Here is a 144,179-nt window from a genome sequence, read left to right as displayed (position 1 = left end):
ATATAACTACTATAATACTGCTCCCTATGTACAAGAATATAACTACTATAATACTGCTCTCTATATACAAGAATATAACTACTATAATACTGCCCCCTATGTACAAGAATATAACTACTATAATACTGCCCCTATGTACAAGAATAACTACTATAATACTGCCCACTATATACAAGAATATATCTACTATAATAATGCCTCCTATGTACAAGAATATAACTACTATAATACTGCCCCCTATGTACAAGAATATAACTACTATAATACTGTTCCTATGTACAAGAATATAACTACTATAATACTGCTCCTATGTACAAGAATATAACTACTATAATACAGCCCCCTATGTACAAGAATATAACTACTATAATACTGCTCCCTATGTACAAGAATATATCTACTATAATACTGTTCCTATGTACAAGAATATAACTACTATAATACTGATCCTATGTACAAGAATATATCTACTATAATACTGCTCCTATGTACAAGAATATAACTACTATAATACTGTTCCTATGTACAAGAATATAACTACTATAATACTGCTCCTATGTACAAGAATATAACTACTATAATACTGCCCCCTATGTATAAGAATATAACTACTATAATACTGCTCCTATGTACAAGAATATAACTACTATAATACTGCTCCTATGTACAAGAATATAACCACTATAATACTGCTCCCTATGTACAAGAATATAACTACTATAATACTGCCCCTATGTACAAGAATATAACTACTATAATACTGCCCCCTATGTACAAGAATATAACTACTATAATACTGCTCCTATGTACAAGAATATAACTACTATAATACTGCCCCTATGTACAAGAATATAACTACTATAATACTGCTCCTATGTACAAGAATATAACTATTATAACACTGCTCCTATGTACAAGAATATAACTACTATAATACTGTCCCCTATGTACAAGAATATAACCACTATAATACTGATCCCTATGTACAAGAATATAACTACTATAATACTGCCCCCTATGTACAAGAATATAACTACTATAATACTGCCCCCTATGTAGAAGAATATAACTACTATAATACTGCTCCTATATACAAGAATATAACTACTATAATACTGCCCCCTATGTACAAGAATATAACTACTATAATACTGCCCCCTATGTACAAGAATATAACTACTATAATACTGCTCCTATATACAAGAATATAACTACTATAATACTGCCCCCTATGTACAAGAATATAACTACTATAACACTGCTCCTATGTACAAGAATATAACCACTATAATACTGCTCCCTATGTACAAGAATATAACTACTATAATACTGCCCCCTATGTACAAGAATATAACTACTATAATACTGCTCCTATGTACAAGAATATAACTACTATAATACTGCCCCTATGTACAAGAATATCACTACTATAATACTGCCCCTATGTACAAGAATATAACTACTATAATACTGCCCCCTATGTACAAAAATATAACTACTATAATACTGCCCCTATGTACAAGAATATAACTACTATAATACTGCCCCCTATGTACAAGAATATAACTACTATAGTACTGCCCCTATGTACAAGAATATAACTACTATAATACTGCCCCTATGTACAAGAATATAACCACTATAATACTGCTCCCTATGTACAAGAATATAACTACTATAATACTGCCCCTATGTACAAGAATATAACTACTATAATACTGCCCCCTATGTACAAGAATATAACTACTATAGTACTGCCCCTATGTACAAGAATATAACTACTATAATACTGCTCCTATGTACAAGAATATAACTACTATAATACTGCTCCTATGTACAAGAATATAACTACTATAATACTGCTCCTATGTACAAGAATATAACTACTATAATACTGCCCCTTATGTACAAGAATATAACTACTATAATACTGCTCCTATATACAGGAATATAACTACTATAATACTGCCCCCTATGTACAAGAATGTAACTACTATAATACTGCTCCTATGTACAAGTATATAACTACTATAATACTGCCCCCTATGTACAAGAATATAACTACTATAATACAGCTCCCTATGTACAAGAATATAACTACTATAACACTGCTCCTATGTACAAGAATATAACTACTATAATACTGCCCCTATGTACAAGAATATAACTACTATAATACTGCTCCTATGTACAAGAATATAACTACTATAATACTGCCCCTATGTACAAGAATATAACTACTATAATACTGCCCCCTATGTACAAGAATATAACTACTATAATACTGCCCCTATGTACAAGAATATAACTACTATAATACTGCTCCTATGTACAAGAATATAACTACTATAATACTGCCCCTATGTACAAGAATATAACTACTATAATACTGCCCCCTATGTACAAGAATATAACTACTATAATACTGCCCCTATGTACAAGAATATAACTACTATAATACTGCCCCCTATGTACAAGAATATAACTACTATATTCCTGCCCCTATGTACAAGAATATAACTACTATAATACTGCCCCTATGTACAAGAATATAACCACTATAATACTGCTCCCTATGTACAAGAATATAACTACTATAATACTGCCCCTATGTACAAGAATATAACTACTATAATACTGCCCCTATGTACAAGAATATAACTACTATAGTACTGCCCCTATGTACAAGAATATAACTACTATAATACTGCTCCTATGTACAAGAATATAACTACTATAATACTGCTCCTATGTACAAGAATATAACTACTATAATACTGCTCCTATGTACAAGAATATAACTACTATAATACTGTCCCCTATGTACAAGAATATAACTACTATAATACTGCTCCTATATACAGGAATATAACTACTATAATACTGCCCCCTATGTACAAGAATGTAACTACTATAATACTGCTCCTATGTACAAGTATATAACTACTATAATACTGCCCCCTATGTACAAGTATATAACTACTATAATACTGCTCCTATGTACAAGAATATAACTACTATAATACTGCCCCTATGTACAAGAATATAACTACTATAATACTGCCCCTATGTACAAGAATATAACTACTATAATACTGCCCCCTATGTACAAGAATATAACTACTATAATACTGCTCCAATGTACAAGTATATAACTACTATAATACTGCCCCCTATGTACAAGTATATAACTACTATAATACTGCTCCTATGTACAAGTATATAACTACTATAATACTGCCCCCTATGTACAAGTATATAACTACTATAATACTGCTCCTATGTACAAGTATATAACTACTATAATACTGCCCCCTATGTACAAGTATATAACTACTATAATACTGCTCCTATGTACAAGAATATAACTACTATAATACTGCCCCTATGTACAAGAATATAACTACTATAATACTGCCCCTATGTACAAGAATATAACTACTATAATACTGCCCCTATGTACAAGAATATAACTACTATAATACTGACCCTATGTACAAGAATATAACTACTATAATACTGCCCCCTATGTACAAGAATATAACTACTATAATACTGCCCCTTATGTACAAGAATATAACTACTATAATACTGCTCCTATATACAGGAATATAACTACTATAATACTGCCCCCTATGTACAAGAATATAACTACTATAATACTGCCCCCTATGTAGAAGAATATAACTACTATAATACTGCTCCTATATACAAGAATATAACTACTATAATACTGCCCCCTATGTACAAGAATATAACTACTATAATACTGCCCCCTATGTACAAGAATATAACTACTATAATACTGCTCCTATATACAAGAATATAACTACTATAATACTGCCCCCTATGTACAAGAATATAACTACTATAACACTGCTCCTATGTACAAGAATATAACCACTATAATACTGCTCCCTATGTACAAGAATATAACTACTAAAATACTGCCCCCTATGTACAAGAATATAACTACTATAATACTGCCCCTATGTACAAGAATATAACTACTATAATACTGCTCCTATGTACAAGAATATAACTACTATAATACTGCCCCTATGTACAAGAATATAACTACTATAATACTGCCCCCTATGTACAAAAATATAACTACTATAATACTGCCCCTATGTACAAGAATATAACTACTATAATACTGCCCCCTATGTACAAGAATATAACTACTATAGTACTGCCCCTATGTACAAGAATATAACTACTATAATACTGCCCCTATGTACAAGAATATAACCACTATAATACTGCTCCCTATGTACAAGAATATAACTACTATAATACTGCCCCTATGTACAAGAATATAACTACTTTAATACTGCCCCCTATGTACAAGAATATAACTACTATAGTACTGCCCCTATGTACAAGAATATAACTACTATAATACTGCTCCTATGTACAAGAATATAACTACTATAATACTGCTCCTATGTACAAGAATATAACTACTATAATACTGCTCCTATGTACAAGAATATAACTACTATAATACTGCCCCTTATGTACAAGAATATAACTACTATAATACTGCTCTTATATACAGGAATATAACTACTATAATACTGCCCCCTATGTACAAGAATGTAACTACTATAATACTGCTCCTATGTACAAGTATATAACTACTATAATACTGCCCCCTATGTACAAGAATATAACTACTATAATACAGCTCCCTATGTACAAGAATATAACTACTATAACACTGCTACTATGTACAAGAATATAACTACTATAATACTGCCCCTATGTACAAGAATATAACTACTATAATACTGCTCCTATGTACAAGAATATAACTACTATAATACTGCCCCTATGTACAAGAATATAACTACTATAATACTGCCCCCTATGTACAAGAATATAACTACTATAATACTGCCCCTATGTACAAGAATATAACTACTATAATACTGCTCCTATGTACAAGAATATAACTACTATAATACTGCCCCTATGTACAAGAATATAACTACTATAATACTGCCCCCTATGTACAAGAATATAACTACTATAATACTGCCCCTATGTACAAGAATATAACTACTATAATACTGCCCCCTATGTACAAGAATATAACTACTATATTCCTGCCCCTATGTACAAGAATATAACTACTATAATACTGCCCCTATGTACAAGAATATAACCACTATAATACTGCTCCCTATGTACAAGAATATAACTACTATAATACTGCCCCTATGTACAAGAATATAACTACTATAATACTGCCCCTATGTACAAGAATATAACTACTATAGTACTGCCCCTATGTACAAGAATATAACTACTATAATACTGCTCCTATGTACAAGAATATAACTACTATAATACTGCTCCTATGTACAAGAATATAACTACTATAATACTGCTCCTATGTACAAGAATATAACTACTATAATACTGTCCCCTATGTACAAGAATATAACTACTATAATACTGCTCCTATATACAGGAATATAACTACTATAATACTGCCCCCTATGTACAATAATGTAACTACTATAATACTGCTCCTATGTACAAGTATATAACTACTATAATACTGCCCCCTATGTACAAGTATATAACTACTATAATACTGCTCCTATGTACAAGAATATAACTACTATAATACTGCCCCTATGTACAAGAATATAACTACTATAATACTGCCCCTATGTACAAGAATATAACTACTATAATACTGCCCCCTATGTACAAGAATATAACTACTATAATACTGCTCCTATGTACAAGTATATAACTACTATAATACTGCCCCCTATGTACAAGTATATAACTACTATAATACTGCTCCTATGTACAAGTATATAACTACTATAATACTGCCCCCTATGTACAAGTATATAACTACTATAATACTGCTCCTATGTACAAGTATATAACTACTATAATACTGCCCCCTATGTACAAGTATATAACTACTATAATACTGCTCCTATGTACAAGAATATAACTACTATAATACTGCCCCTATGTACAAGAATATAACTACTATAATACTGCCCCTATGTACAAGAATATAACTACTATAATACTGCCCCTATGTACAAGAATATAACTACTATAATACTGACCCTATGTACAAGAATATAACTACTATAATACTGCCCCCTATGTACAAGAATATAACTACTATAATACTGCTCCTATGTACAAGTATATAACTACTATAATACTGCCCCCTATGTACAAGTATATAACTACTATAATACTGCTCCTATGTACAAGTATATAACTACTATAATACTGCCCCCTATGTACAAGTATATAACTACTATAATACTGCTCCTATGTACAAGTATATAACTACTATAATACTGCCCCCTATGTACAAGTATATAACTACTATAATACTGCTCCTATGTACAAGAATATAACTACTATAATACTGCCCCTATGTACAAGAATATAACTACTATAATACTGCCCCTATGTACAAGAATATAACTACTATAATACTGCCCCTATGTACAAGAATATAACTACTATAATACTGCCCCTATGTACAAGAATATAACTACTATAATACTGCTCCTATGTACAAGAATATAACTACTATAATACTGCTCCTATGTACAAGAATATAACTACTATAATACTGCTCCTATATACAGGAATATAACTACTATAATACTGCCCCCTATGTACAAGAATATAGCTACTATAATACTGTCCCCTATGTATAATTATTGGGATTGCACCTGATTTCAGAGACTTGATTCATTTCTTACCTTGATGGTTCGTGTATTAGATCTGAATGTTGAGTTTTCTTTTTGGTGTTTTTGTTGGTGGTGATATCACTATTGGGGGTTATTACTATCATTATTGGGGGTTATTACTATCACTATTGGGGGTTATTACTATCACTATTGGGGGTTATTACTATCATTATTGGGGGTTATTACTATCACTATTGGGGGTTATTACTATCACTATTGGGGGTGTTATTACTATCACTATTGGGGGGTTATTACTATCACTATTGGGGGTTATTACTATCACTATTGGGGGTTATTACTATCACTATTGGGGGTGTTATTACTATCACTATTGGGGGTTATTACTATCACTATTGGGGGTTATTACTATCATTATTGGGGGTTATTACTATCACTATTGGGGGTTATTACTATCACTATTGGGGGTTATTACTATCATTATTGGGGGTTATTACTATCACTATTGGGGGTTATTACTATCACTATTGGGGGTTATTACTATCACTATTGGGGGGTTATTACTATCACTATTGGGGGTTATTACTATCACTATTGGGGGTGTTATTACTATCACTATTGGGGGGTTATTACTATCACTATTGGGGTTTATTACTATCACTATTGGGGGTTATTACTATCACTATTGGGGGTGTTATTACTATCACTATTGGGGGGTTATTACTATCACTATTGGGGTTTATTACTATCACTATTAGGGGTGTTATTACTATCACTATTGGGGTTTATTACTATCACTATTGGGGTTTATTACTATCACTATTGGGGGTGTTATTACTATCACTATTGGGGGGTTATTACTATCACTATTGGGGGTTATTACTATCACTATTGGGGGTTATTACTATCACTTTTGGGGGGTTATTACTATCACTATTGGGGGTGTTATTACTATCACTATTGGGGGGTTATTACTATCACTATTGGGGGTTATTACTATCACTATTGGGGGGTTATTACTATCACTATTGGGGGTTATTACTATCACTATTGGGGGTATTATTACTATCACTATTGGGGGTTATTACTATCACTATTGGGGGTTATTACTATCACTATTGGGGGTGTTATTACTATCATTATTGGGGGTTATTACTATCACTATTGGGGGTTATTACTATCACTATTGGGGGTTATTACTATCACTATTGGGGGTGTTATTACTATCATTATTGGGGGTTATTACTATCACTATTGGGGGTTATTACTATCACTGTTGGGGTGTTATTACTATCACTATTGGGGGGTTATTACTATCACTATTGGGGGTTATTACTATCACTATTGGGGGGTTATTACTATCACTATTGGGGGTTATTACTATCACTATTGGGGGTTATTACTATCATTATTGGGGGTTATTACTATCACTATTGGGGTTATTACTATCATTATTGGGGGTTATTACTATCACTATTGGGGGTTATTACTATCACTATTGGGGGTTATTACTATCATTATTGGGGGTTATTACTATCACTATTGGGGGTTATTACTATCATTATTGGGGGTTATTACTATCACTATTGGGGGTTATTACTATCACTATTGGGGGTTATTACTATCACTATTGGGGGGTTATTACTATCACTATTGGGGGTTATTACTATCACTATTGGGGGTTATTACTATCACTATTGGGGGTGTTATTACTATCACTATTGGGGGGTTATTACTATCACTATTGGGGTTTATTACTATCACTATTGGGGGTTATTACTATCACTATTGGGGGTGTTATTACTATCACTATTGGGGGGTTATTACTATCACTATTGGGGTTTATTACTATCACTATTGGGGGTGTTATTACTATCACTATTGGGGTTTATTACTATCACTATTGGGGTTTATTACTATCACTATTGGGGGTGTTATTACTATCACTATTGGGGGGTTATTACTATCACTATTGGGGGTTATTACTATCACTATTGGGGGTTATTACTATCACTTTTGGGGGGTTATTACTATCACTATTGGGGGTGTTATTACTATCACTATTGGGGGGTTATTACTATCACTATTGGGGGTTATTACTATCACTATTGGGGGGTTATTACTATCACTATTGGGGGTTATTACTATCACTATTGGGGATATTATTACTATCACTATTGGGGGTTATTACTATCACTATTGGGGGTTATTACTATCACTATTGGGGGTGTTATTACTATCACTATTGGGGGTTATTACTATCACTATTGGGGGTTATTACTATCACTATTGGGGGTGTTATTACTATCATTATTGGGGGTTATTACTATCACTATTGGGGGTTATTACTATCACTGTTGGGGTGTTATTACTATCACTATTGGGGGGTTATTACTATCACTGTTGGGGTGTTATTACTATCACTATTGGGGGGTTATTACTATCACTATTGGGGGGTTATTACTATCACTATTGGGGGGTTATTACTATCACTATTGGGGGTTATTACTATCACTATTGGGGGGTTATTACTATCACTATTGGGGTTTATTACTATCACTGTTGGGGTTTATTACTATCACTATTGGGGTTTATTACTATCACTATTGGGGGTTATTACTATCACTATTGGGGGTTATTACTATCACTATTGGGGGGTTATTACTATCACTGTTGGGGGGTTATTACTATCACTATTGGGGGTTATTACTATCACTATTGGGGGTGTTATTACTATCACTATTGGGGGTTATTACTATCACTATTGGGGGTTATTACTATCACTATTGGGGGGTTATTACTATCACTATTGGGGGTTATTACTATCACTATTGGGGGTTATTACTATCACTTTTGGGGGGTTATTACTATCACTATTGGGGGGGTTATTACTATCACTATTGGGGGTTATTACTATCACTATTGGGGGTTATTACTATCACTTTTGGGGGGTTATTACTATCACTATTGGGGGTGTTATTACTATCACTATTGGGGGGTTATTACTATCACTATTGGGGGTTATTACTATCACTATTGGGGGGTTATTACTATCACTATTGGGGGTTATTACTATCACTATTGGGGGTATTATTACTATCACTATTGGGGGTTATTACTATCACTATTGGGGGTTATTACTATCACTATTGGGGGTATTATTACTATCACTATTGGGGGTTATTACTATCATTATTGGGGGTTATTACTATCACTATTGGGGTGTTATTACTATCACTATTGGGGGGTTATTACTATCACTATTGGGGGTTATTACTATCACTGTTGGGGTGTTATTACTATCACTATTGGGGGTTATTACTATCACTATTGGGGGGTTATTACTATCACTATTGGGGGTTATTACTATCACTATTGGGGGGTTATTACTATCACTATTGGGGTTTATTACTATCACTGTTGGGGTTTATTACTATCACTATTGGGGGGTTATTACTATCACTGTTGGGGTGTTATTACTATCACTATTGGGGTGTTATTACTATCACTATTGGGGGTTATTACTATCACTATTGGGGGGTTATTACTATCACTATTGGGGTTTATTACTATCACTGTTGGGGTTTATTACTATCACTATTGGGGGGTTATTACTATCACTGTTGGGGTGTTATTACTATCACTATTGGGGTTTATTACTATCACTATTGGGGGTTATTACTATCACTATTGGGGGGTTATTACTATCACTGTTGGGGTGTTATTACTATCACTATTGGGGGTTATTACTATCACTATTGGGGGTTATTACTATCACTATTGGGGGTTATTACTATCACTATTGGGGGGTTATTACTATCACTATTGGGGTTTATTACTATCACTATTGGGGTTTATTACTATCACTATTGGGGGTTATTACTATCACTATTGGGGGGTTATTACTATCACTATTGGGGGTTATTACTATCACTATTGGGGGTGTTATTACTATCACTATTGGGGGTTATTACTATCACTATTGGGGGTTATTACTATCACTATTGGGGTGTTATTACTATCACTATTGGGGGTTATTACTATCACTATTGGGGGTTATTACTATCACTATTGGGGGGTTATTACTATCACTGTTGGGGTGTTATTACTATCACTATTGGGGGTTATTACTATCACTATTGGGGGTTATTACTATCACTATTGGGGGTGTTATTACTATCACTATTGGGGGTTATTACTATCACTATTGGGGGGTTATTACTATCACTATTGGGGGTTATTACTATCACTATTGGGGGTGTTATTACTATCACTATTGGGGGGTTATTACTATCACTATTGGGGGGTTATTACTATCACTATTGGGGGTTATTACTATCACTATTGGGGGTGTTATTACTATCACTATTGGGGGGTTATTACTATCACTGTTGGCAGGTTATTACTATCACTATTGGGGGTTATTACTATCACTATTGGGGTTTATTACTATCACTGTTGGGGGTTATTACTATCACTATTGGGGGGTTATTACTATCACTATTGGGGGTTATTACTATCACTATTGGGGGGTTATTACTATCACTGTTGGGGGGTTATTACTATCACTATTGGGGGTTATTACTATCACTATTGGGGGGTTATTACTATCACTATTGGGGGTTATTACTATCATTATTGGGGGTTATTACTATCACTATTGGGGGGTTATTACTATCACTATTGGGGGTTATTACTATCACTGTTGGGGTGTTATTACTATCACTATTGGGGGGTTATTACTATCACTATTGGGGGTTATTACTATCACTATTGGGGGGTTATTACTATCACTATTGGGGGGTTATTACTATCACTATTGGGGGTTATTACTATCACTATTGGGGGGTTATTACTATCACTATTGGGGTTTATTACTATCACTGTTGGGGGTTATTACTATCACTATTGGGGGTTATTACTATCACTATTGGGGGTTATTACTATCACTTTTGGGGGGTTATTACTATCACTATTGGGGGGGTTATTACTATCACTATTGGGGGTTATTACTATCACTTTTGAGGGGTTATTACTATCACTATTGGGGGTGTTATTACTATCACTATTGGGGGGTTATTACTATCACTATTGGGGGTTATTACTATCACTATTGGGGGGTTATTACTATCACTATTGGGGGTTATTACTATCACTATTGGGGGTATTATTACTATCACTATTGGGGGTTATTACTATTACTATTGGGGGTTATTACTATCACTATTGGGGGTGTTATTACTATCATTATTGGGGGTTATTACTATCACTATTGGGGGTTATTACTATCACTATTGGGGGTTATTACTATCACTATTGGGGGTGTTATTACTATCATTATTGGGGGTTATTACTATCACTATTGGGGGGTTATTACTATCACTATTGGGGGTTATTACTATCACTGTTGGGGGGTTATTACTATCACTATTGGGGGTGTTATTACTATCATTATTGGGGGTTATTACTATCACTATTGGGGGTTATTACTATCACTATTGGGGGTTATTACTATCACTATTGGGGGTGTTATTACTATCATTATTGGGGGTTATTACTATCACTATTGGGGGGTTATTACTATCACTATTGGGGGGTTATTACTATCACTATTGGGGGGTTATTACTATCACTATTGGGGGTTATTACTATCACTATTGGGGGGTTATTACTATCACTATTGGGGGGTTATTACTATCACTATTGGGGGTTATTACTATCACTATTGGGGGTTATTACTATCACTATTGGGGGGTTATTACTATCACTGTTGGGGTGTTATTACTATCACTATTGGGGGTTATTACTATCACTATTGGGGGGTTATTACTATCACTGTTGGGGGGTTATTACTATCACTATTGGGGGTTATTACTATCACTATTGGGGGGTTATTACTATCACTGTTGGGGTGTTATTACTATCACTATTGGGGGGTTATTACTATCATTATTGGGGGTTATTACTATCACTATTGGGGGGTTATTACTATCACTATTGGGGGGTTATTACTATCACTGTTGGGGTGTTATTACTATCACTATTGGGGGTTATTACTATCACTATTGGGGGGTTATTACTATCACTGTTGGGGGGTTATTACTATCACTATTGGGGGTTATTACTATCACTATTGGGGGGTTATTACTATCACTGTTGGGGTGTTATTACTATCACTATTGGGGGGTTATTACTATCATTATTGGGGGTTATTACTATCATTATTGGGGGTTATTACTATCACTATTGGGGGTTATTACTATCACTATTGGGGGTTATTACTATCACTGTTGGGGTTTATTACTATCACTATTGGGGTTTATTACTATCACTATTGGGGGTTATTACTATCACTATTGGGGGGTTATTACTATCACTGTTGGGGTGTTATTACTATCACTATTGGGGGTTATTACTATCACTATTGGGGGTTATTACTATCACTATTGGGGGGTTATTACTATCACTGTTGGGGTGTTATTACTATCACTATTGGGGGGGTTATTACTATCACTATTGGGGGGTTATTACTATCACTATTGGGGGTTATTACTATCACTATTGGGGTTTATTACTATCACTGTTGGGGGTTATTACTATCACTATTGGGGGTTATTACTATCACTATTGGGGGTTATTACTATCACTGTTGGGGTGTTATTACTATCACTATTGGGGGGTTATTACTATCACTATTGGGGGGTTATTACTATCACTATTGGGGGTTATTACTATGACTATTGGGGGTTATTACTATCACTATTGGGGGGTTATTACTATCACTATTGGGGGGTTATTACTATCACTATTGGGGGTTATTACTATCACTATTGGGGGGTTATTACTATCACTATTGGGGGTTATTACTATCACTATTGGGGGTTATTACTATCACTATTGGGGGGTTATTACTATCACTATTGGGGGGTTATTACTATCACTATTGGGGGTTATTACTATCACTATTGGGGGTATTATTACTATCACTATTGGGGGTTATTACTATTACTATTGGGGGTTATTACTATCACTATTGGGGGTGTTATTACTATCATTATTGGGGGTTATTACTATCACTATTGGGGGTTATTACTATCACTATTGGGGGTGTTATTACTATCATTATTGGGGGTTATTACTATCACTATTGGGGGGTTATTACTATCACTATTGGGGGTTATTACTATCACTGTTGGGGTGTTATTACTATCACTATTGGGGGGTTATTACTATCACTATTGGGGGTTATTACTATCACTATTGGGGGGTTATTACTATCACTATTGGGGGTTATTACTATCACTATTGGGGGTTATTACTATCACTATTGGGGGGTTATTACTATCACTATTGGGGGTTATTACTATGACTATTGGGGGTTATTACTATCACTATTGGGGGGTTATTACTATGACTATTGGGGGTTATTACTATCACTATTGGGGGTTATTACTATCACTATTGGGGGTTATTACTATCACTATTGGGGGTTATTACTATCACTATTGGGGGTGTTATTGTTACATTGTTGCGGTCTTTATCATTTCTAGATTGGAGATAAACCAGAGAGTCTGTGACAACACCGCCACCTGCAGCATGTAGGAGGTACAGCAGGAGCACCTGAAGACAGGAAACAGGAGGAGGGCAGCAGTGTCAGGGAAGACACAGGATAAATATGTATCAAGAACTGCAAGAGAGGGCAGTGGTGTAATAATCTGCAGGATATATCACTGTATTCGTCAGGAGGTGGAGGAGCGATGCTCTGCAGATCTGTAGAGGGGAGTGGTGTAGTGATCTGCAGATACGTCACTGTCGGGAGGTAGAGGAGCAATACTCTGCAGATCTTTAGAGGTGTGATAATCTGCAGGATACATCATTAGGTCTTGGTCATGGGTCCACGCATGGTATAGGGATTGCCGCTGGTTCACCCTCGGGTCTCGGCGCTGGCACGATGTCACCCGCGTGGCAGTATCAGATGAAAGGCTTGTGTGCCTGATGCCCCCGCGGGCTGCGGCTTATTTCTGGGCCCCTCGGCAGGTGAGCAGTTAATGCGTTTTGGGCCCCAGGTGCTGCGCCCGTCTCCATCTGGCGCTGGCAGTTTTCGGTCTCGTGTTGCACTGATCGCGTGTGAATATTTCATAAGGATAAACTCTCTCCTGCCGCACGCACCGTGTTCCCGGGGAAGAGCTTTGAAGACGCGCCTCGTTAGAAGCCGCCGCGCTCCTCGCCACGATTTAACCTGTTCTCAGGAACGTTAGAAGCTCGGACATAAAATTTACTGCTAAATTATTACTAATCAGATTTATTTACGTAGGAAAAAGGCGAAAGTCGCCCGGGAAACTGCGCGGAGCGGAGAAGCAACGCGGCGGCTGTGAAGAGCCGGGGTCTCCTGTGGGCAGAACACCCCTCAGACAACACAGGGTGAGGGTAAAACAGCGCGGCAATACTTTACTGACCCACCAAACATACAATAACATGTAGAACAACATTACAGTCCGCTGGCCCGATGGGAATAGAGCAGCTGCGACTTTGAGACTTCCAGGGCCGACTACCCCCACCAATAGCCCCCCGCTTTGGGATGACACCCACAGCGAAGAGGTAGCGGCAAGCTTAGGGAACTGATAGTCCATTGAGGTACAAGGCCAGGAGACCCGAGGGTCCCACCCTGGCTTCTCTGAACATATTTATGGGGTCAGGTGACCGGAGGGTCACAATCCTGGGGCCCCCTAAGCTGACATCCTGTAAGTCAAATCTGTATCCCTCTTGATGGAGCCATGTGTCCCAGCTGCTGTTCTGAAGAGTCTCTCTGATTCTCTTTGTAGTACGATAGAAATCCCTTTTTATATTTACATCTGTGGCTCAGGTTATCATTCACAGGTCAGGGGGAAAGGTGGCAGGGGCTCATGTCTCATTGTTTGAGCATTTAATCAATTTGCATAGTTTGTCCTTCTCTGTTTTGCAAGTCAACAAGCCACAGGGCCCACACAATAGTTAATCAACATATTTAGCAAAATTAGCAAACAGCCATTGTTCAATGACCCTGCGTCTCTGTCTTACAAAATTAACAGACAATAAGTTGCAGTAAATATCAACTCAAGTGTCAACATTCAGACAATATGACAAAGTCTCCTGACCTACTGAAAATAGACTTCTGGATAATTAAGATTAAATTCTGTGTCGTCACAGCGGCATGTGAGCGGGCGCCGAGCTGCCAACACATGGCGGCTTTCACCTTCGCTTTGTTTAATGCCTCTGTGTAAATATGGCGGCAGCTCCTCGTACGTCCATGTGCAGACGGTGCGGCTCCTCGTATGTCCGTGTGCAGACGGCACGGCTCCTCGTATGTCCGTGTGCAGATGGCGCAGCTCCTCATACGTCCGTGTGCAGACGGCGCAGCTCCTCGTATGTCCGTGTGCAGACGGCACGGCTCCTCGTATGTCCGTGTGCAGATGGCGCAGCTCCTCGTATGTCCGTGGGGAGATGGTGCAGCTCCTCGTATGTCCGTGTGCAGACGGCACGGCTCCTCGTATGTCCGTGTGCAAACGGCACGGCTCCTCGTATGTCCGTGTGCAGATGGCGCAGCTCCTCGTATGTCCGTGGGGAGATGGTGCAGCTCCTCGTATGTCCGTGTGCAGATGGCGCAGCTCCTCGTATGTCCGTGGGGAGATGGTGCAGCTCCTCGTATGTCCGTGGGGAGACGGCGCAGCTCCTCGTATGTCCGTGGGGAGACGGCGCAGCTCCTCGTATGTCCGTGGGGAGACGGCGCAGCTCCTCGTATGTCCGTGTGCAGATGGCACAGCTCCTCGTATGTCCGTGGGGAGATGGTGCAGCTCCTCGTATGTCCGTGTGCAGACGGCACGGCTCCTCGTATGTCCGTGTGCAGATGGCACGGCTCCTCGTATGTCCGTGTGCAGATGGCGCAGCTCCTCGTATGTCCGTGTGCAGACGGCACGGCTCCTCGTATGTCCGTGTGCAGATGGCGCAGCTCCTCGTATGTCCGTGGGGAGATGGTGCAGCTCTGTGATAGGTCTGGCGAGGTTCTCCAGGATCACAGGCTCTGGGGTCCTCAGGCGTCGCCCCAGGATAATAAACCAATCACAGATCGTCCACCGGCTCTGATCTGAATCCAGTGTTTATGTCTCACCAGCACCACCACAGGGCAAATACAGCATGACATAATTCACATTAAAGTCAAAGGGCTGCCAAGTGCTCCCGAGTTAGAAAGACTCAAAGGCGCATGGGAGCTGCAGACACAAAACGGGAGACCTGGAACTGGGACTAAATTACTTAGGGTCTGAACAATCTCTGCACAGATGTCGTCGCTTTATCTGTTATATCAACCTTGTTTTACATCATATTGTATCCTCCAGTCACCTCCAGAGCTGCAGTCACTATTCTGCAGTAACATTGCTTCTTATCCTCCTGTCACCTCCAGAGCTGCACTCACTATTCTGCTGTTACATCATGTCTTATCCTCCAGTCACCTCCAGAGCTGCAGTCACTATTCTACTGTTAGATCATGTCTTATCCTCCAGTAACCTCCAGAGCTGCAGTCACTATTCTGCAATAACATCGCGTCTTATCCTCTAGTCACCTCCAGAGCTGCAGTCACTATTCTGCAATAACATCGCGTCTTATCCTCCAGTCACCTCCAGAGCTGCAGTCACTATTCTGCTGTTACATCATGTCTTATCCTCCAGTCACCTCCAGAGCTGCAGTCACTATTCTGCAGTAACATTGCGTCTTATCCTCCTGTCACCTCCAGAGCTGCACTCACTATTCTGCAGTAACATCGCGTCTTATCCTCCAGTCACCTCCAGAGCTGCACTCACTATTCTGCTGTTACATCATGTCTTATCCTCCAGTCACCACCACAGCTGCAGTCAGTATTCTGCTGTTACATCATGTCTTATCCTCCAGAGCTGCAGTCACTATTCTGCTGTTACATCATGTCTTATCCTCCAGAGCTGCAGTCACTATTCTGCTGTTACATCATGTCTTATCCTCCAGAGCTGCACTCACTATTCTGCTGTTACATCATGTCTTATCCTCCAGTCACCACCACAGCTGCAGTCAGTATTCTGCTGTTACATCATGTCTTATCCTCCAGAGCTGCAGTCTCTATTCTGCTGTTACATGGTGTCTTACCCTCCAGTCACCTCCAGAGCTGCACTCATCATACTGCTGATTTGCTGTTGCTGCTTGTGTCTGCGCTGATCATTTCTCTAACCTACTGGATACTGAGCAGAGATGATCCGCAGGACTGTGGCTGCAGCTTTGGATGTGACTGGAGTAATACATGGGTGTCTGCGCCATCGTTGGCTGTGATTGACAGCCTCTAGGGCTGCAGACTCTTCCTCACCCGACGCTGACGTCTCGCGCTTGGTCTTATCGGTTGTCAGCTCGCGTTCTCCAGGCAGTAAAGCAGGTGTAAGAACATGGAGGGGGAGGGGAGCTGACAACGCGCGGATCACTCACCGTCCATCCACTCAGAATAATTACCAGCGAGGAAAGTCTCTCAATTCATTTATCATTTTAATTGAGATTTAATGGCGGCGCGTGGAGCCGGGGATCATCCATCACACGCACGAGGCGAGGCGCCGCTGCTGCGCCGGGGATTTACAGGTAATCGCATTGTCAGGTGCAGGGACAAGTGCTGTAGCGGTGTGGGAGGGGAGCCGGAGATGCCCCCACCTTGCAGTGTCCCCCACCCTGCAGTGTCCCCCACCCTGCAGTGTCCCCCACCATAGTGTCCCCCACCCTGCAGTGTCCCCCACGCTGCAGTGTCCCCCACCCTGCAGTGTCGCCCACCATAGAGTGTCCCCCACCCTGCAGTGTCCCCCACCATAGTGTCCCCCACCCTGCAGTGTCCCCCACCATAGTGTCCCCCACCATAGTGTCCCCCACCCTGCAGTGTCCCCCACCCTGCAGTGTCCCCCACGCTGCAGTGTCCCCCACCCTGCAGTGTCCCCCACCATAGTGTCCCCCACCCTGCAGTGTCCCCCACCATAGTGTCCCCCACCATAGTGTCCCCCACCCTGCAGTGTCCCCCACCCTGCAGTGTCGCCCACCATAGAGTGTCCCCCACCCTGCAGTGTCCCCCACGCTGCAGTGTCCCCCACCCTGCAGTGTCGCCCACCATAGAGTGTCCCCCACCCTGCAGTGTCGCCCACCATAGAGTCCCCCACCATAGTGTCCCCCACGCTGCAGTGTCCCCTTGGATTTCTCGCATTACCGCTCGCTTCATGTCGCAGAGCGCTCGCCCTTTGATGCCTTCCTCCGTCGCGCTGCAGGTAGTTTAAAGACGCTTTTACATCTGAACTTATCCCAAGAGCGCAACCTCCAAAGGCCGTCAGAAAGGCGCGCGCTCCCCCCCGCCCCGCACTGCAGCGCTCAGCCGGGAGCCGCTTTGTTGGTTTTTTTTTTTAATGCCGGTTTTTTGAATCTGTCTCTAGATCTGCCAAGAAATCCTCAGCGCCGAATAAAACATTCAGGAGAGACGTGCCAGCTGTCTGCACGGAGCCGCGCCGGCAAGAGCAGCATGTGTCGCTCTGTCGGGAGATACAGGAATGGGTGACATGCGCTGTCCGACCCAAACGGCAGCGCCGCGGCCAATAGGGGCCGGGGAGAGCAGGGGCCACTGTGCTGCTGCCCATCACCCCGGATGGAAAAAGCCTCACGCTTCCCAGGGGTGTTGGGGTGACGGCATCAACCAACACCAGCTGGGGATCCCCGCACAACATGCACCCCAGCCCTGACTCCCGACATCCCAGACACTTTTTTTTTCCAGTTAGATGCAGAATTTTTCAGTCCACAATGTAGAATAATTTTTTGCTACATGGAAACCATCAGCAAGCTGCTGTTGACAGTATCTCTTCTTTATGCCCGATTAGAATGTATCATTCAGACATATGTTGGTGGGCCGAGCTCCTTCGGGCATTCACAGATCCGTCAGCAGCAGCTGCCCTGCTTGCTGATCGTTTCCAGCCTCTAAGGACATTGAGATCATGTTCTTTTTTTTCTTCCTCCCGTTGTGTGGACTTGTCTTTTTTGCCGCCTCCTCTCCTCGCCCCTTCAGCAGATGTTCTCTTTTAAAGAAGCAGCCAGGCGCCCATGTTTAATTATAAATGTTTCCATTCTGTTTCCTACAAGAAGGAGCCTGAGATTGGCCCGAGGCCCAGAAGGAGGAGGACAGATCCACGTCCACGAGGGATCTCGCATCCAACCAGTGTCGAGAAAGTGAGGATCTGGTGGAGGCACAGGGCTCTGGGCCTTGGGATCAGACTCATCATGTCCTAAATACTCCCAGGTAAACATGGTTTCGTAGAAGACCCTGTGATCTCTGTGGATTCTCTGACCTCCTAGAACCTGTGCGCTCTGTAGGGTCTGTAACCTCCTAGAAGATCCTGTGATCTCCGCGGGCTCTCCAGCCTCCTAGAACCTGTGCGCTCCGTAGGGTCTGTAACCTTCTAGAAGATCCTGTGATCTCCGTGGGCTCTCCAACCTCCTAGAACCTGTGCGCTCCGTAGGGTCTGTAACCTCCTAGAAGACCCTGTGATCTCTGCGGATTCTCTGACCTCCTAGAACCTGTGCGCTCCGTAGGGTCTGTGACCTCCTAGAAGATCCTGTGATCTCCGCAGGCTCTCCAACCTCCTAGAACTTGTGATCTCTGCAGGGTCTCTGGCGTCTTAGAACTCGTGGACTCTGCAGCGTTTTCTGGCCTTCTAAAACTCGTGAGCTCTGCGGGGCCTGCAACATCCTAGACTTTGTGACAGGGTTTCCATCCTCCTAGAACTTGTGAGCTTCTCAGTCTCTCCAACCTCCTAGAATTGTCAGGCTCCGTAGAGTCTCTGACCTTCTAGAACTTGTGAGCTCCGTGGATTCTCTCGACATCCTAGAAGACCCTGTCATCTACGTGGGGTCTCTGACCTCCAAGAACTTGCAAGCTCCTCAGAGTCTCCAACCTCTTAGATCTTGCAAGCTCTGCAGGGTCTCCGATTTCACCACAAGGTCTCCAACCTCTTAGAACTTGTGAGCTTCGCAGGGTCTTCGGCCTTCTAGAATTTGTGGTCTCTGCAGAGTATCTGGCCTCCTAGAACTCGTGGGCACTGCAGGGTTTCTGGCCTCCTAAAACTTGTGAGCTCCGTGTGGTCTCCGACTTCCTAGAACTTGTGAGCTACGTGGGGTCTCCAACCTCCTAGAACTTGTAAGCTTCTCAGGGTCTCCAGCCTCCTAAAACTTGTGAGCTCCATGGGATCTCCAGCCTCCTTGAACTCGTGAGCTTCCTAGGGTCTCCAGCCTCCTCGAACTTGTGGGCTCTGACCTCCTAGAACTTGTGAGCGCCGCGAGGTCTCCATCCTCCTAGAAATTGTGGGCTCCGACCTCCTAGAACCTGGAACTTCCGCGAGGTATCACGCCTCCTCGAACTTGTGAGCGCGGCGAGGTCTACAGCCTCCTAGAACATGTGGGCTCTGACCTCCTAGAACCTGTGAGTTCTGCGAGGTCTCCAGCCTCCTCGAACTTGTGAGCACGGCAAGGTCTACAGCCTCCTCGAACTTGTGGGCTCTGACCTCCTAGAACTTGTGAGCGCAGCGAGGTCTCCAGCCTCGTAGAACTTGTGACAGGGTCTCTGGCCTCCTAGAACTTGTGGGCTCTGACCTCCTAGAACCTGTGAGTTCTGCGAGGTCTCCAGCCTCCTCGAACTTGTGAGCGTGGTGAGGTCTACAGCCTCCTCGAACTTGTGGGCTCTGACCTCCTAGAACTTTTGAGCGCAGCGAGGTCTCCAGCCTCGAAGAACTTGTGACAGGGACTCTGGCCTCCTAGAACTTGTGAGCTCTGACCTCCTAGAACCTGAGTTCTGCGAGGTCTCCAGCCTCCTCGAACTTGTGGGCTCTGACCTCCTAGAACTTGTGAGCACAGCGAGGTCTCCAGCCTCGTAGAACTTGTGACAGGGTCTCTGGCCTCCTAGAACTTGTGGGCTCTGACCTCCTAGAACCTGTAAGTTCCGCGAGGTCTCCAGCCTCCTAGAACTTGTGAGCGCGGCGAGGTCTCCCGCCTCCTCGAACTTGTGAGCACGGCCAGGTCTCCAGCCTCCTTGAACTTGTGGGCTCTGACCTCCTAGAACTTGTGAGGGCAGCGAGGTCTCCAGCCTTGTAGAACTTGTGACAGGGTCTCTGGCCTCCTAGAACCTGTGAGTTCCGTGAGGTCTCCAGCCTCCTAGAACTTGTGGGCTCTGACCTCCTAGAACTTGTGAGCGCAGCGAGGTCTCCAGCCTCGTAGAACTTGTGAGCGCGGCGAGGTCTCCAGTCTCCTCGAACTTGTGGGCTCTGACCTCCTAGAACTTGTGAGCGCCGCGAGGTCTCCATCCTCCTAGAAATTGTGGGCTCCGACCTCCTAGAACCTGTAAGTTCCACAAGGTCTCCAGCCTCCTTGAACTTGTGACAGGGTCTCTGGCTTCCTAGAACTTGTGGGCTCTGACCTCCTAGAACCTGTGAGTTCCGCGAGGTCTCCAGCCTCCTAGAACCTGTGAGTTCCGCGAGGTCTCCAGCCTCCTAGAACCTGTAAGTTCCGCGAGGTCTCCAGCCTCCTAGAACTTGTGGGCTCTGACCTCCTAGAACCTGTGAGTTCCGCGAGGGCTCCAGCCTCCTAGAACTTATGAGTGGAGGAGCAGGAATTTGCAGAGTTTGTCTAGGAATCATAATTAATGAGCAGCCACCGAGGGCTCAGCCGGCGCACGTTGCAGATAGATGAGGTGTCGCGGCCGCAGACAAACGCAGTGAAGACGATGGAGATGCATAATTAAATAAACATAGGTGTCTGTGTGTGATCACAATTTACCATGTTCACAGTGCGAAAAGCTTCCATAAACCTCCCATCCTCCATCATCACTTTCCTGAGACAGGAGGACGTTGCCCCCCACACAACATTCCTGTAGACCCCCTATCATACATGGCTTCTGGAGTGGCAGCCTTCTCGTGGCCAGGACCTTGTGGTTTTTAGATGATGTTTCCCTTTTATAACCGTTAATAAATGTGAATTGTTGCGGAGCTTATTTCTCTCTTGCGAGCAGAAAATCAGAAGCTACATCGGGGGTCAGCGCCACATGCCGCGGCGGTAGCATCGTTACACCGCCGCCGCCTTAATCGTGGAATGCGAGGTTTAATCATTGCAGCGATATCTTGTTTAGATCAAACGCACAGCTGAAAACGCTACCTGAGGATTTATTTGCTGCTGAGCATAATGTAATACAATGAAGAGAAGATGAAAGTAGAACATTATACATAAGAGAAGCCGCTGAATGGAGGAGCCGCCCGGAGCCCGGATCCGAGAGGTTATTTATTGGGAATATTGAGGCTCGGAATGAGTCCCCGAAGAGTCCTCGCTATATCCACCACTGATTAGTGAATGTATTGTCATTTATGAGGAGGGTTGTTCCACTTCCTCCAAATCCGCCCGTTCTACTGCTCCCTATACATTTAGGAGAAGTCCAGGAGCCGGGTCAAGAGGAAGTCAACTGGAAGACGGGAACATGGATAAAGCTCGGGATGGACAGGAACGTGCCCAGAGATTAGGAGGGATGAAACATCTTCAAAGACTAGGAGAGGCAGGAACAAGTTCAGAGACCTGGAGAGACGGGAACATGGATAAAGCTCAGGATGGACAGGAATGTGCTCAGAGATTAGGAGGGACGGAACATCTTCAAAGACTAGGAGAGAGAGGAACAAGTTCAGAGACCTGGAGAGACGGAAACATGGATGAAGCTCAGGATGGACAGGAATGTGCCCAGAGATTAGGAGGGATGGAACATCTTCAAAGACTAGGAGAGAGAGGAACAAGCTCTGAGACCTGGAGAGACGGAAACATGGATGAAGCTCAGGATGGACAGGAATGTGCTCAGAGATTAGGAGGGATGGAACATCTTCAAAGACTAGGAGAGGCAGGAACAAGCTCAGAGACCTGGAGAGACGGGAACATGGATAAAGCTCAGGATGGACAGGAATGTGCTCAGAGATTAGGAGGGACGGAACATCTTCAAAGACTAGGAGAGAGAGGAACAAGTTCAGAGACCTGGAGAGACGGAAACATGGATGAAGCTCAGGATGGACAGGAATGTGCCCAGAGATTAGGAGGGATGGAACATCTTCAAAGACTAGGAGAGAGAGGAACAAGCTCAGAGACCTGGAGAGACGGGAACATGGATAAAGCTCAGGATGGACAGGAATGTGCCCAGAGATTAGAAGGGACAGAACGTCTTCAAGACTAGGAGAGAGAGGAACAAGTTCAGAGACCCGGAGAGACGGGAACATGGATAAAGCTCAGGATGGACAGGAATGTGCTCAGAGATTAGAAGGGACAGAACATCTTCAAGACTAAGAAAGACAGGAACAAGCTCTGAGACCTGGAGAGACGGGAACATGGATAAAGCTCAGGATGGACAGGAATGTGCCCAGAGATTAGGAGGGATGGAACATCTTCAAAGACTAGGAGAGACAAGAACAAGTTCAGAGACCCGGAGAGACGGGAACATGGATAAAGCTCAGGATGGACAGGAATGTGCCCAGAGATTAGAAGGGACAGAACGTCTTCAAGACTAAGAAAGACAGGAACAAGCTCAGAGACCTGGAGAGACGGGAACATGGATAAAGCTCAGGATGGACAGGAATATGCCCAGAGATTAGAAGGGTCAGAACGTCTTCAAGACTAAGAAAGACAGGAACAAGCTCTGAGACCTGGAGAGACGGGAACATGGATAAAGCTCAGGATGGACAGGAATGTGCCCAGAGATTAGAAGGGAGAGAACGTCTTCGAGACTAGGAGAGAGAGGAACAAGCTCAGAGACCTGGAGAGACGGGAACATGGATAAAGCTCAGGATGGACAGGAATGTGCCCAGAGATTAGGAGGGATGGAACATCTTCAAAGACTAGGAGAGGCAGGAACAACCTCAGAGACCTGGATAGACGGGAACATGGATAAAGCTCAGGATGAACAGGAATATGCCCAGAGATTAGAAGGGACAGAACGTCTTCAAGACTAAGAAAGACAGGAACAAGCTCAGAGACCTGGAGAGACGGGAACATGGATAAAGCTCAGGATGGACAGGAATGTGCTCAGAGATTAGGAGGGACAGAGCGTCTTCAAAGACTAGGAGAGACAAGAACAAGCTCAGAGACCTGGAGAGACGGGAACATCTCCGCAGACCAGAAGTGATGGAAATGTCTTCAGAGAATGGGAACCTTTCCAGATATAGCTGACACAGGGAAAATCTAAATCTCAACAAAGTGACGTAGAGAGCAGAAGAGATGGGAACATGTCAAAAGACAGAGAGTAATGGAAGCATCTCCAGAATTCAACAGTAACAGAAATGTCTCCATAGGCCAAGAGCGACCGGAACATCTCCAAGAACTAGGAGTGATGGAAATGTCACCGGAAAACGAGAATGACCGGAACATCTCCAAGAACTAGGAGTGATGGAAATGTCACCGGAAAACGAGAATGACCGGAACATCTCCAAGAACTAGGAGTGATGGAAATGTCACCGGAAAACAAGAATGACCGGAACATCTCCAAGAACTAGGAGGGATGGAAATGTCACCGGAAAACAAGAATGACCGGAACATCTCCAAGAACTAGAAGTGATGGAAACGTCACCAGAAAACAAGAATGACCGGAACATCTCCAAGAACTAGGAGTGATGGAAACGTCACCGGAAAACAAGAATGACCGGAACATCTCCAAGAACTAGGAGTGATGGAAATGTCACCGGAAAACAAGAATGATCGGAACATCTCCAAGAACTAGGAGTGATGGAAATGTCACCGGAAAACAAGAATGACCGGAACATCTCCAAGAACTAGGAGTGATGGAAATGTCACCGGAAAACAAGAATGATCGGAACATCTCCAAGAACTAGGAGTGATGGAAATGTCACCGGAAAACAAGAATGACCGGAACATCTCCAGAGTCCAGAAGTGACAGCAACGTTTCCAGAGACTGGGAGAGACAGAAATATGCCCAGAGACCAATCGTAATGGAAACGTCTCCATAGACCGAGAGAGACAGCACTCCTGTATTTGGAAATGTTCTGCACACTCTTTGTTTTCTGGAGACGTTTGTCACTTTTTAGGTTTCCATTACTATTGGTCTCGGTAATTGTAGCCGTTACTTTCGGGCCTTTGGATACATTTCTGTCGCTCTTGTTTTCTGGAGACATCTTCAGGGACCAGGAAAAACTTTACAAATCTCCAGAAATCAAGAGTGACAAGGAACAACTCCAACAATCAGGAGTGATGGGAACGTCTCGAAAGAAATGCAATGTATTCCAAGAGACGGGGAGTGGCTGGATTGTCTTCAGGGACGTGAACATCTGAAGTGACCCAAAGTGATGGAAATGCCTACAGCAATGTGGCGTGACGAGAAGCTCACTGGTGGCAGAGCGCTTCGTCCAGTGCATAGCCCTGCAGAACGTCTTTTTTCGGATGTATTTGCACTTTTGAGATTTTCCACATATTCTGCTGCATTAAAGTAAGACGAGATGATCAGACACAGGACTGAACGGTCGCCCCCAAAGCGGAGTGCTTGGGGTCCTGGTTGCAGAGCTGACATGTTCGGAGTCCCCTGCTCATGCAGGATTGTAGGTATCGCCCTCTGAGAGGTGGCGGTGGGTGAGTGGGTGTCGAGTCCCTGCAGGGCGGAGGAGACGTCTTCAGTTCTCTAATACCCTGCAATTACTCATATTCCACAAATGCTACACAATAGAGCGGAGAGCAGAGTCTGACAGCCAGGCACCTGGGCGGTTCCCCACCTCTCCTCCATGTATGAGAAACTGGGCGAGAAAGGGGTTAAAAATCCAACAGCAAGAGGAAAATATTGCGGCGGCGGCGCTGCCGACAATGTATTATTAGAGATTATTTATAACAAGTCAATGAGATGCTGCGGCTGCCACTTCTCTGCTCGGAGCTTGCAGCATGGTGGGGGTTGTCCATCAGCACCGCGTGCATCGCGTAGTTATCATCACCTGCAATATGCACATGAACCAGGAGGATCTGGATGAGCAGTCTAAGAGCATCAGTCACCAGTGGCTTTGTGGAGGGGATACAGAAGACACCAGAATCATAAATTGAGGGCGAAGTTTTGCATTATGGCCCAGAAATTCAAGTTTTCCTCTGTTTGAAAGACTCCAGCGCCACCTACTGAAGGGCACAGGTTACTGCAAGGAGTGCTGCCAAGGAGGCCGTAAAACGCGTCGCTAGGTCAGTTATGCTGGGATCCATTGTTATTTACCTCCTGGGTATAACCATCCATGCGGTCAGCGCCGGAGCCTCTGGCCAAAGTTTTATGACTCTATAAGTATGGGCCGTCACATGCTATGTATGACGCGTGACACGGCTCTGATGCATGTGACATAACTGACGTACGAAGCACATGACGCAGCACGATGGACGCTCACCTTGGCCTCCAGGGACACATATGTATTATAGGTACGGGAGGTATATAGACGACGTTCTTTGCACCTGTGCATGGTATTTTCGGGCTGACATTCCTTTTCAGCAATTAATAGTTCCCGTCGTCCTGTAATTAAAGGCTGGAAAAGGTCGATGATTTGTGAGCAGGTGCGTGTGGAGGAGCGGTGATTATACGAGGGGCACGCTGGCACTTTACAAAATTGGCTTTCGCAGATGGAAGAGCAGAACTTACCCCGCATGTCGCACATGTTGTGATCCTACATCGGCTTCCTCGGTGATGGCACTGCTGCCCAGCAGTACGGGTGATTGTTCAGACTACGCCAACATCCAGGCCGTCTCTTGTTCACTTTTTACATCGTGGTCTGACTGTTACATTAATATTTGTACGATTGGCACCAGATATGGATCTGCGCCTACATGTCGGTGCCGGCTCTGTATCTGTACGGCATTAGCAATCTTGGCACGGGATGTCGAATTGTACGTTGGCTTTGGCCCCGGGGACCTTTGTGTAAATCACAGCAGTCCTACTGGGTAAAGTCGGCATCTGATGTAAATGTTCTGTGATGTCGCTTTGGCACCAGATACTGCTCTACATCTCCCTTTATGCCTGGCACCACATGCGGGCATGTAGATTAGTCTTGGTACCACGTAACGATTGGTGCAGTTTTTCTCGGATTAATCCCGGCATCAGATGCTTCTCTCATCAGTCATTGACTACGGCTATCTAGCACATGTGAGAGCGGCTATGCACATATCATTTTCCTTGGTGCCAGACGTTCTGCAGCCCTGTGTTCCCTCCGCCATGGTCAGTGCATACGTTTGTGCAGTGGATGTTGAGCTGTAGAGGAGTCTTGGTGCCAGACGTTGCTCTGCAGCCGTGTGTTCCCTCCACCACATTCAGTGCATACGTTTGTGCAGTGGATGTTGAGCTGGAGAGGAGTCTTGGTGCTTCACGTTGTTCTGCAGCTCCGTGTTCCCTCCACCACGTTCAACACTTACGTTTGTGCAGTGGATGTTGAGCTGTAGAGGAGTATTGGTGCCAGACGTTGCTCTGCAGCCCTCGTTCAGTGCATACGTTTGTGCAGTGGATGTTGCTCTGCAGCCCCGTGTTTCCTACACCACGTTCAGTGCATACGTTTGTGCAGTGGATGTTGCTCTGCAGCCCCGTGTTCGCTCCACCACGTTCAGTGCATACGTTTGTGCAGTGGATGTTGCTCTGCAGCCCTGTGTTCCCTCCACCACGTTCAGTGCATACGTTTGTGCAGTGGATGTTGCTCTGCAGCCCCGTGTTCCCTCCACCACGTTCAGTGCATACGTTTGTGCAGTGGATGTTGCTCTGCAGCCCTTTGTTCCCTCCACCACGTTCAGTGCATAAGTTTGGGCAGTGGATGTTGAGCTGTAGAGGAGTCTTGGGGATAGACGTTACTCTGCAGCCCCGTGTTCCCTCCACCACGTTCAGTGCATATGTTTGTGCAGTGGATGTTGCTCTGCAGCCCCGTGTTTCCTACACCACGTTCAGTGCCTACGTTTGTGCAGTGGATGTTGCTCTGCAGCCCCGTGTTTCCTACACCACCTTCAGTGCCTAAGTTTGTGCAGTGGATGTTGCTCTGCAGCCCCTTGTTCCCTCCACCACGTTCAGTGCATTCGTTTGTGCAGTGGATGTTGCTCTGCAGCCCCGTGTTCCCTCCACCAAGTTCAATGCATACATTTGTGCAGTGGATGTTGAGCTGTAGAGGAGTCTTGGGGCCAGACATTACTCTGCAGCCCTGTGTTCCCTCCACCACGTTCAGTGCATACGTTTGTGCAGTGGATGTTGCTCTGCAGCCCCGTGTTTCCTACACCACGTTCAGTGCCTACGTTTGTGCAGTGGATGTTGCTCTGCAGCCCCTTGTTCCCTCCACCACGTTCAGTGCATACGTTTGTGCAGTGGATGTTGCTCTGCAGCCCCGTGTTCCGTCTACCTCGTTCAGTGCATACGTTTGTGCAGTGGATATTGCTCTGCAGCCCCGTGTTCCCTCTACCTCGTTCAGTGCATATGTTTGGGCAGTGGATGTTGCTCTGCAGCTCCGTGTTCCCTCCACCACGTTCAACACTTACGTTTGTGCAGTGGATGTTGACCTGTAGAGGAGTCTTGGTGCCAGACTTTACTCTGCAGCCCTGTGTTCCCTTCGCCACATTCAGTGCATATGTTTGAGCAGTGGATATTGAGCTGGAGAGGAGTCTTGGGGCCAGACGTTACTCTGCAGCCCTGTGTTCCTGCCACCACATTCAGTGCATACGTTTGTGCAGTGGATGTAGCTCTGCAGCCCCGTGTTCCCTCCACCACGTTCAGTGCATACATTTGTGCAGTGGATGTTGAGCTGTAGAGGAGTCTTGGGGCCAGACGTTGCTCTGCAGCCCCTTGTTCCCTCCACCACGTTCAGCACATATGTTTGTACAGTGGATGTGGAGCTGTAGAGGAGTCATGGTGCTTCATGTTGTTCTGCAGCTCCGTGTTCCCTCCACCACGTTCAACACTTACGTTTGTGCAGTGGATGTTGAGCTGTAGAGGAGTCTTGGGGCCAGACGTTACTCTGCAGCCCCGTGTTCCCTCCACCATATTCAGTGCATATGTTTGAGCAGTGGATGGTGAGCTGTAGAGGAGTCTTGGTGCCAGACGTTACTCTGTAGCCCTGTGTTCCCTCCACCACATTCAGTGCATACGTTTGAGCAGTGGATGTTGAGCTGTAGAGGAGTCTTGGGGCCAGACGTTACTCTGCAGCCCCGTGTTCCCTCCACCACGTTCAGTGCATATGTTTGTGCAGTGGATGTTGCTCTGCCGCTCCGTGTTCCCTCCACCACGTTCCGTGCATATGTTTGTAAAGTGGATGTTGAGCTGTAGAGGAGTCTTGGTGCTTCACGTTGCTCTGCAGCCCTAAGTTCCCTCTGCCACATTCAGTGCATACGTTTGTGCAGTGGATGTTGAGCTGTAGAGGAGTCTTGGTGCTTCACGTTGTTCTGCAGCCCTGTGTTCCCTCCGCCACATTCAGTGCATACGTTTGTGCAGTGGATGTTGAGCTGTAGAGGAGTCTTGGTGCTTCACGTTGTTCTGCAGCCCTGTGTTCCCTCCGCCACATTCAGTGCATACGTTTGTGCAGTGGATGTTGAGCTGTAGAGGAGTCTTGGTGCTTCACGTTGTTCTGCAGCCCTGTGTTCCCTCCGCCACATTCAGTGCATACGTTTGTGCAGTGGATGTTGAGCTGTAGAGGAGTCTTGGTGCTTCACGTTGTTCTGCAGCCCTGTGTTCCCTCCGCCACATTCAGTGCATACGTTTGTGCAGTGGATGTTGAGCTGTAGAGGAGTCTTGGTGCTTCACGTTGTTCTGCAGCCCTGTGTTCCCTCCGCCACATTCAGTGCATACGTTTGTGCAGTGGATGTTGAGCTGTAGAGGAGTCTTGGGGCCAGACGTTGCTCTGCAGCCCTGTGTTCCGTCCGCCACATTCAGTGCATACGTTTGTGCAGTGGATGTTGACCTGGAGAGGAGTCTTGGTGCTTCACGTTGTTCTGCAGCTCCGTGTTCCCTCCACCACGTTCAACGCTTCCGTTTGTGCAGTGGATGTTGAGCTGTAGAGGACTCTTGGTGCCGGATTTTTTTCTACCATTCCTTGGCACCAGTTGCATTTATAGATGTGACACTAATCCTGGCACCGCGAGGTTTCTAATTCATCCTGACACCAGCTTCATACGTTACGTTAGTTTTGGTACTGGATGTTGGTTTGTGGATTCATCTTGGCACCAGCTCCATCTATGCTCATCACCAGATGTTCGCATGGGGATGAGATTTGGTGCCAGCTCCATCTCTGCCCATCTCATTAGTTTGGTGCCAGATGTTGGTCTGGAGATTAGTCTTGGCGCAGCTTCACCCGCAGCTTTCCTTCGCACGGAGGCCTGACCGTCCCCGGACATTGGTGCACCATTCTCTTCCAGTCCTTTTCTTCTTTCGATTCTTTTTGTCCCCCGCTATAAAACGGAACAATTCCCCAAAGCCGAGCGGGACGAGTGCGGCTGCGCGGACGCGGCTTATGCTGAATCAAAGCCACATAAACATTGATGCAAAAAGTAATTTGGCCGCTTTCCAGGTAACTCGCTGAGCAATTTACAGAGAGATTACACAGAACAACAGGAGGACCTACCTGACGCACATAACAATGGCATCTAGCAAACAATATTCGCCTTTTCTAGCCCCCCCACTCCCTGCACAAGACACAAAGAGGGACCCCGCGGCGAAGGAACTCATTAGACAGTAAATAGTGACGTGGCAGTAACACCACCGGCTGCACGGCACCACCCGGGACATCAGGTCAACGGCGAGGGTCCTGAACCTGGGGACGGATGCGGCGCTGCGGCTGCTTGAGCAGAGAAAGCACCGGCAATAAACCATCTCTACAATTGTTAATGCCCTGAAGAGCGGCGCATGTTGCATTTTACAGCTTTATTCCTGAGCCGCCTGATGGTAACAGGGGAGAAGGATGCAGAGACGCCATCACCGCTTCCAGCCGCTCGGCAAGGGGGCAGGAGGGAGATGGAGATGAAGCGCTGACCCCCACGCAATCATCGTCCCCTCCCAGGACTCGTCCCCTCCCAGGACTCGGCGCAGCAGGAAGCTGAAGTCACGAGATCCCCGACGCCATCATGGACCACAATGGTTAATCACAAGGTTTTTGGAAAAGCTGGGTAACAAATCTGGCCCCAACCCCGGACTCCGGAGCGACACATCTGCCCATATAGACTGATCAGTTTTAGGTTTATTGGGGTGATATTAGACACAGCCCCCTGGGACGAGCAGCAGACCCCCGGGGATTGCAGCCTCGTGGGCCATATATACATCATCTGTACACGTAGAAATCTGTATATTTACACTCACATATGTACACGACTGGAGAACAGCTGCTCTGTACAATCACATCTGCTAATTGTGTCTCAGTCTCTTGCCTCCCGCTGGGTCACACGGGGGCGCCGCCGTGCGACTAACCCTTTCGCCGCCTGCTTGCTCATCCCATAGGCGTCGGCGGTCCACGTGCCAGTCCTCAGTGCACTTACTGTATCAAGTCTTCCGGGAGCTTCTAGAACTTTACAGGCAGCAACAATGTAACAGACGAGTCCCTATTGCTCCCTCATCCGCTTTCACGCTCCCGCCCGATCATAGGATCTGTATACACCGCTGTGCAGCTCTGCAGATTATTCTACTGGACCTAGCACTGACCTTATCCTCCAGAGCTGCACTCACTATTGTACAGACACTGAACCAGCAGGTGGTGGCAGCAAGAGCAGCAGCATCCTGAGAGCTAACAGCACAAGCAGCCGCAGCAAACACTAAATCCACGATCAGTCGTCTGTAATCCAAAACAGCGTGAAGAAATTCTGCACAACCCTCGTAGTGTGAACGACGCCCAGATCTATGGTCGTAGCAGCGCAGAGAGTCGTCCCAACTACGGTGGCCGATGGACACTACGGGCAGCTGCCATCACTTTCCCTATGTCATTAGCTGTAGCTATACAGGGTCCGGACGTACTCCCAGCGTATACTATGACCTGTGGTGAGGGGGTCCGGGCGTCATTCCTGCAGCTGCTGACCCTGCTGGACATGCATGGGTTAACTCGTACATTGGTTTTGTGTAAAGTGCGCTGCCCGCATTAGATACCTTCCTGTATGGAGTGTATCCGAGCCCTGGTGCAGGGAATATAATAATGATATACTTTATATACTCAATAAATATCAGCTTCCGTCAGTGATGGGCCGACGGGTGGTCCGCCTCCCTCCTCCAGCTGTGGAGCTCGTCCTCATCACGAGGAGTGTAAACATGACCCCAAGTACCCGCATAGAGGGGGGCACTGGTGACGGCCCCCCCGAGGGCTATAGGATGAGCGGCAGCTGCCACATGAGCAGAGAGCTGTCCGTGTCGCCCCCGCACTGGGCACCCGCAGGGTTGAAGTTCCGATATCCCGGACCCCCTGAGATGATGACCACAGAGGTGATCTCCTTGCGATGAGCGTCCCTGGCACACGGTCGGCTTCTGAACCACACGTCTGGGTCATCCGTCATCTCGTAGATAGAACCGTCCTCCTCGGTGGTCTCTAGAGAAGCGTTGTCCGATCTGAAGCCTTCCCTGGCGGAGAGGTGGTGGCCGGGGAGGTGAGCGGTGCCGCGCAGCCGGTACTGGAGCAGGATCCCTTTAAGGCGTGATGGGGGGTGGTTCTCAGCAGGGGGGTCCTGCGATGGACCATTGGACGTGGTTTTAGCTTCTGCTGCCCCCTCGCTTTCCCGGACGTCTTCTGAGGATCCTTGCTCTGTCCTCAGGGCTTCAGGAGACATCGTACTGGAGGCCACCGTGAGGAACTGCACCGGCCCACAATGGCCATTCAGAGAGACCATGCCCTTCCCTGGTGGAAAAGAGAAAGTCAGAGCAGCGAGAGGGGTCTGCACCGCCGAGCAAATGTCAGGAGGGCTACATGGGTGGGCTGCAGTGCATTGTAGCTGGTGAGTAATGCAGTGGTGCATTGTGGGAGGTGGGTCGTGCAGCGGTGCACTGTGGGGAGATGAGTCACGCAGCGGTGCATTGTGGGGAGGTGGGTCACGCAGCGGTGCATTGTGGGAGGGGGGTCACGCAGCGGTGCATTGTGGGGAGGTGGGTCACGCAGCGGTGCATTGTGGGAGGGGGGTCACGCAGCGGTGCATTGTGGGAGGGGGGTCACGCAGCGGTGCATTGTGGGAGGGGGGTCACGCAGCGGTGCATTGTGGGAGGGGGGTCACGCAGCGGTGCATTGTGGGAGGGGGGTCACGCAGCGGTGCATTGTGGGAGGGGGGTCACGCAGCGGTGCATTGTGGGGAGGTGGGTCACGCAGCGGTGCATTGTGGGAGGGGGCTCACGCAGCGGTGCATTGTGGGAGGGGGGTCACGCAGCGGTGCATTGTGGGAGGGGGGTCACGCAGCGGTGCATTGTGGGAGGGGGGTCACGCAGCGGTGCATTGTGGGAGGGGGGTCACGCAGCGGTGCATTGTGGGAGATGAGTCACGCAGCGGTGCATTGTGGGGAGGTGGGTCACGCAGCGGTGCATTGTGGGAGGGGGGTCACGCAGCGGTGCATTGTGGGAGGGGGGTCACGCAGCGGTGCATTGTGGGAGGGGGGTCACGCAGCGGTGCATTGTGGGAGGGGGGTCACGCAGCGGTGCATTGTGGGAGGGGGGTCACGCAGCGGTGCATTGTGGGAGATGAGTCACGCAGCGGTGCATTGTGGGAGGGGGGTCACGCAGCGGTGCATTGTGGGAGGGGGGTCACGCAGCGGTGCATTGTGGGAGGGGGGTCACGCAGCGGTGCATTGTGGGAGGGGGGTCACGCAGCGGTGCATTGTGGGGAGGTGGGTCACTCAGCGGTGCATTGTGGGGAGGTGGGTCGTGCAGCGGTGCATTGTGGGGAGGTGGGTCACGCAGCGGTGCATTGTGGGGAGGTGGGTCACGCAGCGGTGCATTGTGGGAGGGGGGTCACGCAGCAGTGCATTGTGGGAGGGGGTCACGCAGCAGTGCATTGTGGGAGGGGGGTCACGCAGCGGTGCATTGTGGGAGGGGGGTCACGCAGCGGTGCATTGTGGGGAGGCGGGTCACGCAGCGGTGCACTGTGAGGAGGCGGGTCACGCAGCGGTGCATTGTGGGAGGGGGGTCACGCAGCAGTGCACTGTGGGAGGGGGGTCACGCAGCAGTGCATTGTGGGAGGGGGGTCACGCAGCAGTGCATTGTGGGAGGGGGGTCACGCAGCAGTGCATTGTGGGAGGGGGGTCACGCAGCAGTGCATTGTGGGAGGGGGGTCACGCAGCAGTGCATTGTGGGAGGGGGGTCACGCAGCAGTGCATTGTGGGAGGGGGGTCACGCAGCAGTGCATTGTGGGAGGGGGGTCACGCAGCAGTGCATTGTGGGAGGGGGGTCACGCAGCAGTGCATTGTGGGAGGGGGGTCACGCAGCAGTGCATTGTGGGAGGGGGGTCACGCAGCAGTGCATTGTGGGAGGGGGGTCACGCAGCAGTGCATTGTGGGAGGGGGGTCACGCAGCAGTGCATTGTGGGAGGGGGGTCACGCAGCAGTGCATTGTGGGAGGGGGGTCACGCAGCGGTGCATTGTGGGAGGGGGGTCGCGCAGCGGTGCACTGTGAGGAGGTGGGTCATGCAGCGGTGCATTGTGGGAAGGTGGGTCGTGCAGCAGTGCATTGTGGGAGGGGGGTCACGCAGCGGTGCATTGTGGGAGGTGGGTCACGCAGCGGTGCATTGTGGGAGGGGGGTCACGCAGCGGTGCATTGTGGGAGGGGGGTCACGCAGCGGTGCATTGTGGGAGGGGGGTCACGCAGCGGTGCATTGTGGGAGGGGGGTCACGCAGCGGTGCATTGTGGGAGGGGGGTCACGCAGCGGTGCATTGTGGGAGGGGGGTCACGCAGCGGTGCATTGTGGGAGGGGGGTCACGCAGCGGTGCATTGTGGGAAGGTGGGTCGTGCAGCGGTGCCGTGTCGGGAGGCGGGTCACGCAGCGGTGCATTGTGGGGAGGCGGGTCACGCAGGGGTGCACTGTGGGAGGGGGGTCACGCAGCGGTGCACTGTGGGAGGGGGGTCACGCAGCGGTGCATTGTGGGAGGGGGGTCACGCAGCGGTGCATTGTGGGAGGGGGGTCACGCAGCGGTGCATTGTGGGAGGGGGGTCACGCAGCGGTGCATTGTGGGAGGGGGGTCACGCAGCGGTGCATTGTGGGAGGGGGGTCACGCAGCGGTGCATTGTGGGAGGGGGGTCACGCAGCGGTGCATTGTGGGAGGGGGGTCACGCAGCGGTGCATTGTGGGAGGGGGGTCACGCAGCGGTGCATTGTGGGAGGGGGGACACGCAGCGGTGCATTGTGGGAAGGTGGGTCGTGCAGCGGTGCCGTGTCGGGAGGCGGGTCACGCAGCGGTGCATTGTGGGGAGGTGGGTCACGCAGTGGTGCATTGTGGGAGGGGGGTCACGCAGCGGTGCATTGTGGGAGGGGGGTCACGCAGCGGTGCATTGTGGGAGGGGGGTCACGCAGCGGTGCACTGTGGGGAGGCGGGTCACGCAACGGTGCACTGTGAGGAGGCGGGTCATGCAGCGGTGCATTGTGGGGAGGCGGGTCACGCAGCGGTGCACTGTGAGGAGGGGGGTCACGCAGCGGTGCATTGTGGGAGGGGGGTCACGTAGCGGTGCATTGTGGGAGGGGGGTCACGCAGCGGTGCATTGTGGGAAGGTGGGTCGTGCAGCCGTGTCGGGAGGCGGGTCACGCAGCGGTGCATTGTGGGGAGGCGGGTCACGCAGCGGTGCACTGTGAGGAGGTGGGTCACGCAGCGGTGCATTGTGGGAGGGGGGTCACGCAGCGGTGCATTGTGGGAGGGGGGTCACGCAGCGGTGCATTGTGGGAGGGGGGTCACGCAGCAGTGCATTGTGGGAGGGGGGTCACGCAGCAGTGCATTGTGGGAGGGGGGTCACGCAGCAGTGCATTGTGGGAGGGGGGTCACGCAGCAGTGCATTGTGGGAGGTGGGTCACGCAGCGGTGCATTGTGGGAGGTGGGTCACGCAGCGGTACATTGTGGGGAGGTGGGTCACGCAGCGGTGCATTGTGGGAGGGGCGTCACGCAGCGGTGCATTGTGGGAGGGGGGTCACGCAGCGGTGCATTGTGGGAGGGGGTCACGCAGCGGTGCATTGTGGGGAGGGGGGTCACGCAGCGGTGCATTGTAGGAGGGGGGTCACGCAGCGGTGCATTGTGGGAGGGGGGTCACGCAGCGGTGCATTGTGAGAGGGGGGGTCACGCAGCGGTGCATTGTGGGGAGGTGGGTCACTCAGCAGTGCATTGTAGGAGGGGGGTCACGCAGCGGTGCATTGTGAGAGGGGGGGTCACGCAGCGGTGCATTGTGAGAGGGGGGTCATGCAGCGGTGCATTGTGGGGAGGGGGTCGTGCAGCAGTGCATTGTGGGGAGGGGGTCATGCAGCAGTGCATTGTGGGGAGGGGGTCGTGCAGCAGTGCATTGTGGGGAGGGGGTCATGCAGCAATGCATTGTGGGGAGGGGGTCGTGCAGCAGTGCATTGTGGGGAGGGGGTCGTGCAGCGGTGGGTTGTGGGAGGGGGTCGTGCAGCAGTGCATTGTGGGGAGGGGGTCATGCAGCAATGCATTGTGGGGAGGGGGTCGTGCAGCAGTGCATTGTGGGGAGGGGGTCGTGCAGCGGTGGGTTGTGGGAGGGGGTCGTGCAGCAGTGCATTGTGGGGAGGGGGTCGTGCAGCGGTGGGTTGTGGGAGGGGGTCGTGCAGCAGTGCATTGTGGGAGGGTGGGTCAAGTCATCTGTACCTGTGATTTTTGGGATGCCCTCCAGCTTTGGCACAGGTAAGGTGATGAGGATGCCCAGGTGTGTGCCCACCCACAGCAGCCCCTGGCATATCAGCAGGCAGGTGACCTGCGGATTCTTCTGCCCTGTGGGGACATTCACACAATGGTTTATTATAGAGACTTCACAAACACCAGACGACACAGCAGAAGCTCGCCCGCATCAGGGAGCGACATGTGGAGGGCGTCCGCTCGGATTAGACTCACCGGAATATGAGCCGCGCCAATCTGAGCTATGTATCATTAGTGGAGCCCCCTGGAGCCTGCGGCCCACCCATCAGAGCACCGTTCATCCCAGCTCTGACATCTCTGCTAATTACTGCTCCTCATACGCTGACACAAAACATCTGCCTGTGCAGGGGGGGTTACATAATACCAAGGGGATACGGACCACCACGGGGGACGCAGGGGCATTAACCCGACTGATGACCTCTCCGGACTGACCAGTGAGCCACTGCGGGGGTAAAGGAAAACTCCACCTGTACGCTCATCCTCCAGTCACCCCCAGAGCCGGCGTTATATGGAGTCTCATCCTCCAGTCACATCCAGAGCTGCAGTCACTATTCTGCTATTACATCCTGTGTTATCCTCCAGTCACCTTCAGAGCTGCAGTCACTATTCTGCAGTTACATTGTGCCTTATCCTCCAGTCACTATTCTGCAGTTACATCAGGTCTTATACTCCAGTCACATCCAGAGCTGCAGTCACTATTCTGCAGTTACATCAGGTCTTATACTCCAGTCACATCCAGAGCTGCAGTCACTATTCTGCAGTTACATCAGGTCTTATACTCCAGTCACATCCAGAGCTGCAGTCACTATTCTGCAGTTACATCAGGTCTTATACTCCAGTCACATCCAGAGCTGCAGTCACTATTCTGCAGTTACATCAGGTCTTATACTCCAGTCACATCCAGAGCTGCAGTCACTATTCTGCAGTTACATCAGGTCTTATACTCCAGTCACATCCAGAGCTGCAGTCACTATTCTGCAGTTACATCAGGTCTTATACTCCAGTCACATCCAGAGCTGCAGTCACTATTCTGCAGTTACATCAGGTCTTATACTCCAGACACATCCAGAGCTGCAGTCACTATTCTGCAGTTACATCAGGTCTTATACTCCAGACACATCCAGAGCTGCAGTCACTATTCTGCAGTTACATCAGGTCTTATACTCCAGTCACATCCAGAGCTGCAGTCACTATTCTGCAGTTACATCAGGTCTTATACTCCAGTCACATCCAGAGCTGCAGTCACTATTCTGCAGTTACATCAGGTCTTATACTCCAGTCACATCCAGAGCTGCAGTCACTATTCTGCAGTTACATCAGGTCTTATACTCCAGTCACATCCAGAGCTGCAGTCACTATTCTGCAGTTACATCAGGTCTTATACTCCAGTCACATCCAGAGCTGCAGTCACTATTCTGCAGTTACATCAGGTCTTATACTCCAGTCACATCCAGAGCTGCAGTCACTATTCTGCAGTTACATCAGGTCTTATACTCCAGTCACATCCAGAGCTGCAGTCACTATTCTGCTATTACATCAGGTCTTATCCTCCAGTCACCTTCAGAGCTGCAGTCACTATTCTGCAGTTACATTGTGCCTTATCCTCCAGTCACTATTCTGCAGTTACATCAGGTCTTATACTCCAGTCACATCCAGAGCTGCAGTCACTATTCTGCAGTTACATCAGGTCTTATACTCCAGACACATCCAGAGCTGCAGTCACTATTCTGCAGTTACATCAGGTCTTATACTCCAGACACATCCAGAGCTGCAGTCACTATTCTGCAGTTACATCAGGTCTTATACTCCAGTCACATCCAGAGCTGCAGTCACTATTCTGCAGTTACATCAGGTCTTATACTCCAGTCACATCCAGAGCTGCAGTCACTATTCTGCAGTTACATCAGGTCTTATACTCCAGTCACATCCAGAGCTGCAGTCACTATTCTGCAGTTACATCAGGTCTTATACTCCAGTCACATCCAGAGCTGCAGTCACTATTCTGCAGTTACATCAGGTCTTATACTCCAGTCACATCCAGAGCTGCAGTCACTATTCTGCAGTTACATCAGGTCTTATACTCCAGTCACATCCAGAGCTGCAGTCACTATTCTGCAGTTACATCAGGTCTTATACTCCAGTCACATCCAGAGCTGCAGTCACTATTCTGCAGTTACATCAGGTCTTATACTCCAGTCACATCCAGAGCTGCAGTCACTATTCTGCTATTACATCAGGTCTTATCCTCCAGTCACCTTCAGAGCTGCAGTCACTATTCTGCAGTTACATTGTGCCTTATCCTCCAGTCACTATTCTGCAGTTACATCAGGTCTTATACTCCAGTCACATCCAGAGCTGCAGTCACTATTCTGCAGTTACATCAGGTCTTATACTCCAGACACATCCAGAGCTGCAGTCACTATTCTGCAGTTACATCAGGTCTTATACTCCAGACACATCCAGAGCTGCAGTCACTATTCTGCAGTTACATCAGGTCTTATACTCCAGTCACATCCAGAGCTGCAGTCACTATTCTGCAGTTACATCAGGTCTTATACTCCAGTCACATCCAGAGCTGCAGTCACTATTCTGCAGTTACATCAGGTCTTATACTCCAGTCACATCCAGAGCTGCAGTCACTATTCTGCAGTTACATCAGGTCTTATACTCCAGTCACATCCAGAGCTGCAGTCACTATTCTGCAGTTACATCAGGTCTTATACTCCAGTCACATCCAGAGCTGCAGTCACTATTCTGCAGTTACATCAGGTCTTATACTCCAGTCACATCCAGAGCTGCAGTCACTATTCTGCAGTTACATCAGGTCTTATACTCCAGACACATCCAGAGCTGCAGTCACTATTCTGCAGTTACATCAGGTCTTATACTCCAGTCACATCCAGAGCTGCAGTCACTATTCTGCAGTTACATCAGGTCTTATACTCCAGACACATCCAGAGCTGCAGTCACTATTCTGCAGTTACATCAGGTCTTATACTCCAGACACATCCAGAGCTGCAGTCACTATTCTGCAGTTACATCAGGTCTTATACTCCAGTCACATCCAGAGCTGCAGTCACTATTCTGCAGTTACATCAGGTCTTATACTCCAGTCACATCCAGAGCTGCAGTCACTATTCTGCAGTTACATCAGGTCTTATACTCCAGTCACATCCAGAGCTGCAGTCACTATTCTGCAGTTACATCAGGTCTTATACTCCAGTCACATCCAGAGCTGCAGTCACTATTCTGCAGTTACATCAGGTCTTATACTCCAGTCACATCCAGAGCTGCAGTCACTATTCTGCAGTTACATCAGGTCTTATACTCCAGTCACATCCAGAGCTGCAGTCACTATTCTGCAGTTACATCAGGTCTTATACTCCAGTCACATCCAGAGCTGCAGTCACTATTCTGCAGTTACATCAGGTCTTATACTCCAGTCACATCCAGAGCTGCAGTCACTATTCTGCAGTTACATCAGGTCTTATACTCCAGACACATCCAGAGCTGCAGTCACTATTCTGCAGTTACATCAGGTCTTATACTCCAGTCACATCCAGAGCTGCAGTCACTATTCTGCAGTTACATCAGGTCTTATACTCCAGTCACATCCAGAGCTGCAGTCACTATTCTGCAGTTACATCAGGTCTTATACTCCAGACACATCCAGAGCTGCAGTCACTATTCTGCAGTTACATCAGGTCTTATACTCCAGACACATCCAGAGCTGCAGTCACTATTCTGCAGTTACATCAGGTCTTATACTCCAGTCACATCCAGAGCTGCAGTCACTATTCTGCAGTTACATCAGGTCTTATACTCCAGTCACATCCAGAGCTGCAGTCACTATTCTGCTATTACATCATGTCTTATCCTCCAGTCACCTTCAGAGCTGCAGTCACTATTCTGCAGTTACATTGTGCCTTATCCTCCAGTCACTATTCTGCAGTTACATCAGGTCTTATACTCCAGTCACATCCAGAGCTGCAGTCACTATTCTGCAGTTACATCAGGTCTTATACTCCAGACACATCCAGAGCTGCAGTCACTATTCTGCAGTTACATCAGGTCTTATACTCCAGTCACATCCAGAGCTGCAGTCACTATTCTGCAGTTACATCAGGTCTTATACTCCAGTCACATCCAGAGCTGCAGTCACTATTCTGCAGTTACATCAGGTCTTATACTCCAGTCACATCCAGAGCTGCAGTCACTATTCTGCAGTTACATCAGGTCTTATACTCCAGTCACATCCAGAGCTGCAGTCACTATTCTGCAGTTACATCAGGTCTTATACTCCAGTCACATCCAGAGCTGCAGTCACTATTCTGCAGTTACATCAGGTCTTATACTCCAGTCACATCCAGAGCTGCAGTCACTATTCTGCAGTTACATCAGGTCTTATACTCCAGACACATCCAGAGCTGCAGTCACTATTCTGCAGTTACATCAGGTCTTATACTCCAGTCACATCCAGAGCTGCAGTCACTATTCTGCAGTTACATCAGGTCTTATACTCCAGACACATCCAGAGCTGCAGTCACTATTCTGCAGTTACATCAGGTCTTATACTCCAGACACATCCAGAGCTGCAGTCACTATTCTGCAGTTACATCAGGTCTTATACTCCAGTCACATCCAGAGCTGCAGTCACTATTCTGCAGTTACATCAGGTCTTATACTCCAGTCACATCCAGAGCTGCAGTCACTATTCTGCAGTTACATCAGGTCTTATACTCCAGTCACATCCAGAGCTGCAGTCACTATTCTGCAGTTACATCAGGTCTTATACTCCAGTCACATCCAGAGCTGCAGTCACTATTCTGCAGTTACATCAGGTCTTATACTCCAGTCACATCCAGAGCTGCAGTCACTATTCTGCAGTTACATCAGGTCTTATACTCCAGTCACATCCAGAGCTGCAGTCACTATTCTGCAGTTACATCAGGTCTTATACTCCAGTCACATCCAGAGCTGCAGTCACTATTCTGCAGTTACATCAGGTCTTATACTCCAGACACATCCAGAGCTGCAGTCACTATTCTGCAGTTACATCAGGTCTTATACTCCAGTCACATCCAGAGCTGCAGTCACTATTCTGCAGTTACATCAGGTCTTATACTCCAGTCACATCCAGAGCTGCAGTCACTATTCTGCAGTTACATCAGGTCTTATACTCCAGACACATCCAGAGCTGCAGTCACTATTCTGCAGTTACATCAGGTCTTATACTCCAGACACATCCAGAGCTGCAGTCACTATTCTGCAGTTACATCAGGTCTTATACTCCAGTCACATCCAGAGCTGCAGTCACTATTCTGCAGTTACATCAGGTCTTATACTCCAGTCACATCCAGAGCTGCAGTCACTATTCTGCAGTTACATCAGGTCTTATACTCCAGACACATCCAGAGCTGCAGTCACTATTCTGCAGTTACATCAGGTCTTATACTCCAGACACATCCAGAGCTGCAGTCACTATTCTGCAGTTACATCAGGTCTTATACTCCAGTCACATCCAGAGCTGCAGTCACTATTCTGCAGTTACATCAGGTCTTATACTCCAGTCACATCCAGAGCTGCAGCCACTATTCTGCAGTTACATCAGGTCTTATACTCCAGTCACATCCAGAGCTGCAGTCACTATTCTGCAGTTACATCAGGTCTTATACTCCAGACACATCCAGAGCTGCAGTCACTATTCTGCAGTTACATCAGGTCTTATACTCCAGACACATCCAGAGCTGCAGTCACTATTCTGCAGTTACATCAGGTCTTATACTCCAGTCACATCCAGAGCTGCAGTCACTATTCTGCAGTTACATCAGGTCTTATACTCCAGTCACATCCAGAGCTGCAGTCACTATTCTGCTATTACATCATGTCTTATCCTCCAGTCACCTTCAGAGCTGCAGTCACTATTCTGCAGTTACATTGTGCCTTATCCTCCAGTCACTATTCTGCAGTTACATCAGGTCTTATACTCCAGTCACATCCAGAGCTGCAGTCACTATTCTGCAGTTACATCAGGTCTTATACTCCAGACACATCCAGAGCTGCAGTCACTATTCTGCAGTTACATCAGGTCTTATACTCCAGACACATCCAGAGCTGCAGTCACTATTCTGCAGTTACATCAGGTCTTATACTCCAGTCACATCCAGAGCTGCAGTCACTATTCTGCAGTTACATCAGGTCTTATACTCCAGTCACATCCAGAGCTGCAGTCACTATTCTGCAGTTACATCAGGTCTTATACTCCAGTCACATCCAGAGCTGCAGTCACTATTCTGCAGTTACATCAGGTCTTATACTCCAGTCACATCCAGAGCTGCAGTCACTATTCTGCAGTTACATCAGGTCTTATACTCCAGTCACATCCAGAGCTGCAGTCACTATTCTGCAGTTACATCAGGTCTTATACTCCAGTCACATCCAGAGCTGCAGTCACTATTCTGCAGTTACATCAGGTCTTATACTCCAGTCACATCCAGAGCTGCAGTCACTATTCTGCAGTTACATCAGGTCTTATACTCCAGACACATCCAGAGCTGCAGTCACTATTCTGCAGTTACATCAGGTCTTATACTCCAGTCACATCCAGAGCTGCAGTCACTATTCTGCAGTTACATCAGGTCTTATACTCCAGACACATCCAGAGCTGCAGTCACTATTCTGCAGTTACATCAGGTCTTATACTCCAGACACATCCAGAGCTGCAGTCACTATTCTGCAGTTACATCAGGTCTTATACTCCAGTCACATCCAGAGCTGCAGTCACTATTCTGCAGTTACATCAGGTCTTATACTCCAGTCACATCCAGAGCTGCAGTCACTATTCTGCAGTTACATCAGGTCTTATACTCCAGACACATCCAGAGCTGCAGTCACTATTCTGCAGTTACATCAGGTCTTATACTCCAGTCACATCCAGAGCTGCAGTCACTATTCTGCAGTTACATCAGGTCTTATACTCCAGACACATCCAGAGCTGCAGTCACTATTCTGCAGTTACATCAGGTCTTATACTCCAGACACATCCAGAGCTGCAGTCACTATTCTGCAGTTACATCAGGTCTTATACTCCAGACACATCCAGAGCTGCAGTCACTATTCTGCAGTTACATCAGGTCTTATACTCCAGTCACATCCAGAGCTGCAGTCACTATTCTGCAGTTACAGCAGGTCTTATACTCCAGTCACATCCAGAGCTGCAGTCACTATTCTGCAGTTACAGCAGGTCTTATACTCCAGTCACATCCAGAGCTGCAGTCACTATTCTGCAGTTACATCAGGTCTAATACTCCAGTCACATCCAGAGCTGCAGTCACTATTCTGCAGTTACATCAGGTCTTATACTCCAGTCACATCCAGAGCTGCAGTCACTATTCTGCAGTTACATCAGGTCTTATACTCCAGTCACATCCAGAGCTGCAGTCACTATTCTGCAGTTACATCAGGTCTTATACTCCAGTCACATCCAGAGCTGCAGTCACTATTCTGCAGTTACATCAGGTCTTATACTCCAGTCACATCCAGAGCTGCAGTCACTATTCTGCAGTTACATCAGGTCTTATACTCCAGTCACATCCAGAGCTGCAGTCACTATTCTGCAGTTACATCAGGTCTTATACTCCAGACACATCCAGAGCTGCAGTCACTATTCTGCAGTTACATCAGGTCTTATACTCCAGTCACATCCAGAGCTGCAGTCACTATTCTGCAGTTACATCAGGTCTTATACTCCAGTCACATCCAGAGCTGCAGTCACTATTCTGCAGTTACATCAGGTCTTATACTCCAGACACATCCAGAGCTGCAGTCACTATTCTGCAGTTACATCAGGTCTTATACTCCAGACACATCCAGAGCTGCAGTCACTATTCTGCAGTTACATCAGGTCTTATACTCCAGTCACATCCAGAGCTGCAGTCACTATTCTGCAGTTACATCAGGTCTTATACTCCAGTCACATCCAGAGCTGCAGTCACTATTCTGCAGTTACATCAGGTCTTATACTCCAGTCACATCCAGAGCTGCAGCCACTATTCTGCAGTTACATCAGGTCTTATACTCCAGTCACATCCAGAGCTGCAGTCACTATTCTGCAGTTACATCAGGTCTTATACTCCAGACACATCCAGAGCTGCAGTCACTATTCTGCAGTTACATCAGGTCTTATACTCCAGACACATCCAGAGCTGCAGTCACTATTCTGCAGTTACATCAGGTCTTATACTCCAGTCACATCCAGAGCTGCAGTCACTATTCTGCAGTTACATCAGGTCTTATACTCCAGTCACATCCAGAGCTGCAGTCACTATTCTGCTATTACATCATGTCTTATCCTCCAGTCACCTTCAGAGCTGCAGTCACTATTCTGCAGTTACATTGTGCCTTATCCTCCAGTCACTATTCTGCAGTTACATCAGGTCTTATACTCCAGTCACATCCAGAGCTGCAGTCACTATTCTGCAGTTACATCAGGTCTTATACTCCAGACACATCCAGAGCTGCAGTCACTATTCTGCAGTTACATCAGGTCTTATACTCCAGACACATCCAGAGCTGCAGTCACTATTCTGCAGTTACATCAGGTCTTATACTCCAGTCACATCCAGAGCTGCAGTCACTATTCTGCAGTTACATCAGGTCTTATACTCCAGTCACATCCAGAGCTGCAGTCACTATTCTGCAGTTACATCAGGTCTTATACTCCAGTCACATCCAGAGCTGCAGTCACTATTCTGCAGTTACATCAGGTCTTATACTCCAGTCACATCCAGAGCTGCAGTCACTATTCTGCAGTTACATCAGGTCTTATACTCCAGTCACATCCAGAGCTGCAGTCACTATTCTGCAGTTACATCAGGTCTTATACTCCAGTCACATCCAGAGCTGCAGTCACTATTCTGCAGTTACATCAGGTCTTATACTCCAGTCACATCCAGAGCTGCAGTCACTATTCTGCAGTTACATCAGGTCTTATACTCCAGACACATCCAGAGCTGCAGTCACTATTCTGCAGTTACATCAGGTCTTATACTCCAGTCACATCCAGAGCTGCAGTCACTATTCTGCAGTTACATCAGGTCTTATACTCCAGTCACATCCAGAGCTGCAGTCACTATTCTGCAGTTACATCAGGTCTTATACTCCAGACACATCCAGAGCTGCAGTCACTATTCTGCAGTTACATCAGGTCTTATACTCCAGACACATCCAGAGCTGCAGTCACTATTCTGCAGTTACATCAGGTCTTATACTCCAGTCACATCCAGAGCTGCAGTCACTATTCTGCAGTTACATCAGGTCTTATACTCCAGTCACATCCAGAGCTGCAGTCACTATTCTGCAGTTACATCAGGTCTTATACTCCAGACACATCCAGAGCTGCAGTCACTATTCTGCAGTTACATCAGGTCTTATACTCCAGTCACATCCAGAGCTGCAGTCACTATTCTGCAGTTACATCAGGTCTTATACTCCAGACACATCCAGAGCTGCAGTCACTATTCTGCAGTTACATCAGGTCTTATACTCCAGACACATCCAGAGCTGCAGTCACTATTCTGCAGTTACATCAGGTCTTATACTCCAGACACATCCAGAGCTGCAGTCACTATTCTGCAGTTACATCAGGTCTTATACTCCAGTCACATCCAGAGCTGCAGTCACTATTCTGCAGTTACAGCAGGTCTTATACTCCAGTCACATCCAGAGCTGCAGTCACTATTCTGCAGTTACAGCAGGTCTTATACTCCAGTCACATCCAGAGCTGCAGTCACTATTCTGCAGTTACATCAGGTCTAATACTCCAGTCACATCCAGAGCTGCAGTCACTATTCTGCAGTTACATCAGGTCTTATACTCCAGTCACATCCAGAGCTGCAGTCACTATTCTGCAGTTACATCAGGTCTTATACTCCAGTCACATCCAGAGCTGCAGTCACTATTCTGCAGTTACATCAGGTCTTATACTCCAGTCACATCCAGAGCTGCAGTCACTATTCTGCAGTTACATCAGGTCTTATACTCCAGTCACATCCAGAGCTGCAGTCACTATTCTGCAGTTACATCAGGTCTTATACTCCAGTCACATCCAGAGCTGCAGTCACTATTCTGCAGTTACATCAGGTCTTATACTCCAGACACATCCAGAGCTGCAGTCACTATTCTGCAGTTACATCAGGTCTTATACTCCAGTCACATCCAGAGCTGCAGTCACTATTCTGCAGTTACATCAGGTCTTATACTCCAGTCACATCCAGAGCTGCAGTCACTATTCTGCAGTTACATCAGGTCTTATACTCCAGACACATCCAGAGCTGCAGTCACTATTCTGCAGTTACATCAGGTCTTATACTCCAGACACATCCAGAGCTGCAGTCACTATTCTGCAGTTACATCAGGTCTTATACTCCAGTCACATCCAGAGCTGCAGTCACTATTCTGCAGTTACATCAGGTCTTATACTCCAGTCACATCCAGAGCTGCAGTCACTATTCTGCAGTTACATCAGGTCTTATACTCCAGACACATCCAGAGCTGCAGTCACTATTCTGCAGTTACATCAGGTCTTATACTCCAGTCACATCCAGAGCTGCAGTCACTATTCTGCAGTTACATCAGGTCTTATACTCCAGACACATCCAGAGCTGCAGTCACTATTCTGCAGTTACATCAGGTCTTATACTCCAGACACATCCAGAGCTGCAGTCACTATTCTGCAGTTACATCAGGTCTTATACTCCAGACACATCCAGAGCTGCAGTCACTATTCTGCAGTTACATCAGGTCTTATACTCCAGTCACATCCAGAGCTGCAGTCACTATTCTGCAGTTACAGCAGGTCTTATACTCCAGTCACATCCAGAGCTGCAGTCACTATTCTGCAGTTACAGCAGGTCTTATACTCCAGTCACATCCAGAGCTGCAGTCACTATTCTGCAGTTACATCAGGTCTTATACTCCAGTCACATCCAGAGCTGCAGTCACTATTCTGCAGTTACATCAGGTCTTATACTCCAGTCACATCCAGAGCTGCAGTCACTATTCTGCAGTTACATCAGGTCTTATACTCCAGTCACATCCAGAGCTGCAGTCACTATTCTGCAGTTACATCAGGTCTTATACCTGGCAGCAGCAGGGTCCGGGTGGAAATATTAATTTCTTGCAGCAGTTCCAGGGTCTCCGTGTGGAAGAGACGAATAGACGAGCCCTCGGAGAACGCCATCCACACGCCGCCGCCGGCCCGGATCATGTGGGTGACACTCGCCCCCTCATCCTGAATGGCCTCAAAACTCTGCGGGGGGAACAGAATGGATGAAATAAAAGTCAGAACGAGCGGAAATCTCAGAAATGGAGAACAAAGTCCAGGAGAAAGTTCATGTGGCCCCCAATACTAAAGTGGCCCCTGGTATTGTACAGACGTGCCATCCCCAGCCCAGAGCCGCAGGGGCTCTTACTCACTGCGCCATGTGAGATCATGTAAGCGCCATGTTCTTCGTGCAGCCGCCCCCGGGAACCAAGGAAGCGACATCTAATTAATCCCCCATCTTGCAGCTAATCAATACTTATAATTAAATCCTGGTTACAATTGTTACTGCGGAAAAGTGTGAACGCGTCATTACCGGCGGAGGCACCGGAGCAGCGCGCCAGTCCTAGAGCGGGCACGGAGCGCGACGCCAACAACGCAACCAATCTCCCAAAAGAGGAAGGGAGGCGGCGGCTGGAAAATCCAGAGGATCGGACACGAGCGTGGGAGACGGAGGGTTAAAGGGGAATTAAATGGACACCCCCCCCCCCCCCCCCCAAGACCACAGCCGAGGGGGCGACCCCCCCAAAGACCGCAGCCGAGGGGGCGACATCAACAGACCGCAGCCGAAGGGCGATCCCCTCCCAAGACCAAAGATGAGGGGCAACTCCCCCACCCCCTTTCCAAGACCGCAGACGAGGGATGACCCCCTCCAGACCGTAGGCGAGGGCCGCGACATGCAGTTGCCCCTCCATCACCTGCTATCCGGCCTCGCTATCTGTACAGCTCTGAGCACCGTTTCTTACAGACAGTCCGAGCAGGCGACCACTGCCACATCTGCTCTAACCCGCCATACTGTGCGCTTGCTGCATATTTTACGGCGGTGGCGGCGGTCAGTGCGAGTGTGCGGCTTCGATAACGCCACCGATGTATTATTCATCAGAACGCGGCGCGCTGAGTTACGAGCGTTAATAGATGCAAACTTCGTTTGGACGGTAAAATATGCAATTGAGGAACAGAGGTAAATAATGGAGCGGAGGAGCGCGCCTAGGGGAGGGGGACCACCGCCTGCACAATGGTAACCCCTTCACAGCTGGCCGCCTCAGCACAAAGGTCTCACTGACCGCAGTGACCAGCAGAGGCCGCGGTTACCTGGACTTTGAGGGGATCAGTCTCCAGCACGGTCACCCGATTCCTGCAGCTCGCCCACAAACAGTCATCCAGGGCCAACAGCACCCGCACAGGACTGGTGCCAACGCGAACTGTGGAGGGGTTCTCAGGGTCCCAAAGACCACCTGATGAGAGAATGAAATTCTTATCCTGTCCCCCGAGCGTCAGCCCTTTCCCCAAGAGCGTCAGCCCGTCCCACCGAGAATCAGCGCCTTAATCCCGGCCTCTGAGTGTAGGTGTCATTATCCTGTCCCCAGACAATCAGTGTCACTATACCGTACCCCGAGTATCAGTCTCATCATCCCGTCCCCCGAGTGTCGCTGTCCTGTGACTTACCTTGGTTTTGGGGGTACAGTGCTAAGGTGCCGTCTTGCAGTCCTGCACATAGGTAACGGGGGCTGTGCCGGAGGCAGAGGACGGGCTGCAGGTCTGGACTCCGCAGGGCCATCAGACAGGTGGAGCCGGTGTCCACGCTGCTGTACACCATGATACTGTGGAGAGAAAGCGGTGCCCTGACGTCTCAGAAGAGCTGATGACGGAAGCGTGAGAACCCCAGTAATGGCGGCCGGGGGCAGCGTTAGAGAGTGCAGAGTGGCCATCATCATACAAGATACCATCACACGCCGAGCTGCGGAGGATGAGGATCCCATCACACGCCGAGCTGCGGAGGATGAGGATCCCATCACACGCCGAGCTGCGGAGGATGAGGATCCCATCACACGCCGAGCTGCGGAGGATGAGGATCCCATCACACGCCGAGCTGCGGAGGATGAGGATCCCATCACACGCCGAGCTGCGGAGGATGAGGATCCCATCACACGCCGAGCTGCGGAGGATGAGGATCCCATCACACGCCGAGCTGCGGAGGATGAGGATCCCATCACACGCCGAGCTGCGGAGGATGAGGATCCCATCACACGCCGAGCTGCGGAGGATGAAAATCCCATCACACGCCGAGCTGCGGAGGATGAAAATCCCATCACACGCCGAGCTGCGGAGGATGAAAATCCCATCACACGCCGAGCTGCGGAGGATGAAAATCCCATCACACGCCGAGCTGCGGAGGATGAGGATCCCATCACACGCCGAGCTGCGGAGGATGAGGATCCCATCACACGCTGAGCTGCGGAGGAGGATCCCATCACACACTGAGCTGCGGAGGAGGATCCCATCACACACTGAGCTGCGGAGGAGGATCCCATCACACACTGAGCTGCGGAGGATGATGCCATCACATACCGAGCTGCGGAGGATGATACCATCACACACCGAGCTGCGGAGGATGATACCATCACACACCGATCTGCGGAGGATGATACCATCACACACTGAGCTGCGGAGGATGATGCCATCACATACCGAGCTGCGGAGGATGATACCATCACACACCGAGCTGCCGAGGATGATACCATCACACACCGAGCTGCCGAGGATGATACCATCACACACTGAACTGCCGAGGATGATACCATCACACACTGAGCTGCGGAGGATGATACCATCACACACTGAGCTGCGGAGGATGATACCATCACACACTGAGCTGCGGAGGATGATACCATCACACACTGAGCTGCGGAGGATGATACCATCACACACTGAGCTGCGGAGGATGATACCATCACACACTGAGCTGCGGAGGATGATGATACCATCACACACTGAGCTGCGGAGGATGATGGTAACGGGAGAGTGCAAGTACAGCACCAAGGAACCTGGGAGAATCAGGACGTCATAGGACAATCACTCTCATTCTCCGCAGGATTCTGAGCATTATCAACCCAAACCCCAATGTCCAGAGGCGATGTCTTCGGGTGTCGGTGACCCCTCACCTGCCATCATGGAGCCCCACGCACACGGCAGGCTGCACCGGAGTGGATGTGTAGTCCTCCTGGTTCTCGCCGTCCTCGTCGCTCGCTTTACTGCACACGTTCTCCACACAGAGCACGCAGGACGGCAGCGGGAACGCCTTCAGCATCCGAGGAGTCGTGTGGTTCAAGGAGAAGATCTGGATCTGACCAGCGCCGTCTTCCTGACCCCCTCCGACCTGGAAAGAGAGATGAAGTCGTCATGTGAGCGAAATACTGATCTTATTACTCCAGTCACATCCAGAGCTGCATTCAAAAGTCCACTGTCAGTCACGGAATTTTCAATGCAGCTCTGGATGTGACTGGAGCAGAAGACATGAGAGATAATCGTGCAGTTATAATGAGACTAAAGACATTATAGACACAGAAGGAAGGAGACCTACCCATAAGTATCCCTGAGGCAGCGAGGTACTGACAGAAGAGAAGCCCAGGAGAGAGCTCTGCACCGGGGTGTGAACAGCGCCACCTAGCTGCAAAAACAGAAGAAAAATGAGGAGATCAATGGGATTTACATCCGGACTCATTGCTGCCACTTCAGAACTCTCCAGCGCTTTGTTTCCACCCATTTCTGGGGGCTTCTTGAAGTATGTTTGGGGTCATTGTCCTGCTGGAAGACCCATGACCTAGGACGCAAACCCAGCTTTCTGACACTGGACACTACATTGCCACCCAAAATCCTTTGGGAATCTTCAGATTTCATGATGTCTTGCACAAAATCAAGGCACCCAGTGCCAGAGGCAGCAACACAACCCCAAAACATCTCTGAACCTCCACCATATCTGACTGTAGGTAGTGTGTTCTTTTCTTTGTAGGCCTTATTCCGTTTTCGGTAAACAGTAGAATGATGTGCTTTACCAAAAAGCTCTATCTTGGTCTCATCTGTCCACAAGACACTTTCCCAAAGGACTGTGGGTTACTCGCATACATTTTGGCAACCTACTATCTAGCTTTTTTATGTCTCTGTGTCAGCAGTGCGGTCCTCCGGGGTCTCCTGCCTTAGTGTTTCATTTCATTCACATGTGGACGGATAGTCTGCTCTGACAATGATGCACCCTGAGCCTGCAGGACAGTTTGGATTTCTTTGGCACTTGATTAGGGCTTATCCACCATCCGGACCTTCCTGCGTTATGACCTTTCATCAATGTTTCTCTGCCGTCCACGTCCAGGGAGATTAGCTGCAGCGCCATGGATTGTAAACTTCTTGTTTATGTTGTGCATTGTGGACAAAGGAACATCAAGATCTCTGGAGATGGACCTGTAACCTTGAGATTATTGATATTCTTCAACATTTTTGGTTTTCCAGTCCTCAGACTGTTCTCTTCTCCTCTTTCTGTTCTCCATGCTCAGTATGACACACACAGACACACAATGCAGAGATTGAGGTAACTTCTCCCCTTTTTATCTGGTGTCAGGTGTGATTTTCATATTGCTCACATCTGTTACTTGCCACAGGTGAGTGTGAACGAGCATCACTTGCCTGAAACAAAGTTGTTTACTCACAATTTTGGAAAAGTGATAATTTTGTCCGACCCATTTTTGGGGTTTTGTCTGTAATTATTTCCAATTTGCCTTTTTTTCTTTTTTTAGTGTTGTCAATACACACAAAGGAAATGTATAACAAAACATGTGGAATGTAACAACCTTCTGGAACAATTTCAAGGGTGCCAACACTTTCGGCCATGACTGTATATCAGTACAGGAGCGTTATAAGAGGGGCTGATATCAGTCACATATGGTGTAATGTCTGGAGGTTATATCAGTACTGGAGCGTTATAAGAGGCTGATATCAGTCACATATGATGTAATGTCTGGAGGTTATATCAGTACTGGAGCGTTATAAGAGGCTGATATCAGTCACATATGGTGTAATGTCTGGAGGTTATATCAGTACTGGATCGTTATAAGAGGAGCTGATATCAGTCACATATGGTGTAATGTCTGGAGGTTATATCAGTACTGGAGCGTTATAAGAGGGGCTGATATCAGTCACATATGGTGTAATCTCTGGAGGTTATATCAGTACTGGAGTGTTATAAGAGGGGCTGATATCAGTCAAATATGATGTAATGTCTGGAAGTTATATCAGTACTGGAGCGTTATAAGAGGGGCTGATATCAGTCACATATGGTGTAATGTCTGGAGGTTATATCAGTAATGGAGCGTTATAAGAGGCTGATATCAGTCACATATGATGTAATGTCTGGAGGTTATATCAGTACTGGAGAGTTATAAGAGGCTGATATCAGTCACATATGATGTAATGTCTGGAGGTTATATCAGTACTGGAGCGTTATAAGAGGGGCTGATATCAGTCACATATGATGTAATGTCTGGAGGATATATCAGTACTGGAGCGTTATAAGAGGCTGATATCAGTCACATATGGTGTAATGTCTGGAGGTTATATCAGTACTGGAGCGTTATAAGAAGAGCTGATATCAGTCACATATGGTGTAATGTCTGGAGGTTATATCAGTACTGGAGCGTTATAAGAGGGGCTGATATCAGTCACATATGGTGTAATGTCTGGAGGTTATATCAGTACTGGAGAGTTATAAGAGGCTGATATCAGTCACATATGATGTAATGTCTGGAGGTTATATCAGTACTGGAGCGTTATAAGAGGAGCTGATATCAGTCACAAATGATGTAATGTCTGGAGGTTATATCAGTACTGGAGCGTTATAAGAGGGGCTGATATCAGTCACATATGGTGTAATGTCTGGAGGTTATATCAGTACTGGAGAGTTATAAGAGGCTGATATCAGTCACATATGATGTAATGTCTGGAGGTTATATCAGTACTGGAGCGTTATAAGAGGAGCTGATATCAGTCACAAATGATGTAATGTCTGGAGGTTATATCAGTACTGGAGCGTTATAAGAGGGGCTGATATCAGTCACATATGATGTAATGTCTGGAGGTTATATCCGTACTGGAGCGTTATAAGAGGCTGATATCAGTCACATATGATGTAATGTCTGGAGGATATATCAGTACTGGAGCGTTATAAGAGGCTGATATCAGTCACATATGGTGTAATGTCTGGAGGTTATATCAGTACTGGAGCGTTATAAGAAGAGCTGATATCAGTCACATATGATGTAATGTCTGGAGGTTATATCAGTACTGGAGCGTTATAAGAAGCTGATATCAGTCACATATGATGTAATGTCTGGAGGTTATATCAGTACTGGAGCGTTATAAGAGGCTGATATCAGTCACATATGGTGTAATGTCTGGAGGTTATATCAGTACTGGAGCGTTATAAGAGGGGCTGATATCAGTCACATATGGTGTAATGTCTGGAGGTTATATCAGTACTGGAGAGTTATAAGAGGAGCTGATATCAGTCACATATGGTGTAATGTCTGGAGGTTATATCAGTACTGGAGCGTTATAAGAGGAGCTGATATCAGTCACATATGGTGTAATGTCTGGAGGTTATATCAGTACTGGAGTGTTATAAGAGGAGCTGATATCAGTCACATATGGTGTAATGTCTGGAGGTTATATCAGTACTGGAGCGTTATAAGAGGAGCTGATATCAGTCACATATGATGTAATGTCTGGAGGTTTTATCAGTACTGGAGCGTTATAAGAGGGGCTGATATCAGTCACATATGATGTAATGTCTGGAGGTTATATCAGTACTGGAGCGTTATAAGAGGGGCTGATATCAGTCACATATGATGTAATGCCTGGAGGTTATATCAGTACTGGAGCGTTATAAGAGGGGCTGATATCAGTCACATATGGTGTAATGTCTGGAGGTTATATCAGTACTGGAGCGTTACAAGAGGCTGATATCAGTCACATGATGTAATGTCTGGAGGTTATATCCGTACTGGAGCGTTATAAGAGGAGCTGTTATCAGTCACAAATGGTATAATGTCTGGAGGTTATATCAGTACTGGAGCGTTATAAGAGGAGCTGTTATCAGTCACATATGGTGTAATGTCTGGAGGTTATATCAGTACTGGAGCGTTATAAGAGGCTGATATCAGTCACATATGGTGTAATGTCTGGAGGTTATATCAGTACTGGAGCGTTATAAGAGGGGCTGATATCAGTCACATATGATGCAATGTCTGGAGGTTATATCAGTACTGGAGCGTTATAAGAGGCTGATATCAGTCACATGATGTAATGTCTGGAGGTTATATCCGTACTGGAGCGTTATAAGAGGAGCTGTTATCAGTCACATATGGTGTAATGTCTGGAGGTTATATCAGTACTGGAGCGTTATAAGAAGAGCTGATATCAGTCACATATCATGTAATGTCTGGAGGTTATATCAGCACTGGAGCGTTATAAGAGGAGATGATATCAGTCACATATGGTGTAATGTCTGGAGGTTATATCAGTACTGGAGCGTTATAAGAGAGGCTGATATCAGTCACATATGGTGTATTGTCTGGAGGTTATATCAGTACTGGAGCGTTATAAGAGGCTGATATCAGTCACATATGGTGTAATGTCTGGAGGTTATATCAGTACTAGAGAGTTATAAGAGGGGCTGATATCAGTCACATATGGTATAATGTCTGGAGGTTATATCAGTACTGGAGCGTTATAAGAGGCTGATATCAGTCACATATGGTGTAATGTCTGGAGGTTATATCAGTACTGGAGCGTTATAAGAAGAGCTGATATCAGTCACATGATGTAATGTCTGGAGGTTATATCAGTACTGGAGCGTTATAAGAGGAGCTGCTATCAGTCACATATCATGTAATGTCTGGAGGTTATATCAGCACTGGAGCGTTATAAGAGGAGCTGATATCGGTCACATATGGTGTAATGTCTGGAGGTTATATCAGTACTGGAGAGTTATAAGAGGGGCTGATATCAGTCACATATGATGTAATGTCTGGAGGTTATATCAGTACTGGAGCGTTATAATAGGCTGATATCAGTCACATATGGTGTAATGTCTGGAGGTTATATCAGTACTGGAGCGTTATAAGAGGGGCTGATATCAGTCACATATGATGCAATGTCTGGAGGTTATATCAGTACTGGAGCGTTATAAGAGGAGCTGATATCAGTCACATATGGTGTAATGTCTGGAGGTTATATCAGTACTGGAGCGTTATAAGAGGAGCTGTTATCAGTCACATATGGTGTAATGTCTGGAGGTTATATCAGTACTGGAGCGTTATAAGAGGGGCTGATATCAGTCACATATGATGCAATGTCTGGAGGTTATATCAGTACTGGAGCGTTATAAGAGGAGCTGATATCAGTCACATATGGTGTAATGTCTGGAGGTTATATCAGTACTGGAGCGTTATAAGAGAGGCTGATATCAGTCACATATGGTATAATGTCTGGAGGTTATATCAGTACTGGAGCGTTATAAGAGGAGCTGATATCAGTCACATATGATGTAATGTCTGGAGGTTATATCAGTACTGGAGCGTTATAAGAAGAGCTGATATCAGTCACATATGTAATGTCTGGAGGTTATATCAGTACTGGAGCGTTATAAGAGGAGCTGATATCAGTCACATATGGTGTAATGTCTGGAGGTTTTATCAGCACTGGAGCGTTATAAGAGGAGATGATATCAGTCACATATGGTGTAATGTCTGGAGGTTATATCAGTACTGGAGCGTTATAAGAGAGGCTGATATCAGTCACATATGGTGTATTGTCTGGAGGTTATATCAGTACTGGAGCGTTATAAGAGGCTGATATCAGTCACATATGGTGTAATGTCTGGAGGTTATATCAGTACTAGAGAGTTATAAGAGGGGCTGATATCAGTCACAAATGGTATAATGTCTGGAGGTTATATCAGTACTGGAGCGTTATAAGAGGCTGATATCAGTCACATATGGTGTAATGTCTGGAGGTTATATCAGTACTGGAGCGTTATAAGAAGAGCTGATATCAGTCACATGATGTAATGTCTGGAGGTTATATCAGTACTGGAGCGTTATAAGAGGAGCTGATATCAGTCACATATCATGTAATGTCTGGAGGTTATATCAGCACTGGAGCGTTATAAGAGGAGCTGATATCGGTCACATATGGTGTAATGTCTGGAGGTTATATCAGTACTGGAGAGTTATAAGAGGGGCTGATATCAGTCACATATGATGTAATGTCTGGAGGTTATATCAGCACTGGAGCGTTATAAGAGGAGCTGATATCAGTCACATATGGTGTAATGTCTGGAGGTTATATCAGTACTGGAGCGTTATAAGAGGGGCTGCTATCAGTTACATATGGTGTAATGTCTGGAGGTTATATCAGTACTGGAGCGTTATAAGAGGCTGATATCAGTCACATATGATGTAATGTCTGGAGGTTATATCAGTACTGGAGCGTTATAAGAAGAGCTGATATCAGTCACATGATGTAATGTCTGGAGGTTATATCAGTACTGGAGCGTTATAAGAGGAGCTGATATCAGTCACATATCATGTAATGTCTGGAGGTTATATCAGCACTGGAGCGTTATAAGAGGGGCTGATATCAGTCACATATGGTGTAATGTCTGGAGGTTATATCAGTACTGGAGCGTTATAAGAGAGGCTGATATCAGTCACATATGGTGTAATGTCTGGAGGTTATATCAGTACTGGAGCGTTATAAGAGGGGCTGATATCAGTCACATATGGTGTAATGTCTGGAGGTTATATCAGTACTGGAGCGTTATAAGAGGCTGATATCAGTCACATATGGTGTAATATCTGGTGGTTATATCAGTACTGGAGCGTTATAAGAGGCTGATATCAGTCACATATGGTGTAATGTCTGGAGGTTATATCAGTACTGGAGCATTATAAGAGGAGCTGATATCAGTCACATATGGTGTAATGTCTGGAGGTTATATCAGTACTGGAGCGTTATAAGAGGAGCTGATATCAGTCACATATGATGTAATGTCTGGAGGTTATATCAGTACTGGAGCGTTATAAGAGGAGCTGATATCAGTCACATATGATGTAATGTCTGGAGGTTATATCAGTACTGGAGCGTTATAAGAGGGGCTGAAATCAGTCACATATGGTGTAATGTCTGGAGGTTATATCAGTACTGGAGCGTTATAAGAGGAGCTGATATCAGTCACATATGGTGTAATGTCTGGAGGTTATATCAGTACTGGAGCGTTATAAGAGGAGCTGATATCAGTCACATATGATGTAATGCCTGGAGGTTATATCAGTACTGGAGCGTTATAAGAGGAGCTGATATCAGTCACATATGATGTAATGTCTGGAGGTTATATCAGTACTGGAGCGTTATAAGAGGGGCTGATATCAGTCACATATGGTGTAATGTCTGGAGGTTATATCAGTACTGGAGCGTTATAAGAGGAGCTGATATCAGTCACATATGATGTAATGTCTGGAGGTTATATCAGTACTGGAGCGTTATAAGAGGGGCTGATATCAGTCACATATGGTGTAATGTCTGGAGGTTATATCAGTACTGGAGCGTTATAAGAGGGGCTGATATCAGTCACATATGATGTAATGTCTGGAGGTTATATCAGTACTGGAGCGTTATAAGAGGCTGATATCAGTCACATATGGTGTAATGTCTGGAGGTTATATCAGTACTGGAGCGTTATAAGAGGGGCTGATATCAGTCACATATGGTGTAATGTCTGGAGGTTATATCAGTACTGGAGAGTTATAAGAGGGGCTGATATCAGTCACATATGGTGTAATGTCTGGAGGTTATATCAGTACTGGAGCGTTATAAGAGGGGCTGATATCAGTCACATATGGTGTAATGTCTGGAGGTTATATCAGTACTGGAGCTTTATAAGAGGCTGATATCAGTCACATATGATGTAATGTCTGGAGGTTATATCAGTACTGGAGCATTATAAGAGGCTGATATCAGTCACATATGATGTAATGTCTGGAGGTTATATCAGTACTGGAGAGTTATAAGAGGCTGATATCAGTCACATATGGTGTAATGTCTGGAGGTTATATCAGTACTGGAGCGTTATAAGAGGGGCTGATATCAGTCACATATGATGTAATATCTGGAGGTTATATCAGTACTGGAGCGTTATAAGAGGAGCTGATATCAGTCCCATATGGTGTAATGTCTGGAGGTTATATCAGTACTGGAGCGTTATAAGAGGGGCTGATATCAGTCACATATGGTGTAATGTCTGGAGGTTATATCAGTACTGGAGCGTTATAAGAGGAGCTGATATCAGTCACATATGGTGTAATGTCTGGAGGTTATATCAGTACTGGAGTGTTATAAGAGGCTGATATCAGTCACATATGGTGTACTGTAATGTCTGGAGGTTATATCAGTACTGGAGCGTTATAAGTGGCTGATATCAGTCACATATGATGTAATGTCTGGAGGTTATATCAGTGCTGGAGCGTTATAAGTGGCTGATATCAGTCACATATGATGTATTGTCTGGAGGTTATATCAGTACTGGAGCGTTATAAGAGGCTGATATCAGTCACATATGGTGTAATGTCTGGAGGTTATATCAGTACTGGAGCGTTATAAGAGGAGCTGATATCAGTCACATATGGTGTAATGTCTGGAGGTTATATCAGTACTGGAGCGTTATAAGAGACTGATATCAGTCACATATGATGTAATGTCTGGAGGTTATATCCGTACTGGAGCGTTATAAGAGGCTGATATCAGTCACATATGGTGTAATGTCTGGAGGTTATATCAGTACTGGAGCGTTATAAGAGGAGCTGATATCAGTCACATATGGTGTAATGTCTGGAGGTTATATCAGTACTGGAGCGTTATAAGAGGCTGATATCAGTCACATATGATGTAATGTCTGGAGGTTATATCAGTACTGGAGCGTTATAAGAGGGGCTGATATCAGTCACATATGGTGTAATGTCTGGAGGTTATATCAGTACTGGAGCGTTATAAGAGGGGCTGATATCAGTCACATATGGTGTAATGTCTGGAGGTTATATCAGTACTGGAGCGTTATAAGAGGCTGATATCAGTCACATATGATGTAATGTCTGGAGGTTATATCAGTACTGGAGCGTAATAAGAGGAGCTGATATCAGTCACATATCATGTAATGTCTGGAGGTTATATCAGTACTGGAGCGTTATAAGAGGAGCTGATATCAGTCACATATGGTGTAATGTCTGGAGGTTATATCAGTACTGGAGCGTTATAAGAGGGGCTGATATCAGTCACATATGATGTAATGTCTGGAGGTTATATCAGTACTGTAGCATTATAAGAGGCTGATATCAGTCACATATGATGTAATGTCTGGAGGTTATATCAGTACTGGAACGTTATAAGAGGCTAATATCAGTCACATATGGTGTAATGTCTGGAAGTTATATCAGTACTGGAGCGTTATAAGAGGGGCTGATATCAGTCACATATGGTGTAATGTCTGGAGGTTATATCAGTAATGGAGCGTTATAAGAGGGGCTGATATCAGTCACATATGATGTAATGTCTGGAGGTTATATCAGTACTGTAGCGTTATAAGAGGCTGATATCAGTCACATATGATGTAATGTCTGGAGGTTATATCAGTACTGGAACGTTATAAGAGGCTAATATCAGTCACATATGGTGTAATGTCTGGAGGTTATATCAGTAATGGAGCGTTATAAGAGGGGCTGATATCAGTCACATATGATGTAATGTCTGGAGGTTATATCAGTAATGGAGCGTTATAAGAGAAAGTGACAGTACCACAGTGTGTGGGAGATTAGATTGTGAGCTCCTGGGCCCAGGACTGATGAGATGAATATATATTAGTGGGTTGTAGCAGAAGGAGCGGGGGGAGGTGTTGTCAGAGGTGCAGGCGGTGTAGCAGGAGGCACAGGGATTATAGCGGGAGGCGCGGGGGGTGTAGCTGAAGGCACAGGTATTATAGCGGGAGGCGCGGGGGGTGTAGCTGAAGGCACAGGTATTATAGCGGGAGGCGCGGGGGGTGTAGCAGGAGGCACAGGTATTATAGCGGGAGGCGCGGGGGTGTAGCAGGAGGCACAGGGATTATAGCGGGAGGCGCGGGGGGTGTAGCAGGAGGCACAGGGATTATAGCGGGAGGCGCGGGGGTGTAGCTGAAGGCACAGGTATTATAGCGGGAGGCGCGGGGGGTGTAGCAGGAGGCACAGGTATTATAGCGGGAGGCGCGGGGGTGTAGCAGGAGGCACAGGGATTATAGCGGGAGGCGCGGGGGGTGTAGCAGGAGGCACAGGTATTATAGCGGGAGGCGCGGGGGTGTAGCAGGAGGCACAGGGATTATAGCGGGAGGCGCGGGGGGTGTAGCAGGAGGCACAGGTATTATAGCGGGAGGCGCGGGGGTGTAGCAGGAGGCACAGGGATTATAGCGGGAGGCGCGGGGGGTGTAGCAGGAGGCACAGGATGAGCTGAATGTCCATTTGAGTGTGATAGATAATCCTGCTCCTCTCCTTCCTCCATCTCGGCCCCCCGGGGATTACACAGCTCTGGATCTGCGGCCGCTCGTCTCCTCGTCTTCTTCCATCTCATTTACTGCACATTACTTCAGATTGGCCGCTGTCAGGTAATTACAATTTGCATTCATTTTTCCCCTCTTAAGAAGATGAGAGACCGATTTAACCTTGTCAGGATGTGAACCTGGAAATCCTGGAACGTGATGGCGGCTCAGTCCTCAATGTCACCACGGTGCGACACGAGCTGCGGGACCCCAAGATTTCAGAGAAGGAGCCCATGTGATACACAAGTGCTGAGAAACCTGCAAATATGGGCGAACCAAGATAGGAGGAACCTGCCTAGATAGAGGGACAGGCTGAAGTATGGAGACAGGAACCTGATGAGATGAGGAACCATGAAAGGACCAACCATGAGAGGAGAACCCGCCACCCTGGGGGATACAGGGAACATAGGGGGTCCGGCCTAGGGAAGGAGGATCTGCAGAGAGACAAGATATGGGGGAGCTGCCGACATTGGAGGAACCAGGGCCTACATGGCTGAGGTAAGGGGAACCTGCTGATATATGGGGACCCTTGCTGAGATAGGAGGGTTTTCTCAGGGACAGAGGGGGGCATACGGAGGTAAGCGGTGGTGTCACTCAGGACCCGCTATGACATAGGAACACGCCGCTATAGTGACGCCGTCATCTGCGCCTTCTCTTAGTCACTGACCTGTAAGTCGGAGGCTTTGGTGGAGAAGGCGGGGAGGCGACACACCAGTGTGGGCGACCAGAATGGGATTTTGGTTTTCCTCTCCTCCTCGGGGCACAGCCAGCCCGGCTGGTTCTCCTCTCCTGGGAAGAGTCAGATAATCAGAAGCCAATCGTGTGTGCAGTATATCCTGCTCCAGCCAATCACAGCCCCTTACTGGTGTCACATGACCTCCACCTGAACTTTTTATTGCAGTGCGAGAACTTCTAGGCCAATCAGATTACAGCCTACGGCCGGTGCTGTAGATCTGAAGGGGGAAGGCGAGTCACAGCGGAGCCGCCAACGTGCGGAGTTACCAATCAAGCAGAAAAAAAAAGCAATTTCTCCCCATTAGAGCTGAATGGTCTTTTTAACGAGTTGCTCTTCTCTTCCCTCTGGCTTTACAGATAAAAAAAAAAAAAAAGCCGAGTTAAGACCACGGAGCGCAATCATCCGGCGCTGAGACATCGGGGCATTAAGAAGTGCGTCTCCAGAATGATTTCAAACAAATTTCCTGCCATTTAGCTTCTCGGCGGCGTCTGCGGGAGCCGAGAGGAAGATAACGACGAGACGTACGGGGCCAGAATCTTCTAAAAAAAAAAAAAGCCCTGATGAGGCCGGGAGCGCAGGGGCGCAGGAGCGCGCCCATTCACAGCGCCGACGCTTCTCTCCTTATTGTGGATGTGCGCGCTCGCCGAACGCTAAAACGCTTTCACAGTTGAAAACCTCTTTGTCCTTGCAATTTTCCCCGACTCCTCTCCGCTTTCTGAAGGGTCTTTTAAAAGAGAGAACAAGCCGCCTACTTGAGATTACGCCGGCGAAAGAGAAAAAAAAAAAAAAATCATAATTGTTTTCCCAGGAGCGAGTTATTTAAAGGGACGATCGCGCTCCAGAGAGGTCCTGACCGTCCCCCCAGCGAGAGGGAATATCCCCCCAGCGAGAGGGAATATCCCCCCAGCGACAGGGAATATCCCCCCAGCGACAGGGAATATCCCCCAGCGACAGGGAATATCCCCCCCGGAGACAGGGAATATCCCCCCCGCGAGAGGGAATATCCCCCCAGCGAGAGGGAATATCCCCCCAGCGAGAGGGAATATCCCCCCAGCGACAGGGAATATCCCCCCAGCGACAGGGAATATCCCCCAGCGACAGGGAATATCCCCCAGCGACAGGGAATATCCCCCAGCGACAGGGAATATCCCCCCCGGAGACCCCAGGACATGTATAATAGCAGGTTTATTAAAGGTACAGGTTAAAATCATGGTGGTGGTATGTGCTCTGTGGGTGCGAGGGGCCCGGTCCTGGAAACAAGAAGCTGCAGCCCCCCACATGATGAACCTGGAGAGGAGAATGAGGGCACTTATCTCACTTTTCGGCCCCCCTTACTAGGACGCTTTGTGTAATCCCGCCGCAGTAACTCTTAGAGATTCATGGAGTCTCTACTTACTGAGGGCGATCTTGGCCAAGTGCATACGGTTCACCCAGGAAATCTTACTCAAGGGATTTGGTGTCAGGAAAAGGACCATGAAACTCATCGGACGTCCAGACCTGGAAGGGTGGGGGGGGGGTGGGGGGAAACAAAATAAGGGTCAGGCGGCATCAGCTACACGAAGAGTTAATACGAGAGGCTGCGATACTGCACAAGCCTGCGGGACGCGCAGAATGGAGGATGCATGCAGTCACTATGCAGACGAGGAGCACAGAATAGAAAAAGAAAAGGTGGACGGCGCCACCTAGAGGTTCAGCAATAAACCGTACAATGACGCTGGATCAGGAGAGGCTGCGTCCGCTGAGCACTGATTGCAGGACAATTTCATGGCACACGGACCGTGCATGTGCCGTCTGATTTTTACGCCCCCATCTAATAGGAAACCCAACGTTACAGTAAAATCACGGCGTGAACCATCAGAATAGATAGAAAGATGTCTGTGATATATAATCAGTGCATGTGTACATGTATTTAGCTAATAAATATAAAATTAAATGAAAAAAAAAAAAATGGTGTGGGATTCCCCTTATTTTTATTAACCAGCTGAGGGAAAGCAGACAGCTGGGGGGCTGGTGTTATTATTCTGGGAAAGGGCTAATATCTATCAAGCTTCCCAGCCTATTAATATCAGCTCACAGATGTCTGCGTTGCCTTTACTGGTTATTAAAAAGGGGGGGGAAGCCCAAAAAAAAAAAAAAACTGACGTGGGGTCCCTCCCTATAACCAGTAAAGACTACACAGACAGCTGTGAGCTGATATTAACAGACTGGGAACCTTGCCCCCTTCCCAGACTGTTATGACCAGCTCTCAGATTTCCCTCAGCTGGTTAATAAAAATTAGGGGGACCTCATGCCATTTTTTTTTCTTTTATTTATTTATTAGCTAAATACAAGTATAGAAAACTACGCATGTAAAGCACTGATTATACATCTCACTGACATATTTCTTTCTATCGATCCCTGTATATAAGATTGTTTTATTAGTTAAAAAAACAAGCTTGAAAAGACAGAATTACTGTATGTAAAAGCTGATGTTAACGCATGGCATACGGATGCTAGGTGACGTTGTAGCATTTAATACTACTCCCATGAACTGCAATGGAGGGAGAAGTGTGTATAGATGGCGGCCGTTAGGTTATATACGGCTTTCTGCAGGACCAAGCATTGTCCTGCTAAATGCGGGGGGGACCATGGAAGTCTAACTTACCTCCGTCCGCTCATGGGCAGCTCCTCTTCTCACAAACCGAGAAGTATTTCTGTGCCCAGATAGTAGTGGGCCCCAAAGACTGGCACAGCCGGCCCCAAAGACTGGCACAGCCGGCCCCATCTCGATCCACAACATCTATGTTGTGTACGCGCAGGTGAGACGCGGGCATCACCTTGGGTCTTACCAGACACGAACCTTCTTACTAAACCCCCCAGATCAGTTACCACGTGGCTGCCATCACTTGCCCCAGACTCACTTGTCGGATTTCCTCGGCATCTGGAGCTGGAGACGGAGGTGACATTTATTTGCTGACTGGATCTCCTCTTCTTTCAGTCGGATGAGTCTCTGTAGACCCAAACACCAGTCCTGAGCCACCGTCATGTTCAGATTCTGGGCGAGGGAAAGAAGCGACACCGTGAGACGGAGAACAAAGATTATAGGGAAACTGTCAGCGGGGAGATCTGTGTCACCTGGTAGGTGCCGTGCAGGGTGCTGATGAGCTGCGTGATCTGCTCCACAACGTCTAGGTCTTTCTTTACATCCTGCAGCTCCTGATAGAGGCGCGGGGACCCCAGAGACACTTTATCTAGAGGGGCGGACATGATTACTAATATGCATATTCATATATAGACCCCCAATGATTGACAGCACTCACTTTGTCCTGCAGAGGGCGACTGTTTCTTGCTGGTGGACTGTGGTCCCCCGGCTGCTTCCTTCTCGTACACATTTCCTTCCTGTCCAAACTCGGCCACTTGGAGCTGGGGTAAGGCGGCGTTCCACTTGAGCACATAGCGAGGCCCGAGGGGAACAAGGTTCCCAATATCCGGCTGCCCCCTGGTAAAAGGATAGTTACTGAGACATTAGAGTGGTCACAATGTGCTTGTAGCCCCCCCCGATTCTAGCGCAGACCCCGCAGAGATGCTCACTTGAAGTTGATGTTGGCGCACACGAGCACGTCATTGAGCAGGAAGAGCTTGCGCTCCTTGGACTTCAGCAGCTGACCCTTCTCCCCGTACACCATCTCGGTGAGGGTCTCGCAGATGAGGAGCTGGTGCAGGCCGGAGCTCAGATTCTGCAAGAAGGAGGCGAGAGATCACATCCGGAATTTAGGAGACAACAATGCCCTGCGCCATGTCATCTAGTGGCCGTCGTTATAGGGGCCTCAAGATTACGTCTACCCCTTCACCTACCAGCAGGGAGACAGTTACCCATCATCAGGATCTCCGGACCCCCAGATGGGGGTGGTGGCATGGACCCCTCTCCCCTACCCACCTTGTACAGCGTGCTGCGGTCACTGATGCTCTTGCACAGCTGCTGGATCTCGGCCACTTGGTCGGCGACTCGCTTCTGCTCGTTCAGCTTCTCCGCCAGGGTCTCCAGCTCTGTGAGCGCCAGCTGGAGAGACAAGCGGTCCTGGTGTCCCCGCGGCGTGTTCTTCAACATGTCCTGGGGCAAAGAAGGGTCAGTGATGGATGCGGGGGGCATGGAGGAGATATCGGGGCAGGAGGGGGGCGACACTTACCTGTAATAGAAGAATGAACTGGGGAAAGCGCTGGATCGGCTTCACCATCAGCCCGTAGAGCGTCACCCTGTCCGGACTGGCCGCCTGCTTCTTCTGTAAGACAGAGGGATCTCCAGAGGTTGGGAACTACAACTCCTAGCATCCTCCAGTTATCAGGACACAATCAGGGGCGGCTCTCACCTTCAGGAACTCCAAGAAGGCCGGCTTGGTGAGACACGCTTTCTTGATCAGCGTCATGGCGTTGGTGAAGTTATTGACGTAGTCGCTGTAGACATCGAGCACCATGGACTTGGAGAACTGGAGGCGGAAGAAGAAGAGTATCTACGTGTATTTAATCCTGTGTGATACTGTCTGCTGAGCCGTGTACCTAAGCCCGCAGCACTAGCTGCCGCTGGTCACTCACCGAGGCCACAAACAGGTCCCCGATCTTCTCGGTGGAGTCCCACTCTGCGACGCGGGAGGACAGGGCGATCTGGAAGATGGAGTGGCAGTGCAGGATCTCCTTCACCCGGGAGAACACCAGCTGACACTTCCGAGCGCTCAGGAGTTTGGGCTCCATCTCCAGCAGGGGGTTGCGGTAATCCTGGAGGATGATGAGGATGATGAGGAGGAGGATGATGATGATGATGAGATCAGGCCTTGCAGCGCCCTCAGTAGAAGCAGGAATCAAAACTCAGAAATCTGCTGACAGCGACGTTCTCACTTCTGTTTTTTTTTGTCTCATATTCTCCGTCCGTCTCACTTCATTCTCTCCAATTGCTGCCATTGCATAGGAGACCCCAGCCAGCGACCCCCGGGCCAGGACTCTGGATTTCAGAACCAGGAGGATCAGGCTGAGCAGCGCCCCCCTATTGTCCAGGACATCACAAATACTAACGAGGACTCACCTGCAGAACCCGCTGCAAGGACTCCACGTAGCTGCGCTCGCTCTGTACGATGGAGGACAGGATGTGACGCCGCAGAACCTGCGAGACACACAAAGCTGCAATACCTGAGCCGGCAGACAGCGCCACGGCCGCCATAACGCAGCCCTCACCTGCTGGGCGCTCAGCCCCTCCGGCATCGGCCCCAGCTCCGACGGTGGAGGGGTCATATCCAGATCGCTCACTTCCAGGAAGCCCATCTCCTCTTCCTCCGAGTCTCCTAAAAGAAGAAATATTGCATGAAGCAGGAGGCCGAGGGGGAAAGAGCGCGCCAAAGAGGCCGAGGGGGAAAGAGCGCGCCAAAGAGGCCGAGGGGGAAAGAGCGCGCCAAAGTGGGGGAAAGAGCGCGCCAAAGTGGGGGAAAGAGCGCGCCAAAGTGGGGGAAAGAGCGCGCCAAAGAGGGGGAAAGAGCGCGCCAAAGAGGGGGAAAGAGCGCGCCGAAGGGGCCGAGGGGGAAAGAGCGCGCCGAAGGGGCCGAGGGGGAAAGAGCGCGCCGAAGGGGCCGAGGGGGAAAGAGCGCGCCGAAGGGGCCGAGGGGGAAAGAGCGCGCCGAAGGGGCCGAGGGGGAAAGAGCGCGCCGAAGAGGCCGAGGGGGAAAGCGCGCGCCGAAGAGGCCGAGGGGGAAAGCGCGCGCCGAAGAGGCCGAGGGGGAAAGCGCGCGCCGAAGAGGCCGAGGGGGAAAGCGCGCGCCGAAGAGGCCGAGGGGGAAAGCGCGCGCCGAAGAGGCTGCTGGGGGGGAAACAGGGAAGGAGGCCAGGGAAAGGCGGAGAAAGAGTTTAGCGGGGAAGCAGACAGGTGGCCGGGGTGAGTCCTTGGGGGGGAAGAGGGGTGACAGTTACCCGAGGAGATGCTCTCGTCCGTGTTGGTGTCGCTCTCTGACATGGGCTTTTTAGAGCGTGACCTCCGGAACCATGTTGTGGGTCTGCCCATCCCCCGGCCCAGGCTGAGCCTCAGGGCCATGTTACTGGTGTGAGTCTTGGCGTACATGGCCGGGTGTGACTGTGGCACTGACTGAGGAGCAGGGCTTGGGTGTCAGTGTCTGGGGAGGAGGAAGAGGAGGAGGAGGAGGTGTCCTGGGTGCTGACAGTCGAGGTTTACACTGTGACTCACATATCACTTCCCTGTCCATAGAAAGATACGGCAGATAATACCCGGCGTGTGCCAGCTGATGCCAGGGCCGCCTCAGATGCCCACAGCCCACCCGATATTAATCCAGAGTCCAAGGGTTTGTCCAGGATTTAGAAAAGCATGGAGGCTTTCTTCCATAAACAGCGCCACCCGTGACTGCACGTTGTGTGTGCTATTCCAGATCAGCTTCATTACAATGAATGGAGCCTGCAGCAATACCAGGCACAACCTGCAAGCAGGGGTGGTGCTGCTTTCAGAAGAAAGCTTCCATGCTAAAAAAAAAAAAAAAAACTTTAAATCTAATACTCAAGTTACATCCGGAGCTGCAGCAAGAATTCGGCCATGTGACACCGTGCTCTTAGAGAAAATGCGGCTCTGGATGATGGTGACACAGGGCCCGGAATCCAGTGTGAGGCACAGGGGCCCGGAATCCAGTGTGAGGCACAGGGGCCCGGATTTGGTGAAAGGGGACACAGGGACCAGCAGTGGGGAGGAGGACACATGGATCCAGTCGTGGGGAGGAGGACACATGGATCCAGTCGTGGGGAGGAGGACACATGGATCCAGTCGTGGGGAGGAGGACACATGGATCCAGTCGTGGGGAGGAGGACACATGGATCCAGTCGTGGGGAGGAGGACACATGGATCCAGTCGTGGGGAGGAGGACACATGGATCCGACCGGGGGGAGGAGGACACATGGATCCGACCGGGGGGAGGAGGACACAGGGACCCGACCGGGGGGAGGAGGACACAGGGACCCGACCGGGGGGAGGAGGACACAGGGACCCGACCGGGGGGAGGAGGACACAGGGACCCGACCGGGGGGAGGAGGACACAGGGACCCGACCGGGGGGAGGAGGACACAGGGACCCGACCGGGGGGAGGAGGACACAGGGACCCGACCGGGGGGAGGAGGACACAGGGACCCGACCGGGGGGAGGAGGACACAGGGACCCGACCGGGGGGAGGAGGACACAGGGACCCGACCGGGGGGAGGAGGACACAGGGACCCGACCGGGGGGAGGAGGACACAGGGACCCGACCGGGGGGAGGAGGACACAGGGACCCGACCGGGGGGAGGAGGACACAGGGACCCGACCGGGGGGAGGAGGACACAGGGACCCGACCGGGGGGAGGAGGACACAGGGACCCGATCGGGGGGAGGAGGACACAGGGAATCGGTCAGGTAGAGAAGGACACAGGGACCTGCAGGGGGGGACCGTTTGTCTGGTGAGGTTACAATATAGGTGGCGCTGGGCCTGGAGTCTTGTACCTGTGGTTTCCTTGCGCTGCAGGAAGGTCACTTTTCGCATGACGGCGATCCGCGTCTTCTCCAGTCCGTCCTTTGTGCCGCTGCGAGCCGCCTTCATCAGCTGCGTCATCTGCAGAACATACAGAAAACTCCATATACAGTTCAGTGCTGTGCGGGGGAAGAGGACACAAGATGGCGAAGAATGAGACGCCACACAGGACATGGATGTATGTGTACAGGAGGGGGGCGCCACAGCCGGCACCGAGCGGGCGCCACAGCCGGCACCGAGCGGGCGCCACAGCACTAACAGGGCAAGCACAGGAGGGAAGCAGAACACAGCAGTGCACCCAATATCTGTGCGCCCCCATATCACAGCCCCCCGATCATCCACCGTAAAAAAATAATTCCACCCAAATATAAAATTTACCTGTCTTACATATATCATTATATACAGAAGATACCCAGGTTATACCAGCTGTCCATACAGCATTATATACCCAGGTTATACCAGCTGTCCATACAGCATTGTATACCCAGGTTATACCAGCTGTATATATACCATTATATACCCAGGTTATACCAGCTGTATATATACCATTATATACCCAGGTTATACCAGCTGTCCATACAGCATTATATACCCAGGTTATACCAGCTGTATATATACCATTATATACCCAGGTTATACCAGCTGTCCATACAGCATTATATACCCAGGTTATACCAGCTGTCCATACAGCATTATATACCCAGGTTATACCAGCTGTCCATACAGCATTGTATACCCAGGTTATACCAGCTGTATATATACCATTATATACCCAGGTTATACCAGCTGTATATATACCATTATATACCCAGGTTATACCAGCTGTCCATACAGCATTATATACCCAGGTTATACCAGCTGTCCATACAGCATTATATACCCAGGTTATACCAGCTGTATATATACCATTATATACCCAGGTTATACCAGCTGTCCATACAGCATTATATACCCAGGTTATACCAGCTGTCCATACAGCATTATATACCCAGGTTATACCAGCTGTCCATACAGCACTATATACCCAGGTTATACCAGCTGTCCATACAGCACTATATACCCAGGTTATACCAGCATGCCCCATCTCACTATACAGAGTATTAGATGGCAGTACGCTCTCGTTTTGGGCTGCTCCTGGATGGAGGATGGAGGATGGACACACAGAGCATTGTACCTTGCTGTTGTATCTGTGTTTCAGTTCGCGGACGTCTCTTTTCCTGACCCTCAGAGCCAGGAGCTCTCTCTTAGTTTGGCTGTACCTCTCCTTTAGTCTATTAAGATCTGGCGATAGCTGCAGGTGGGAAGCAAGACAAGCAGGGAGAGGGCAGCGTAAGCCGAGCGGTGAGCACAGCGGCAGCGGCACTCCACGGTTAGTAAAGAGTTAACCCCAGCTACACAGAAGCAACACGTAACATGCAGAGAACATAGGACATGTAAGTAGACGGGGCCCTGGGGCCAAACTGCACCTTCTGGGAGGACAGCGGTACAAGACTGACAGTGTCTGGGGTTCTGTGTATGAGCGCCATCTTCAGGTCATTATGTATTATATTTAAAGGGAACCTGTCAGCTGACCTGGTCCCCAAAACTGCCCCCGTGACTCTACCCCCGCTATCCCTGCTTTATAACTACTCTCTTCTTATGGCTTTGATATCTCTATATACCTTCAACATCAACTTTTATTCTATGTTTTCAAGTATCTCAAGACTAGTCCCGCAGGGTACCGATATCGCTGGACTAGTCCTGCCTCCTACATTGGCGCCGATTTCCCCGGACTAGTCCTGCCTCCTACATTGGCGCCGATTTCCCCGGACTAGTCCTGCCTCCTACATTGGCGCCGATTTCCTCGGACTAGTCCTGCCTCCTACATTGGAGCTGATTTCCCCGGACTAGTCCTGCCTCCTACATTGGAGCTGATTTCCCCGGACTAGTCCTGCCTCCTACATTGGAGCTGATTTCCCCGGACTAGTCCTACCTCCTACATTGGCGCCGATTTCCCCGGACTAGTCCTGCCTCCTACATTGGAGCTGATTTCCCCGGACTAGTCCTACCTCCTACATTGGCGCCGATTTCCCCGGACTAGTCCTACCTCCTACATTGGCGCCGATTTCCCCAGACTAGTCCTGCCTCCTACATTGGCGCCGATTTCCCCGGACTAGTCCTGCCTCCTACATTGGAGCTGATTTCCCCGGACTAGTCCTGCCTCCTACATTGGCGCCGATTTCCCCGGACTAGTCCTGCCTCCTACATTGGCGCCGATTTCCCCGGACTAGTCCTGCCTCCTACATTGGAGCCGATTTCCCCGGACTAGTCCTGCCTCCTACATTGGCGCCGATTTCCCCGGACTAGTCCTGCCTCCTACATTGGAGCCGATTTCCCCGGACTAGTCCTGCCTCCTACATTGGAGCTGATTTCCCCGGACTAGTCCTGCCTCCTACATTGGAGCTGATTTCTCCGGACTAGTCCTGCCTCCTACAGTACAGACCAAAAGTTTGGACACACCTTCTCATTTAGAGATTTTTCTGTATTTTCATGACTATGAAAATTGTACATTCACACTGAAGGCATCAAAACTATGAATTACCACATGTGGAATTATATACTTAACAAAAAAGTGTGAAACAACTGAAAATATGTCTTATATTCTAGGTTCTTCACAGTAGCCACCTTTTGCTTTGATGACTGCTTTGCACACTCTTGGCATTCTCTTGATGAGCTACAAGAGGTAGTCACCGGAAATGGTCTTCCAACAATCTTGAAGGAGTTCCCAGAGATGCTTAGCACTTGTTGGCCCTTTTGCCTTCACTCTGCGGTCCAGCTCACCCCAAACCATCTCGATTGGGTTCAGGTCTGGTGACTGTGGAGGCCAGGTCATCTGGCGTAGCCCCCCATCACTCTCCTCCTTGGTCAAATAGCCCTTACACAGCCTGGAGGTGTTTGGGGTCATTGTCCTGTTGAAAAATAAATGATGGTGAAACTAAACGCAAACCGGATGGAATAGCATGCCGCTGCAAGATGCTGTGGTAGCCATGCTGGTTCAGTATGCCTTCAATTTTGAATAAATCCCCAACAGTGTCACCAGCAAAGCCCCCCCACACCATCACACCTCCTCCTCCATGCTTCACGGTGGGAACCAGGCATGTAGAGTCCATCCGTTCACCTTTTCTGCGTCGCACAAAGACACGGTGGTTGGAACCAAAGATCTCAAATTTGGACTCATCAGACCAAAGCACAGATTTCCACTGGTCTAATGTCCATTCCTTGTGTTCTTTAGCCCAAACAAGTCTCTTCTGCTTGTTGCCTGTCCTTAGCAGTGGTTTCCTAGCAGCTATTTTACCATGAAGGCCTGCTGCACAAAGTCTCCTCTTAACAGTTGTTGTAGAGATGTGTCTGCTGCTAGAACTCTGTGTGGCATTGACCCGGTCTCTAGTCTGAGCTGCTGTTAACCTGCGATTTCTGAGGCTGGTGACTCGGATAAACTTATCCTCAGAAGCAGAGGTGACTCTTGGTCTTCCTTTCCTGGGGCGGTCCTCATGTGAGCTAGTTTCTTTGTAGCGCTTGATGGTTTTTGCAACTGCACTTGGGGACACTTTCAAAGTTTGCCCAATTTTTTGGACTGACTGACCTTCATTTCTTAAAGTAATGATGGCCACTCGTTTTTCTTTACTTAGCTGCTTTTTTCTTGCCATAATACAAACTCTAACAGTCTATTCAGTAGGACTATCAGCTGTGTATCCACCAGACTTCTGCACAACACAACTGATGGTCCCAACCCCATTTATAAGGCAAGAAATCCCACTTATTAAACCTGACAGGGCACACCTGTGAAGTGAAGACCATTTCCGGTGACTGAAGCTCATCAAGAGAATGCCAAGAGTGTGCAAAGCAGTCATCAAAGCAAAAGGTGGCTACTGTGAAGAACCTAGAATATAAGACATATTTTCAGTTGTTTCACACTTTTTTGTTAAGTATATAATTCCACATGTGGTAATTCATAGTTTTGATGCCTTCAGTGTGAATGTACAATTTTCATAGTCATGAAAATACAGAAAAATGTTTAAATGAGAAGGTGTGTCCAAACTTTTGGTCTGTACTGTATATTGGAGCTGATTTCCCCCCCGGACTAGTCCTGCCTCCCATATAGGCGCTGATTTCCCCGGACTAGTCCTGCCTCCCATATTGGCGCTGATTTCCCCGGACTAGTCCTGCCTCCCATATTGGCGCTGATTTCCCCGGACTAGTCCTGCCTCCTACATTGGAGCTGATTTCCCCGGACTAGTCCTGCCTCCTACATTGGAGCCGATTTCCCCGGACTAGTCCTGCCTCCTACATTGGAGCCGATTTCCCCGGACTAGTCCTGCCTCCTACATTGGAGCCGATTTCCCCGGACTAGTCCTGCCTCCTACATTGGAGCCGATTTCCCCGGACTAGTCCTGCCTCCTACATTGGAGCCGATTTCCCCGGACTAGTCCTGCCTCCTACATTGGAGCCGATTTCCCCGGACTAGTCCTGCCTCCTACATTGGAGCTGATTTCCCCGGACTAGTCCTGCCTCCTACATTGGAGCTGATTTCCCCGGACTAGTCCTGCCTCCTACATTGGTGCCGATTTCCCCGGACTAGTCCTACCTCCCATATTGGCGCCGATTTCCCCGGACTAGTCCTGCCTCCCATATTGGCGCCGGTTTCCCCGGACTAGTCCTGCCTCCCATATTGGTGCTGGTTTCCCCGGACAAGTCCTGCCTCCCATATTGTCGCCGATTTCCCCGGACTAGTCCTGCCTCCCATATTGTCGCCGATTTCCCCGGACTAGTCCTGCCTCCTACATTGGCGCCGATTTCCCCGGACTAGTCCTGCCTCGAGACGCATGTGCGGTGTTCTGCCCCCTAGTGATGGGCAGTGAAGCCGGGTGTACGCTGATGGGGCTGTTAGAAAGCAGGAAAGGCGTGGAGCATGGCTGGAGTGGCGATTTAGGGCATGTATGTATCGCTTGTAAGGTGCTACTGTCAGGCAGGGCTGTAGCACCACCAGTCACCACTAGGGGACACACAGGTTCTATACACACAAAGCCATTATCTCCATTCACCCAAATGTTCCTTCCTCCCATATAAATCACTGAGCTGAATAATGCGGATTCCTCCAATAATAACACCCCGGCCACCAACCTAAACGGTCACTCCACCACCAGCAGATGTGCCGATTTCAGCACCCTCCATCCAAATTAAAGGGACAGCCACAGAAAAGTCTGCAAGAAATCCTCCATGTGTGAACGTATCCTTATACTCCATCCAGGCCGTATAACTATAGGAAACCTCCACAGACTGCGGCCGGGGGCGAGCGCGAGAGTGTGAGAGCGTCCGACATCTCCATGAGTCTGCGCTCTGCCCGCTGCCTCCTGTGCCAACCCAGCTGCCAGGTGAGAGGGGAAAGAGTCAGGACCCAGAGACGGCGGGCAGGTGAGAGGGGAAAGAGACAGGACACAGAGACCGCAGGCAGGTGAGAGGGGAAAGAGACAGGACCCAGAGACCGCAGGCAGGTGAGAGGGGAAAGAGTCAGGACCCAGAGACGGCGGGCAGGTGAGAGGGGAAAGAGACAGGAAACAGAGACCGCAGGCAGGTGAGAGGGGAAAGAGACAGGACCCAGAGACTGCAGGCAGGTGAGAGGGGAAAGAGACAGGACCCAGAGACGGCAGGCAGGTGAGAGGGGAAAGAGACAGGACCCAGAGACCGCAGGCAGGTGAGAGGGGAAAGAGACAGGACCCAGAGACCGCAGGCAGGTGAGAGGGGAAAGAGTCAGGACCCAGAGACGGCGGGCAGGTGAGAGGGGAAAGAGACAGGACCCAGAGACCGCAGGCAGGTGAGAGGGGAAAGAGTCAGGACCCAGAGACGGCGGGCAGGTGAGAGGGGAAAGAGACAGGAAACAGAGACCGCAGGCAGGTGAGAGGGGAAAGAGACAGGACCCAGAGACCGCAGGCAGGTGAGAGGGGAAAGAGACAGGACCCAGAGACGGCAGGCAGGTGAGAGGGGAAAGAGACAGGACCCAGAGACTGCAGGCAGGTGAGAGGGGAAAGAGACAGGACCCAGAGACGGCAGGCAGGTGAGAGGGGAAAGAGACAGGACCCAGAGACCGCAGGCAGGTGAGAGGGGAAAGAGACAGGACCCAGAGACTGCAGGCAGGTGAGAGGGGAAAGAGACAGGACCCAGAGACGGCAGGCAGGTGAGAGGGGAAAGAGACAGGACCCAGAGACCGCAGGCAGGTGAGAGGGGAAAGAGACAGGACCCAGAGACCGCAGGCAGGTGAGAGGGGAAAGAGACAGGACCCAGAGACCGCAGGCAGGTGAGAGGGGAAAGAGACAGGACCCAGAGACCGCAGGCAGGTGAGAGGGGAAAGAGTCAGGACCCAGAGACGGCGGGCAGGTGAGAGGGGAAAGAGACAGGACACAGAGACGGCGGGCAGGTGAGAGGGGAAAGAGACAGGACACAGAGACGGCGGGCAGGTGAGAGGGGAAAGAGACAGGACACAGAGACCGCAGGCAGGTGAGAGGGGAAAGAGACAGGACACAGAGACCGCAGGCAGGTGAGAGGGGAAAGAGACAGGACACAGAGACGGCAGGCAGGTGAGAGGGGAAAGAGACAGGACACAGAGACGGCAGGCAGGTGAGAGGGGAAAGAGACAGGACCCAGAGACTGCAGGCAGGTGAGAGGGGAAAGAGACAGGACACAGAGACGGCAGGCAGGTGAGAGGGGAAAGAGACAGGACACAGAGACTGCAGGCAGGTGAGAGGGGAAAGAGACAGGACACAGAGACGGCAGGCAGGTGAGAGGGGAAAGAGACAGGACCCAGAGACTGCAGGCAGGTGAGAGGGGAAAGAGACAGGACACAGAGACGGCAGGCAGGTGAGAGGGGAAAGAGACAGGACACAGAGACTGCAGGCAGGTGAGAGGGGAAAGAGACAGGACACAGAGACCGCAGGCAGGTGAGAGGGGAAAGAGACAGGACCCAGAGACCGCAGGCGGGTGAGAGGGGAAAGAGACAGGACACAGAGACGGCGGGCAGGTGAGAGGGGAAAGAGACAGGACACAGAGACGGCAGGCAGGTGAGAGGGGAAAGAGACAGGACACAGAGACCGCAGGCAGGTGAGAGGGGAAAGAGACAGGACCCAGAGACTGCAGGCAGGTGAGAGGGGAAAGAGACAGGACCCAGAGACGGCAGGCAGGTGAGAGGGGAAAGAGACAGGACCCAGAGACTGCAGGCAGGTGAGAGGGGAAAGAGACAGGACACAGAGACGGCAGGCAGGTGAGAGGGGAAAGAGACAGGACACAGAGACTGCAGGCAGGTGAGAGGGGAAAGAGACAGGACACAGAGACTGCAGGCAGGTGAGAGGGGAAAGAGACAGGACACAGAGACTGCAGGCAGGTGAGAGGGGAAAGAGACAGGACACAGAGACGGCAGGCAGGTGAGAGGGGAAAGAGACAGGACACAGAGACGGCAGGCAGGTGAGAGGGGAAAGAGACAGGACACAGAGACGGCAGGCAGGTGAGAGGGGAAAGAGACAGGACACAGACGGCAGGCAGGTGAGAGGGGAAAGAGACAGGACACAGAGACGGCAGGCAGGTGAGAGGGGAAAGAGACAGGACACAGAGACCGCAGGCAGGTGAGAGGGGAAAGAGACAGGACCCAGAGACGGCGGGCAGGTGAGAGGGGAAAGAGACAGGACACAGAGACCGCAGGCAGGTGAGAGGGGAAAGAGACAGGACCCAGAGACCGCGGGCAGGTGAGAGGGGAAAGAGACAGGACCCAGAGACCGCAGGCGGGTGAGAGGGGAAAGAGACAGGACACAGAGACGGCGGGCAGGTGAGAGGGGAAAGAGACAGGACACAGAGACGGCGGGCAGGTGAGAGGGGAAAGAGACAGGACACAGAGACCGCAGGCAGGTGAGAGGGGAAAGAGACAGGACCCAGAGACTGCAGGCAGGTGAGAGGGGAAAGAGACAGGACACAGAGACGGCGGGCAGGTGAGAGGGGAAAGAGACAGGACACAGAGACCGCAGGCAGGTGAGAGGGGAAAGAGACAGGAAACAGAGACCGCAGGCTGGTGAGAGGGGAAAGAGACAGGACACAGAGACCGCAGGCAGGTGAGAGGGGAAAGAGACAGGACACAGAGACTGCAGGCAGGTGAGAGGGGAAAGAGACAGGACACAGAGACGGCAGGCAGGTGAGAGGGGAAAGAGACAGGACACAGAGACGGCAGGCAGGTGAGAGGGGAAAGAGACAGGACACAGAGACTGCAGGCAGGTGAGAGGGGAAAGAGACAGGACACAGAGACCGCAGGCAGGTGAGAGGGGAAAGAGACAGGACACAGAGACCGCAGGCAGGTGAGAGGGGAAAGAGACAGGACACAGAGACCGCAGGCAGGTGAGAGGGGAAAGAGACAGGACCCAGAGACGGCGGGCAGGTGAGAGGGGAAAGAGACAGGACACAGAGACCGCAGGCAGGTGAGAGAGGAAAGAGACAGGACACAGAGACCGCAGGCAGGTGAGAGGGGAAAGAGACAGGACACAGAGACCGCAGGCAGGTGAGAGGGGAAAGAGACAGGACCCAGAGACGGCGGGCAGGTGAGAGGGGAAAGAGACAGGCCGCAGATGGCACAGACCGCAGGCAGGTGAGAGGAAAGAGACAGGCCGCAGATGGCACAGACCGCGGGCAGGTGAGTGGGGAAAGAGACAGGCCGCAGATGGCACAGACCGCAGGCAGGTGAGAGAGGAAAGAGACAGGCTGCAGATGGCACAGACCGCGGGCAGGTGAGAGGGGAAAGAGACAGGCCGCAGATGGCACAGACCGCAGAGACTGCAGGCAGGTGAGAGAGGAAAGAGACAGGCCACTGAGACCGTGGGCAGGTGAGAGGGGAAAGAGACAGGCCACAGAGACCGCAGGCAGGTGAGAGGGGAAAGAGACAGGACACAGAGACGGCGGGCAGGTGAGAGGGGAAAGAGACAGGACACAGAGACCGCAGGCAGGTGAGAGGGGAAAGAGACAGGACCCAGAGACGGCGGGCAGGTGAGAGGGGAAAGAGACAGGACACAGAGACCGCAGGCAGGTGAGAGGGGAAAGAGACAGGACACAGAGACCGCAGGCAGGTGAGAGGGGAAAGAGACAGGACCCAGAGACGGCGGGCAGGTGAGAGGGGAAAGAGACAGGCCGCAGATGGCACAGACCGCAGGCAGGTGAGAGGAAAGAGACAGGCCGCAGATGGCACAGACCGCGGGCAGGTGAGTGGGGAAAGAGACAGGCCGCAGATGGCACAGACCGCAGGCAGGTGAGAGAGGAAAGAGACAGGCTGCAGATGGCACAGACCGCGGGCAGGTGAGAGGGGAAAGAGACAGGCCGCAGATGGCACAGACCGCAGAGACTGCAGGCAGGTGAGAGAGGAAAGAGACAGGCCACTGAGACCGTGGGCAGGTGAGAGGGGAAAGAGACAGGCCACAGAGACCGCAGGCAGGTGAGAGGGGAAAGAGACAGGACACAGAGACCGCGGGCAGGTGAGAGGGGAAAGAGACAGGACACAGAGACCGCAGGCAGGTGAGAGGGGAAAGAGACAGGACACAGAGACCGCGGGCAGGTGAGAGGGGAAAGAGACAGGACACAGAGACCGCAGGCAGGTGAGAGGGGAAAGAGACAGGAAACAGAGACCGCAGGCTGGTGAGAGGGGAAAGAGACAGGCCACTGAGACCGCGGGCAGGTGAGAGGGGAAAGAGACAGGCCACTGAGACCGCGGGCAGGTGAGAGGGGAAAGAGACAGGCCACTGAGACCGCGGGCAGGTGAGAGGGGAAAGAGACAGGCCACTGAGACCGCGGGCAGGTGAGAGGGGAAAGAGACAGGACACAGAGACCGCAGGCAGGTGAGAGGGGAAAGAGACAGGACACAGAGACCGCAGGCAGGTGAGAGGGGAAAGAGACAGGCCACTGAGACCGCGGGCAGGTGAGAGGGGAAAGAGACAGGCCACTGAGACCGCAGGCAGGTGAGAGGGGAAAGAGACAGGCCACAGAGACCGCAGGCAGGTGAGAGGGGAAAGAGACAGGACACAGAGACCGCAGGCAGGTGAGAGGGGAAAGAGACAGGACACAGAGACCGCGGGCAGGTTAGAGGGGAAAGAAACAGGCCACAGAGACCGCGGGCAGGTGAGAGGGGGAAGAGACAGGACACAGAGATGGCAGGCAGGTGAGAGGGGAAAGAGACAGGACACAGAGACCGCAGGCAGGTGAGAGGGGAAAGAGACAGGAAACAGAGACCGCAGGCTGGTGAGAGGGGAAAGAGACAGGACACAGAGACCGCAGGCAGGTGAGAGGGGAAAGAGACAGGACACAGAGACCGCAGGCAGGTGAGAGGGGAAAGAGACAGGCCGCAGATGGCACAGACCGCAGGCAGGTGAGAGAGGAAAGAGACAGGCCGCAGATGGCACAGACCGCGGGCAGGTGAGAGGGGAAAGAGACAGGCCGCAGATGGCACAGACCGCAGGCAGGTGAGAGAGGAAAGAGACAGGCCGCAGATGGCACAGACCGCGGGCAGGTGAGAGGGGAAAGAGACAGGCCGCAGATGGCACAGACCGCAGAGACTGCAGGCAGGTGAGAGAGGAAAGAGACAGACTGCAGATGGCACAGACCGCAGGCAGGTGAGAGAGGAAAGAGACAGACTGCAGATGGCACAGACCGCAGAGACTGCAGGCAGGTGAGAGGGGAAAGAGACAGGCCGCAGATGGCACAGACTGCATGCAGGTGAGAGGGGAAAGAGACAGACCGCAGATGGCACAGACCACAGGCAGGTGAGAGGGAAAAGAGACAGACCGCAGATGGCACAGACCGCAGGCAGGTGAGAGGGGAAAGAGACAGGCCGCAGATGGCACAGACTGCATGCAGGTGAGAGGGGAAAGAGACAGACCACAGATGGCACAGACCGCAGGCAGGTGAGAGGGGAAAGAGACAGACCGCAGATGGCACAGACCGCAGGCAGGTGAGAGGGGAAAGAGACAGGCCGCAGATGGCACAGACCGCAGGCAGGTGAGAGGGGAAAGAGACAGGCCGCAGATGGCACAGACTGCATGCAGGTGAGAGGGGAAAGAGACAGGACACAGAGACCGCGGGCAGGTGAGAGGGGAAAGAGACAGGACACAGAGACCGCAGGCAGGTGAGAGGGGAAAGAGACAGGACACAGAGACCGCAGGCAGGTGAGAGGGGAAAGAGACAGGACACAGAGACTGCAGGCAGGTGAGAGGGGAAAGAGACAGGACACAGAGACTGCAGGCAGGTGAGAGGGGAAAGAGACAGGAAACAGAGACCGCAGGCAGGTGAGAGGGGAAAGAGATAGGACACAGAGACCGCAGGCAGGTGAGAGGGGAAAGAGACAGGACACAGAGACCGCGGGCAGGTGAGAGGGGAAAGAGACAGGCCACTGAGACCGCAGGCAGGTGAGAGGGGAAAGAGACAGGAAACAGAGACCGCAGGCTGGTGAGAGGGGAAAGAGACAGGAAACAGAGACCGCAGGCTGGTGAGAGGGGAAAGAGACAGGACACAGAGACCGCAGGCAGGTGAGAGGGGAAAGAGACAGGCCGCAGATGGCACAGACCGCAGGCAGGTGAGAGAGGAAAGAGACAGGCCGCAGATGGCACAGACCGCGGGCAGGTGAGAGGGGAAAGAGACAGGCCGCAGATGGCACAGACCGCAGGCAGGTGAGAGAGGTAAGAGACAGGCCGCAGATGGCACAGACCGCGGGCAGGTGAGAGGGGAAAGAGACAGGCCGCAGATGGCACAGACCGCAGAGACTGCAGGCAGGTGAGAGAGGAAAGAGACAGACTGCAGATGGCACAGACCGCAGGCAGGTGAGAGAGGAAAGAGACAGACTGCAGATGGCACAGACCGCAGAGACTGCAGGCAGGTGAGAGGGGAAAGAGACAGGCCGCAGATGGCACAGACCGCAGGCAGGTGAGAGGGGAAAGAGACAGACCGCAGATGGCACAGACCGCAGGCAGGTGAGAGGGGAAAGAGACAGACCGCAGATGGCACAGACCGCAGGCAGGTGAGAGGGGAAAGAGACAGACTGCAGATGGCACAGACAGCAGGCAGGTGAGAGGGGAAAGAGACAGACCGCAGATGGCACAGACCGCAGGCAGGTGAGAGGGGAAAGAGACAGACCGCAGATGGCACAGACAGCAGGCAGGTGAGAGGGGAAAGAGACAGACCGCAGATGGCACAGACCGCATGCAGGTGAGAGGGGAAAGAGACAGACCGCAGATGGCACAGACCGCATGCAGGTGAGAGGGGAAAGAGACAGACCGCAGATGGCACAGACCGCAGGCAGGTGAGAGGGGAAAGAGACAGACCGCAGATGGCACAGACCGCAGGCAGGTGAGAGGGGAAAGAGACAGACTGCAGATGGCACAGACAGCAGGCAGGTGAGAGGGGAAAGAGACAGACCGCAGATGGCACAGACAGCAGGCAGGTGAGAGGGGAAAGAGACAGACCGCAGATGGCACAGACCGCATGCAGGTGAGAGGGGAAAGAGACAGACCGCAGATGGCACAGACCGCAGGCAGGTGAGAGGGGAAAGAGACAGACCGCAGATGGCACAGACCGCAGGCAGGTGAGAGGGGAAAGAGACAGACTGCAGATGGCACAGACAGCAGGCAGGTGAGAGGGGAAAGAGACAGACCGCAGATGGCACAGACAGCAGGCAGGTGAGAGGGGAAAGAGACAGACCGCAGATGGCACAGACCGCAGGCAGGTGAGTACAGACATCTCTCCTGACCGGATAGTTGGTTACAATGTATCAGTGAACACAGGACTGTGCAGACTGGATACAATTGTGACAAGTATCTGGCCGGTTTCTTTTAGAAGCAGAAGACAGTGCTGAGCACTGGTCTACGTGACGGACACTGGTGGTCTACGTGACGGACACTGGTGGTCTATGAGGATCGGCTGTGTGCCCGGACGGGGGCGGACGGCCGTGGTCCTGTATACACGGGGGGGGGCTGATACCGTCATCTGCATGATGGTGGCGGCACATTCACACTAACATTGCAGAGCGTTGTGTCGGGGATCCACAGAGCTGCCGCTGTTGTGTCAGGAGATTGCTCAGAAGACAACTCCCTAATAAAACAATGATCCTCCAGCGACTGCACGTGTCCTGCGCTGTATTCCCACCTCCGCTGCTGGGCGACAACCAATATGGCCGCCTCCAGGGTGGTCACCGAACTCTCTGCCTAACTATGTAGAGATGAAGCAGCGGAGGATCGAATCAGGGCTGGATCCGCTCACAGGGTTTTGCAGCTTTTTTTTTTTGCATATAGATGCCATACACTACATGCAATGCATTCTGGTCTGTGGCGGTTTTTCTTGCATATGTCCCATAGGCTTTAAAAGACTTGAAAATGGCGTTGTTTGCAGAAGAATAGCGTGAAGGAGGTCGCACTGTAAACCCGCGTCAGGGATAAAACTTAAAACCAAGGAGCCCACCAGACAGGTCAAGGATAATGTGGTGGAGAAGAGGAAAACAGGGTTAGGTTCTAAAAAAAAATAGTTCAAGCTCTGAACATCTTACGGTGATCTGATCAATAGGTCATCCAAAAATGGAAGGGGCATGGCACAACTGGAAACATACCAAGACATGGCCGTCCACTGAAACTGACATCCCAGCAAGGACAGCGCTAATTAGAGAAGCAGCCAAGAAGCCCATGGTCACTGGAGGAGCTGCAGATCCACAACAGAATCTGTCCAAGGGATGACTATTAGTTGTGTACTCCACAAATCTGGTCTTTATGGAAGAGTGACAAGAAGAAAGCCATAAGAAGTCCCATATTGGGGACACAGCAAGCATGTGAAAGAAGGGGCTCAGGTCAAATGAGACCAAAACGCTATGTGTGGTGGAAAACACCATCCCCATCGTCACACATGGTGGTGGCAGCATCCTGCTGTGGGGAGGCTTTTCTTCAGCAGGGGCAGGGGAGCTGGTCAGAGGTGATGGGAAGATGGATGGAGCTAAATACAGGATAATCCTGGAGGAAAACCTGTCAGGGGCTGCAGAAGACCTGAGACCGGGGCGGAGGTTCACGTTCCAGCAGGACAACAACCCTCAACATCCTGCAGAACTACAATGGAGGGTTTAGATCAGAGCATATTCCTGAGTGTGAACGGCACAGTCACACTCAGGAAATCATTTCCTCACTCGTCACTAATACTCGTTACTTTCTATCACAGAAAATCACAATAAAATACATTTATGTTTGTGGTGTAACGTGAAAAAAATGTGGAAAAGTTCACGGGGTGTGAAGACTTTTTCAAGCCACTGTATATTTCAGCAATCTTTATATCCGTTTTTATGTCCTGTAGAGAAGCCTCCAGAAAAAAAAAAAGACGCCAGACCCAGAAGAGGCCGCACGATGGAGGAAAAACACCACCAACAAAAACCCTAAAAACAATCATTTTCTATAGACTTCAAAGTAATACTGTCCTCTCTCCAAATAAAAAAAATGCTAAAAAACGCTGTGTGTGAATCCAGGCTAAAGGCACCAACACTGGGATACGTAGAAGCCGCAGTCAAAGGGACCATTTACTCAGAGGACGAGGACTGCCCATGACCGAGGGCTGATCAACTATATACCAAGTGATCGTCGCCCGTTTAATGGTCCCGGTCACACAGACTGACGCCCCCTGTAGGGGAGCAGGACGATCGCTAATACCAGGGCTCTGTCACCATTCAGCGTCTTGTCGGCAGCACATGGTGATTACACCGGGCGATGTGCTGCCGACAATGACGATTTAAACAGCCGTATAAACAACTCATCGGTGACAGATTTACACCGGCCAACGATCGGGAATGAGCCGCCTACCGATCACTGCCGATATTCAGGTACCTTGGGCTGGAAAGCTACAAATGGTTTTGCGGGTTTCGTTTTCCTCGCCGCCGTCTCGGCCTCAGAGTCTTCACTGTAACTCTCAAATTCACTGGAGCTCCAGCCGGTGTCCTCAAAGTCGCCCGCGCAGCCGTCACGCTCTATGTTCTCATAGATCAGGTGGTGTCCCAGCCCTGCAAAATAACGAGCCTGTATGAGCACCAGGGAAGATAGAGGGGCTCCTAAAGAAGACCCCACAGCCCCAATATATGATCCGCGCCTTATTATGGTCAGATGTACAGAAATTCCAATAATCCAGAAACCGTGGCTTTAGTCCAGCACAGTCCAGTTAGGGGACAAGGATTCCTCTGTGCGTCTTCCTGTAAATCAGAACGACATCTGATCGCCCCGTGCCTCCTGCCTGATCACTGCAAGTCCCACACCACCTGCCCCTCATCCACTGCAAATCTCCCACCTCCTGCCCCTCATCCACTGCAAATCTCCCACCTCCTGCCCCGCGCCCACTGCAAGTGTCACACCTCCAGCCCCTCACCTCCTGCCCTGCGCCTCCTGCCTGGTCACTGCGAGTCTCACACCCCCTGCCCCCGCGCCTCCTGCCCGGTCACTGCAAGTCTCACACCTCCTGCCCCGCGCCTTCTGCCCGGTCACTGCAAATCTCCCACCTCCTGCCCCGCGCCCACTGCAAGTGTCACACCTCCAGCCCCTCACCTCCTGCCCTGCGCCTCCTGCCCGGTCACTGCAAGTCTCACACCTCCTGCCTGGTCACTGCGAGTCTCACACCTCCTGCCCTCCGCGCCTCCTGCCTGGTCACTGCGAGTCTCACACCCCCTGCCCCCGTGCCTCCTGCCCGGTCACTGCAAGTCCCACACCACCTGCCCCTCATCCACTGCAAGTCTCCCACCTCCTGCCCCTCATCCACTGCAAGTCTCCCACCTCCTGCCCCGCGCCTTCTGCCCGGTCACTGCAAATCTCCCACCTCCTGCCCCGCGCCCACTGCAAGTGTCACACCTCCAGCCCCTCACCTCCTGCCCTGCGCCTCCTGCCTGGTCACTTCAAGTCTCACACCTCCTGCCCCCCGCGCCTCCTGCCTGGTCACTGCGAGTCTCACACCCCCTGCCCCCGCGCCTCCTGCCCGGTCACTGCAAGTCCCACACCACCTGCCCCTCATCCACTGCCCCACGCCCACTGCAAGTCTCCCACCTCCTGCCCCTCATCCACTGGAAGTCTCCCACCTCCTGTCCCCCGCGCCTTCTGCCCGGTCACTGCAAATCTCCCACCTCCTGCCCCGCGCCCACTGCAAGTGTCACACCTCCAGCCCCGCGCCTCCTGCCTGGTCACTGCAAGTCTCCCACCTCCTGCCCCCCTCGCGCTTCCTGCCTGGTCACTGCAAGTCTCACACCTCCTGCCTACCGCGCCTCCTGCCTGATCACTGCAAGTCTCACACCTCCTGCCCCCCGCGCCTCCTGCCTGGTCACTGCCAGTCTCACACCTCCAGCCCCCCCGCGCCTCCTGCCTGGTCACTGCAAGTCTCACACCTACTGCTCCTCGTGCCTCCTGCCTGGTCACTGCAAGCCTCACACCTCCTGCCCCCCGCGCCTCCTGCCTGATCACTGCAAGTCTCACACCTCCTGCTCTCCGTGCCTCCTGCCTGGTCACTGCAAGTCTCACACCTCCTGCTCTCCGTGCCTCCTGCCTGGTCACTGAAAGCCTCACACCTCCTGCCCCCCGCGCCTCCTGCCTGGTCACTGCGAGTCTCACACCTCCTGCCTACCGCGCCTCCTGCCTGATCACTGCAAGTCTCACACCTACTGCCTACCGCGCCTCCTGCCTGGTCACTGCGAGTCTCACACCTCCTGCCTACCGCGCCTCCTGCCTGATCACTGCAAGTCTCACACCTCCTGCCTACCGCGCCTCCTGCCTGGTCACTGAAAGCCTCACACCTCCTGCCCCCCGCGCCTCCTGCCTGGTCACTGCCAGTCTCACACCTCCAGCCCCCCCGCGCCTCCTGCCTGATCACTGCAAGTCTCACACCTCCTGCCCCCCGTGCCTCCTGCCTGGTCACTGCAAGTCTCACACCTCCTGCTCTCCGTGCCTCCTGCCTGGTCACTGAAAGCCTCACACCTCCTGCCCCCCGCGCCTCCTGCCTGGTCACTGCGAGTCTCACACCTCCTGCCTACCGCGCCTCCTGCCTGATCACTGCAAGTCTCACACCTACTGCCCCCCGCGCCTCCTGCCTGGTCACTGCCAGTCTCACACCTCCAGCCCCCCCGCGCCTCCTGCCTGATCACTGCAAGTCTCACACCTCCTGCCCCCCGTGCCTCCTGCCTGGTCACTGCAAGTCTCACACCTCCTGCCCCCCGCGCCTCCTGCCTGGTCACTGCGAGTCTCACACCTCCAGCCCCCCCGCGCCTCCTGCCTGATCACTGCAAGTCTCACACCTCCTGCCCCCCGTGCCTCCTGCCTGGTCACTGCAAGTCCCACACCCCCTGCCCCGTGCCTCCTGCCTGGTCACTGCAAGTCTCCCACCTCCTGCCCCTCAACCACTGCCCCAAACCCCCCTGCCCGGTCACTGCAAGTCTCCCATCTCCTGCCCCGTGCCCACTGCAAGTGTCACACCTCCTGCCCCGCGCCCCCTGCAAGTGTCACATCTCCTGCCCCTCATCTCCTGCCCCTCACCCCCTGCCCCGCGCCTTCTGCCCGGTCACAGCAAGTCTCCCACCTCCTGCCCCGCACCTCCTGCCTGGTGACTGCAAGTCTCACACCTCCTGCCTCGCACCTCCTGCCTGGTCACGGTAAGTGTCACACCTCCTGCCCCGCACCTCCTGCCCGGCCACTAAGTCCCACACCCCCTGCCCCCACGCCTCCTGCCCGGTCACTGCAAGTCCCACACCACCTGCCCCTCATCCACTGCAAGTCTCCCACCTCCTGCCCCTCATCCACTGCCCCGCGCCCACTGCAAATCTCCCACCTCCTGCCCCGCGCCCACTGCAAGTGTCACACCTCCAGCCCCTCACCTCTTGCAAGTCTTCCACCTCCTGCCCCTCACCTCCTACCCCGCGCTCACTGCAAGTTTCAAACCTCCTGCCCCTCACCCCCTGCTGGTCACTGTAAGTCTCCTGCCCCTCATCTCCTTCCCCACACCCACTGCAGGCGTCACACCCCCTGCCCGGCGCCTTGTGCCCCGCGCCCCCTTTCCGGTCACTTCAAGTCTCCCACCTCCTGCCCCGCGCCCACTGAAAGTGTCACACCTCCAGCCCCTCACCTCCTGCAAGTCTCCCACCTCCTGCCCCTCACCTCCTACCCCGCGCCCACTGTAAGTGTCACGCCTCCTGCCCCTCACTCCCTGCCCCACGCCTTCTGCCCGGTCACTAAGTTTCCCACCTCCTGCCCCTCACCTCCTGCCTCGCGTCTCCTGACCCGCACCTCCTGCCTGGTCACTGTAAGTCCCACACCCCCTGCCCGGTCACTGTAAGTCCCACACCCCCTGCCCGGTCACTGTAAGTCCCACACCCCCTGCCCGGTCACTGTAAGTCCCACACCCCCTGCCCGGTCACTGTAAGTCCCACACCCCCTGCCCGGTCACTGTAAGTACCACAACCCAAAACTAGGAGCAGTCTCCGTCTGTCATGTGCCATTACGATACCAGGTTCTCACCATCCTTGGCGCCATCGTGTTCGCAGGGTACGTCGTCGTAAATAACGCCGTCTTCAGCGATGTGCGAACCGAAGGATAAACCTGCAATAAAAAAAAATATACAGGAAAATGCGGACCGTCCTGATATAGAGACACATCCCCTATATATAGGAGGGCGAGAGCCCATCCTTATATACACACAGATAGCCATATATAATATTATCAAGCAATGTCCGTACTCCCGGGGATGCGAGTACTCACGTTTGTGGCTCAGACTCTTCTTGATGCTGTATTTATGGACTTCCAGCCGCCTCTGACCGCCGCGTTCTTCATTACTGGACAGGGACCTGGGATGATGAAGAGGATGAGTGGTGAATATTGGGGTGACTTCCTGTGCATCGACCAGCCGAGACCCCGACTCGTCTGCAGCTTCCGGGGAGACCTCGCCACTTCTCAGAATGACCCCAATATATTGGGGAGATTCACAAGGGGCACACAATGGAGGCTCTGTCTGGGACCTCTGGCTGAGGTCTCTGGGGTTCCCCGATCTCGGCAGAGCTGTGATCATCACTCTCATCATTTATTCCTGGGGGGGTTACATGCAGACTGTAGAGGTGCTGCAGGGTGACTCGTTACATTGTTGCAGCGCAAATGGTTACAATGTAGAAAACCTTGTAACAATCCCTCTGCCCTGCCCACAATTACCTGCGCTTAACCCCTGACAGACCACAGCCCAGCCTATCCCTCCGCTGCCATAGATGTGTCCAGCAGGAAGTGCTGCAGCCTCCAGCAGTGATCCCGGCCTCGCTCTCACTGCCCCCTCCCCCTCCCATGTCTGCCTCTCCCAGAACTGGGGCTGCGGGGTGACAACAATCTGCATGTGAATGGTCTGAGCCGGAGGCAGCGGAGGCCTCCAGAAATCCACAAGAAATTCTGGAAACTTCCCACTGACCGACCCGAAGTGGAAAACAGCTGTGACACTTGCAGGCGCGGCGACAATGAATGAAACGCCGAGTATTTTACGAGCACGCCAAAATACTCGGCGAGCACCTGAGCGTGCTCGCCGAAAGAGGTAATGAGGTGTACTCGATCATCACTATTCGTTACTTCTTCATCCAGACTGGACAAATGTTACTTGTGCTGACACACTGTAACAAACTGCCAGGACTGCAGTGAGTTAGTGCTGGATATTACAGGTGGTCCGGCAACCACATCTGCATGGACTGGATGCTGCGGACCTCCCGATACCTGTCGCATCCCCGGCGCTGCTTCTGATTGACGTCATACCACAAAGATGATGTCGCGCTGAGCCTACCAATCAGAAGAGGAGGCAGGGAGCGGGAGGTCCGCAGGGGCATGGCTTGGTGGCCACAGATCCCTGACCTGGCCATCTTGTAACGGACCCTCAGCTGTGGATATGAGATAGTCACAGCTCTGTTGTGAAAAACTCGGCTGTCGAACTACAAATCCCAGAACAGCATTCAAGCCAGACGCACAATACACAGACTGCTGTAGAACTAGAAGTCCCAGCATTCCTTCCCTGCCCCATGTTAGGCCTTCTGTATAATGAACCCTGGCGGATGGTGAAGGAGGAACAATCTCCAGCTGACGGCAGATACCGAAGCCAAATACGTCCCCGATACGCCATGTTCTAATGGGATGGATGTCTGAGCTGCAGAGCATCGCACTGTCCTCTATGTCCTGATCTATCTGCAGATTATTACACCGCTGGCCTCTCTGCAGAACATCGCTCCTCCTCCTGACAGATACACAGTGATATATCCTGCAGATTATTACACCACTGACCCCTCTACAGATCTGCAGAGCATCGCTCCTCCACCACCTGACAGATACAGTGATATATCCTGCAGATTATTACACCACTGACCCCTGTACAGATCTGCAGAGCATCGCTCCTCCGCCTCCAGACAGATACAGTGATATATCCTGCAGATTATTACACCACTGACCCCTCTACAGATCTGCAGAGCATCGCTCCTCCGCCTCCAGACAGATACAGTGATATATCCTGCAGATTATTACACCACTGACCCCTCTACAGATCGGCAGAGCATCGCTCCTCCGCCTCCAGACAGATACAGTGATATATCCTGCAGATTATTACACCACTGACCCCTCTACAGATCTGCAGAACATCGCTCCTCTAGCCCCAGGCTGACGCATAATAATATATCTGCAGATTATTGCGCTCAGTGCTACTTCTGCAGAGCATCTCATTATTAGAATAACTGGACGGCGTCTTCACCTGTCTCCATAGGACCCAGGTGATATTTATTATTTGCCCCCCGCTCTCGTCTCCGCTCCCATCAGATATTGGACGGGATATTCCTTTTGTCTCTATCATCCCGGATAATTCCTTATAAGACCGCGCTGCGGCTGCGGGACCCTTGTGGGATGACGAGACTCCCCCCCGAGACGTCCACAAATATCTGACTCTGGAATATCTCTGTCGTTTTAATCTGTGGCTCCCCCCAGGACATGTTTCCTGGACCCCGCACAGCGAAGCAATAGGACGAGTGCGGGGTCCAAGGAGCCAACATTACAGCCTGGGACCCCCGTGCAAATCCACAAAACACCACAGCCCCCAATTCCTAGCAGGCAGAACCCCGACGTCTGTTCACAGGTGAATAGTGGGGCATTATCAATACTATTCAAAGGTGCAATACCAGACACCACCACAGGCAAGGGAGGCGCTGTTCTAGGAATATTTTTTTTTTTACTAATCCCAGAGCATGCAGGGAGGAGGGGATGCAGATCGACAGTCTTCACTTACTTTGACGGCCGGGCGGGAGCAGTTGGTTCTGTGAAAATAAGAAAAGCGGGATTATTATTATTATTATTAATTAAAAAGAAAATCCTACAATTTATTTACTGCAGGAAATTTCTGCAATCTATGAACATATTGGTGCACGTGTAGCTCGATGTCGGCTGCGAGGTCGTGACAGCACAGCTCGGGGTACACGAGGGTCCGGGGAGAGCTGCTGGGGACCCCTCACTCTGCGGAGAGGAGGTCACAATGTCACACACAGCATCAGGGGCTCCGCTCATCAATACCACCATTGTGTATGGGTCACTCCCCGAGGGTCATGTGACCATGAGATCACGGATTGGGGTCTGAATGGTAATCTAGAGTAATATTTCCCGGCACAGTACGAGGCTTGTCCTGTACCGGAGGCCTCGCTGCGTGACCAGAGTCTGGCAGGAGATCTGCAGAAATGCGTAAGAAGAGACTCGTACGTCCTACACACGCAGGATGAGCAGCCCCCCCATACAGAGGCAGCAGCCCCTCATACAGAGGCGGTCCTCCAATCCAACATCACCATATTCAAGATTATCAGATGGGGGCCCTTACTTTCCACCCCATGTTTCTGGGAGCTTTTCATGTCTAGCCAGGGGCTCTGGGGGCCCCTTACTATCCTCCTTATGGCTCTGGGGGCCCCTTACTATCCTCCTTATGGCTCTGGGGGCCCCTTACTATCCTCCTTATGGCTCTGGAGGCCCCTTACTATCCACCAAGTGGCTCTGGGAGGGCCTTACTATCCTCCCCGTGGCTCTGGGAGCCCCTTACTAGCCTCCCCGTGGCTCTGGGGACCCCTTACTATCCTCCTTATGGCTCTGGAGGCCCCTTACTATCCTCCTTATGGCTCTGGAGGCCCCTTACTATACTCCTTATGGCTCTGGAGGCCCCTTACTATCCTTCTTATGGCTCTGGGGGGCCCTTACTATCCTCCCCGTGGCTCTGGGGGCCCTTACTATCCTCCCCGTGGCTCTGGGGGCCCCTTACTATCCACCAAGTGGCTCTGGGAGGGCCTTACTATCCTCCCCGTGGCTCTGGGGGCCCCTTACTATCCTCCTTATGGCTCTCGAGGCCCCTTACTATCCTCCCCGTGGCTCTGGGGGCCCCTTACTATCCTCCCCGTGGCTCTGGGGGCCCCTTACTATCCTCCCCGTGGCTCTGGGGGCCCCTTACTATCCTCCCCGTGGCTCTGGGGGCCCCTTACTATCCTCCCCGTGGCTCTGGGGGCCCCTTACTATCCTCCCCGTGGCTCTGGGGGCCCCTTACTATCCTCCCCGTGGCTCTGGGGGCCCCTTACTATCCTCCCCGTGGCTCTCGGGGCCCCTTACTATCCTCCCCGTGGCTCTGGGGGCCCCTTACTATCCTCCCCGTGGCTCTGGGGGCCCCTTACTATCCTCCTCGTGGCTCTGGGGGCCCCTTACTATCCTCCCCGTGGCTCTGGGGGCCCCTTACTATCCTCCCCGTGGCTCTGGGGGCCCTTACTATCCTCCCCGTGGCTCTGGGGGCCCCTTACTATCCACCAAGTGGCTCTGGGAGGGCCTTACTATCCTCCCCGTGGCTCTGGGGGCCCCTTACTATCCTCCTTATGGCTCTCGAGGCCCCTTACTATCCTCCCCGTGGCTCTGGGGGCCCCTTACTATCCTCCCCGTGGCTCTGGGGGCCCCTTACTATCCTCCCCGTGGCTCTGGGGGCCCCTTACTATCCTCCCCGTGGCTCTGGGGGCCCCTTACTATCCTCCCCGTGGCTCTGGGGGCCCCTTACTATCCTCCCCGTGGCTCTGGGGGCCCCTTACTATCCTCCCCGTGGCTCTGGGGGCCCCTTACTATCCTCCCCGTGGCTCTGGGGGCCCCTTACTATCCTCCCCGTGGCTCTGGGGGCCCCTTACTATCCTCCCCGTGGCTCTGGGGGCCCCTTACTATCCTCCCCGTGGCTCTGGGGGCCCCTTACTATCCTCCCCGTGGCTCTGGGGGCCCCTTACTATCCTCCCCGTGGCTCTGGGGGCCCCTTACTATCCTCCCCGTGGCTCTGGGGGCCCCTTACTATCCTCCCCGTGGCTCTGGGGGCCCCTTACTATCCTCCCCGTGGGGCTCTGAGGGCCCCTTACTATCCTCCCCGTGGCTCTAGGGGCCCCTTACTATCCTCCCCGTGGCTCTGGGGGCCCCTTACTATCCTCCCCGTGGCTCTGGGGGCCCCTTACTATCCTCCCGTGGCTCTGGGGGCCCCTTACTATCCTCCTTATGGCTCTGGAGGCCCCTTACTATCCACCAAGTGGCTCTGGGAGGGCCTTACTATCCTCCCCGTGGCTCTGGGGGGCCCTTACTATCCTCCCCGTGGCTCTAGGGGCCCCTTACTATCCTCCTTATGGCTCTGGAGGCCCCTTACTATCCTCCCCGTGGCTCTGGGGACCCCTTACTATCCTCCTTATGGCTCTGGAGGCCCCTTACTATCCTCCCCGTGGCTCTGGGGGCCCCTTACTATCCTCCCCGTGGCTCTGGGGGCCCCTTACTATCCTCCCCGTGGCTCTGGGGGCCCCTTACTATCCTCCTTATGGCTCTGGAGGGCCCTTACCATCCTCCCCGTGGCTCTGGGGGCACCTTACTATCCACCAAGTGGCTCTGGGAGGGCCTTACTATCCTCCCTGTGGCTCTGGGAGGCCCTTACTATCCTCCCCGTGGCTCTGGGGGCCCCTTACTATCCTCCTTATGGCTCTCGAGGCCCCTTACTATCCTCCCCGTGGCTCTGGGGGCCCCTTACTATCCTCCTTATGGCTCTGGAGGCCCCTTACTATCCTCCCCGTGGCTCTGGGGGCCCCTTACTATCCTCCCCGTGGCTCTGGGGGCCCCTTACTATCCTCCTCGTGGCTCTGGGGGCCCCTTACTATCCTCCTTATGGCTCTGGAGGGCCCTTACTATCCTCCCCGTGGCTCTGGGGGCCCCTTACTATCCTCCCCGTGGCTCTGGGGGCCCCTTACTATCCTCCCCGTGGCTCTGGGGGCCCCTTACTATCCTCCCCGTGGCTCTGGGGCCCCTTACTATCCTCCTTATGGCTCTGGAGGCCCCTTACTATCCTCCCCGTGGCTCTGGGGGGGCCCATACTATCCTCCCCGTAGCTCTGGGGGGGGCATACTATCCTCCCCGTGGCTCTGGGAGGCCTATATTCTCGTAGCTCTGGGGGGGGCCATACTATCCTCCCCGTGGCTCTAGGGGGGCCTATACTCCCGTGGCTCTGGTGGGAGCCCTTGCTATCCTCCCCGTAGCTCTGGGGGGCCCTTGCTATCCTCCCCGTGGCTCTGGGGGGGGGCCTTGCTATCCTCCCCGTGGCTCTGGGGGGGGGGCCCCTTGCTATCCTCCCCGTGGCTCTGGGGGGGGCCCCTTGCTATCCTCCCCGTGGCTCTGGGGGGGGGCCCTTGCTATCCTCCCCGTGGCTCTGGGGGGGGGCCCCTTGCTATCCTCCCCGTGGCTCTGGGGGGGGGCCCTTGCTATCCTCCCCGTGGCTCTGGGGGGGGGGCCCCTTGCTATCCTCCCCGTGGCTCTGGGGGGGGGGCCCCTTGCTATCCTCCCCGTGGCTCTGGGGGGGGGGCCCTTGCTATCCTCCCCGTGGCTCTGGGGGGGGGCCCCTTGCTATCCTCCCCGTGGCTCTGGGGGGGGGCCCTGGCTATCCTCCCCGTGGCTCTGGGGGGGGGCCCTGGCTATCCTCCCCGTGGCTCTGGGGGCCTTTGCTATCCTCCCTGTGGCTCTGGGGGGCCCTTGCTATCCTCCCCGTGGCTCTGGGGGGGGCCCCTTGCTATCCTCCCCGTGGCTCTGGGGGGGGCCCCTTGCTATCCTCCCCGTGGCTCTGGGGGGGGCCCCTTGCTATCCTCCCCGTGGCTCTGGGGGGGGGCCCTTGCTATCCTCCCCGTGGCTCTGGGGGCCTTTGCTATCCTCCCCGTGGCTCTGGGGGGCCCTTGCTATCCTCCCCGTGGCTCTGGGGGGGGCCCCTTGCTATCCTCCCCGTGGCTCTGGGGGGGGGCCTTGCTATCCTCCCCGTGGCTCTGGGGGGGGGGCCCTTGCTATCCTCTCCGTGGCTCTGGGGGGGTCCCCTTGCTATCCTCCCCGTGGCTCTGGGGGGGCCCCTTGCTATCCTCCCCGTGGCTCTGGGGGGGGCCCTTGCTATCCTCCCCGTGGCTCTGGGGGGCCCTTGCTATCCTCCCCGTGGCTCTGGGGGCCTTTGCTATCCTCCCGTGGCTCTGGGGGCCTTTGCTATCCTCCCCGTGGCTCTGGGGGGGGGCCCTTGCTATCCTCCCCGTGGCTCTGGGGGGGGGCCCCTTGCTATCCTCTCCGTGGCTCTGGGGGGGTCCCCTTGCTATCCTCCCCGTGGCTCTGGGGGGGGGGCCCTTGCTATCCTCCCTGTGGCTCTGGGGGGCCCTGCTATCCTCCCCGTGGCTCTGGGGGCCCTTGCTATCCTCCCCGTGGCTCTGGGGGGGGGGGCCCTTGCTATCCTCCCTGTGGCTCTGGGGGCCTTTGCTATCCTCCCCGTGGCTCTGGGGGGCCCTTGCTATCCTCTGGATCAGTGGCATGATGAAGGTTTATCAGAACTATGTGCAGCACTGATGTCAGGGAGGATAAGAGTAGTAGTTACCTATGTTGGGAGTGCTGTGTTCCTGTATATCCGAAAGGCTGTTGGAAGACGACTGCCGGGCATTTAACCCCTTAGAGGTGCCAGGATCCTCGGCTTCCCCATCACTGTCAAAATCAAAGAATTCCCCCTCATCATCAGCGTCATCCTGCTGGTGGCTGCCGCCGCTGTTCTCCGAGGGGACATTATCTGACAAAACAGCAGATCACATACAGGGGATCAGAGATATCACATATCACACACCGGGGGGGGGATCAGAGATATCACATATCACACACCGGGGGGGGGGGGGATCAGAGATATCACATATCACACACCGGGGGGGGGATCAGAGATATCACATATCACACACCGGGGGGGGGGATCAGAGATATCACATATCACACACCGGGGGGGGGGATCAGAGATATCACATATCACACACCGGGGGGGGGGGGGGGGGATCAGAGATATCACATATCACACACCGGGGGGGGGGATCAGAGATATCACATATCACACACCGGGGGGGGGGGGGATCAATCAGAGATATCACATATCACACACCGGGGGGGGGGGGGGATCAATCAGAGATATCACATATCACACACCGGGGGGGGGGGGGGAATCAGAGATATCACATATCACACACCGGGGGGGGGGAATCAGAGATATCACATATCACACACAGGGGGGGGGGATCAGAGATATCACATATCACACACCGGGGGGGGGGGATCAGAGATATCACATATCACACACCGGGGGGGGGGATCAGAGATATCACATATCACACACCGGGGGGGGGGATCAGAGATATCACATATCACACACCGGGGGGGGGGATCAGAGATATCACATATCACACACCGGGGGGGGGGGGATCAGAGATATCACATATCACACACCGGGGGGGGGGGGATCAGAGATATCACATATCACACACCGGGGGGGAGGGATCAATCAGAGATATCACATATCACACACCGGGGGGGGGGATCAGAGATATCACATATCACACACCGGGGGGGGGGGGATCAGAGATATCACATATCACACACCGGGGGGGGGGGGGGGATCAGAGATATCACATATCGCACACAGGGGGGGGGATCAGAGATATCACATATCACACACCGGGGGGGATCAGAGATATCACATATCACACACCGGGGGGGGGGGGGGATCAGAGATATCACATATCACACACCGGGGGGGATCAGAGATATTACATATCACACACAGGGGGGGGGGATCAGAGATATTACATATCACACACAGGGGGGGGGGGATCAGAGATATTACATATCACACACAGGGGGGGGGATCAGAGATATCACATATCACACACCGGGGGGGGGGGGATCAGAGATATCACATATCACACACCAGGGGGGGGGGATCAGAGATATCACATATCACACACCGGGGGGGATCAGAGATATCACATATCACACACCGGGGGGGGGATCAGAGATATCACATATCACACACCGGGGGGGGGGATCAGAGATATCACATACCGGGGGGGGGGATCAGAGATATCACATATCACACACCGGGGGGGGGGATCAATCAGAGATATCACATATCACACACCGGGGGGGGAATCAGAGATATCACATATCACACACAGGGGGGAAGGGGATCAGAGATATCACATATCACACACCGGGGGGGGGGGATCAGAGATATCACATATCACACACAGGGGGGGGGATCAGAGATATCACATATCACACACCGGGGGGGATCAGAGATATCACATATCACACACAGGGGGGGGGGATCAGAGATATCACATATCACACACCGGGGGGATCAGAGATATTACATATCACACACAGGGGGGGGGGATCAGAGATATCACATATCACACACCAGGGGGGGGGGGGATCAGAGATATCACATATCACACACCGGGGAGGGGGGGGATCAGAGATATCACATATCACACACCGGGGAGGGGGGGGGGGGATCAGAGATATCACATATCACACACCAGGGGGGGGGGATCAGAGATATCACATATCACACACCGGGGAGGGGGGGGATCAGAGATATCACATATCACATATCACACACCGGGGAGGGGGGGGGATCAGAGATATCACATATCACACACCGGGGAGGGGGGGGGATCAGAGATATCACATATCACACACCGGGGAGGGGGGGGGGATCAGAGATATCACATATCACACAGCGGGGGGGGGGAATCAGAGATATCACATATCACACACCAGGGGGGGGGGAATCAGAGATATCACATATCACACACTGGGGGGGGGGATCAGAGATATCACATATCACACACCGGGGGGGGGGGGATCAGAGATATCACATATCACACACCGGGGGGGGGGAATCAGAGATATCACATATCACACACCAGGGAGGGGGGGATCAGAGATATCACATATCACACACCGGGGGGGATCAGAGATATTACATATCACACACGGGGGGGGGATCAGAGATATTACATATCACACACAGGGGGGGGATCAGAGATTTCACATATCACACACAGGGGGGGGATCAGAGATATCACATATCACACACCAGGGGGGGGGGAATCAGAGATATCACATATCACACACCGGGGGGGGGGATCAGAGATATCACATATCACACACCGGGGGGGTCAGAGATATTACATATCACACACAGGGGGGGGGATCAGAGATATTACATATCACACACAGGGGGGGGGGATCAGAGATATCACATATCACACACCGGGGGGGGGGGGATCAGAGATATCACATATCACACACCAGGGGGGGGGATCAGAGATATCACATATCACACACCAGGGGGGGGGGGGATCAGAGATATCACATATCACACACCGGGGGGGATCAGAGATATCACATATCACACACCGGGGGGGGGATCAGAGATATCACACATCGGGGGGGGGGGAAATCAGAGATATCACATACCGGGGGGGGGATCAGAGATATCACATATCACACACCGGGGGGGGGGGATCAGAGATATCACATATCACACACCGGGGGGGGGATCAGAGATATCACATATCACACACCGGGGGGGGGATCAATCAGAGATATCACATATCACACACCGGGGGGGGGATCAGAGATATCACATATCACACACCGGGGGGGGGATCAGAGATATCACATATCACACACCAGGGGGGGGGGGATCAGAGATATCACATATCACACACCGGGGTGGATCAGAGATATTACATATCACACACAGAGGGGGGGGATCAGAGATATTACATATCACAAACAGAGGGGGGGATCAGAGATTTCACATATCACACACAGGGGGGGGGATCAGAGATATCACATATCACACACCGGGGGGGGGGATCAATCAGAGATATCACATATCACACACCGGGGGGGGGGGGATCAATCAGAGATATCACATATCACACACCGGGGGGAAGGGGATCAGAGATATCACATATCACACACCGGGGGGGGGGATCAGAGATATTACATATCACACACAGAGGGGGGGGATCAGAGATATTACATATCACACACAGAGGGGGGGATCAGAGATATTACATATCACACACAGGGGGGGGGGATCAGAGATATCACATATCACACACCGGGGGGGATCAGAGATATCACATATCACACACCGGGGGGGGGATCAGAGATATCACATATCACACACCGGGGGGGGGATCAGAGATATCACATATCACACACCGGGGGGGGGATCAGAGATATCACATATCACACACCGGGGGGGATCAGAGATATTACATATCACACACAGGAGGGGGGGGATCAGAGATATTACATATCACACACAGGAGGGGGGGGATCAGAGATATTACATATCACACACAGGAGGGGGGGGATCAGAAATATTACATATCACACACAGGGGGGGGGGATCAGAGATATCACATATCACACACCGGGGGGGGGGATCAGAGATATCACATATCACACACCAGGGGGGGGGATCAGAGATATCACATATCACACACCGGGGAGGGGGGGGGATCAGAGATATTACATATCACACACCGGGGGGGCATCAGAGATTTCACATATCACACACAGGGGGGGGGATCAGAGATATCACATATCACACACCAGGGGGGGGGGGAATCAGAGATATCACATATCACACACCAGGGGGGGGATCAGAGATATCACATATCACACACCGGGGGGGGGGATCAGAGATATCACATATCACACACCGGGGGGGGGGATCAGAGATATCACATATCACACACCTGGGGGGGGGGGATCAGAGATATCACATATCACACACCGGGGGGGGGGGGATCAGAGATATCACATATCACACACCGGGGGGAAGGGGATCAGAGATATCACATATCACACACCGGGGGGAAGGGGATCAGAGATATCACATATCACACACCGGGGGGAAGGGGATCAGAGATATCACATATCACACACAGGGGGGGGGGATCAGAGATATCACATATCACACACCGGGGGGGGTTCAGAGATATCACATATCACACACCGGGGGGGATCAGAGATATTAAATATCACACACAGGAGGGGGGGATCAGAGATATTACATATCACACACAGGGGGGGGGATCAGAGATATCACATATCACACACCGGGGGGGGGGGATCAGAGATATCACATATCACACACCAGGGGGGGGGGGGGATCACACACCAGGGGGGGGGGATCAGAGATATCACATATCACACACCTGGGAGGGGGGGGGATCAGAGATATCACATATCACACACCGGGGGGGGGGGAATCAGAGATATCACATATCACACACCGGGGGGGGGAATCAGAGATATCACATATCACACACTGGGGGGGGGGGGATCAGAGATATCACATATCACACACCGGGGGGGGGGGGGATCAGAGATATCACATATCACACACCGGGGGGGGGGATCAGAGATATCACATATCACACACCGGGGGGGGGGGGGGATCAGAGATATCACATATCACACACCGGGGGGGGGATCAGAGATATCACATATCACACACCAGGGGGGGGGATCAGAGATATCACATATCACACACCAGGGGGGGATCAGAGATATTACATATCACACACAGGGGGGGGGAATCAGAGATATTACATATCACACACAGGGGGGGGGGATCAGAGATTTCACATATCACACACAGGGGGGGGGATCAGAGATTTCACATATCACACACAGGGGGGGGGGGGTCAGAGATATCACATATCACACACCGGCGGGGGGGGATCAGAGATATCACATATCACACACCGGGGGGGGGGGATCAGAGATATCACATATCACACACCGGGGGGGGGGGGATCAGAGATATCACATATCACACACCGGGGGGGGGGGAATCAATCAGAGATATCACATATCACACACCGGGGGGGGGGATCAGAGATATCACATATCACACACCGGGGGGAAGGGGATCAGAGATATCACATATCACACACCGGGGGGGGGGGGATCAGAGATATCACATATCACACACAGGGGGGGGGATCAGAGATATCACATATCACACACCGGGGGGGATCAGAGATATCACATATCACACACCGGGGGGGGTTCAGAGATATCACATATCACACACCGGGGGGGATCAGAGATATTACATATCACACACAGGAGGGGGGGATCAGAGATATTACATATCACACACAGGGGGGGGGATCAGAGATATCACATATCACACACCGGGGGGGGGGGGTCAGAGATATCACATATCACACACCAGGGGGGGGGATCACACACCAGGGGGGGGGGGATCAGAGATATCACATATCACACACCGGGGAGGGGGGGGGATCAGAGATATCACATATCACACACCGGGGGGGGGGGGAATCAGAGATATCACATATCACACACCGGGGGGGGGGAATCAGAGATATCACATATCACACACTGGGGGGGGGGGATCAGAGATATCACATATCACACACCGGGGGGGGGGATCAGAGATATCACATATCACACACCGGTGGGGGGGATCAGAGATATCACATATCACACACCGGGGGGGGGATCAGAGATATCACATATCACACACCAGGGGGGGGGGATCAGAGATATCACATATCACACACCGGGGGGGATCAGAGATATTACATATCACACACAGGGGGGGGGGATCAGAGATATTACATATCACACACAGGGGGGGGGATCAGAGATTTCACATATCACACACAGGGGGGGGCATCAGAGATTTCACATATCACACACAGGGGGGGGGGTCAGAGATATCACATATCACACACCGGGGGGGGGATCAGAGATATCACATATCACACACCGGGGGGGGGGGATCAGAGATATCACATATCACACACGGGGGGGGGGGAATCAGAGATATCACATATCACACACTGGGGGGATCAGAGATATCACACATCACACACTGGGGGGGATCAGAGATATCACATCACACACTGGGGGGGGATCAGAGATATCACATATCACACTGGGGGGGGATCAGAGATATCACATATCACACACTGGGGGGGGATCAGAGATATCACATATCACACACTGGGGGGGGGTCAGAGATATCACATATCACACACTGGGGGGGATCAGAGATATCACATATCACACACTGGGGGGATCAGAGATATCACATATCACACACTAGGGGGATCAGAGATATCACATATCACACACTGGGGGGGGATCAGAGATATCAAACACTGGGGGGGGATCTGAGATATCAAACACTGGGGGGGATCAGAGATATTACATATCACACACTGAGGGGGATAAGAGATATCACATAGTGGGCAGGGATCAGAGATATCACATATCACACACAGGGGGAGGATATTACATATCACACACTGGGGGGGATAAGAGAAATCACATATCACACACTGGGGGGTCAGTGATATTACATATCCCACACTGTGGGGGGGGGGGGGGGGAGTCAGACATATTACATATCACACACTGGGGGGGTCAGTGATATTACATATCCCTCACTGTGGGGGGGGGGTCAGACATATTACATATCACACACTGGGGGGGATAAGAGAAATCACATATCACACACTGGGGGGGTGGGGTGGAGATATCACACAATGGGGGTGGGGTAGTCAGACATATTACATATCCCACACTGGGGGGTCAGTGATATTACATATCCCACACTGTGGGGGGGGGGGGTCAGACATATTACATATCACACACTGGGGGGGATAAGAGAAATCACATATCACACACTGGGGGGTCAGTGATATTACATATCCCACACTGTGGGGGGGGGGGTCAGACATATTACATATCACACACTGGGGGGAATAAGAGAAATCACATATCACACACTGGGGGGGTGGGGTGGAGATATCACACAATGGGGGTGGGGTAGTCAGACATATTACATATCCCACACTGGGGGGTCAGTGATATTACATATCCCACACTGTGGGGGGGGGGGTCAGACATATTACATATCACACACTGGGGGGTTGTAGGCTGTGTTTGATATTAGTGAGCAGCACCCAGGGCGTCAGTGAAGGGTAGGGGAAAGGTTGTGAAGGTACTATACCTAGTGAGTGGAAGTGAAACCGGGAACTCTCTGCAGAATCCATCTTTCCTGGGTTTGGACCTGAAATACAGGGACAGACTAAGCACCTTCCCCCTGACAGGTCAGAATTCTCCCCCTAGGGAAGTGTGCTGGACCTGCTGTAAGCACAGAACACACAAGTCCTGAGCCAAGGACAATTACCTGAGTGTAACAACCACAACACAACACCCTCCCCTCACCCTGCACCACAGCAGTACCGGCCCTCCCCGAGCACCTACCACCTGTCACCTCATAATCAGCACCGCCCTGCTATACTGGGCGTCATTCTGTATGTATACACACTGCACAGTACCACTGCTCCTGTCCTGTATATATACACTGCACAGTACCACTCCTCCTGTCCTGTATATATACACTGCACAGTACCACTGCTCCTGTCCTGTATATATACACTGCACAGTACCACTCCTCCTGTCCTGTATATATACACTGCACAGTACCACTCCTCCTGTATATATACACTGCACAGTACCACTCCTCCTGTCCTGTATATATACACTGCACAGTACCACTCCTCCTGTATATATACACTGCACAGTACCACTCCTCCTGTATATATACGCTGCACAGTACCACTCCTCCTGTCCTGTATATATACACTGCACAGTACCACTCCTCCTGTCCTGTATATATACACTGCACAGTACCACTCCTCCTGTCCTGTATATATACACTGCACAGTACCACTCCTCCTGTATATATACACTGCACAGTACCACTCCTCCTGTATATATACGCTGCACAGTACCACTCCTCCTGTCCTGTATATATACACTGCACAGTACCACTCCTCCTGTCCTGTATATATACACTGCACAGTACCACTCCTCCTGTCCTGTATATATACACTGCACAGTACCACTCCTCCTCTCCTGTATATATACACTGCACAGTACCACTCCTCCTGTCCTGTATATATACACTGCACAGTACCACTGCTCCTGTCCTGTATATATACACTGCACAGTACCACTGCTCCTGTCCTGTATATATACACTGCACAGTACCACTCCTCCTGTCCTGTATATATACACTGCACAGTACCACTCCTCCTGTCCTGTATATATACACTGCACAGTACCACTCCTCCTGTCCTGTATATATACACTGCACAGTACCACTCCTCCTGTATATATACACTGCACAGTACCACTCCTCCTGTCCTGTATATATACACTGCACAGTACAGCTCCTCCTGTATATATACACTGCACAGTACCACTCCTCCTGTATATATACACTGCACAGTACCACTGCTCCTGTCCTGTATATATACACTGCACAGTGCCACTGCTCCTGTCCTGTATATATACACTGCACAGTACCACTCCTCCTGTCCTGTATATACACTGCACAGTACCACTGCTCCTGTCCTGTATATATACACTGCACAGTACCACTCCTCCTGTATATATACACTGCACAGTACCACTCCTCCTGTCCTGTATATATACACTGCACAGTACCACTCCTCCTGTATATATACACTGCACAGTACCGCTCCTCCTGTCCTGTATATATACACTGCACAGTACCACTCCTCCTGTATATATACACTGCACAGTACCACTCCTCCTGTCCTGTATATATACACTGCACAGTACCACTGCTCCTGTCCTGTATATATACACTGCACAGTACCACTGCTCCTGTCCTGTATATATACACTGCACAGTACCACTCCTCCTGTCCTGTATATATACACTGCACAGTACCACTCCTCCTGTCCTGTATATATACACTGCACAGTACCACTCCTCCTGTCCTGTATATATACACTGCACAGTACCACTCCTCCTGTCCTGTATATATACACTGCAAAGTACCACTCCTCCTGTCCTGTATATATACACTGCACAGTACCACTCCTCCTGTCCTGTATATATACACTGCACAGTACAGCTCCTCCTGTCCTGTATATATACACTGCACAGTACAGCTCCTCCTGTATATATACACTGCACAGTACCACTCCTCCTGTATATATACACTGCACAGTACCACTGCTCCTGTCCTGTATATATACACTGCACAGTGCCACTGCTCCTGTCCTGTATATATACACTGCACAGTACAGCTCCTCCTGTATATATACACTGCACAGTACCACTCCTCCTGTATATATACACTGCACAGTACCACTGCTCCTGTCCTGTATATATACACTGCACAGTACCACTCCTCCTGTCCTGTATATATACACTGCACAGTACAGCTCCTCCTGTATATATACACTGCACAGTACCACTCCTCCTGTATATATACACTGCACAGTACCACTGCTCCTGTCCTGTATATATACACTGCACAGTGCCACTGCTCCTGTCCTGTATATATACACTGCACAGTACCACTCCTCCTGTCCTGTATATACACTGCACAGTACCACTGCTCCTGTCCTGTATATATACACTGCACAGTACCACTCCTCCTGTATATATACACTGCACAGTACCACTCCTCCTGTCCTGTATATATACACTGCACAGTACCACTCCTCCTGTATATATACACTGCACAGTACCGCTCCTCCTGTCCTGTATATATACACTGCACAGTACCACTCCTCCTGTATATATACACTGCACAGTACCACTCCTCCTGTCCTGTATATATACACTGCACAGTACCACTCCTCCTGTATATATACACTGCACAGTACCACTCCTCCTGTCCTGTATATATACACTGCACAGTGCCACTCCTCCTGTCCTGTATATATATACACTGCACAGTACCACTCCTCCTGTCCTGTATATATACACTGCACAGTACCACTGCTCCTGTCCTGTATATATACACTGCACAGTGCCACTCCCCCTGTCCTGTATATATATACACTGCACAGTACCACTGCTCCTGTCCTGTATATATACACTGCACAGTACCACTCCTCCTGTATATATACACTGCACAGTGCCACTCCTCCTGTCCTGTATATATATACACTGCACAGTGCCACTCCTCCTGTCCTGTATATATATACACTGCACAGTACCACTCCTCCTGTCCTGTATATATACACTGCACAGTACCACTGCTCCTGTCCTGTATATATACACTGCACAGTGCCACTCCTCCTGTCCTGTATATATATACACTGCACAGTGCCACTCCTCCTGTCCTGTATATATACACTGCACAGTACCACTCCTCCTGTCCTGTATATATATATACACTGCACAGTACCACTGCTCCTGTCCTGTATATATATACACTGCACAGTACCACTCCTCCTGTCCTGTATATATACACTGCACAGTGCCACTCCTCCTGTCCTGTATATATATACACTGCACAGTGCCACTCCTCCTGTCCTGTATATATACACTGCACAATACCACTCCTCCTGTCCTGTATATATACACTGCACAGTGCCACTCCTCCTGTCCTGTATATATATACACTGCACAGTACCACTCCTCCTGTCCTGTATATATACACTGCACAGTGCCACTCCTCCTGTCCTGTATATATATACACTGCACAGTGCCACTCCTCCTGTCCTGTATATATACACTGCACAGTACCACTCCTCCTCTCCTGTATATATACACTGCACAGTACCACTCCTCCTATCCTGTATATATACACTGCATAGTACCACTCCTCCTGTATATATACACTGCACAGTACCGCTCCTCCTGTATATATACACTGCACAATACCACTCCTCCTGTCCTGTATATATACACTGCACAGTACCACTCCTCCTGTCCTGTATATATACACTGCACAGTACCACTCCTCCTGTATATATACACTGCACAGTACCACTCCTCCTGTCCTGTATATATACACTGCACAGTACCACTCCTCCTGTCCTGTATATATACACTGCACAGTACCACTCCTTCTGTCCTGTATATATACACTGCACAGTACCACTCCTCCCGTCCTGTATATATACACTGCACAGTACCACTCCTCCTGTCCTGTATATATACACTGCACAGTACCACTCCTCCTGTCCTGTATATATACACTGCACAGTACCACTCCTCCTGTCCTGTATATATACACTGCACAGTACCACTCCTCCTGTCCTGTATATATACACTGCACAGTACCACTCCTCCTCTCCTGTATATATACACTGCACAGTACCACTCCTCCTGTCCTGTATATATACACTGCACAGTACCACTCCTCCTGTCCTGTATATATACACTGCACAGTACCACTCCTCCTGTATATATACACTGCACAGTACCACTCCTCCTGTCCTGTATATATACACTGCACAGTACCACTCCTCCTGTATATATACACTGCACAGTACCACTCCTCCTGTATATATACACTGCACAGTACCACTCCCCCTGTATATATACACTGCACAGTACCACTCCTCCTGTCCTGTATATATACACTGCACAGTACCACTCCTCCTGTCCTGTATATATACACTGCACAGTACCACTCCTCCTGTATATATACACTGCACAGTACCACTCCTCCTGTCCTGTATATATACACTGCACAGTACCACTCCTCCTGTCCTGTATATATACACTGCACAGTACCACTCCTCCTGTCCTGTATATATACACTGCACAGTACCACTCCTCCTGTATATATACACTGCACAGTACCACTCCTCCTGTATATATACACTGCACAGTACCACTCCTCCTGTATATATACACTGCACAGTACCACTCCTCCTGTATATACAGTACATGACAGAACAATAATACATTACAGGACACCGAACATAAGAACAAAACAAGACGACAAATCACAGAAAATAGAAACAAAATAAATCCCCCCAGGAATATATATATATATATACAGGAAATAAATATTATAAAACCTATAAAACCCCCGGCCCAGCTTCATTCATACTACTATATACAATCCCACACAACGCTCACACCGTCCTATATACACATAAAACACCGTCCTATATACAAGATTATATACAATAAAACACTAAACCTAATATAACGTATATACAACCGGGAACTAACACTAACCTACTGGCCCCACTGCCGGACCTTAGTCACCCCCTTACCGCACCTCATTCACACCACAGAAAACCAAAAATAACAAGATATACAATAGTGACATGAACAATTTTTTTTTTTTTTTTTTTTTTATATTTTATATTTTTTTTGTAATTTTTAATATATATACATAAAACACAGCCCTACACTAACTATCCCGCCACCCCTGATCCAGCTCTGGCCACAAAGTTCAGGATTACTCCGAGCTAGGATCAGGCCCCAAAGTTTTTCCCCAGGCGGGGCCTGGACCAGGCCAGATCAGTCCTCTTATCACCGCCGATGAAAACCCCCCCAAATCCCCCACCCAACCTAACTAAAACCCCCTATTATACATTATATACAATATATACAGAACACAACCTACACACTCACCATCCAAGGCTCAAGTTCGATGCCGGCAAACCTTCTATCCAGGAGACAGAAATACAAAACAAAAATCTAGGGTGAAAAGACATCGGCCCACCACCAGGATATAGGAGTACTACCGGACTAAGGCACCCTGAAGGAAAAGCCCCTCCAGAGACGGGCCGCCCTCCGGGCACCCAGTCTTTCATACTCCAGAGAACGTACCTTCACCAGGTCACCTAGGATGTTCCTACAGACTTCATCTACATGGAGGATTTTACTCTGCGTCGAGACTAAAACTCGTGCGTTCCACGTGAAATACCTCACCACTGCGCTGACTATGAATAAAGTGTCTCGGTCCCTTCTCCCAAGGTCTCCGAACGCTCCATAGGCCCACCCGGCGTAGGACAGAGTAGCCAGCCGCGGCCAACCAATGGAAGCCCCCACCCTGTTGTACACCTCTGTATTAAAGGGACAATGAAGCAGGAAGTGCTCCATGCTTTCCAGCACGTTAGCACAAGCCTCACGGGGGCAATTCCTGTCCTCGGAGCTCCTGTACTTCAAATTGTCCCTCACATACAGCTTACCATGGAAGCAGCGCCAAGTCAAGTCCCAGTACTTCTCGGGGATCCTGGTAGAATTTAACAAACTCAACCCAACCTCCAGATCCCGACTTGGGCAGTCTTTGAGGGCCAATGGACTCTGAAAATGAGAAAGCAAGACCCTCATATCGAGGAGTTTCCTCGGGAGGGACCTCACCTCCCACATTCCCAGACCCCACCGGCGGATCATTTTCAGAACCGGGGTAACATAAGCCGGGAGATGCCCGTGTGGTGTGCGAAGATCCTTCAATCTTCCCCCTGTCTCCCATTCCTGGAAGAAAGGCTGAAACCATCCCTTGCAGGAGAATACCCACGGAGGAGCCCTCTCTTTCCAGAGGTTTGCCACGTTCACTTTCAAGAAGGTGTTCACTAGGAACACCACGGGGTTCACCATATTCAAACCCCCTAGTCTCCTCGTGCGGTAAGTGACCTCCCGCTTGACTAGGTTCAGTCTGTTCCCCCATAACATCTGGAAGAACAGACTGTAGACCCGTGTCCAGAGAGGCTCTGGCAAGACACAGACGCTGCCCAGGTAGATTAGCAAGGGGAGCAGGAAAGCTTTGCACAGGCCAACCCTTTCCCTCAGGGTCAAAGACCAACCCCTCCATTGGTCCACTCTTTGGGCGACACCTTTGATTCTGCCTTCCCAGTTTTTCGTGGGGTAATCACCCTGGCCGAATTCGATGCCCAGGACTTTGGCATGTTCTTGGGGTTCGGGGAGGGTGTCCGGAAGATCAAACCCGGGATCTCCGCCTCCCAGCCAGAGACTCTCACACTTATCCTGGCTGACCTTGGACCCGGATGCCTCCGAGTAGCGCTCCACTTCTGACATCACCGCTGCTGCCTCCTCTTGCGAAGAAACAAAGACGGTGACATCGTCCGCGTAGGCCACCACCCTCAGGATAGTCTCCGGCGCCGCCCCGCCCATCCGCACCCCCGCCAACGGTCTACAATCGATCCTTCTGAGGAAGGGATCGATCGCAAACGCGTAAAGCAAAGGGCTAAGAGGACAGCCCTGACGGACACCGGATCCTACCCCAAAAGGTCGTCCAATCCACCCATTCACCAGAGGGAAATTCTCAGCCCCTGCATACAAGGTCTTAAGCCAGTCCACAAACCCTCCAGGCAGACCATACCTCAAAAGAGTGGACCAGAGGTACTCGTGGTTAACCCGATCAAAGGCTTTTGCCTGATCCAGGGTCAGCAAGAACCCCTTCCAGAGGCCCGCCCTGCCTTGCTCCACGGCCTCTCGGACACCTAGAACAGCACTAAAAGTGCTACGGCCAGGAACGCAACAGTGCTGAACCTCCGAAAGGAGCCGGGGTGCAAACTTCACCAGCCTGTTGAAAAGTATCTTAGCCAAAATCTTCCTGTCCACATTGAGAAGCGCTATGGGACGCCAGTTCTCAATGCGTGACGGATCCTTACCCTTTGACAAAATGATCAAAGCTGACCTCCTTAATGATCTCGGCAGAGTGCCCGAGGAGAGACACTCGTTAAACACCTGAGTCAAGAGGGGGACCAAAGAGTCCCTAAAGGTCCTAAAGAACTCGGATGTTAAGCCATCCGGACCTGGCGACTTTTTGGGCCTAAGCCCATCGATCGCCAGTCTCACTTCCTCTTCTTTGATCGCTTCTGCCAAATCGCCCAGCGAGAGGTCAGCCCCTGGCTCAGGAACAGATTCAGCCAGGAAAGCCGACATCCCGTCACGATCAAGCTCCCTCCTTCCCAAGAGGTGCGAGTAGTAGGAACTGACAACCTCCAAGATCCCTGATCTGGACCTTCTCAGGGACCCCGTACTGTCCACCAGCCCCGTCACTATCTTACTATTCACTGACATCTTACAGTTTCTGTAAGGGTCGGGCGAGCAGTACTTCCCGTAGTCCCTCTCGAAAACCAAAGATGCGTGCCTATCGTACTGACACCTCTTCAGCAAGGACTTCACTCTGGAGATCTCCTCGCGGCTACCTCCAGTCGAGACAAGATGCTCGAGTTTCCTCCTCAGGCTCTGATACAGGCGATCCCTGTTCAGGCTTCTGAGGTTCGAGAGCTGCCGGAAGAATCTCGCCACCCGATGTTTGAACATCTCCCACCACTCCGACTTAGTGTTACTTAGGCCCAGCAATGGTACCTGGCTCTGAAAGAATTCCTCAAAAGACCGTCTTACAGCTTCTTCCTCAAGGAGTGATGAATTCAGCTTCCAATAACCTCTTCCCATCCGAGGAGTCTCTGTAACGTTCAGAGAAAACATAATCAAACAGTGATCGGAGAACTCCACCTCCACAACCGACAACGGCGAAGAGACGGCCTCCTCCTTCAAATAAAACCTATCTAGCCTAGACCTGCACTGACTACCTCTAAAAAAGGTGAATCCCGTGTCGCCCGGGTTGTGCCGGATGTGGACATCCACCAGGCGAGCCTCACTCACTATCCTGTTTAACGCGACGCAGTCATAAGCCAGCCGGTCTCCGGAACCTCCTCTATCACAGGATCTCGTGACATTGTTGAAATCCCCTCCGAAGACCACCTGCCGACTCGAAAATAAAAAAGGTTTGATCTTCAGGAAGAGACATTTGCGGTCCCACTTGGACTGGGAACCATAGATGTTAATGAGCCGAAGCTCTTGTCCCCCCATGGAGACATCTAGGATCAAGCATCTCCCCATTTCTAATTCGATCACTCGTCTGCATTCAACCGCTGCGGTCTTAAAAAGGACCGCCACCCCGCTATACGGCTCGGCCGCAAGAGACCAGTAGGAGGGCCCATGCCTCCACTCCCGCCTTGCTTTATGCAAGGTTGATATATCGGTCAACCTGGTCTCCTGCAAAAACAAAATGTCGGCGTCAAGTTGGCCGAGAAAATGAAAGGCCGTGTACCTTGCCGCATCTGACTTTATGCTGCAAACATTAATAGTTGCCAGCGTCAACGGGGTGGGTGCCGCCATCATGATTGATTGAATTAGATAGCCTTTTTCTTCCCACCACTGACAGTCCCAACCTCTTCCTCTGATAATGACGGGTTTTTAGTGCGCTTAAGACAAACAGATTCATCCATTCTCTCCTTACATAGATTCTTGCCCTCGTCTGGTGGTCCTGGGTTAGTCGTCCCCCCAGAGGGCTTTGTATTTGCCCCCCGAGAGGAAGACCCAGCCATCTCCTGAGCCCCAACCACCTTGTCCGCAACCTCCGGCCCCGGGTCCCCACTTCCCCCCTCCAGAGGGAGGTCCTGGAGAGCCCCGAACCGGTTGGAGAGATCCACCAGAGGGGGGGCGGCTGAACCCTCCAATGGCGCTTGGATCATGGCCAGAGAGTCAGAGGGGTCGCACTCCAAAGAGGCAGCTCGAGACCTGGTCCCCCTCCTACCTCTGGCCGTTTTCCTGTTACCCTTTTTCTTTTTCTGTGACCACTCCCCCTCTCCCTCATCTAGACTGTCACCAGAAGAGGGTTCCTGAGAAGACGTGGCGTCCTCTCGCTCTTCCCTTTCAAGTCTCTTGACTTCCTCGCTCAATTCACTGTCTTTAGGATCCTCAGCTGCAAGTGAAGTACCTGGGTCAGAGTTTAGGGACATTACTCCCTGCCCCCTGTCCCCACGGCGCTTCTCCTGCCGCCTGATGGTGGATGGCGGCAGCTTGCTCCTCACCGGATCCCTGCCTCCCCCGCCCCTACTGGTCCCTTCACCGGCAAGATTAGTCCCGGCTTGCGCCTGTCCCACACTCGCCGCTTTCAGGACCGCATTGGCGAAGGAACGCGGACAGCGACTGAACGGGTGACCGAGGTCACCACACAAGTTACACCTAATCCTGCGACAGGCAGCAGCAAGATGACCGAGGTCCCCACACAGTGCGCATTTCTGGGTGGTACACTGCGCACTGAAGTGTGTGGGGCTACCGCACCTGTGACAGACCTTAGGCTGCCCCCGGTAGAAAATCAAGATCCTATCCCTCCCCAAAAAGGTTGAGGAGGGGATATGGGTAACAGTGTTTCCCGAAACCTTCAATCTCACCATGAAGGTCCAGGCCCCTGACCAGATACCATGGTCATCCAGATTCTTTTCGGGAATATTGGTGACCTCTCCGTATCTACTCACCCAGGTGGTAATGTCCATACAGGAAAGCGACTCGTTACTAGTCAGAACGGTCACTTTCCTGACTGAATCTTGGCGAGTTATTGCCAGGGGAAAGAGACCATGCCATTCGGGGCGACTCCGAGCCAGCTCATGGCGAGACCAGAAAAGCTCAAGGCCCTCCGGTCTCACGAAGCTGACATCGAAGTAGGAGGTCCCGTAGGGATGGATCAAGGCAAAGATGTCATATGCCGCAAAGCCCATCCCCAGCAGGAGCTCAACCACCTTCGACCTATCAGGACAGGCATCCTTGCTTACCCACTGGAGACGGACCACGTTCCTACGGTTACTCCTCTGCCCCGTTGTCGGCAGAGACCAGACAGTCTCTGCCCCTCTATCTCGGAAGGCTGAAAGACCATGTCTCTCTATCCAGAAAGACAGATCAACCTCCCTCCCCTCTACAGTGATGGAGCTCTCCCCTCTCCTCAGGGCGTCCAGGAGCTGCTGTTGCAAGTCACCATCCCCAGGGCCACCAGACGAGGGCGCACTACTACCCCCAGCACTGACAGCTTCTGAATAGCTTTGGGCTGAAGTCCCCGCCAATGCTGGGGGGGCAGCGGGACCAGCACCTACTTCCCCCCCACCAACACCAGTGCTGCTCCCACCATTCACTCCAGTACTATTCACACCATTCGCAGGACCATTACTCCCATCGTTCACTCCACTACTACTCACACCATTCGCAGGACCATTACTCCCACCATTCATTACACCACTACCCCCAACATTTGCTACACCACAACTCCCACCATTCCCACAACTCCCAGCATTCATTCCACCACTAACCCCACCATTTGCTACATCATCATTCACTGCACCACTACCCCCACCATTTGCTGCATCATCATTCACTGTACCACTAATTCCACCATTCCTACTACTCTCATCATCTGCTCCACCATTACTCTCACCATCTGCTCCACCATTACTCCCATCATTCACTACACCACTATTTCTATTCTCTTTACTTGTCACCCCATTACCTCTGCTGTTCTCTGCACCTTCCACAGTCACCTCCATTCCTTCCTCCCTTGTGTCTGGTGTCTCTGCACTCACACCTGCTGGGCCGGGGGAGGGGAGCACCTCCAGAGACTCCTTTCCCTGCACCACCACACCCGTTTCCCTTTGGTTGCTGCTGGCTTTCTGCAGGTCGTCTGCTGGAGCGCCCCGCCCCCCTACTGCAGCATTTTGGTCCTTGTTCTGGCCAGACTGTTTTCTCGGCACCTCTGCCCGCCCTGCACCCACAGACTTTGGGGTCTTAGTGTCCTTTTTGGGCGCTGGGGCACACTGCCCCCCTGTCGCAGCAGTGTGCCCAGTATTCTTTGCTGATGTGTTTTTCACATCCTTCCCTGCCCCCCCAGCCCCGGTGATAACCGGCTTAGCCGCAGAGGGCAGGGTGGGAAACTCCACAGAACTCCCTATGTCCGGCGCTGTGAGTACCTCCACAGCCTCGCCCCCTGCACTGTTCCCCGCACAGATGGCAGCATCGCCGGACGTCCGCCTCCTCTCCCCACCTTGCCTCTGCCTCGAGCCCACTGCAGAGCCCGTGCCTTTAGGTTTGGTGGGGTTTAAACAGAAGGTGGCAGGCGCAACATCAGACATTGGTACATACTTATAACTCACCACCTCCTGTGCAGCTCCTCCGGTCTTCTTCTTCTTCCTCTTCCCTGTCTCCTCCACTGGTTTGTCCTCACCGAAGGAAAACCGCGTCAGGTCCACTGGAGACTCCAGCAGTCGGATCTCCCTCAGCAGTCCCCCTTCCTCCTCCTCCCCCGACACTCCAGCCTCTGCTGTGGGAGTCCTCTGCCCTGCAGGGAGACCACTTGAGCTCCGGCTCTGCCCCTCACTGGCTCCAGCAACTGAGACTCCAGTCACCTCTTCATCCTCCTCCTCCTCTTCACTAAGGACGCCGGCTGGCGGTTCTCCTGAGGTGTTTAACCCCTTCATTTCTGAGAACCGCCGCTGGTTCTTAAACCTCTCCAGGAAGGGACCTGCGCTTTTCTCAATCCCCTCCCGGAGGAGCACTAACCTGACCACCTCGTCTCTGAGGGCTTTAACCCTCTGGGAGGTCGCGGGTCTCTCCTTGTTGGACGCCCGGGTGTTCAGGACCCGGGCCTCCCTCAGCTCCTCTTTCAGCTGGGTTAGTGCTTTGCCGGCGTCCTCGTACTCTCGCAACGTGGCGACCACTCGGGAGGAGAAGGAACTTGTGGACTCGCTGGAGCTCATCTCCCCCCAGGATCTTGCTGGGCTCTTGTTCCTGGGGCCTGGGGTGCCCCGGTCTCCCTCTCTGGGCTGGCGGTGAACAGTCTCGGGGTTGGAGCAGGTAGATGTGCTCTTCCTCACCCTTCCCGATCTCCTCACTCCCTCCTGGGCCGGTTGTTGAGGCTCCTTCTCCCCCGCCGGCATAGACCGGGGGATAGGAGGCTGGGAAGCCATGCCGGCCTCCCAGTAGGCCTGCCTCTCCCTGGGGAGAAGAGAGGCAGACAACGACCCTCCTCCTGGAAGTGCTTGGGCTCAGGAGGCAGGTGCTACTCTCAGCACCACTCCTCCTGTCCTGTGTATATACACTGCACAGTACCACTTCTCCTGTCCTGTATATATACAATGCACAGTACCACTTCTCCTGTCCTGTATATATACACTGCACAGTACCACTCCTCCTGTCCTGTATACATACACTGCACAGTACCACTTCTCCTGTCCTGTATATATACACTGCACAGTACCACTCCTCCTGTCCTGTATATATACACTGCACAGTACCACTCCTCCTGTCCTGTATATATACACTGCACAGTACCACTCTTCCTGTCCTGTATATATACACTGCACAGTACCACTCCTCCTGTCCTGTATATATACACTGCACAGTACCACTCCTCCTGTCCTGTATATATACACTGCACAGTACCGCTCCTCCTGTCCTGTATATACACTGCACAGTACCACTTCTCCTGTCCTGTATATACACTGCACAGTACCACTTCTCCTGTCCTGTATATATACACTGCACAGTACCACTTCTCCTGTCCTGTATATATACACTGCACAGTACCACTCCTCCTGTCCTGTATACATACACTGCACAGTACCACTTCTCCTGTCCTGTATATATACACTGCACAGTACCACTCCTCCTGTCCTGTATATATACACTGCACAGTACCACTCCTCCTGTCCTGTATATATACACTGCACAGTACCACTCCTCCTGTCCTGTATATATACACTGCACAGTACCACTCCTCCTGTCCTGTATATATACACTGCACAGTACCACTCCTCCTGTCCTGTATATATACACTGCACAGTACCACTCCTCCTGTCCTGTATATATACACTGCACACTACCACTCCTCCTGTCCTGTATATATACACTGCACAGTACCACTCCTCCTGTCCTGTATATACACTGCACAGTACCACTCCTCCTGTCCTGTATATATACACTGCACAGTACCACTCCTCCTGTCCTGTATATATACACTGCACAGTACCGCTCCTCCTGTCCTGTATATACACTGCACAGTACCACTTCTCCTGTCCTGTATATACACTGCACAGTACCACTTCTCCTGTCCTGTATATATACACTGCACAGTACCACTTCTCCTGTCCTGTATATATACACTGCACAGTACCACTCCTCCTGTCCTGTATACATACACTGCACAGTACCACTTCTCCTGTCCTGTATATATACACTGCACAGTACCACTCCTCCTGTCCTGTATATATACACTGCACAGTACCACTCCTCCTGTCCTGTATATATACACTGCACAGTACCACTCCTCCTGTCCTGTATATATACACTGCACAGTACCACTCCTCCTGTCCTGTATATATACACTGCACAGTACCACTCCTCCTGTCCTGTATATATACACTGCACAGTACCACTCCTCCTGTCCTGTATATATACACTGCACACTACCACTCCTCCTGTCCTGTATATATACACTGCACAGTACCACTCCTCCTGTCCTGTATATATACACTGCACAGTACCACTCCTCCTGTCCTGTATATATACACTGCACAGTACCACTCCTCCTGTCCTGTATATATACACTGCACAGCACCACTCCTCCTGTCCTGTATATATACACTGCACAGTACCACTCCTCCTGTCCTGTATATATACACTGCACAGTACCACTCCTCCTGTCCTGTATATATACACTGCACAGTACCACTCCTCCTGTCCTGTATATATACACTGCACAGTACCGCTCCTCCTGTCCTGTATATACACTGCACAGTACCACTTCTCCTGTCCTGTATATACACTGCACAGTACCACTTCTCCTGTCCTGTATACAGTGGTGGCCAAAAGTATTGGCACCCCTGCAGTTCTGTCAGATAATACTCAGTTTCTTGCAATCACACATTCTTTGGTCTTATTCTCTTCATTTAATTTTCTTGCAAGGAAAAAACACAAAAGAGAATGAAGCAAAAATCAAATCATTGATCATTTCACACAAAACTCCAAAAATGGGCCAGACAAAAGTATTGGCACCCTCAGCCTAATACTTGGTTGCACAACCTTTAGCCAAAATAACTGCGAACAACCGCATCCGGTAACCATCAATGAGTTTCTTCCAATGCTCTGCTGGAATTGTAGACCATTCTTCTTTGGTAAACTGCTCCAGGTCCCTGATATTTGAAGGGCGCCTTCTCCAAACTGCCATTTTGAGATCTCTCCACAGGTGTTCTATGGGATTCAGGTCTGGACTCATTGCTGGCCACCTTAGAAGTCTCCAGTGCTTTCTCTCAAACCATTTTATAGTGCTTTTGGAAGTGTGTTTTGGGTCATTGTCCTGCTGGAAGACCCATGACCTCTGAGGGAGACCCAGCTTTCTCACACTGGGCCCTACATTATGCTGCAAAATTTGTTGGTAGTCTTCAGACTTCATAATGCCATGCACACGGTCAAGCAGTCCAGTGCCAGAGGCAGCAAAGCAACCCCAAAGCATCAGGGAACCTCCGCCATGTTTGACTGTAGGGACCGTGTTCTTTTCTTTGAATGCCTCTTTTTTTTTCCTGTACACTCTATGTTGATGCTTTTTCCCATCTACTTTTGTCTCATCTGACCAGAGAACATTCTTCCAAAACGTTTTAGGCTTTCTCAGGTAAGTTTTGACAAACTCCAGCCTGGCTTTTTTATGTCTCGGGGTAAGAAGTGGGGTCTTCCTGGGTATCCTACCATACAGTCCCTTTTCATTCAGACGCCGACGGATAGTACGGGTTGACACTGTTGTACCCTCGGACTGCAGGGCAGCTTGAACTTGTTTGGATGTTAGTCGAGGTTCTTTATCCACCATCCGCACAATCTTGCGTTGAAATCTCTCGTCAATCTTTCTTTTCCGTCCACATCTAGGGAGGTTAGCCACAGTGCCATGGGCTTTACACTTCTTGATGACACTGCGCACGGTAGACACAGGAACATTCAGGTCTTTGGAGATGGACTTGTAGCCTTGAGATTGCTCATGCTTCCTCACAATTTGGTTTCTCAAGTCCTCAGACAGTTCTTTGGTCTTCTTTCTTTTCTCCATGCTCAGTGTGGTACACACAAGGACACAGGACAGAGGTTGAGTCAACTTTAATCCATGTTAACTGGCTGCAAGTGTGATTTAGTTATTGCCAACACCTGTTAGGTGCCACAGGTAAGTTACATGATTTTTCAAAGGGTGCCAATACTTTTGTCCACCCCCTTTTTTAGGTTTGGTATGGAATTATATCCAATTATATCCAATTTGGCTTTAGGACAATTCTTTTTGTGTTTTTTTCATTGAAGACAAATTAAATGAAGAGAATAAGACCAAAGAATTTGTGATTGCAATCATTTTCAGGAAGAAACTGAGTATTATCTGACAGAATTGCAGGGGTGCCAATACTTTTGGCCAGCACTGTACAGTGCCCGATTGGAGGCAGAGCTCGGGGGTCCGCAAGTCATATGCAGAATATAGCAATTTCTGATATCAGATGCTGGGAGGTCAGGGGGCTTCACTTCATAAAATCACTTTGAAAGTTGGTCATAAAATGAGACCCCTGCACAGTCCCCATCTCAGAGGTGTAGGCATCCCCCAATCATTCCCTACAGCTGCACCCATCTGATTTAGTGCAGTGCAGAGGATTTCAGCAGTGTATCCACTGACAAGAAAATATGCTAAAATGTCAGGTAACAGCAGCACAGAGGATTTATGTGCAAATTTGTAAGGTTCCTAACATAAATTTAATTGCAAAGCTGCTCCACAGCAAACCACATAGAGGGCGTGAGGGGTGAGGGTGAGGGGTGAGGGGCGAGGCGCGGACATTCCACATCTGTGACAGCAGTTTAGTAAGTAAAAAGTCAGTAAAAAGTCAGAAACATGCTGCAAAAATTAGCCGAAAGTTCAGGTCAGTACCAGAACTCTACCCCAGCTTGAGCCCGAACCCCATAGAAGTCAATGGGGACCCAAACTCTGGTGACCCACATCTGTCCCCAGAACATCAGACCACATGGCTGTACCCGGAGATAGGATTATAGCAGCTCTGGATGTGACTGGAGTAGAAGAGAGAAGGCAGAGTGACCGGGAATAATGGCTTCTATGCAGGAACAGGAGCGGTGCTGGGGGATATCAGCAACCCATAACCCCGGGAATAATGGGATCTCTGTGTCCTGACTTGTTTCTCCACCGTCTCGAGCAGCCGCAGGTGAAATAACGAGAATATCTGCTCTCACAGCTCATCAACCTGCGGAGCCGAACTATCGAGTTCTGCCGGAATTCACAGCCGGGCCCAAGTGGAGAAACCTGACGACCAGGAAACAAGACTGTAGGTAACAGTGTCACTAAACCCTCATGCAACAGTAAAGACAACTGGGTGGAGTACCCCTTTAAATATGCAATTAGTTCAGATCATATCACTAATTAGTGATGTCACCACCAGGGGGCGGGGCTGACAACCTCTCACACATGTATACAGGCAGGATGTCAGCAGTGATAGATGAGGAGCAGGTGCTGCAGTATAAGGGGCGTGGTCTCATCATTATATCAGTGATGTCATCACCAGGGGGCGGGGCTGACAACCTCTCACACTGTATACAGGCAGGTTGTCAGCAGTGATAGATGAGGAGCTGGTGCTGGAGTATAAGGGGCGTGGTCTCATCATTATATCAGTGATGTCATCACCAGGGGGCGGGGCTGACAACCCCTCACACATGTATACAGGCTGGTTGTCAGCAGTGATAGAGGAGGAGCTGGTGCTGCAGTATAAGGGGTGTGGTCTCATGTCATTATATCAGTGATGTCATCACCAGGGGGCGGGGCTGACAACCTCTCACACATGTATACAGGCGGGTTGTCAGCAGTGATAGATGAGGAGCTGGTGCTGGAGTATAAGGGGTGTGGTCTCATGTCATTATATCAGTGATGTCATCACCAGGGGGCGGGGCTGACAACCTCTCACACATGTATACAGGCAGGTTGTCAGCAGTGATAGATGAGGAGCTGGTGCTGTAGTATAAGGGGTGTGGTCTCATGTCATTATATCAGTGATGTCATTACCAGGGGGTGGGGCTGACAACCCCTCACACTGTATACAGGCAGGTTGTCAGCAGTGATAGATGAGGAGCTGGTGCTGGAGTATAAGGGGTGTGGTCTCATGTCATTATATCAGTGATGTCATCACCAGGGGGCGGGGCTGACAACCTCTCACACATGTATACAGGCAGGTTGTCAGCAGTGATAGATGAGGAGCTGGTGCAGGAGTATAAGGAGTGTGGTCTCATCATTATATTAGTGATGTCATCACCAGGGGGCGGGGCTGACAACCTCTCACACATGTATACAGGATGGTTGTCAGCAGTGATAGATGAGGAGCTGGTGCAGGAGTATAAGGGGTGTGGTCTCATCATTATATCAGTGATGTCATCACCAGGGGGCGGGGCTGACAACCTCTCATACATGTATACAGGATGGTTGTCAGCAGTGATAGATGAGGAGCTGGTGCAGGAGTATAAGGGGTGTGGTCTCATCATTATATCAGTGATGTCATCACCAGGGGGCGGGGCTGACAACCTCTCACACATGTATACAGGCAGGTTGTCAGCAGTGATAGATGAGGAGCAGGTGCTGTAGTATAAGGGGTGTGGTCTCATCATTATATCAGTGATGTCATCACCAGGGGGCGGGGCTGACAACCTCTCACACATGTATACAGGATGGTTGTCAGCAGTGATAGATGAGGAGCTGGTGCAGGAGTATAAGGGGCGTGGTCTCATGTCATTATATCAGTGATGTCATCACCAGGGGGCGGGGCTGACAACCTCTCACACATGTATACAGGCAGGTTGTCAGCAGTGATAGATGAGGTGCTGGTGCTGCAGTATAAGGGGTGTGGTCTCATCATTATATCAGTGATGTCATCACCAGGGGGCGGGGCTGACAACCCCTCACACATGTATACAGGCTGGTTGTCAGCAGTGATAGAGGAGGAGCTGGTGCTGCAGTATAAGGGGTGTGGTCTCATGTCATTATATCAGTGATGTCATCACCAGGGGGCGGGGCTGACAACCCCTCACACATGTATACAGGCTGGTTGTCAGCAGTGATAGAGGAGGAGCTGGTGCTGGAGTATAAGGGGCGTGGTCTCATGTCATTATATCAGTGATGTCATCACCAGGGGGCGGGGCTGACAACCCCTCACACATGTATACAGGCGGGTTGTCAGCAGTATAGATGAGGGGCTGCTAGACGGCTTATCACTATGTAATGCACAGGTGACAGCCGTGGATTGTGAGTTTTGGGTGGAGAGGACCTTTGATTATACATTGGTGTTATATGCAAGGACTTATGACAAGCCTATCAGGTCAGTGATCACTATCTAGCAGCCGTTCAATCATGGATCCCACAGGGGTAGTAGTCACCCAGCTTTTCCAGAATCCGGACATCCATATACATCAACACAGATTTCTGCGGGCGCTATAGAGGCGGCCGTATAGATCGTCACCCAGGGAGTCCTCCGCAGTGTTACGTTCTGTCCCCTCCCCCATAAAACCTGCGTCTGCCCTAATATTGCACATGGCAGGAGTTTCTGCTCAATATAAATAAACACGACCTGTATAATTATAAAGTGATAATTATAGAAAATTACCAAATACATGAGACTGACAGATCGTCCTAAGTGCCGACGCCACCCCAGACCGGCACAATATGTCCCATATCACTGGGGTTACTCTGCCGTCATGTATGAGGGGATTGTAGCTCCAGAAGTATCATCTGCACAAAAACAGAACCACGGCCTGCAACAATGTAATATGGACTGTAAGCACACGGGATACAGAGTACTGAGATATACAGTCATGGCCGAAAGTGTTGGCACCCTTGTAATTGTTCTAGAAAATGAACAATTACAAGGGTAATTGTTCGCCATTACCCCGATTGCCACCGCACCAGGGCAATAGGGATGAGTGAAGGCAAAGCACCAGACTTGGAGCATCTCATGTGATGTGCCACTTCTGGGGCAGCTGCTGGCTGGTATTTTTTAGACTGGGAATGGCCCCAAAACTATTGACCCAGCTTTCTGACACTGGGCACTACATTGCCACCCATATTTTTTGGTAATCTTTAGATTTCATGATGCCTTGCACACAGTCAAGGCGCCCAGTGCCAGAGGCAGCAAAACCCCAGAACATCCTTAAATCTCCACCATATTTGACTGTAGGTAGTGTGTTCTTTTCTTTTTAGGCCTCATTCCATTTTCTGTAAACAGTAGAATGATGTGCTTTACCAAAAGACTCTATGTAGGTCTCATCTGTCCACAAGACGCTTTCCCAGAAGGATTTAGGCTTACTCACGTACTTTTTGGCAAACTGCAATCTAGCTTTACGTCTCTGTGTCAGCAGTGGGGTCCTCCGGGGTCTCCTGCCATAGCGTTTCATTTCATTCACATGTGGACAGATTCGTTTGCGCTGACACTGATGCACCCTGAACCTGCAGGACAGCTTGAATTTCTTTGGACCTTGATTGAGGCGGCTTATCCACCATCTGGACTATCCTGCGTTGCAACCTTTCATCAATTTTTCTCTGCCGTCCACGTCCAGGGAGATTAGCTACAGTGCCATGGGTTGTAAACTTATTGATCATGTTGCGACCGTGGACAAAGGAACATCAAGATCTCTGGAGCTGGACGTGTAACCTTGAGATTGTTGATATTTTTCAACAATTTTGGTTCTCAAGTCCTCAGACAGTTCTCTTCTCCTCTTTCTGTTCTCCATGCTTAGTGTGGCACACACAGACACACAATGCAGAGATTGAGTCAACTTCTCCCCTTTTTATCTGGTTTCAGGTGTGATTTTCATATCGTCCACACCTGTTACTTGCCACAGGTGAGTGTGAACGAGTATCACTTGCCTGAAACAAAGATTTTTACCCGCAATTTTGGAAAGGTGCCAACAATTTTGGAAAGGTGGCCTATTTTGGGGATTTCGTGTGAAATTATGTCCAATTTGCCTTTTTTTCTGTTTTTTTTGTGTTGTTTCAATACACACAAAGGAAATAAACAGGTGCATAATAAAACGTGTAATTGCAATCATTTTCTGGGAGAAATACTTCATTTTCTGGTACAATTTCAAGGGTTGCCAACACTTTCGGACATGTCTGTATATTCACTCCTCAACAATGAAAACCAAGAAATAGAAGTGGGTGATGAAAATCACGGGATGGAGACGTCACTGATCGGCAAATGATGCAAAATGAGAAAAAAAAATTCACGTCTGGATTTATTCAGAATTGCGTATGTGCAGCGTACAGAAGTCCAGGCACCTCCGGCCTCGGCTGCTGACACTGAAGTTACTAATTGTCATCTGAGGAAGGTTCTGCCGCTGAATGCACTTGTACCCTGTAGAATGTAAGCCCGCAAGGGCAGGCTCCTCTCCCCATTGTACCAGTCTATCATTGTTAGTTTACTGTAAGGCTGTGTTCACACGATGCGTATTTCATGCGTTTCCGCGGCGTTTTTGCAGTTGCGTAAACGCCGCGGAAACGCATGAAAAACGCATGGTAGAAGGGCAGCAATGTTCCCCAATGGAAATCCGCATGTGCTGTGCCCATGATGCGGATTTTTCCGCAGCGTTAACGCTGCGGTCAAAAATCCGCAGCATGTCAATTAATTTTGCGGAAACGCGGCGATTTCGCCGCCATTGACTTGCATTAGAACGCGCCAATTCCGCAAGACAGCATTTGTACTTGCGTAATTGGTGCGTTCTAATGTGCGGATGGTACCCGGGTGTGGAGGAGAGGAGAGTCTCATCCACACCCAGGTACCATTAAAAAAGCTGTAAAAAGAAGAATAAAATAAAAAATAAATGTATTCTTACCTTCTGTCGGCCCGCGCAGCGCTCCCGCTTGGTTCCCGGCACTTGCAGTGAGTTGTAGGACCTGCGGTGACGTCAGAGTCATGTGACGGGTCACGTGACGCTGACGTCGGCAGGTCTTTCAATTCAAAGTTGCCGGCAGCCGGGAGAACGGAGTGAGCAGGACAGCGCGGGCCATCAGAGGTAAGTATATACACTCTCTCGGTTCACACTGTATAAATCCATGCTGTTTGCATGGATTTATATAGTGTGACCTAGTTATCAAGCACTTTCCAGGTGATGCTAAAATCGCCTGGAAAGCGCTTGTCAATCTGCATGCGGAAACGCATGTGAATCTGCATGTGGATCCGCATGTATTCTGCAGGAAAAACGCATGCACAATCTGCATGCGTTTTTTCTGCCAGGGAGATGCAGAAATGATGCAGAAATTTTCTGCTTCATTTCTGCATCGTGTGCACATACCCTAAGTGATATCTGTATCTGGTATGTAACCCCTTCTCATGTACAGCACCATGGAATCAATGGAGCTATATAAATAATAATAATATACAATGTATCTGTAGAATGTAAGCCCGCAGGGGCAGGGTCCTCTTCCCTCTGTAGCCGTCTATCATTGTTAGTTCTTTACTGTAAGTGATATCTGTATTTGGTATGTAACCTCTTCTCATGTACAGCACCATGGAATCAATGGCGCTATATAAATAATAATAATATACAATGTATCTGTAGAATGTAAGCCCGCAGGGGCAGGGTCCTCCTCCCTCTGTACCCGTCTATCATTGTTAGTTTACTGTAAGTGATATCTGTATCTGGTATGTAACCTCTTCTCATGTACAGCACCATGGAATCAATGGCGCTATATAAATAATAATAATATACAATGTATCTGTAGAATGTAAGCCCGCAGGGGCAGGGTCCTCCTCCCTCTGTACCCGTCTATCATTGTTAGTTTACTGTAAGTGATATCTGTATCTGGTATGTAACCTCTTCTCATGTACAGCACCATGGAATCAATGGCGCTATATAAATAATAATAATATACAATGTATCTGTAGAATGTAAGCCTGCAGGGGCAGGGTCCTCCTCCCTCTGTACCCGTCTATCATTGTTAGTTCTTTACTGTAAGTGATATCTGTATCTGGTATGTAACCCCTTCTCATGTACAGCACCATGGAATCAATGGTGCTATATAAATAATAATAATATACAATGTATCTGTAGAATGTAAGCCCCCAGGGGCAGGGTCCTCCTCCCTCTGTACCCGTCTATCATTGTTAGTTCTTTACTGTAAGTGATATCTGTATCTGGTATGTAACCTCTTCTCATGTACAGCGCCATGGAATCAATGGTGCTATATAAATAATAATAATATACAATGTATCTGTAGAATGTAAGGCCGCAGGGGCAGGGTCCTCCTCCCTCTGTACCCGTCTATCATTGTTAGTTCTTTACTGTAAGTGATATCAGTATCTGGTATGTAACCTCTTCTCATGTACAGCGCCATGGAATCAATGGTGCTATATAAATAATAATAATATACAATGTATCTGTAGAATGTAAGCCCGCAGGGGCAGGGTCTTCCTCTCTCTGTACCCGTCTATCATTGTTAGTTTACTGTAAGTGATATCTGTATTTGGTATGTAACCCCTCCTTATGTACAGCACCATGGAATCAATGGCACTATATAAATAATAATAATATACAATGTATCTGTAGAATGTAAGCCCCCAGGGGCAGGTCCTCCTCCCTCTGTACCCGTCTATCATTGTTAGTTCTTTACTGTAAGTGATATCTGTATTTGGTATGTAACCCCTCCTTATGTACAGCACCATGGAATCAATGGCACTATATAAATAAATAATAATAATACAAATCATCAGGATTCGCTGCTGTCAGCTCCTGTGTAATCATTGACCAATGAAGTCCCTGATGTGATGGTGAAAGGAATGATGGATTTGGCCATTCGTCCACCTTCCATTTCATATTTAACACCATTCTGATTTTTAAACTAATATCAAAGAACACAATTCTACAAAATACAGTTTGCATCATATCTGCAACGTCATGCTACAGTTTGCAGAAAGCACTCTCTTACATATACAAGAAAATACTGAAGAAAGAGCCCAGAAACCTAAAGAGCCGCACCCTGCCTCAGTGACCTGTACCTAAGAGATAACAGACGTCCTGAGCCTGCGGGTCCACCCCTGAGCTGGTTCTAAATTCAAGATACAATGTGATTGGATAGTTCTTCAGCCTAACGCTTTATTAACCGTTTTCATCTGATGGAGCTGCACCTGTCAGTCATTGGCACATTCCTCAACCACGAATCTGCAAAAACACTAGTGCACGCCCTCATCATCTCCCGCCTCGACTACTGCAACCTCCTGCTCTGTGGCCTCCCTTCCAACACTCTTGCACCCCTCCAATCTATCCTAAACTCTGCTGCCCGACTAATCCACCTGTCCCCCCGCTATTCCCCAGCCTTTCCTCTCTGTCAATCCCTTCACTGACTCCCCATTACCCAGAGACTCCAGTTCAAAACCCTAACCCTGGAATACAAAGCCATCCACAACCTGTCTCCTCCATATATCTATGACATAGTCTCCCGATACATACCTGCATACATACCTCACAAGATCTCCTGCTCTACTCCCCTCTTATCTCCTCTTCCCACAATCGCTTACACAATTTCTCCAAATCATCCCCCCTACTCTCTACCCCAACATATAAGACTCTCGCCTACCATGGAAACCTTCAAAAGGAACCTGAAGACTCACCTCTTTCGACAAGCCTACAACCTGCAGTAACCACCGCACCACCATACCGCTGCACGACCAGCTCTACCCTCACCTACTGTATCCTCACCCATCCCTTGTAGACTGTGAGCCCTCGCGGGCTGGGTCCTCGCTCCTCCTGTACAAGTCGCCATCACGTTTTGTTCAAGATTATTGTAATTGTTCTTGTATGTATACCCCTTCTTCACATGTAAAGCGCCATGGAATAAATGGCGCTATAATAATAAATAATAATAATTGGCAGCAGGTGGAAACCACCAAAGACCGACCTTTTTGACTAGTCACCCATGTGGCTTGGTCCCAAATTGGCTTTTAAAGAAAAATTTTCTCTGGAAAGGCACAGCATTTCAGAGTGAAACCATGCAGCCAGTGTCTGATACATAATGCCCGCTGATCAGGTTGCATGTATCAGTTGTCAGGTTCCTCTTAGGCATTACATAATCTTTTAATTTAGAACAGCTGTTTATCATGTTGATTTTTAGTCCACAAAATTTGGTGCCGAAACCCGGGACTTGAAAGCGATAATAAACAGAATCAAGATGGGAGTTGAAGACTGGAGACCAGAAATGGGCCCATTAACATGGTGAGAAGCTTTTTCACTCATTGGATCTCCCTCCTCTGATCTCACTACGTCTCTTTACTGTTGTAAGTACAAGTCTTAAGAACCTGAAACAGCTGCTAATTGTCACTAATGTCTTTGGATATGCATGTGTAAGTGAATGTGGATGTTGGTATAATAACCACATCAGAGTGAAAGAGGTCATAGCAGAGTGATTATACTGTCTCAAGATGCCCGTCTATGGAGAGAGTGGGAGCAGTGATGTGCTAACTAAGAGGAGTCCACTGTCCTCAGTTTTCTATCTGTCAAGTAACTTGGCTCTAACCACTGCTGAAAAGGACAAAAAAAGTGAAAGAAGGTCGTGTGTAATTGAATGTAGTCTCCCAACTCTTTTACCTTGGTTTCTTGACATAAATACATGGGTATCCCCTATCCCTTGCCTTTGGACAACGTTGGTCTATGGGTGCGAGAAAAAAAACGGATGGGACACGGACCATCTGTATGGCGTTTAATTTTTATACTCACATCTCAAAAGAATCAGGAAACTGTATCAGCCAAGCACATGAAGTTCACAGCCAGAACCAGCCTGGCAACCAAAAAAAAAACAACAAAAATGATTTATTGATAGCTAGATAGACCCGGCGAATGTGAAGAGCAGTAACCTTCACAGTCGCTGGGTCTGTGGAGAGTACTGTGAGCTGGGAGTGACAGCTGCTCAAAGCCTATGGAGCCTCAGAACGAGGCGGCAGAATTGGGGAACGTCATGGGAAGCAATGGACTATGTCGGACCTGCGTGGGACCTTGTCTTTTAATAAATTGTTGAATGAGGGACAGTGTCTTGTTTATATTTCTCTTTTTATGTTTTTTTTTTAGGTTTCCATTTGTGGACTACGTCGGATTCCCTGAACTACGTCTCACCTGGATGTTTTTTTTTTTTTTTTATAAATTGGTGAACCAGGGAAAGTGTCGAGGGAGTGTTTTTTAAAACAAACTATATTTGTGTGTGTGTTTTTTACTTTTTAGAACTGGGTTAGTAATGGGGGTGTCTGATAGACACCTTTCCATTACTAACACCAGGGCTTGATGTCAACTGTGTTTTTGGACAATTCGCAGCTGATATAAACCCCCAAAAGTAAATAAAGTGATAATTATAGAAAATTACCAAATACATGAGACTGACAGATTGTCCTAAGTGCAGACCCCAACCCAGACCGGCACAATATGTCCCATATCACTGGGGTTACTCTGCCGTCATGTATGAGGGGATTGTAGCTCCAGAAGTATCATCTGCACAAAAACAGAACCACGGCCTGCAACAATGTAATATGGACTGTAAGCACACGGGATACAGAGTATTGAGATATACAGTCATGGCCGAAAGTGTTGGCACCCTTGTAATTGTTCTAGAAAATGAACAATTACAAGGGTAATTGTTTGCCATTACCCCGATTGCCACTGCACCAGGGCAATCGGGATGAGTGAAGGCAAAGTACCAGACTTGGAGCATCTCATGTGTTGTGCCACTTCTGGGGCAGCTGATGGCTGGTATTTTTAGACTGGGAATGGCCCAAAAACTATTGACCTTCCCAGCCTGATAATATCAGCTCAGAGCTGTCTGCTTTACCTTTGCTGGTTTTATAAAATAGGGGGAACCCCGCAACATTTTTTACATGTATTATATATTTATTAGGTTAAACAAGCAAATCTGCAGAATAAATTCCACATAAAAGGCAATTTTATAATAGGGGGGTTGTGAAATTACATATCTGCAGGATATCTATTCTATCTATTATATATTTAATATCTTTCCATCATCTATCTCTTTATATATGATTGCTTTATTATCTTTGTCAACTAGCTTTTAAGTTTACATCGAGAATTGTAGTATCTAAAAGATGATGCTAAAAACGCATTGCAGATAAATGTCATACGGATCACATATGGATCCAAGGTGAGAAAATAATCGCACACTCGCATTGCACTTGCATGACAATAGGTAAACGATACGGATGACAATGGGACCGATTTTTTTTTATACACTAGTGTAAGAATATACAGATACTGAGAATTACACCCTGTATACAGGACAGAAGAAGTGGTACTGTGCAGTGTACACACAGATACTCACTGTGCTGTTTGGTGACATGGTGTGTACCACACTCAACATGGACCAGAGGAAGCAAAGGAAAGAGTTGTCTCAGGAGATTAGAAAGAATATTATAGACAAGCATGTTACAGGTAAAGGTTATAAGACCATCTCCAAGCAGCTTGATGTTCCTGTGACTACAGTTGTACATATTATTCAGAAATGTAAGATCCATGGGACTGTAGCCAACCTCCCTGGACGTGGCCGCAGGAGGAAAATTGATGACGGATAATATGAATGGTAACAAAAAAGCGATCAAAGAAGAGGAAGTGAGACTGGCAATCGATGGGCTTAGGCCCAAAAAGTCGCCAGGTCCGGATGGCTTAACATCCGAGTTCTTTAGGACCTTTAGGGACTCTTTGGTCCCCCTCTTGACTCAGGTGTTTAATGAGTGTCTCTCCTCGGGCACTCTGCCGAGATCATTAAGGAGGTCAGCTTTGATCATTTTGTCAAAGGGTAAGGATCCGTCACGCATTGAGAACTGGCGTCCCATGGCACTTCTCAATGTGGACAGGAAGATTTTGGCTAAGATACTTTTCAACAGGCTGGTGAAGTTTGCACTCCGGCTCCTTTCGGAGGTTCAGCACTGTTGCGTTCCTGGCCGTAGCACTTTTAGTGCTGTTCTAGGTGTCCGAGAGGCCGTGGAGCAAGGCAGGGCGGGCCTCTGGAAGGGGTTCTTGCTGACCCTGGATCAGGCAAAAGCCTTTGATCGGGTTAACCACGAGTACCTCTGGTCCACTCTTTTGAGGTATGGTCTGCCTGGAGGGTTTGTGGACTGGCTTAAGACCTTGTATGCAGGGGCTGAGACTTTCCCTCTGGTGAATGGGTGGATTGGACGACCTTTCGGGGTAGGATCAGGTGTCCGTCAGGGCTGTCCTCTTAGCCCTTTGCTTTTCGCGTTTGCGATCGATCCCTTCCTCAGAAGGATCGATTGTGGATGATTGGCGGGGGTGAGGATGGGTGGGGCGGCGCCGGAGGCTATCCTGGGGGTAGTGGCCTATGCGGACGATGTCACTGTCTTTGTTTCTTCACAAGAGGAGGCAGTAGTGGTGATGTCAGAAGTGGAGCGCTACTCGGAGGCATCCGGGTCCAAGGTCAACCAGGATAAGTGTGAGAGTCTCTGGCTGGGAGGCGGAGATCCCGGGTTTGATCTTCCGGACACCCTCCCCGAACCCCAAGAACATGCCAAAGTCCTGGGCATCGAATTCGGCCAGGGTGATTACCCCATGAAAAACTGGGAAGGCAGAATCGAAGGTGTCGCCCAAAGAGTGGACCAATGGAGGGGTTGGTCTTTGACCCTGAGGGAAAGGGTTGGCCTGTGCAAAGCTTTCCTGCTCCCCTTGCTAATCTACCTGGGCAGCGTCTGTGTCTTGCCAGAGCCTCTCTGGACACGGGTCTACAGTCTGTTCTTCCAGATGTTATGGGGGAACAGACTGAACCTAGTCAAGCGGGAGGTCACTTACCGCACGAGGAGACTAGGGGGTTTGAATATGGTGAACCCCGTGGTGTTCCTAGTGAACACCTTCTTGAAAGTGAACGTGGCAAACCTCTGGAAAGAGAGGGCTCCTCCGTGGGTATTCTCCTGCAAGGGATGGTTTCAGCCTTTCTTCCAGGAATGGGAGACAGGGGGAAGATTGAAGGATCTTCGCACACCACATGGGCATCTCCCGGCTTATGTTAGCCCGGTTCTGAAAATGATCCGCCGGTGGGGTCTGGGAATGTGGGAGGTGAGGTCCCTCCCGAGGAAAATCCTCGATATGAGGGTCTTGCTTTCTCATTTTCAGAGTCCATTGGCCCTCAAAGACTGCCCAAGTCGCGATCTGGAGGTTGGGTTGAGTTTGTTAAATTCTAGCAGGATCCCCGAGAAGTACTGGGACTTGACTTGGCGCTGTTTCCATGGTAAGCTGTATGTGTGGGACAATTTGAAGTACAGGAGCTCCGAGGACAGGAATTGCCCCCGTGAGGCTTGTGCTAACGTGCTGGAAAGCATGGAGCACTTCCTGCTTCATTGTCCCTTTAATACAGAGGTGTACAACAGGGTGGGGGCTTCCATTGGTTGGCTGCGGCTGGCTACTCTGTCCTACGCCGGGTGGGCCTATGGAGCGTTCGGAGACCTTGGGAGAAGGGACCGAGACACTTTATTCATAGTCAGCGCAGTGGTGAGGTATTTCACGTGGAACGCACGAGTTTTAGTCTCGACGCAGAGTAAAATCCTCCATGTAGATGAAGTCTGTAGGAACATCCTAGGTGACCTGGTGAAGGTACGTTCTCTGGAGTATGAAAGACTGGGTGCCCGGAGGGCGGCCCGTCTCTGGAGGGGCTTTTCCTTCAGGGTGCCTTAGTCCGGTAGTACTCCTATATCCTGGTGGTGGGCTGATGTCTTTCCACCCTAGATTTTTGTTTTGTATTTCTGTCTCCTGAATAGAAGGTTTGCCGGCATCGAACTTGAGCCTTGGATGGTGAGTGTGTAGGTTGTGTTCTGTATATATTGTATATAATGTATAATAGGGGGTTTTTAGTTAGGTTGGGTGGGGGTTTTGGGGGGGTTCTTCATCAGCGGTGATAAGAGGACTGATCTGGCCTGGTCCAGGCCCCGCCTGGGGAAAAACTTTGGGGCCTGATCCTAGCTTGGAGTAATCCTGAACTTTGTGGCCAGAGCTGGATCAGGGGTGGCGGGATAGTTAGTGTAGGTCTGTGTTTTATATATATATATATATATATATATATATATATATATATATATATATATATATCAAAAAAATATACAAAAAAAAAAAATAAAAAAAAGTTTAAAATTGTTCATGTCACTATTGTATATATTGTTATTTTTGGTTTTCTGTGGTGTGAATGAGGTGCGGTAAGGGGGTGACTGTAAGGTCAGGCAGTGGGACCAGTAGGTTAGTGTTAGTTTCCGGTTGTATATACGTTATATTAGGTTTAGTGTTTTATTGTATATAATCTTGTATATAGGACGGTGTGAGCGTTGTGTGGGATTGTATATAGTAGTATGAATGAAGCTGGGCCGGGGGTTTTATAGGTTTTATAATATTTATTTCCTGTATATATATATATATATATATATATATATATATATATATATATATATATATATTCCTGCGGTGATTTATTTTGTTTCTATTTTCTGTGATTTGTCGTCTTGTTTTGTTCCTATGTTTGGTGCCCTGTAATGTATTATTGTTCTGTCATGTACTGTATATATACAGGAGGAGTGGTACTGTGCAGTGTATATATACTGGAAGAGTGGTACTGTGCAGTGTATATATACAGGACAGGAGGAGTGGTACTGTGCAGTGTATATATACAGGACAGGAGGAGTGGTACTGTGCAGTGTATATATACAGGAAGAGTGGTACTGTGCAGTGTATATATACAGGACAGGAGGAGTGGTACTGTGAAGTGTATATATACAGGACAGGAGGAGTGGTACTGTGCAGTGTATATATACAGGAGGAGTGGCACTGTGCAGTGTATATATACAGGACAGGAGGTGTGGTACTGTGCAGTGTATATATACAGGACAGGAGGAGTGGTACTGTGCAGTGTATATATACAGGAGGAGTGGTACTGTGCAGTGTATATATACAGGAGGAGTGGTAGTGTGCAGTGTATATATACAGGACAGGAGGTGTGGTACTGTGCAGTGTATATATACAGGACAGGAGGAGTGGTACTGTGCAGTGTATATATACAGGAGGAGTGGTACTGTGCAGTGTATATATACAGGACAGGAGGAGTGGTACTGTGCAGTGTATATATACAGGAGGAGTGGTACTGTGCAGTGTATATATACAGGAGGAGTGGTACTGTGCAGTGTATATATACAGGACAGGAGGAGTGGTACTGTGCAGTGTATATGTACAGGAGGAGGGGTACTGTGCAGTGTATATATACAGGACAGGAGGAGTGGTACTGTGCAGTGTATATATACAGGATAGGAGGAGTGGTACTGTGCAGTGTATATATACAGGACAGGAGGAGTGGTACTGTGCAGTGTATATATACAGGACAGGAGGAGTGGTACTGTGCAGTGTATATATACAGGAGGAGTGGTACTGTGCAGTGTATATATACAGGAGAAGTGGTACTGTGCAGTGTATATATACAGGACAGGAGGAGTGGTACTGTGCAGCGTATATATACAGGACAGGAGGAGCGGTACTGTGCAGCGTATATATACAGGACAGGAGGAGCGGTACTGTGCAGTGTATATATACAGGACAGGAGGAGTGGTGCTGTGCAGTGTATATATACAGGACAGGAGGAGTGGTACTGTGCAGTGTATATATACAGGACAGGAGGAGTGGTACTGTGCAGTGTATATATACAGGACAGGAGGAGTGGTACTGTGCAGCGTATATATACAGGACAGGAGGAGTGGTACTGTGCAGCGTATATATACAGGACAGGAGGAGTGGTGCTGTGCAGTGTATATATACAGGACAGGAGGAGTGGTACTGTGCAGTGTATATATACAGGACAGGAGGAGTGGTACTGTGCAGTGTATATATACAGGACAGGAGGAGTGGTACTGTGCAGTGTATATATACAGGAGGAGTGGTACTGTGCAGTGTATATATACAGGAGGAGCTGTACTGTGCAGTGTATATATACAGGAGGAGTGGCACTGTGCAGTGTATATATACAGGACAGGAGGAGTGGTACTGTGCAGTGTATATATACAGGACAGGAGGAGTGGTACTGTGCAGTGTATATATACAGGACAGGAGGAGTGGTACTGTGCAGTGTATATATACAGGAGGAGTGGTACTGTGCAGTGTATGTATACAGGAGGAGTGGTACTGTGCAGTGTATATATACAGGACAGGAGGAGTGGTACTGTGCAGTGTATATATACAGGACAGGAGGAGTGGTACTGTGCAGTGTATATATACAGGAGGAGTGGTACTGTGCAGTGTATGTATACAGGAGGAGTGGTACTGTGCAGTGTATATATACAGGACAGGAGGAGTGGTACTGTGCAGTGTATATATACAGGACAGGAGGAGTGGTACTGTGCAGTGTATATATACAGGACAGGAGGAGGGGTACTGTGCAGTGTATATATACAGGAGGAGTGGTACTGTGCAGTGTATATATACAGGAGGAGTGGTACTGTGCAGTGTATATATACAGGACAGGAGGAGTGGTACTGTGCAGTGTATATATACAGGACAGGAGGAGTGGTACTGTGCAGTGTATATATACAGGACAGGAGGAGGGGTACTGTGCAGTGTATATATACAGGAGGAGTGGTACTGTGCAGTGTATATATACAGGAGGAGTGGTACTGTGCAGTGTATATATACAGTACAGGAGGAGTGGCACTGTGCAGTGTATATATACAGGAGGAGTGGTACTGTGCAGTGTATATATACAGGACAGGAGGAGTGGTACTGTGCAGTGTATATATACAGGACAGGAGGAGTGGTACTGTGCAGCGTATATATAGGACAGGAGGAGTGGCACTGTGCAGTGTATATATACAGGACAGGAGGAGTGGTACTGTGCAGTGTATATATACAGGACAGGAGGAGTGGTACTGTGCAGTGTATATATACAGGACAGGAGGAGTGGTACTGTGCAGTGTATATATACAGGACAGGAGGAGTGGTACTGTGCAGTGTATATATACAGGACAGGAGGAGGGGTACTGTGCAGTGTATATATACAGGAGGAGTGGTACTGTGCAGTGTATATATACAGGAGGAGTGGTACTGTGCAGTGTATATATACAGTACAGGAGGAGTGGCACTGTGCAGTGTATATATACAGGAGGAGTGGTACTGTGCAGTGTATATATACAGGACAGGAGGAGTGGTACTGTGCAGTGTATATATACAGGACAGGAGGAGTGGTACTGTGCAGCGTATATATAGGACAGGAGGAGTGGCACTGTGCAGTGTATATATACAGGACAGGAGGAGTGGTACTGTGCAGTGTATATATACAGGACAGGAGGAGTGGTACTGTGCAGTGTATATATACAGGACAGGAGGAGTGGTACTGTGCAGTGTATATATACAGGACAGGAGGAGTGGTACTGTGCAGTGTATATATACAGGACAGGAGGAGTGGTACTGTGCAGCGTATATATAGGACAGGAGGAGTGGCACTGTGCAGTGTATATATACAGGACAGGAGGAGTGGCACTGTGCAGTGTATATACAGGACAGGAGGAGTGGCACTGTGCAGTATAAATGGTTGATGACTGGGCAGGGCAGGCAGTGATTGCTGGTGTACATATTTCTAGTCCGGTTACATCACTCCGCCGGGATCCTGCTGTGTCAGAGATGGTCGTGGACGTCACCTGGTCACAGACGTTACCTATAACATGTATAACGCTCCCAGCCCCCTCCTGACTCAGGGTCGATGCTTTGTTAGGAAACGTAATACTCTCAGGGTGTAACAGAGACTATTACGCCCATCGCTCGCCCCGCCAGTTACTGACTAACTTTCTATATTGGGAAACACCTGGTGGTACAGTGCGCGGCTGGTGAGGACGGGGAGATCACCCGCTTTCTTCCAGGGCAGGAGTGTAACCCCCACCCTGCCCGTTTTGTAACAGCACAACTCTTTCTAATACGATCATCCATAACTGCACGGCTCTCGGTTTTAAGAATCCCTGCTTGCTGTCAATCAATGTCATCTGCAGAGGATACGATCTGTCCTGGCCGTGTACACACGGGTGCGGGACTCCTTACAGCCCAGTCTGACATCTCTGTGCCCATCACATCACCAGGACACATCTCATCCACTGCAATATAACAACTGAAGGCTCCATTCATTTGCAGCAAGCTGAGGTCTTGAAATTTTTGAGAAATCAGACATCAGATTACTCGTACGTAAAGGATTAGATGCCTTTGGGGCACTTTTTTTTATTAAATGCATGTATTTTAGTTTTGCAGTTGTTTCGTCATAAATTTAGGACACTGTCTCACTGATCGGACACAGTCTCTAGCTGTGTCCTCCGGCATGCACCCTAATTTTGTCACCCAGAACAACCCACATATTAAAAACTACGAAAAAATAAACGTAAAAGGATCTACTCAATATACACGGTGACAAAGTCACTGGCAGCGTGTCGGAGGGGAGATATGTTGAACTGAGGCTATTAGCTTCAGTGATGTGAAGCTGAAAGTCTTCTCCTGCATGTTGAGAGGGTTAATCAGGCATATTTAAATGGGCCAGTTTTATGTGAATGGCTTCAGTGCAGAGCGGGAGGCCATTCACCATATCTCCACCCCAGAGTGTGCAGTGTCTGGAGAAGCTAGCTCCAGAGGGGAGCTTGTGTCTGTCTGTTCCTGAACCATGTGGAGCTGCTGAGCTCTCAGCAGGCGGATCACTGCTACAAGGACTGCGTTCTTTGTGTTACCATTTTGCATTGATTTCCTGTTTTGCCCAGTGGGCTGTGTTTATTTTTTATGGCCTAACTGTTGGTTTATGCCACACTATAATAAACCAACAAAAGATTTAAAGAAACAGTGTACCTGTGTCTACCTCTGTGTGCAGCTGAGTGAGCGATCTAACGCAACACACACACATAATAACAGAAGAGGCCCCTGTGAAGGACTGTGTACGGGCCCCTGTGCAGTCCAATATCTCATCACAATGGACCCATTCATGTGAAGCTGCTGTGCAGATGGTTGTGGCCCCTTACCTCTTGGGCCCCTCCGTGACTGCACAAAAGTATGTCAGCCCCTGACTTACTGGATGTCCTGCATTAGGTTTCCTAAAATCAGACTGTAGTCGGCCTTGATATTCATGAGCTGCAGCTGCCCCCTCTCCCCACTGCTAATTAGGTAGGAGGGTGAGAGCAGTTTTGCCATTCAGGAGGCTGAGCCCAGAGAATCAGAAGGGACAGGTGTTTCTGTAGCAGTTTGACTTGAGAAGCAGAATCAAAGAGCATCTCAAAGACTTTACAAGGAGAATGAGAGACATCCTTCAGGAATATAGATGGATTGCATGGCATTACCCAAAGAGACACAGATTTGAATTCTACATGATTTTAGTCTAAGGGTATCGGCCCTGACTGGAAAAATACGTATTTGCTCCATTTGACCATCAGAGAGCCCATGGATATGTTGTTTGGGGTTGCCAGGAGGGACCCACCGGTCACCTGCAACCCACGGAGACATTCGGAGAAGCCAGATTGGGATCCTCGGATTTCCTAGTCTTGTTCCTTGATGGACTGCTAGCTTCTTAAGCTTGCCGCTACCTCCTCTCTGCGGGGGGCCACTAGTTGAGGCAGTCAGCCATGGAAGTCACCAAAGTCGCAGCTGTTCGATCCCAGGCAGGCAGAGAAGGAAGGGTGAGACTGTAATGTTGCACCATCTTGGGTATTTGCTGGGACTGTTCTATGTGTTTATTGTCCGCTTTGTGGTTCAATAAAGTATTGTCATGCTGTTTTACCCTCACCCTGTGTTGTCTGAGTAGTGTTACGCCCACGGAAGACCCCGGGTCTTCACACCCTCCCTCCTGCACTTCACCACTTGACTCGGAGATTCTAGTGATGGATGTTAGATTTTTGCATAGATAATAGAATTTTTCTGGGGATCTAGATGTCCCAGACGAAAATAACTGAAGCCCAATTATAGCGCCCGTTCCCGCGCCGGCCTTGGATTAATCCTTATGAATAAAGGAAGCCGGTGATTGCAGGAACAAAGGAAAATCACAAAAGTGGCGCAATGTGTCATCTGTGTGCCCTCCGCCCACGTTTATCACTCCGCTGACAACACTTATTTGGCATAAACTAAGCTTGAAAAAGTTGTAATTTTTGCACAAAGTTTATCAAAAGTTGTAAAAGTGGACATGGGTTGTCGGAAGCGGTGTGACCAACAAAACTACTTTACGCCCATGTATTAAACCTACGGCCAGAGGATGGCGCAGAACCGGATTTCAGTCTCTGCATTTAACCGTGCAACTTTGAATAAATTTGCGCAATATACGCCAACATTTTTTTTTCAGATTGTTGTATAAAAACACCTTAATAAATTGGCCCTTTAAGTAATAGCCATAAAGTAAAAAAAACAGTGGATCTGTGGCCCCTAAGATCAAAGTCATAAAGGAGAAGACGACCAATCATATCGCTGCTTTCACTTTCTACACTGTTGTAAAACAATTGAAAACTGAATGCTGATTGGCTGACATGGGACCCATGTGATCTGTACTTCCTGTGCTCTATTCAATAAGCTTTATTTGTACACAGCTGGAGAACAAAGTACAAAACTGAACTTTTTGAATGAGTTTTGGCTTAAAAAGAAAATACAAAACAAACCTGACGGATGAAATGTAGTCAGAGCTTTCTGATAGTGGCCCTTCAATATCCCCCCGTACTCGTGGTTTATATGAAGGCAGTACCGCTATCTGTAAACCTCTATATGACGGTATAGCAGAGCTGGGTCTGTGCAGGCGAAGTACAACAAAGGGGCAGTGAGCAGGAAGGGTCTTTATCTGTCCCGCTCACCCCCTCGTGTTGTCCCCTCTGCTGACTATTGTGCAGCCGGACCCCGTTACCAGGATACGAAGCCCCCTCTATTATGGCATGGGATGGGATTAATGGGGTAGGGGGAGGAGAAGCTTATTGAAGGGCAAGACTGGCAGCAGCAGGCGCTCCGTGCGGCCACTTACCAACCTCAGCGTCCGTTATCTGCGGCCCCGGCTCTGCCGCCGACCATTCTGCTCTGTCCCGGTGTCGTGTGGACTCGGCACCTGCCAGTGTCAGACACCAAGCACGCCCGCCCCGAGCCGCCCTCCTGCCCGTCCACGATCAATGACACCGAGCCTGCCCTCTTCTATTCTCAGCATACAGGGTGACCAATCACACCGCCGGCGCCCACCCCACACGTCCAGGGTCTGCCCGCAAATACCCACAGCTCAGGTTCCCCAGCCAGACGTCAGCGCCACAGCGCCGTACAGCCAGCTGTCCCACGTCTCAGGGGACCGTCCGCCATGGGGGAGGTAGTTCTGAGATGGTACCACTCATGATGGGATTAGATACACGGCTCAGCAGACAGTATCACACAGGAGAGGATTAGATACACTGCTCAGCAGACAGTATCACACAGGAGAGGATTAGATACACGGCTCAGCAGACAGTATCACACAGGATAGGATTAGATACACTGCTCAGCAGACAGTATCACACAGGAGAGGATTAGATACACGGCTCAGCAGACAGTATCACACAGGAGAGGATCAGATACACGGCTCAGCAGACAGTATCACACAGGATAGGATTAGATACACAGCTCAGCAGACAGTATCACACAGGAGAGGATTAGATACACGGCTCAGCAGACAGTATCACACAGGATAGGATTAGATACACTGCTCAGCAGACAGTATCACACAGGAGAGGATTAGATACACGGCTCAGCAGACAGTATCACACAGGAGAGGATCAGATACACGGCTCAGCAGACAGTATCACACAGGAGAGGATTAGATACACTGCTCAGCAGACAGTATCACACAGGAGAGGATTAGATACACGGCTCAGCAGACAGTATCACACAGGAGAGGATCAGATACACGGCTCAGCAGACAGTATCACACAGGAGAGGATTAGATACACGGCTCAGCAGACAATATCACACAGGAGAGGATTAGATACACGGCTCAGCAGACAGTATCACACAGGAGAGGATTAGATACACGGTTCAGCAGACAGTATCACACAGGATAGGATTAGATACACAGCTCAGCAGACGGTATCACACAGGAGAGGATTAGATACACGGCTCAGCAGACAGTATCACACAGGAGAGGATTAGATACACGGCTCAGCAGACAGTATCACACAGGATAGGATTAGATACACGGCTCAGCAGACAGTATCACACAGGAGAGGATTAGATACACGGCTCAGCAGTCAGTATCACACAGGATAGGATTAGATACACGGCTCAGCAGACAGTATCACACAGGAGAGGATTAGATACACGGCTCAGCAGACAGTATCACACAGGAGAGGATTAGATACACGGCTCAGCAGACAGTATCACACAGGATAGGATTAGATACACGGCTCAGCAGACAGTATCACACAGGAGAGGATTAGATACACGGCTCAGCAGACAGTATCACACAGGAGAGGATTAGATACACAGCTCAGCAGTCAGTATCACACAGGAGAGGATTAGATACACGGCTCAGCAGACAGTATCACACAGGATAGGGTTAGATACACGGCTCAGCAGACAGTATCACACAGGAGAGGATTAGATACATGGTTCAGCAGACAGTATCACACAGGATAGGATTAGATACACAGCTCAGCAGACAGTATCACACAGGAGAGGATTAGATACACGGCTCAGCAGTCAGTATCACACAGGATAGGATTAGATACACGGCTCAGCAGACAGTATCACACAGGAGAGGATTAGATGCACAGCTCAGCAGGCAGTATCACACAGGAGAGGATTAGATACACGGCTCAGCAGACAGTATCACACCAGTTAGGATTAGATACACGGCTCAGCAGACAGTATCACACAGGATAGGATTAGATACACGGCTCAGCAGACAGTATCACACAGGAGAGGATTAGATACACAGCTCAGCAGTCAGTATCACACAGGATAGGATTAGATACACGGCTCAGCAGACAGTATCACACAGGAGAGGATTAGATACACAGCTCAGCAGACAGTATCACACAGGATAGGATTAGATACACGGCTCAGCAGACAGTATCACACAGGAGAGGATTAGATACACAGCTCAGCAGTCAGTATCACACAGGAGAGGATTAGATGCACAGCTCAGCAGACAGTATCACACAGGATAGGATTAGATACACAGCTCAGCAGACAGTATCACACCAGTTAGGATTAGATACACAGCTGAGTGAAGTATTCCTGTTCTCTATAGACAGAAGGGAGGATCTCCCCGTCCCCACCAGCCTCCTCCATCCTAAACTTCTTTGAGGTCAGTGCACATGATGCCTTTTGTATGCCTGTTATCACATGGAATAAAGTTTGTGCCAACAGCCGGGATCAGCAATAAAATGGTATTTGTTAAATATCTCAAAGCAAAAATCCCTGGTTGGTCTGAGTCAATTGTGACTTTTTAAATACTTTTAATTCTTTTTCTTTGTCTTGGGATGTTTCATAAATACATTTTTATTGGTGATTCTTGCGGATAGTGAATTGCATTTCCTTCGAGTATGAAGTGGTACCGTGCAGCGCCCATACATAAACCAGAACTGTATCTAATCCTATCCTGTGTGATACGGTATATGAAGTTATGACAATATTCCTGACATTTCCTGCTCTTATTTGTGGAAGCAATGATATATATACAGCAGATCGCTGTCCCATACACACCACGCCGACATCCCCCTACTCACCGTCCTGGAGGGTATCCCAATGTGATCCAGGAGCGGCAAGAACCGAGGAGTCACAGACCTACTACCTGACTGTAACCAGGACAAGACCAGACAGGAGCGACAGCCCCAGCTCCTGACATCAACCTGGACGGCTGCCACTGAGACGGAACTCAGCTGTGAGCAGGTTTACTGCATCCACTCAGCGGGGCAAGAAAAACTATCACCACACCCCAAAAAGAACAGAAGGAGGAAGAAACAGCAACACAAATCACCAATAACACATGTACTTACACATAGGAGCAGTATTATAGTAGTTATATTCTTGTACATAGGGGGCAGTATTATAGTAGTTATATTCTTGTACATAGGGGCAGTATTATAGTAGTTATATTCTTGTACATAGGGGCAGTATTATAGCAGTTATATTCTTGTACATAGGGGCAGTATTACAGTAGTTATATTCTTGTACATAGGGGGCAGTATTATAGTAGTTATATTCTTGTACATAGGAGCAGTATTATAGTAGTTATATTCTTGTACATAGGGGCAGTATTATAGTAGTTATATTCTTGTACATAGGGGCAGTATTATAGTAGTTATATTCTTGTACATAGGGGCAGTATTATAGTAGTTATATTCTTGTACATAGGGGCAGTATTATAGCAGTTATATTCTTGTACATAGGAGCAGTATTACAGTAGTTATATTCTTGTACATAGGGGCAGTATTATAGTAGTTATATTCTTGTACATAGGGGCAGTATTATA

General features: G+C 49.8%; 1 protein-coding gene across 10 annotated transcripts; it reads right to left on the bottom strand.

The window, feature by feature from the left end:
- Positions 1-31,905: 31,905 nt before the first annotated feature.
- ARHGEF10L (Rho guanine nucleotide exchange factor 10 like) lies at positions 31,906-143,611 on the bottom strand. Of its 10 annotated transcripts, none has more exons than XM_073656158.1 (28): positions 115,185-115,240; positions 104,085-104,144; positions 96,561-96,746; positions 91,920-91,947; positions 89,387-89,472; positions 89,147-89,227; positions 85,493-85,665; positions 71,770-71,886; positions 70,568-70,676; positions 68,279-68,385; positions 68,130-68,207; positions 67,646-67,825; positions 67,423-67,539; positions 67,243-67,335; positions 66,993-67,166; positions 66,647-66,792; positions 66,376-66,554; positions 66,191-66,306; positions 65,977-66,110; positions 64,473-64,573; positions 63,008-63,129; positions 52,261-52,347; positions 51,842-52,056; positions 50,346-50,500; positions 49,992-50,134; positions 48,719-48,887; positions 37,532-37,654; positions 31,906-33,592 (listed from the first exon to the last, which is right to left on the bottom strand). In XM_073656158.1, the coding sequence occupies exons 1-28, from the start codon at positions 115,219-115,221 to the stop codon at positions 33,066-33,068; spliced, it is 3,843 nt and encodes a 1,280-aa protein (XP_073512259.1). In that variant the 5' UTR covers positions 115,222-115,240; the 3' UTR covers positions 31,906-33,065. The 10 variants fall into 10 exon arrangements, with proteins under 10 accessions (XP_073512259.1, XP_073512260.1, XP_073512261.1 ...); XM_073656159.1 differs by lacking the exon at positions 115,185-115,240 and adding an exon at positions 143,434-143,611 and having other exon boundaries at positions 31,908-33,592; XM_073656160.1 differs by lacking the exon at positions 115,185-115,240 and adding an exon at positions 140,709-140,903 and having other exon boundaries at positions 31,908-33,592.
- Between the last annotated feature and the right edge of the window lie 568 nt (positions 143,612-144,179).

Source organism: Phyllobates terribilis, unplaced genomic scaffold (assembly GCF_046119375.1).
Source record: "Phyllobates terribilis strain yellow unplaced genomic scaffold, ASM4611937v1 Scaffold_12__6_contigs__length_324123572, whole genome shotgun sequence".
Taxonomy (NCBI): Eukaryota; Metazoa; Chordata; class Amphibia; order Anura; family Dendrobatidae; genus Phyllobates; species Phyllobates terribilis.
Note: the sequence above shows the minus strand (reverse complement) of the source record. Positions and strands in the feature narration are given on the sequence as shown.

Bases quoted from the DNA above. Each gene is read 5' to 3' on its own strand.
- ARHGEF10L (XM_073656158.1), bottom strand. From the start codon at position 115,221: ATGGAGGTGACTGTGGAAGGTGCAGAGAACAGCAGAG. The intron at 52,348-63,007 runs GTCAGTGACTAA...CTGTTTTTGCAG, and splicing joins CCAAAGCCTCCGACTTACAG to CTAGGTGGCGCTGTTCACAC. The intron at 33,593-37,531 runs GTACAGATGACT...CTTTTCCACCAG, and splicing joins GGGCATCCCAAAAATCACAG to GGAAGGGCATGGTCTCTCTG.